The sequence below is a fragment of the Pagrus pagrus genome (assembly GCF_965226575.1).
Source record: "Pagrus pagrus genome assembly, chromosome: 16".
In the NCBI taxonomy this organism is placed as follows: domain Eukaryota; kingdom Metazoa; phylum Chordata; class Actinopteri; order Spariformes; family Sparidae; genus Pagrus; species Pagrus pagrus.
In genome coordinates this window covers 26,513,256-26,657,434 of record NC_140200.1, presented here as the reverse complement: position 1 = coordinate 26,657,434, position 144,179 = coordinate 26,513,256, and the positions used below count along the sequence as shown (strand labels likewise).

General features: G+C 40.1%; 3 protein-coding genes across 6 annotated transcripts in view; all 3 read right to left on the bottom strand.

Annotated features, from left to right (window-relative positions):
• ankrd6b (ankyrin repeat domain 6b) overlaps positions 1–46,575 on the bottom strand; it is a gene marked incomplete at its 5' end in the record, with an annotated part of 50,975 nt that extends 4,400 nt beyond the window's left edge. For 2 of the 4 annotated variants that reach the window (XM_084377549.1, XM_084377551.1), the window contains 14 exons: positions 368–481; positions 3,139–3,291; positions 5,502–5,672; positions 5,819–5,926; positions 7,105–7,209; positions 7,676–7,753; positions 8,667–8,765; positions 9,235–9,333; positions 11,047–11,145; positions 13,421–13,519; positions 16,259–16,357; positions 19,568–19,666; positions 26,736–27,079; positions 46,473–46,575. In XM_084377549.1, the coding sequence (XP_084233675.1) occupies positions 368–481; positions 3,139–3,291; positions 5,502–5,672; positions 5,819–5,926; positions 7,105–7,209; positions 7,676–7,753; positions 8,667–8,765; positions 9,235–9,333; positions 11,047–11,145; positions 13,421–13,519; positions 16,259–16,357; positions 19,568–19,666; positions 26,736–26,861 (1,449 nt within the window). Of the gene's footprint in view, positions 1–367; positions 482–3,138; positions 3,292–5,501; positions 5,673–5,818; positions 5,927–7,104; positions 7,210–7,675; positions 7,754–8,666; positions 8,766–9,234; positions 9,334–11,046; positions 11,146–13,420; positions 13,520–16,258; positions 16,358–19,105; positions 19,373–19,567; positions 19,667–26,735; positions 27,083–46,472 lie in introns of those variants that run through there. The other 2 variants (XM_084377550.1, XM_084377548.1) reach the window with 2 other exon arrangements.
• Positions 46,576–70,507: 23,932 nt separating this feature from the next.
• LOC311271759 (gamma-aminobutyric acid receptor subunit rho-2-like) lies at positions 70,508–99,059 on the bottom strand. Its single transcript, XM_084377581.1, has 9 exons — positions 98,833–99,059; positions 95,907–96,013; positions 85,211–85,278; positions 81,384–81,607; positions 81,182–81,264; positions 79,364–79,504; positions 76,984–77,136; positions 74,906–75,114; positions 70,508–74,813 (listed from the first exon to the last, which is right to left on the bottom strand). The coding sequence occupies exons 1-9, from the start codon at positions 98,952–98,954 to the stop codon at positions 74,499–74,501; spliced, it is 1,422 nt and encodes a 473-aa protein (XP_084233707.1). The 5' UTR covers positions 98,955–99,059; the 3' UTR covers positions 70,508–74,498.
• A 3,993-nt stretch (positions 99,060–103,052) lies between these two features.
• ube2j1 (ubiquitin-conjugating enzyme E2, J1) lies at positions 103,053–143,202 on the bottom strand. Its single transcript, XM_084377804.1, has 8 exons — positions 142,838–143,202; positions 126,217–126,290; positions 124,090–124,221; positions 123,444–123,528; positions 119,004–119,109; positions 113,724–113,853; positions 111,173–111,301; positions 103,053–105,394 (listed from the first exon to the last, which is right to left on the bottom strand). Exons 1-8 carry the CDS (start codon positions 142,866–142,868, stop codon positions 105,101–105,103), a joined length of 981 nt encoding a protein of 326 aa, XP_084233930.1. The 5' UTR covers positions 142,869–143,202; the 3' UTR covers positions 103,053–105,100.
• Positions 143,203–144,179: the final 977 nt, after the last annotated feature.

Below are 144,179 nucleotides of genomic sequence, written 5' to 3'. Positions count from 1 at the left end.
GTTGTATTATGAGACAGGACGAGCCGGTAGCATGCTAACTTCAGTAGACATCTTTGCCGTAATGTCAGCACTGTTGATTGTTCACATTTAATAATGTTAGTTAATTTTTGATTGTTTTAAACTACAAAATTTTTTTGCCCTTTTTAGTCTCAGCAATAAGCATCAGAACTTTTTCATCTAAATATTTCTTCAGCTCTATAACACCTTTTTTTCTCTTTACTCTAATTATTACTTAGGGTTAGGGTTATCACACTAGGTGTGATAGAAAACACAAAATTAGGGAAGTGGGTCAGCACCAACACCTCAGTGGTGACATCTCTCATCAGCTAAAGAGCCTGTGTGTCTCTGTACCAGTTGTCAGTGTTACCTGTCTCTTCTCCGCCTCCAGTCGCTCCTGCAGGGCCCGCTGGTCGATCCTCTGCAGACACTCAGTCCTCTCTGCTGATACTCTCTCCAATGTCATCTTATCAAGAGCTCGGATCTGATGGGAAAAGCACACACCCAGAAAAATGACAGCAGTTGTTGAGTTGTTCACTTCTACATTTCCTCTAGTTGTGTTGCATTTTTTTATTCAACAGTGCTCTTCCAACTCTCTTGCGATGTCTGTTTGTCCCTTTCCTGTCTGACCATGACATTGTGCCCATGCACAGAGTCAGCCCCATAAAGAAACAGAGACTGTTCACTTTTGGTATCAACATCTGTCCTCAGTGACCGACTACAAGTGTACAGCCTTACGCCCATAAGTTCATTTGAGATTGGATCTCACTTCCCTGCTCTACTGTATAGGCAAATACATCACACATCACAAGTACATCACTGGGAAAAATGGACACATTGTTTTTTTACACAAAGAAAGAAGTATCTTCATGTTTAACATTTGCTAAATTAACAAGAAGGTCCAAACAGTTACAAATTTGTTATAGACAGCATTTCACAAAGTTTACAGTTTCTCCACAACTCACAAAATTTTGTCACACTTTAAGGGAGTCTGGGGATTTTCTCCTGAGGCAACAAGGAAGCAACCTTTATAGGTAACTTTTTATGGGTTTTGTAAAATTTGACACGTTTACCTTCAATGTAGTGTAAATGGTGAAATCAGTGTAAACAGTGTGTTCAAACAGCTGCTTAATGTTGGCAGGTAAGTCGTACTTTAGTCACAGAAGCAGACAGGCTGGTACAGCTGTGCCCCAACAAACACAGACATCTTTTTAAAGGAAAGAAACTTAATGAATTGCATTTAAAGTCGATTTTACAAGAAGGCTTGAATTAATGTGAAATTGTTTTGCAAAGTTTGTTCATTTTGTCCTCACTTAACAACTCTTAAAATCGCGCTTACTAGTTCAATGGTTAGTTGAAACAGAACACCTCTGAATGTGGTCTAAGTGATCTGATCTCAAATGCCTCTTCTAGGCATGTCTGAGAGTCAGGCCAACATAAGTAGTGGACCAGTTGGAGGTAGTTAAGGCAGCACTGTTTTAGAATGGCACGCTCAACTATAACGTGGAATGTTTGATGAAATCTGTTCCATACACTGAACTATTTCACTGCATGATAACGGCCGGGTCATTCCAGCTCACAGTGCTCTGTCAGTCAGCTGTAGAGTAAACGTCTTTCTGTCTGGAAGTCCCTCAGTCTAACTGCGGTTTTACTTCCCATGTTCTCTCTTGTGTCTGACTCTACAGCTGCTTCTGTAGTGGTTCTCTTCCTGTTTATTATGCATTCCTGCACTACTGCATGTAGGCAGCAGTGATGCTCAGAGTATATGCATCAGTGACTATCAGTGTGCTATCTGATAGAAGCTATTATCTAAAGCGTCTGACAGTACTGTAATTACATGTGTCATACACAGGGTGGCTCTAGAAGGAAATGAAAGCGAAGCTTCTTCACTGTTACAGCACTGTTAAGTTCCATACAGAGAATAGAGGCCCTGACCTCTGCTGTGCTGTATGTTTTCAGCTTCACAGGGCCATAACACACAAAGGCTTCTCAAACTGCGATGAGATGAGAGATTTCAACTCAACACTTTAGAATAGAACCCTACCAATATAAGGGTGTTTTGCAACATGCACCGATATGGAAACAAGTTTTTTTTTTTGATTATCATGCAGAAAAAGATGCTTATTATTATAATTTATTCATATAAACTAAATATATAAATGCAAAAAATATGTGTATCTTGACCAATATATTGATATCAGAATTTTATACTTGGTATCAGCATCAGTCCGAAAAATCTGTCGGGCTCACTTTCAAAGCCATTGAGATTCATTTTACAGCTACAACTTCATCTTTAACCCGAAAATATGTTGATGCATTTAATAAACAAAATATATTTATTTCATTTGTCAATAAATATAGAGTATTTACATACATCATTTACATTTACATTTTTGGGCATTTAGCATCAGTACTATACAAATAATAAATATAGCTATTCTAAATGCTGCAAGTGAGGGAGACAGGGATGAAATGAAAGGAATTGGGACGTACCAGCTGAATACCAAGAAAACAGTTTGGAGTGGACAGACAAATACTGGTTCTGTTTTATTGTTTACTCACTGAGATTATTTTAACTTGCTGCTTCATTGCCTGGTGTTTCTGTCTGTAGTTAACAACAACAAACTCAGTAAGATTGTTAATGTGTCTATCAAGATTGCAGGTCAACATTGCAGGTCAATGTTGCAGGTAATGTTGTACAGTAATGTATCACTCTGTCTATGGTGGAATGTGAGTTGTTACCATGAGGATGGCAGCGCAGGGATCCACCTTTGTGGACTTCCCGTGCCCAGAGATCCTTTATACCTTCCAGTATAGCTCTGTTAAATGACTTCTTGTGATATGAGGTGTGTGCCACTTGGTACACTTAATTCCTTATTTTGGTGATGTTGTGGTCATGATGTTGCCTGTCTTTGATCGTAATTGTTGTAATGTTGTATTTGTATTTGATTGACGGAAGTTCCAAAAGGATAATAAACAAAAGAAAACAAAACTAACTACATACGCATAGGAATTCGGATCTAGTTTGATCTGGGTTACACGTCACCAAATCTCTGCTTGAATGTGAGCAGGTTAAACCTAAACAATAAAAAAATAAACAAAGAGAGCTTTACTGCTATGTTAGAAGTGTGTGTATGGTACCTGGTGTTTGTTCTTGCGGTCCAGCTGGCCCATCTTGCAGTTCATCAGGTCTTGGACAGTGTGAATTTCAGTCTTCATCTCTTCCTTGGTGGCCTCCAGCTGGTTCTCCAGTTTGTTGATGAGAGGTTCACAACGGCAGCCGTTCAGAGGAGCCTGCAACACCCCGCAACATCAACATGGCAGCACACACAGCAAACACATCCAACAAACTCAAAAATTACAGCTACCTCTATCCAAGTATTAAGTCTTTACACAACCTTTCTGTTTTTTTGCCACAGAAAGGCTTTGTGCTGCTAAAATGAAATGAATGAAAAGGGACCACACTAATGGTACGTTAGGTTCATGCAATATTTATTTTAAATGTTTCTTTGTAGGACTGAAACATATGAGATTAGAGAATGGATATGTTTACAAATCTCTAACATCAGCTTCTAAGCTCATTTAACATTGCAGTCTGAACACTGTAGCACAAGGAGCATTCATGATTTAACATGCAAGGAACAGTTGTAAAATATGCAGCGACAGTTTTATTGGGCACATAGAGAGGGTCTTTTTAAAGGATCGGCTTAAATGAAAAATCAGTCGTTATCTACTCACACCCATGTCGACGGAACTGCTGGTAAACATTCGTAGTCAAAAAAAATTTTCTGGTCTTTTGAAATCAATTTTGGATCTCAGAGAGACCCAGACGAACTGTATGGAGCTATTTTATGTTTTTTGTTGTTGTCATTGTTTCATACATTTAAATCAAGTCTCCAGCTACTTCAGTTGTTAAGCAGAATGCTGCCACTCTGTTTGGCTGTGAAGCTCTAGAAATGTTTTGTGGACTATGAAACTTCAGCTGACTTTCCATCAGCATGATATTTACCATGCTGATGACCATCAGCATCAATTACCTTATTTTTGGTTGAACAAGTTTCCCCTTGCGATAATAAAATATAAGTTTCTTTAATAATTTAAATTTCAGTAATAGATCGGCCAATGAAAACCCTTGTGACAGCAATAAACAATAATATATTAAATTTAAAGATTCAATTAGGGCCAGTTTGTTAAGAGCCACCACAACCAAGACTAAAGAGCAACAACGTCTGCATGAATTATAATTCTTCCTGTCTAGTCCAGTGTGTTATGATTGAAGCAGCCATTTTTAAATATCTGTTCACAGCAAAAAATGGTCAAAGGAGTTTGAAAATTTTAAGAAATGACAATGGAGGCCTTTCTTAATTGAGTCTTTGCACTTTCAGTTGGGCTGGCAATATTTGGATTTTTTACTAGTGTTTCCTCACATACTGCCTTATTTACAGGAGACATGTCCAACAACTGCAAAACAGTGTTGTCTCTTCCACCAGTATTCAAGTTCAGTAGTTTAAAACACCCTTTTATTACTTTCCACACATGATCAAGCTCTCATAAACCAGCCCATCATATAAAGGCTGTCGCACAAAGCTCACCTGGCTTCACTGAGCCTAACAGGAGTGACCACTGCCTGGCAACAAAGAAAAGGGCAGACACAAGCAGACCTGGTTGCCCAGAAAAGACAGGCTGTGTTGATACTGTGATGAAGGAGTTGTAGACACAGGATTACAGTTTTTTAACACAATGTCAAAATTGCGCAAATATTAGGGAAGAATTCTTCCTATAATTAAAAAAAATTATAATAATCGTCGTATTTCCAAAATTTGACAGACAGGGAGAATTTATCCCTCATTTTGGGGGGAAAGGCAGAATGTGAGTATGTAAGTATGTGACCTCTTGACACAACAAAAGAGAAAGCCATTCAGGAAAAAAGTACCATATCCTTCTTACCACCATGACCTGCTTTTGTCATTTGTTCTTGTATTGTTGTTGTTATTTATAGCATTCATGCTTGTACCCATCTGTATATCTGCATACATACAGTACATCAATGCACATAATGAAATAAGATATATACTGAATATGTGATATATGCAATATGTGTGCAACCGTGCTTTGGCGACACATACATTATAAAATGTCATGCCAATAAAGCCTATTGAATTGACGGCGAATGTCACTGAGTGTTAATGTTACTGTTTCCAGCATGAGACCTTACAGTTCAGGTTAAATGAGCCAGCCTCTTGACAAATGAAGACCTGAGTTAAAAGCAAAGATAGCTGTGTTGAAATTCAGGTCCTCAGTGAAAACACACCACAAACTGAAAACATGTGATGACACAAAACTTTGGGGCCTGGGTGGTAATTTGCAGTGGGCCTTGTAGCAGTTGTTCAGTGATGGAGGAAAGTCGTCTATGTTGGAGGACTTGACATGAAGTTTACAGAGCACATACCTGAGCAACTACAGGCATAATAATCTTTACTCTGGCTGAACATTTGTGCACTAACCTGCATGATTTTGCCATCTTTGCTGCGGTACAGTGTGTAGAGCTGATAGGCTTTATAGTTGTGTGGAGGGACGGATGCATGAAGGGCCCCTCCTCGCAGTCTGTCTTTCCTCTTGTGACAGGCTTCGCTCTGCCTGGTCTCTTTGCGGCGAAGGGGGTCAGACAGAGATGGCTGAAACATTAAAGCACCAGAGGTTAGTCATTATTCCATTTCATACGTCTCAAACAGTAACTAACGAAGGGGGGAGTGCTACTAATTATCTTCCTCTGTCCAGAACCACTTCTGGCATTAGAGTGTGTTTTTTCAGATGGACCTACTTTTTCTTTCTGCTTCCTGTTCTTTCCCCGCTTGGTGTTTGACTCGGTCACCTGCTTGCAGGCAACTCGTTCACTGCTCTGGGTGTCATCTGCAGCAGATGCACTGTCCTGTAGGGAACAGGGGAGGGAAATGTTTGGTAGAGCAGCTAAAGTCATTATACTCATGCTATGCAGCCAAACTTGTGTCAAACCCTTAAAGGAAAAGTTCACCCCCTGAACAAAATGCAGTCATTATTCCTCACACCCATCACATTTCTGGTGCTTCACAGTAAAACAGTGTTGCAGCATTCTCGTAAAATAACTGAAGCAGAAGGGGACTTGTTTTAAAATGGAAAGTAGAGGATGAGAGTAGATGGAGTAGATAATGACTGGATTTTCATTTTTGGGTGAACTTCTAATTCTAGTGCAGATCCAGAAGTTTTCAAATATACCCAATATGCCAAGCTGAATAAAAACATGGCGGCTTGGCTATGGAAATTTCTCTCAGTGTGTATAAAGTCAGACAGTGTGGAATAAGGGGATTTTTTAAACCTGTGTGTCAATTGAAGTGTTTTCTTTTTTCCCCACACATTTTCACTAAACAGTCGACAACTGACGGTTGAATGAAATCATGACTTGTCCCCAACAGAACAATAATCAAAGTAATTTCAAAGCTGTCCAATAATGGTTTGGGTTATTTGTCAAAAACAAACACCTCTGGCAAACATTAGTACTTCTTTCAGCCCATCTTCAGTGCCTGGAGGTGAGTAAAAGAACAGTGAAGAAGCCTCAAGAGTTGAATGAAGTACAAGAGAGACTGTAGGAGAGCAGTTCAACTGCTTGCAGGGATCAGCACTCAAATGGCCACTCTGTTTCTTACTTATACTTCTCATTACTTAAAATTGGATCAAATCTTTGAAATATCTTCTTTCTCAAAATGTCCCATATTGTAGAAAGTGAGATTTCCTTTTTGATATACAGTTGTGGTCAAAAGTTTGCATACACTTAAGAACATGTTCATCATGACAGTCTTCAGTTCCAGTGATTTCTACAGGTCTCATGTTTCTGTGATGAATGAGTGGAACACAAACTACTTTGTCACAAGAACATTCATGAAGTTTGGTTTGGTAGTGAATTTATTATAGGTCTTCTGACAATGTGACAAAATCTGCTGCATCTCACATATGTCCTCACCTTCATCTCATGCCAACGTTTAAAGCTCTTATATCCTTCTGTTTTCCCTATCTTTCCCTATGAACTGCCAACATAATAATAAAGTGGCTTTGACACAATGATCCAGTTTTTACCTTACAGGGTAGCATCTCATCTCTGGGCACTGACTGAGCTCTGCCCTCCGCCTTCAGCTTGTCTCTCCGCTTCCTCACACTCCTGCCACGCACAAAACTCTGAACCTGAACACACACGCGAGGAGACAAAATGACTGTAATAACAAGTGACACCATCATGCATGCTCATTAAATAACATTTAATCTATTTTTATTTACAGCTACATACATTTACAGACCTCAATTTACAGTATTTAGTTATTTTCTACATTTCACCCCAAGGACCAAGTATCAATCTAAGAGAAATCTTATAACCTCTATTCAGTTTGCAAAAACAAGTAATCAAAATGCTAGTCAGTTAAAACGGTGAAAATATAAGCGGTTGCGTAACACGATGAATAAAACAAAGAATAGATAGTAGGAATTAAATGAATACTATACATGCCAGAAATGTCTTAACATGTTATATAAAGCTGTCTTGCAATAAGTAAGAGCAGTACACTGCCACCTCAGAGTATGAGCACAAAAAACAAAACAAAAAACTTTTTTCACAGCTGCCTATACTGGTGAGACTGGTAGTTACTGGTTTTACCTGGGGAGCTTTGGTCAGTAGAAGAGCCACATCTGGGTTGTTGTGCTCTCTGGCCTGGTCGAGAGCTGTTTGACCTGCCTGCAGAAACACAAACACACACAGACAGTAAGGACAGTGACGACATGACTCAAACAGACAAAGGAATTACTGTACAGTTTATAGTGGTCAAGGCTTTTCTTTACCACAATAGCAGAGAGATTTGGAACAGCCTTTATTCCAAATGTGTTCAGTTTATTTCTAATGCAATAATTTCATCAATACAACAACACAGCCATGAAGCGTTCCTCTTTTTAAACACTAATTATTTCAAGTTGCTTCCACTTCCACTGCTGTTTTTTAAGCTGCTGTCAATTAACTTAACACTTCCTAAAGCGGTGTTTCACAACAAACATATCTGAGCAACTCAATGGACTTACTTCCTCTCTTTCTGAATAGTCTTTTAAAACTCTGCAGGAAATATTGAGTTTCACTGAGAGTAGCTTTATACTGAGCCTGTAAGAAGTGGAAGCCACTGGACTCTCTTAAGGTTTTTTTTTTACATAGCCCTTACTGGCAACAGGCCTGTATTTATGTATTTTTATTTTATTTCACTACGATTTTTGTCAATTTATAGAAAAACTGACATGGGAATGATTGATGATGTAAGTAATATTGTGTGATGTCATTATCACGATGGGGAAGTTTAGACTGACAGATAGGTGGCCAAGAAAGATCTTCTGATTCACAGCGATCAGAACAGTCAGGTTAACAATAATGATCGTGCTATGTATCAACATAGAAGATTTCAGCTACCAATTGCTTCTCACAATGCGTAACGTTGCCTGATGCAGCTTTAAACAGACAGCAGGAGGCAGTGACAGTGTGCTGCTCCTCAAGAGGAGGCTGGTAACAACAGAAATGTGTGCTCACTTGAAGAGAAAGAAAAGCAGAGTGAGTGCACAAACATTTCCGCTGAGCATTAATGATGTAGAATAAGACTGCAGGCACCCACATTGTTGCAGATGCGGCTGTCTGCACCCGCCTCCAGCAGCAGACGTACTGTCTTCTTATGATTCAGAGCAGCTGCCACGTGTAGCGGTGTGTCCCCAACCTGCAGATATATACACACACACAGGACAAGAGATATGGGTGTGAGGGGGGAGCCTTGATTTATTTAAAACCTCAAGACGCTTGGATGAACATTTACAAAACCAGATGCTCTGATGCAGAGTTACAAACATGTTCTGACATCATGCTTGTCACTCTTACATTACATGTTTTAGCTGTACAATATAAAATTCACAATGACAGATTAGATCTAACATGGATGTGTCACATTTACAAGTAAAATTCTGGACAGAAAATTGTGTGTCAAATAAAGGAGACAACAGAGCTTCCTCCTCCCTCAGGTCATTCTGGCAAATTAACGAAAAAATACACCAGCCACTTTCATGAGCAAGTTACAAATTCTGTAATCAGTGGCAAAAAAGTTCCAATCAATACGACAGTAGTCCCGAACAGGATTCTTCCGTATTTAGCTGGTGATAAACAATCATTTTTTTGTTCAGTCAATAACTCACCAGGTTTTTCTCTGACACGGAGCAAAAGGCTCCCAGCAGGATGCGAATCATAGCCACATGGTTATAGCGGGCTGCCACATGCAGACAAGTATCCCCGGCCTGTAAAACAATTAAGGGATTAACAATTTTACAAGAATGTTATATTAAAAGAAGGAGGTTTTCAGTTACATTCAAAAGATGTGTCACAGCAGAAAGGAGCACACATTAATTATAGTACTTTAATCAAAGTATACATTTAATTGTCATTATGTAACACAAGATTGTACATCAACTTTTCTGTTGTGTTTCCAAAGTCACATACACACACAAACAAACTATACAGACTAATTATTAACTATATTACATGCTTGATTCTGTATATTTCTTAATTTTGGACATTTAATGAATAAATAATCAATTTACAAAACTAAAAAAAACAAAAACAGAAGGATTAACCAGCACCAGAAATGCTTGTTAGTGTCAGCCCTGAATAATTTAAGATTATTTCATCAATACTTTAACACTAAAAGTCATCCAAATATATTTCTATTACATCTATTTTAACTTAACTATAGAAGTCCATATAGAGTCCATTTTCTTCCAGTTATTGACGTGGTTGTAACACTGCACCTCCTGCCACACCTGAATGAAATATTGAAGGCTCCGCATATAAGTGAAGCATTCAACAATCTGCTAAGTCAGTCTGCTGCTCAGACCCAACACCAACAGCTTCCTGCTGTATTTGTGTTGTGCTGAGTAACAACAGTTTTCCCGTGAGGTTGCCAATTACGTTTGAAGTGCAAATGTGCCATGCAGTGTTTCATAATTAAGTGACTACAGTGCAACATCCTGGATTTCAAAGCTGCTGGATAAGAGAAAGCAAGTAATGGGAAGAAGTGAGGAAGACGTGAAGATTCAAGTTGTTTTCAAAGAGAATTTTACATGAAGAAACAGCAAATGTGAGACGAAACAGAAAGAAAAGGTAATGAAAAATACAGTGGGTTAAGTATGAAAATCAATATGTTCATTGGATGGATGTGACATCAAACTTCAAGGGTAAATCGTACCTTTGCTCGAAAACATTCAACTGATTCTTTTCACAAGAACTGGATCCCATTAAAGTAGTGATACCATTAAAGGAGTGAGACTGCTAAAAGTTTTTGAGAACTGGATATCTAAAGCTGCAGTGATTGATATTTTGTCCATTAAGAGGCAGTGCAACAAGCCATAAACACAACATCTGGCATTTACAGTTGTTATGGTGAATACAGTACGTGTCTCTGTCTACTCAATGAACAGAAGTCCAATGCTACTTTTAGATCTATTCTGGTAGCCACCAACTCCTGAGAAAAATACCTGGCTCTGCTAAATGTTGATTAAAGTCACCCAGTCTTTTGAATTCATTGCAACCAACATGAATTTGAGACACTGTACCCATGATCACACAGTTTCTTTTAACACAGCAAAAAGAGCAGACCAGCACACTCATGCTCTTGCAACAAGAAACTCACAGGAAATGCTCTGTTCTGATTTGTCAGATTTAGCAGGGCTGAGCAGGCACCGTCCATATGTTTTTGCAACCATGGCAGTGGTTACAGGGCTGACTGCAAAGTTGTGAAATCACAGCCAAACAGAAGTCCTGACAGCTCGTTTAAAGGCGTGGTGCGTGCATTTCCCTGTGGATTGAACATTTTGATACTTCACAGTATTTATATAGTACCTAGGACCTGTTTGAGAATCAAAAAGACATGAAAATCTTAGTTTCTACAATATGGGCTCTTTAAATGTGTTGTTTGTTAGACCAAGAGGTGAAAGATGCCTTGTGTGACTTACATGGTTCTTGCTGTCGGGCCTGGAGCCTCCCAGGAGCAGAACCTTGGAGCTCTGAGCATGACCATTCTGACATGCAAGGTGGAGTGCTGTGTTTCCTGCCTGGAAACAAGAGGACCAATGTTTAATATTTTTTCCGTCAAACATACCATCAACCAGATTAGGGTTGGGCCGATGGCTCACAGCCATCGACTACTAATCCTTGACCATCATAACCCTGATTTAAAAGGCTCCCCACCAGAGCACAATTAAGAGGCATGTCCCCTCAGAGTTGCCGTGTTGTTTGTGATATGTGGGGAGAGGAAATGAAAAGAAGTATGTTGCTGCTCAGTGCAATAACATTACATCTCCATTACTCATTTATTACTTTCTTATTAAACCGGTTCAGTTAAGCGAACACAAGACTCGGTTAAATTTGTGGCAGCAGTGTTTCTTTCCCGCGGGCCACTATTTCTCTCAGTCATGCTATTTTTACACACAGTTTTCTTAGCTTAGCTTCCTTGGCTAGTTGGCCAACATTGTTTTACACATATGAGACTGAACACAGCTTAGTTGTGAACATGTTGTGCGGAGATGAGAATGCTTTTAAGCCTGGCACAGGGATGTATGTCGGTGTTAACGGGAGATAGTTTCCTCTGCAGGATGAGACAGTTGGAGATTCATGTCAGAGCAACGGTGGGAAACAGCAGCTGCTACAGTGGTGAGCTAACACACATCTGCTGCTTCACGACAACACTGGACATGCTGCCTCAAATTCATGAACAACGATGTCATCGTCCATCACGATGTTTCACTGTAGACATCATCATATGTCAATTCAGCAGACATCGCCCAGCCCTAAGACAGACTTAAGGATGCTTACAAACATTGTTTATCAGTGGATGGGATTCGCTCAGTAATTAATGACAACGAAATGATGAAGATAATGGAATCTGCATAGAAGTTGCTGCATAAAAGCTAAAAGTGAAAAAAATAACCGTGCTGCACGTGTACACGCATTCACATGCACACACACAAAATGACACTCCTGTTTTCCAGCAGCAATCACAACCACACTGACCAGACAGTAGGTAGTTAAGATGGCACTCACAAGCGCTCATGATTTTGAAACAAGACAACCCTAATGATTATCTGGTCTCTCAGTCAAGGTTTAGTTATGAGTCAGGACTAATAAGCTACAAGATTAAAAGCATTAGACTGATATTGAATACTGGCTATAGTTTAAAGGCTTGTGTTAACACTGCATAACCAGAGCTGTGTAGTAAATTGAGAGGATTGGACAAATCAGCAGGCAGCAGAGCCCAAGCTTTGTGTTATATCTGATTATTTTCTACATTATATATTTTCCATAATTACTCATTTATGCTCATGTTATTTATGAGATAGCCTCTTAATATTTCCCTCCAAGTGCACCAGATTGATGCATTTAACTTTAAAATGTGCAAAATGTTCTTTCAGAGGAGCAGGCCCAAGGATCCCCCTGGAGGGTCTGAGGTCCACCCACCATAGGATACATTCAGATCGAATCTGGCTGTGCGGGGAAACGCTGCAGGCTTGTGTGTGGTGTGGATGTGTGACTTGATGGGAACCCCGCTGATCAGTTTACTGAAAGGAGAAGCTGCTATGTTGTTACGCTTCTAGCATGCAGGTCCTTCTAGTGATTGTTTGTCCTCGTCGACAAATTCAAAATAACAGTAAAAAAACAGAATGTGAGGCAGATCATCACTGTGTGTTTTAAACTGGCACAAGACCAAACCGAGTGATCACAAGTGAAACAGAGCTACACAAAGAAATGTTCGTTGTGTTCCTTCTGTAGCATTGATCCATGCTAAATAACACTGCCTCTGATCTGCCGTCATACCTCTGCTAGAGTGGGTTAAGTATGCCAGTCCTACAGTGATCATCGGCATCCACAGATGTGTTTAAACTGTTGCACAATGTCAAAATGAGTGAAAACACATGACACATTACATTACAATCCACTGTGGCTTCAGTCATTCATGCTGCCAGTCTGATGCTAGCTTATGTGATTGGCCACCGCAACTTGACGTCGGGCTGCATTTCTCCAAAAGTTGAGTCTGCTTTAACTTTTTCACTGTAACCAGGTGCGTACTTTTGCAGAACCACCTGCGGCCCGCATCACCGCAGCCAACATGGACTACCCTCACTAAAATGCGTTGTCGTGAAACCTCGTGAAATCCTGTGGGAAGCACTGCTGGTGACACATTTATTTCCCTTTATTTGACAAGATGTTTGTTTTTTTTATCAACATAATAGGCAGCCTTACTGAGCGCAAGTGAAATTAGACCATAAAGAAAGGTTGTTTTTTAATTGCTTTTGAATTCAACTTTTGGAATAGGAAGAAGGTGCCAATCACCTTGTTTTTGGCATGAACGTTGGCTCCAGCCTTCACCAGCAGTTTGACGGACTGGCAGAAGCCATGCCAGGACACCTCATGGAGAGCTGTGTTGCCATCCTGACAGGACAAAAGACAAAAAGCCACATTTAGGACAGCCCGACTGATGCGCTTGACTTTATGTCAACACAAAACAAGTGTCAGAGATACCTCCATTTATGAAGAGTTCCTTTGTCATACTAGATTTAGGAAACACATGAAGAATTACAGTGATACTTTGATGAGATTCCATCATTACAACTGAGTCAAGTCAGACTAAACACCCACTCTGCTGTTCTAAGTTTATCTCAGCTAGCTGTTTAGACACTGTCAAAGGTTTCACATAAAAGCATACCAGAAAAGAGAGGAAACATGCCCTTTGAGCATCAACAGCATATCAAAACAGAAGCAAATCAGAAAACTGGAAGGCATTTCCATAAAGACTAAATATGCTCTTCACTCCCGGAAAATCAGAAAAGGGAGACATGTCTGATGAACAGTTTTCAGTGTGCCAACATTAACCTCTAATGTTACAGCAGAAAGTAATGCCTTCCTCTTCCTCATCAGTGGGGTTATCAGTGCCTACGTTTATTTATTATTTTAATTTAATACTTAATTATTACGATTACTATTTTTTACTATATTGTGGCAATACATAATTCTGTTTAAACAGTGTATAGGTACATAGTGAATTTTGATAAAAGGCTAAATCTGAGCATTATTATTTATTATTATTTTAATATAATTTGAATATTAAATAATATTAAGGAAGGACAATCGATTAGGATTATAGAGGTACATTGACAGCACTAAGTCCTACTTACAACAGGTTCTTGGGATGCAGTATGAACTGAAAAAGTGATTCATTCAAAATGAGCCAACTGTAAAGGGGTTCTGGGGAAAAGGGCTCTATTAAACCATGCAGGGCACTGGCTGGATTATTTTTGTATAGCCACTGGTACAGCGTTAAGCATTAACTACTAAAACTTCTGTACAGACCAGCTGTGCAGGATTGTGGAGTAACTCTTCAACATGAGCCTGAAGCTGGGAAACGTGCCAATGCTGTGGAAAATCTCCTGCGTGGTACCAGCACCAAAGACCCCTCACCCAAAGGACTTCAACAGCTACAGACCAGTCCATCTCCGCCCTCTGGTGGGTCCTTTTTTGGACCCACTCCAGTTTGCCTACCAGCCTGGCATCGGAGTGGACAATGCCATCATCTTCCTCCTGGACAGATCACTGTCTCACCTGGAAATGCCTGGAAGCACTGTGAGGATCATGTTCTTTGATTTCTCCAGTGCTTTCAACACCATACAGCCTGTACATCTGGGGTACAAGCTGGAGGTCACGGGTGTGGACCAACACCTCACGTCCTGGATCCTCAACGACCTCACCAACCGGCCACAGTATGTGAGGACTCGGGACTGTGTGTCGGACTGCAGTAAAGGGGCCCCACAGGGAACAGTCCTGGCCCCTTTCCCATTAATCACCCCACCGCCATCTACAAAAGTCCTGACGACTCTGCTTTTGTCGGCCTCATCAGGGACGGGGACGACAGAGCCTACAGAGAACTTATTCAGGACTTCATAGACCGGTGCTGGCGGAACCACCTCCAGCTCAACGCCGGGAAGGCCAAAGAGCTGGTGGCGGATTTCCGCAGGCACAGACAACCCTGCACACAGGTGAACATCCAGGGAACGGACATTGAGATGGTGACGTCTTACAAGTACCTGGGAGTTCACCTGAACAATAAACTGGACTGGACTGATCACACTGCAGCAACCTATAAGAAAGGTCAGAGCAGACTCCATCTGCTGAGGAAGCTCAGGTCCTTTGGGGTACAGGGGGCACTCCTGAGGACTTTCTATGACTCTGTGGTGGCATCAGCCATTTTCTATGGAGTAGTCTGCTGGAGCAGCAGCATCTCGACAGCAGATAGGAAGAGACTTGATACACTTATCAAGAAGGCCAGCTCCATCCTGGGATGCCCTCTTGACCCAGTGCAGGTGGTGGGAGACAGCAGGATGATGGACAAGCTGTCATCGCTGCTGGTGAAGGAGTCCCACCCACTGCAGGACACTATCACAGCAGTGGTCAGCTCCTTCAGCGACAGGCTGATACACCCCAAGTGTGTGAACGGAGAGTTATCGCAGGTCCTTCCTTCCTGCTGCTGTTAGACTGTACAACCAGCACTGCTCCCAGTAGACCTCACTGTGTACTGTGCAATAAAAACTCTATACATAACTCATTTCTCATTTTGGTTTGCACTAACTGGACAATTTTCACATACATTCATATTTATTATTTATTAATAACAAAACACTGCCACACTGTTTATAATTACACTGTTTATATGTGTACATAGTATGTATATACAAGTCTATTTCTATTTCTTACCTTTTTATTATATTGTTTATTTTTTAGGGGTTTTTTTGTTAATTGTAACATTACTGTCCTTTTGCTGCTGTGACGCACACATTTCTCTGTTTGTGGGGCTAATAAAGGAATTCTGATTCTGATTCTGGAAATACAATATTATGAATACACTATATTTCAGCACAGCATGTAAAGAGTTTTGACATAAAATACGAGTGTGCATGGCTATAATCCCTGCAGGTCATCTCACTGTGACTCTAAACACACTCCTCTAAAGCTAAGCAGATTAAAGGCACACTGCTTTCTCTCTGATTATCAGATGCTTTAATGCAGTCATTATGATGGCTTTAAAATTCCCCATTCCTCAGAATGACTGTGATAGAGGTGCCATTAGCCTCTGTGTGTGTTCTATGTTTGTGTGTGTTTCTCATGTTTGATCTGCACCTTGTCTTGTCTGTCCAGTGCACATCCTTCCTGGATGAGAGCACTGATGACATCACTGTTTCCCACCACGGCAGCCCTGTGTAACGCCGTCTGCTCCCCCTGCCAATGACACAAACACACATCACTGACTACCAATATGCAACACTCAAGTAACAGGATAAGAAAACCAGCATCCATCCATAAAAATCTATTTCATCATGTGAAAATCTTGGAGCTCCAATTTGTTATCTCATTGTATTATTAATTTACAGTGTATTTGCTGGGTCATTCTCATGCCATGAAGATTCATAAATCTTTGTGAAAACTATTATTTTCCAAAGCAATCAACTTTCCTGAAAATAAGTTGTTGAAAGGTTAAAGTAGAGATACAAGATTTTCATACATCACAGGTGACACAGTCTCTTGAAGGAATAGATTGGTTTTGGGGGACTTATGTTTTATTCCTACTTACTTTGAGTGGAATAAACACACGGATGGATTACTTTTGTATGTCGCTGCATATATTACTGCATTTTAATGGGATCAATAGTAGACCCGCTCAAAAGAAATACACCCTTAAACATTTTTGACAGTTTTGACAATTTAAAGTTAAAGGTAAAGTTGGACATTTTGGCAAATATAATTATTTGCTTGCTCACTCTTTCTGAGAGTTAGATGAGAAGATGGAGACCAGTTGTCAGTTTCCATCCAAATTTAGTGCAACTTTTGATAGAATTTCAAGCACATCATTTATATTAATGTGTGTTTCCATCCACTACTGTTTTGTCAATACAACAAGTCGGTTCATGGAGATACAGATTCTCCAGTAGGTGCTGTTAAACCACTGCAGATAAGACACAATGAGATGACAGGATGAAAAGAACACCAGCCATTTTTTGTCTGTTTTTTGAACTGAAGCTCCAGTGGATGTTCAGAGGTCCCATATTATGCTCATTTTCAGGTTCATCAGGTTATCACTTTTATATTTGGTGTCTACTAGAAGATTTTTACATCCAAAAACACGTTACTTTTCTCATACTGTCCATTGCTGCAGCACATCTATTCAGCCTGTCTGAATGCTCCATTTTAGCTTCTGTCTCTTTAAAACCCTCCAACTTAAAAGTCCAGTCTGCTCTTATTGGTCAGCTCTCACATGTCTCAGCAAGCTGATCGTGTTTCGACACCAGCTTTGCCGACTACATGACTGTATAGTTGTGACATCTCAACCTTATGGAAGTCCTCACGGCTAGTTTGAAAGCAAAGTTTCTGAATACGGGCCATGTGCACTGAGCATTTCGATACTTTCACAGTTTGTCTATAGTACATAGACCTGCTTTATAATCAGAAAAAAATGGAAATCTCGCTTTCTACAATATGGATCCTTAGGGCACATGCATGTATTTCCTTGCTAAGTCTGTTTGCTTTTGCACCACATAAAAACTTTCTTTTGCCATATTTTGACTTTTTTTTATTTCCACAAATTTAAAAATGTGCATAAACAGGTGGATGGAAACACACTTCATCTCATGTTTGAATGTTACTACCCGATCTGGAGTCAGGATGGGGTTAGACTGGAACACTTAGCCTGGCTCTGTCCAAAGATTTAAAAAATATGCCAACGATCACCTCTAAAGCTCATTGATCGTATCACATATCATCACTAGGTGATTTGTTCATCTGTAACGGGGGGATGAACCTGCTTCATTTTATTCACATGCGACAAGCGCACTGACTGTTTTGGTTCTTCTGATTACAGAGCCATTATTTAGGCCACATAGATTTTAACGCACACAAACCTCAGTCAGATAAAGGACCAATGAGTCAGGCAGAAGAGACTAACATATTCAACTAAACAAGCCCTCTGCCCCTGCATTCTCTCTTATACTAGGGAACGGGGAGGGGGGATGGCAGGTAAAAAAAAAAGAAAGGGGGATGCATTTTGGTCATTTTCCTATGGAGAAGGATGGCATCCCACATCATCTACTTCAAATCTTCAAATCATCTTCTCCATATCAGTTTATAAATTCATACACAAACTGAAAAGTGAAATTAGACTTTGTGGTTTATCAACAAGGAAGTTATGTGCTGATTTCTCAGCAAATGAAAGCCAGGTGCAGTGAATGTGCACAGCATCATAGAGTCTGGTCTCCAGAGTGAGGTTGCCAGGTTTGTACCATTGTGCCCATACACAGACCACAACCAAAGCTTGTGCTCACCAACCAAAACTGGTAATCCGAGCAATAGCTTGAGACACTGTACAGATGTGCAGGGCAGATAGATACACAGTTGTTCATCAAGAAATCGTTTCAGCACGTAACTCCAAAAATCCCCAAAAAACAAACTACCCCCTTCAGTTTTGACCGTTTTGTAAGCTCCTTTTTAATAAGCACACTATGTTTCTCCAAGCTCAGCAGAGTTATTACTGAACCAAGCATTAATGATGTTAACATTCTCCCAATGTAGCAGTTATACAAACCACAGCAAGGTAAACCCAAATAGCTCCATTAGCTGTTTAGAGTCCACAGTGGTTTGTATAGCCATATGAAAGCAGTAAGCGTAGAGTCCCAGGAAAAAGGTTCAGCTCATATTCATGCTCAGCCATAAATGGAGTTGCTGAACACAGATTAGTGGCAAGTGACACTTGGCAGGTTAGGTTTGACATGAGAGCACAAGAAGAAAGAGCAATGATTACCATGAGGGATGGAGGAGAGAGAAGTGGGAGGAGAGGAGGAGAGGGTCATTGAAAGCCAGATAAGAACTGAACCGAGCACAGCAGCAGCGGTGGAGGCGTGGAGTTTGTTGAGGGAAAGAAGGACGGGGAGGGGGGGGCAGATTTCTGCTGGCTCAGTAGGAGCAGGTTTGGCTAACCTCCTTCACTCTCCCTGATCCTCCAGGCTCTTTCCGAGCCCTCCTCCACTGTCTTCTCCCCTCCTCATCCTCCTCCTGCTTCAGTCTGCACCTCCTGCTCCCTTCACTTCTGGAGGATGTATTGCAGCCTGTAGTAGAGCTCACTGACCACAGAGAGTGAATTTGGCAACGCCAGAGATCTGTATTATCGCTATCTGTGTTGCATCCTGAGGGCGAACCCACAAGGGGACAGTCCAAAGAGTCCCATTCAAGGCCACTGGAGGACATTAGACTACAGGAATCTTTGTGTTATAGGATAATGATGGTCTAAAAAAAAAACCTAAAAAAAAAAAACAACAGAATTGAGAGCAAAAAAATAAGCAATCCACTGGTTACCAGCAATCAAGACTGCAGGGCAAGAGCTGGACGTGGATGCAGTTGAAATATGGCTGACACAGCTGACAGACAGATGAATTTACTCACATCGTCTTGGATGTCCAGGTCACAGCCAGCTTTGAGCAGGATACGGACAACCTCAATGTGGCCTTTGTAGGCAGCCAAGTGCAGGGGGCTCCTGCCATACTGTGGACACAAAGCACACATGACATAAGCACACACACCTCTCGCAGAAGCAGAGAAAGTTGAATAAAGAAACCCACCACTGCTGGCCCATAAACAGAATCACAGCCCGCTGAGTCAGATACCACTGCAGTATGAGTTACAGCCGTCATGGCTGGTGGCATGACTGAAGACATCTGCTCCAGAATACAATCCATCTCAGTAATAAGTCAACTGAAAACAAACAAATCCTTAATCCATGGTTTAAGAGAGTAGTGCACAATGTGCACAGCTGTTCATGTTAGCTGAGCAGAGGATCTACTCTGCATCCTGCCAATATAAGGCTGTGGGCGGGCCCTGAAGCAGAAGAGGTTACTTAACTTGTTAAATAATGTAATTTAAAATATGTGAAAACCTAATTTTTTTTTTTTTTACAAATAAATAGTTTCTATAAAAGCTGTTGTCAGCAATGTCTGTTGAATACGTTTGTCAAAACTATTGATACTTTAATTCTTTTTCAATACCATGTTTATATATTTAAATTTATATATTAAAATGATACGTCATATACTTTCTACAGTATCGATAGTAATGAAGTAATAAAAATACAAACATCCTCAATCAGATATTCAACCCAAGGCTGCACAGATATTAACATTACACATATGTTGGACAACCGACACTGGACAACCAGCAGGTGTTGAACTCTGTCTGTCCCTTTTGTCTCCGATTGCCACCTATTTGCAGCTTGTAAATTTAAAAGTTTTACAAGGAATATTTCCTATATTGTGTGCCTTTGATGTTTTTTTTCTTTAGACTTTTGTATTGAAAGAGGAACTGAGGTTTTTTATAGTAGTATTCTATATTATTCTAAGTTTTTTGATTCTGGTATTGTCCTTACTGTGGACTATATCCAAAGTAGATATAGAAAGGTATGTTGCTGTTAAATTCAGGACATTTTTTCAATGCTGAGCGCCACAAATAAAATTCAACTCATACTTAGGTGGATGCAGAAACCCTAAAGACAGACACCTCCAACCCAGAACCTGTATGTATAAGTCTTTAAAGAAATTAGACCTTTGAAGACGTCAGCTTGGGTTCTGTGAAATTATAATGGACATTTTTACTATTTTCTTGCAGTTTACAGTCACAGCAATTCATTGATTAGCCAAAAAAATAATCTGCCTATCATTCGATAATGAGAATTATCTTTAGTGTCAGCTCTAATCCATTCTACTCAATACTCAAACTCATTCTACGCGATGCTCTGTACTTAACCAGGGAGGGTACGATGACATAAGGAAAGTCAATAGCGGGGAATTCCTTCATACAGAAGCCAGGACACATTAGAATTCCCTGGGAGGATTAGGTTAAAAGCTGTCAGCACACCCAGACTTCCTGAACATTACATTCAACATAATGAGCTGCATGAAGAAGAATGACAGAGCAGGATGTCAGCATTCAAACTTCAAACACAAGATTCAGGTAATCTCTGATAATCTTTAATTATACTGAGTAAATACAGTTTAATTACAGACCCAGTGTGTATTCCCACACAACAGCACAAGCCACATTACATCCCAGGTATTGTCTCTGCGTTTGCAGGTTTGTGCTTTGTTTGGGTGCAGCTCAGTTCAGCTCTGCATTTAATGTGGTCCTCCGATTGAGTTACACTGGGCCTGGCTTGGAAGGAAGCCACCAGCCAAGCTCAGGTAAACAGCAGGCCTCAGGCCTGCAGGAAGCCTCTGCTGTCTCTACACCGACAGGAGGTCTGTTTGTGGCTGTATGCATTTTCATTGGCAGACAAGTTACAAGAAATTCCAGCACAGAGAGTCATTCAGTTTTCATTCCATAGTTGATCCACCAGAGAGCAGTGAAAATTTATTTTTCAACTGTTTAGAAGGCTTCTACCAGATATAACTTATACTGGTATGCTCCCCTTCAGATGCCGATAAAAGTCCATGCACCTCACCCCACAACTTTTATCAGCTGTTGTAGGTGCAGAGGGTGCTTGTTGAGATTGATAGTTGATTGTTAAGTGTCATTTCCAGGTTGTCAAATACTGACACTGGGAATGACACTCACAATCAACTCCCCAGAATAACTTACTGCAGCTTTAACAATGAGGGCAAGCAACTAATATAAAAGAGGAGTATTTAACACTGTTGGCTTAACAGGAACTTCCTCTGCAAAGACGACGGCTGACCTCATCGTCTAGATATTAAACATAGTACGAATACGTTTGCACAAATTTGTCCAAAATCAGCCGTCATGCTCTGTTGTATTTCTTACATATTATAAACATATTATACTTATTATAAAATGTACATGAAGCTTTGATGACAGGTCTTAGGTTTGGTTTAGTGCATCTCACCTGCTTTTTCCACTTTCTCGTCTAGATCAATCTCATCTATCTCCCTACTTAATCCTTCCTGCCTTCTTTTCTATCCATCTGTTGTCTCACTTTCAATCCATCATATTATAGCCTTTCAAAAACTATTCCTACATTCCTTTTCTTGAGCAGAGGAATGCTTCATATGAAGCTCTGCCCCATTTTTTCCTGGATTTAGCTTGCATAATGGCACCCTGTCAAAATAGCCAAATACTGCTGGTCAAAACAAAATCATCAGAGGGAGTAGCAGCACATGTAATATTGTTTTAACCTGTTACAATATGATGACATGTGTTCATTGTTGCCATGGAAAATTGGTTTGCAGTGCCAGGACAGAAAACACAAAGCGCATGATACAGAAGAAACACACTACAGTATAAAGCATGCACACAGGAATAGTGCTCAGCATTGGCTTTGTATGCCGTCTCTTTTCATTTCAGGTATCTCCCACAGAATAACAAAATAATATCATTAAAGCAAAGATTTAATACTGTGCCTGCAACAATTGCGTCTTTACATAAAAAGTTAAACTCATTTCCTGAAACCAGGAAACATGCAGCATAATAGACCTGCTGTTACAGTGTCTGCGGACACAAACAATGAAGAGAAACACCAAAGATAAACAGTGTGGAGATCTACAAGCTTGACCTGTGTGTTGTTTGATAACCTTACTCTCCTCAGAATGAAAACATTTTTCTTTCACACAGACAGTCGACTTCAAGTCAAGTTTCAATACTGTGACATTATTTAGGTTTGGCTGCCATATGAGTAAAGTGGTGACTAGCCTATCATTACCTCCCACATCCAACATCCAGGCCACTGTTCTAGATAAGCATTGGCCCAAACTGGCACAATGGGGTGTTACATCACATCCTGTGTATTGGTAAATGACCTTTGAACCTTGCTGTGTTTCCAGGAGATGTGAGAGCTGGGATGAAAGAATAAAGCAAGGCCTCAGGGGACTTTGGTGCCGGGTCTGACTGTCACTGTGTGTGTGTGTGTGTGTGTGTGTGTGTGTGTGCGTGTGTGCGTGTGTGTGTGTGTGTGTGTGTGTGTGTGTGTGTGTGTGTGTCCTGTGCTCCATCTGGCCAAGCAGCAGCTCAGCTGTGATACTGTTAAACATTTGGGTGCATACAGCAAACTGCCAACTTCTGCTGGAGGTTACTCAGCATGGAACATCTAAACTGAGTCAATCAAAATTACATTCACTCTCAGCTAAAAAACTGTTATTTGGTATTTTGATATTTAGGAACTGAGAATGAACCAATACAGTCCAAGGACCTTAGGTACAGTCATTTTGATAGCAAATCCAAGCTGTCATAATTCTAAGACATTAAAGGAGCTGTGTGGAACATCTGTGTTGTGCTGGAAGTCGGTCGTACGTTTATGTTAGCGGGCTCCATTTCTAAAGTAACAATAGCTACTACAGAGAGAGGCACTGAGACGAGGCACTCTAGAACATGGATAAAGTAAAATCATTTGGACTGTCCTAAAAAATCCAACCTGAGTCCTTCACAAAGAAATCCAGCAGCATTAAACAACTTAAAGAAATCATCAACCAAGAAAGACAGGGAAGGTCTCATGCTTCATGTGATGTTACAATCCACTCACATATGGCCAAAAAAAAAGTGATTAATACATGTAAATTGCTACAAAATGTTACATAGAGCCCCTGTAAGGAGGAGAGCGTGGACGGTCCTTTAAAGTATTTGAGGTTTTTTAAATTTTCTCCTGGTGTCTCACTGAAACCAAGGAGAAATTGATATGATGCGCTTAAATCAGGGAGGCTAATATATGAGCTGATATTATTTTATTACAGATATATCAGTATCAATATATATTTCGCTAAATAACACTGATAAGTGACAAGAAACGGCAATATAGAAATGCCAAGTCTGCTTGAGGTAATTTAGAAAAAGTGACAAGTTGATATTTACAGTACATTGTAAAACCTGGAGATCTCAAAATGATTTGAAAAGATGTTCTTTACATGGTTGACGCACGGTCGAGCTCATGTACCCACTTCAGATGGGGGGTGCACTAATGCTTTTAGCTTTGCAGCTACAGTGAAGATTTGGGCTTAAAAAAAGTTTTCAATAATGTCTTTTCGAATCAATTAGGAATCTCTTCAGCTTCTGGACACTTAGATTATGCCTGACGAGCTGTATGGAACCATTTAAAGATTTTTTTTCCGGTTGTTTATTTTACATCTTTGTACTCTGCCTTAATTTCAATCTCAAATACACACAGTAGAGAGACTATCGCATTGACAATATCTATCCTGACCACATTTTGCCATGATGTCACTCACACACACACACACACACACACACACACACACACACACACACACACACACACACACACACACAGACTTTCAAGGTAAAAACAGTATCAGCTGATGCTGTCACAGCTAGTAAAAATGTCAAACCATACCCAGCCCAATATCACTGCAAAAGATTTTTTGTACTGACACGGATTTGCTTTCTTATATAAAATTAAGCTGCATGGCGAGCCTACTTTTAGAAAATGAAGCACGAAAATTAATGAATTTTAACTGAGAGAAATAAAAGCCTGCTAATTAAAGTAAGAATCTCTTCAACTCTCAGATCACACAGTGTTATTAAGAGGAGGTGTCTTAGCATATCCATGTATGACACCCACACAAGCACGCTTCACCAAAATGATGAGAGCACTGTGACAGCCTGGAGCAACTACAGTAAAGGGCGAGTGAATACATTGGCAGTAAATTATTCGCCTGACTAAATCTCGAGCTGCTGGAATTATTTGCATTAGCATAGTTTTGAAACATGATGGGGTTGTGTGTGTTTGTGTGTAAGCGGATCCAGTGCTGCTAACCCTTACATGGGCTTTGTTTTGTGTCTAATTGATTTAAGAGATGCAGATGAGCCCACAGAATAAGTGTTATGTTACCCAAATTAATTTACCTTACAATGACTGAAGAGATCTGATATCTGGTCGGAAAGTTGGGCCACCTTTAAAAACATAGACTAAGGCTACAAACACTAGACCACATCCAGGAGTCACACAACTTAGTGACACAATGGGAGTAAAATGACACCCAAGGATGCAGACACTACAATACAGGCCACCAACAGGAGAAATAAAGCTTAGGAGCTGATTTGAGCCAACCAGTTGGTTCTGAGCCTGCATTCACCATGAGCAACAAGATCCGATCAACAAGTCACCAGAGCCCACCAAGAAATAATAAATCATAAATAATAAAAAAGAGCTTAATCAGTTCTGAATTTATGTTAAAACCACACACAGGCCTGTTGTTGGTCTGCTTTACTTTGAATACACCCAGTCCCATTGGAATAGAAAAGAGACAAAATAACCAGATTGAGACTGCTGAAAAATGTGGGTCCCTGTTTGTTTGGTTCAAGTTTAATTGACTGATTTCACAAATCTAAATTAATTAGTGCAAACAGGTAAACAGAGTTTGTTTGAGCCAAACCACACAGGTTAGGTCTTAAAAACACATTTAGTTTTATCAAAAATTGTTGATTAGTGTAATCTGTAAGAAATAACCAGAATTCGAAGGTACCTCCAAAACTAAAGGGGGCAGCATTGCTGCTTACTGCAGCTCTTTGCTGTGGAGCTAAGTGGTCCTATTACCTGACAGGAGTCTGCCCACACTGCAACCTTCAATGACAGAGGGAGTCATTGCTCTCACACAGGCTCAGCTGCCTCACAGTGAACACGGCTGGACACTAGACTGGGACTCAACAGCCTCTGAGACTGACAGATGCCAGTTTAAAAACAGGGGATACAGTATGGAGGTGATTTACAGTAGCTGACATGGCAGGGGACAGGAGAGGCATGACATGGCAGAGGAAAGAGAGTGGAGCAGAGGTTCAATGACTTGTAGAGTCGAAATATGTTCACATCTGGTGATTGTGGAAAGACAAACCAAAACGGTGTTGGTGAGCATTATTTCATTTATGTTGAGTTTGAATGGTGATTCAATGACGGTATCAAAACCTGATACCTTGTCAGGGACCAAATTAGAGCTGAAACAATTAGTCTATTAATCAATATGTCAATTAACAGAAATTAATCTGCACTCATTGATAAATGACTGAATTTCTAAGTCATTTTTCAAGCAAAAGTGTCTGCAACCATGCAAGCAGCTCTGTGAGGCTCTGCTTAGAAGTAGCAGTACTAAATGCTAATGGTAACAGGTACAATATTTACTATGTTCAACTTACTTTTGCATGTTAGCATGCTAACAATTAGCATCACAAGTACTGCTGAGGCTGATGAGAATGTCATTAGGTTCAATAGTATGTATTGCAATTTATTTGCAATTTATTATGGGACGAATAGAAACTTGACCTGAATATGGAAAGAGAGGAAAGGGTAGGTCCAGGATCATCCGACCAATTGACACTGCCAGCTCAAGAGTCACATGTCTGGCATGCAAAATGCCAAACATTTACTGTCTGTAGCTTCTCTCAAGGGAGTACTTGATGCTTTTCCTGGATATAACTATAAATTGAGTATCTTTGGTCTTTTGACTGTTGGTCAGACAAAACAAGAAAATGGCAGATGGGTTCAACTGACGGGCACTGCCATTCTTGGGCCCCATTGCTAAGGGGGTTAAATTACAAACAAAACAAATTTACAGAACTATCCACCAGCATCATCTGATTATCACACTCAGGACCATTCACTCACCTTGGTGACAGCTACTTTTGCGCCCTTGTTGATAAGCTGGACCACATTGTCAGCTTGTCCCTTGTGTGAAGCTATGAGGAGGCGCTCGGAGAGTGCGAGGACCTCAGCCGCATCCTGCTGGCTCATGAAGCAGGGCTAATGATGCTGCTGTCACGGTCAGACACGGCGCTCCAGATAGTGGGGAAGGCAGCTGTGGCAATGATCTCAGATGCCTTCTAACTCATGGTGAGCTCGGCAGCAGAGAGGGGTGTGAAACAGGAGCTGGAAAGGCTGCCAGTGTGGCCGTTTCTTCTGTTGCTACAAACTCCACAAACTAGCAGGATTCCTCCCCTTCATTCTCTCAGCTGCTGGGAAGAGAACAGGAAACACATTGAGTGAAAACAAGCCTGCATGTGCTCCCCTCATTGTAGGCTGGCAAACAGGAAAACAGGGAGGAATGAGTAGAGTGGACTGACATCTCTACTGTCCAGGTTGTTAAATTCATGTACAGTCCTCGTGGGATCATGTGAGCTGTACTGAAATAATCCGCACGGAGAGCCAAAAAGAGGGGTCAACTTTGGTGCCTTTGAGTGCCTGCTGTACTGTAAAGCAAGCCCTTCGCTCACAATAAGACAAAAAAAATAAATCACAAAAACAGTCATTACCACCTCAAACAGCACAGACACACCTCTTTGGTTTGAGGAGTTCCTCTGGGACACACTTCTGTGGTTTTGGTCTAACCACAGGGAAGGTAGAGTGACTAAAAGTAAATAGGCTGCTGTGTTCAAGAGTCTTGTCTGATTTCTCATCATAATTAAAAAAACACTGACAGACAGACATCAAGACATCTCAGACTCTACAAGCTCACTGAAACACATTCTTGCCTAATCAGTCATTTCATGAGTCTCCCAAACAGATCCTGTTATCTCCCAGTGTGCTTCAATGTACTGTAGATAACTGCTGACATTATCTCTACCCTTCAGAGAATGGCACTGAGCCAGGGTTGTGAAAATGTGTTAAAACATCTTGGCTGTCAAGGGGAAAAAAATCAGCTTTTTCTTTTCCTCAATGTAGATTTTAAGTTTCTGTGAGACTATTCTATCTCAAAGTCTTTCTACAATATTCTGATCTAGAGATGAAATAAGCTGGCACTTTTTCCATTTCCACTGTCTCTGATTAAGTCTCAATAAATTAATGATGACAGTTACAACAAGCAGATGAAAACGTCTGTTAAGTGAGTATCATAAATATTTTCGGTCTGGCTTCTTTTATGTGGAATTATTTTTATTGCCAGTTATCAATCCAGAGGCATAAAATGAAATGAGGTTATAATTTGAGTGAATACAGACGCTCCAAGCATGTCCTGACTTGAGACTAAATAGCGACTGAACAGCCTCTATTACATGTTATCTGTGCTGTAAGAACTCCCAATTACATGGGCATGAGCAATGTTTTTTATCCTTTTATAAACTTGGTATTTTGGTAGGAAATTATATTTTATAATCTATGAGGTGTTTATTGGCTGTTAAACTGGAAGTGTAGACAGGATAATCCATGCACACTAAGTTTTACGCAAGCAAACACCACACACTACTGCAGACTAGAGTACACACAAAGGGAGTAACTTAAAGATTATTGAGTTTGAGGCTGAGCTTTCCACACAGTGTCTCTGTTCTTTGAGGAGCTGAATACACAACAAAACAACCAATCTGTCCCGCAGCCACACATCAAAAGGTCTGTGGATAAGACTTCAACACGTTTCATCAAGTATTTTTAATACAGCTCCTAGAAGAAAAGCAGAAACTCCCTTAGACTTTTTCATGTTAAATTTTGTAAACACACTGTATCACAGCCAATGGAATTAGGAATTTAGTATATGCTATCTTTTATAATGGGCCTTATTTTCTTACTGATTTTAAAATCACTTTTTAGACATTTCCTTTGATATTGTTTTATTTTTGTAGTGTAATAGAAATGTAAATAACATTCACTGAAATTCAATGTGGTAAAACAACATTTTGTATAAATGAATTTTAAGGTTTAGCAGGAGGGAGAAGAAACAAGTGGCTGCAGAGTTTCACTGCCATAAGGCCTTTCATCACAGCCACAGCAGGCATCTTCTCTCTTCCACAGTCAGTCAAAGTTCTGAAAATTTTGTGTTCATCCAATTGTTGCAATTAATTAACTGCATTAATGTTGGTGTATGATGCCAGGGTCAGATTATTGAAGAGATCCCTGCAGGTGCCTCTGATTTCCTCTGTGAACCTCAGTTGGGCTGCATGACTGTCTCTTAACCAGTTGTTCACAAATGTTTTTTCTTTGGAAGCTGACAAAAACTAATGGCCAACTCCCAATGCCAAAATTGCTTACATTTTCATTCATAACAAAACTGGTAACAAAAGGAGGAGCGTAGTTGAACTTAACGATCAAGAACATGAGCTGCGTGTTTATTTTCATCCATGTTTCTCATTAGTCAAGTCAAGTTTTTTTTTTTCTGATGAGAAATATCAGTTTCTTTCTGATCTGTCATCTCTTGTTTTTTATTGTGTCCAAATGAATCTGGTTCAGAGATGTTTGTCACAGCAGACATTTTGAGTTCTCATAGCGGCACAGCTGCAACTATTAATAATAGCAATTTCTCAGCTCCCGAAATTATTGTGGTGCAAATAAGCACTTAATAATGATGCAATTATTGTGATGCAAGTTCTGTGTTTGACAAGTAAAAGTTTCCAAAATTTGCAAAAAGTCGATGTTAGTGTAGATTCTGTCACATTTTCCACCCTGGTCATTTGTGCCTTCTCTGCAGGGTCTCTGCAGCCACTCAGAAATCCCAATACCAATCACATAGACATTGTTATTAATTCTAGGTATCATTAATCCAACCCTGAAAACATTAACCTGTGTGGTTCACCCCATTTGTCTAGACAGGGGTGATTTTTTTAAAATAAGATATACTAGATATAATTATTAAACTGGCAATAGACAACTCTTTTGCTTTAACCTATCATTCTGAAGTAGATACTGATTGCGCAGTGTAATGGCTGCTGAAAAATAACGCTATCTATGTATGGACTGCTTCCATATAAGTCTATTTTTCATTATGCTATTTGGTCTACTTGATTTTTCCGGGGGAAAAAAGAAGAACAAAAAAAAAAAAAAAAGGTTGAATTACAGCACAAGGGAGCACATCTGCCATTAAGCCACCAAAACAAGAAAAGGCATTGTTTTCCCAGTTGCTGATCCCAGGTAACGGTGAAACAACTGGAATAACTGTGGAAACTCTCCACTGCAAAAGAAAAAGGACGAGAAAAAAAAAAAAAAAAAAAAAAAAGGGGAAAAAGGGACGAGGCAAAAAGGTAAAGAGGGAGAGTGACAGAAACGGAGGTAAAACCAGAGTGAATTGACGGGCATTGTCACGATGGAGAGCGCTCTGGTGTTGTGTCAAAGTCTGTTTGCTCGCAGATATGTTTCCCCTTACCACTGGAACTTGAGACGGTTCAAAACTGGCATTCTTTCTACTAGATCAGTAAGTAACAAAACCTGCCTACGTTTTAATGAAACCGGTTGTTTCACTCTGCCTTTTCATAGCACTGAGATTGGGGTTTCTAGGTCAAATTGGGATTCTTGTGGATGTTTTTTGCTTTGGACAGTAGCCATGCTGCTAGCGTTAGGCAAGTTGCTGTCTTTAAGACAGCGGGACCAACATTAATACCATAGGGAAACGCTAGGAAGGGGAGTTGGGGATTTAAAAAGTTGTCTGTTTCCCCTTTAATATAATAGTTTAAAAAAAAATGTAATATTATTTATCTAATATTTGGATTTTTTAAACTGCCCACCCAACAAGAATATAACTGTGATGACAATGGTTCCCTAACCTTAAGTATTCATTTTAACCCACACCACAATCTTCCCCAAACCCTAAACAACTTGTTTTTGTAGCTAAACCTAACTCAACCTCAACAATAGTGTTACCATATCATACAACGGATTTATTTTTCAACAGTGGTTTGGACGACACAGGCAATCAATGTTACTGAGAGGGGTGTCTGATCAGGGGACACTTCTATACAGTATGTCCTAAAATTATATTCTGTTTTTTAATTTGAAGAAGCTGTTGCTATTTTTTGATGCCTTTAACAAACACCATTTCCCCACGAGACTGTTGTGGGAAAAAGTCACCAGCTTGACAGACGGAGGCTGTGAGAATGGATAGTGAGAGCTGAGGGGCGTGGATGTCTTTAGACGGATGATATTATGGGATATCACAATGAAACAGTTGACGTATGATATTGCTGTACAGGAAACGTTTCATGGAAGCCGGCAATAGCATCAGGGATTGCCTCCCTACAACTAAAGGCTGTACCTTAATATTATGAACAAACTAGAAAAAAATTAACAGAATTTACTGGAATGATGCTAACACTATAAAGCAGTAGGTACGCACTTTGTAATCATTTGTTTCCACAGGGGCATCACAAAGACATAGGTACAAACTGGTAACCTGAGATGAACACAGGATGTGAGAGACAGTGAAAACAGCATTTCCAACTCAATACAGATTGTACTGCTCCACTGTGCAGAGGAAGAGGCATGTCCCATCTGATCCCTCGAGTCTAATCTGTGACGACAGTCCTTCTAATGACTGTGTGTTTCATCACTGGAAACACAGCAGAGAATGAGATAACATGGTACAGATGACATCAACAAGACTGATTCACAGTGCCACAGGCAAACATGGCTAAATCCAGAAAAAGAAATGGATCATTTCCAAGTCATTAGACCTTAATCTCAACTCAACCATAAAACATGGTTTTGTGCAAATTCATTTCTACACTGGACAACGTTTAACATCTGATGATTTAATACATGCAACCTTTTCTTGTGCACAAGTCTGAATTACAAAGTTACCAAAAAATGAAATCAGAAGACATGACAACATTTAAATGAAACTAACTTCATCGACCCTGTAGCTGTAAAATAAAAAATCTTTGCGTGGCAGGGATGATAATTAGATTTTATGGAATTTTATATTTCAATGCTTACACAAAAGACTAAGGCTCAATCCAATTTCCAATTTTTACCCCTACTCCCTATTTTCAAGTTCCCCCTTGCCCCTCAGAACAGTTATAAGGGGTAGTAGTTGAAATCTCCCAGTCTGAAAATGGACAACTCTTAAGGACACTCATACATCAGTTGTCAATGATGCCATTTACTTAGACACAAGACACAACCAGACCGTCTTCAAATGTGGCAATTTATCTTGTGATACTGTGGCAGTACTGGTATTACTACAATGTCTTTTGCCATTTATCTGATGAAGATAGAAAAGCATGCACGCTCGCATTTCGTTCACAATGTTACGCTATCAATTAAGTCATGAAATAAGAAAGAACACTGCTTGATAAATTGGCCACTAGTGGTGCTTTATAGGCTATCATTAGCAACCCGTGCTCCTACCCTGCCAGTCTGCACTGTTATTACAGGAGCGGTACCAAGTGTAGGTGGGAAATACAACATTAGAACATGTCAAAAATGCAGGATTGTCATACACAAATCAGCAATAACAATGCAACGTTAGCTAGATAGCCAGTTAACTACCTAGACATCAGCACAGTTGTTTTGCTTGTTATTAAGAAAAGGAAAACATTGAAACAACAGAGAGTTCTCATAATGCTCAGCTTGAAGTGTGCCTCTGAAAAACCTCTGTTTGGAGGGCCATGTAGTCCTAAAACTTCACCCTACCCCTCTATCCCAACAAGAATCAGTGTAGTTCCCCATACTGGTAGCATTGTTTGGCTTACTGACTGGCCAATGGTATCAGGATGGAGGTTTTTTTTACAGTAATCTTACTCAATACAAGGCCAGATGAACTTAAGGTAAAAATGGTGTGGAGCCTAAAGCGATTCCACAGGTATCAGCCCTTACAGACAATGGAATACATCAGAACCCACTCCAAAATTACTATTATGTGATGGAAGCCAGTGCACTGATAGAATCATGCAATCTGCAGGATGAAATGCAAGAATGACCCGAGGTGAGTATTCAACAAATGTCCTTGAAACATTTCCAAAAATTTTAAATCAGACCACACATATACGAATGCAAAAGAATGCATGAAAAACCTCAACCTCAGAGGTCAATTCACTTGAGCTGAAAGGGGTGCTAATTCACTATGGTAACATCTGAATGACTCCCTCCTGCCAGCTGAAAACTGAATAAGATTAAGCGAAGGGGGGAATTCTCTCCCCGACTACATTCCAGTTGATTCTCCAGAAGATCCTGTTCACTCAGAGACCCATGCACACAAAGCAGGCCCGGCAGTCACAGCGAGGCTCTTCACACGCAGCTAGGCAACAGGGCTTTTGTGCAAACTTTTGGAACTCAGGACTCAGTTCAAAAACAAGAAATGCCAAGCCCTTGCTTTTCACATGGCTCAGGGAGGCGGCCCAGGAGAATACTTATTAACTTGGTCCCTCCTGAAAAACAGCCGGCTTCTCATGCAGACACACCGCTCCATATCTGTGTTGTTTCTACGAGGAAAAAAGGGGGCATCAACAGGGGACATGGAAAGTATTTTCCTGATATAGTTTTGAAATAATTTTACAGGAAACTACCAAGAAAAGACGAAAATAAAGTAGCATGTTACTACCCCAGAGGTTGCATGAACATTTTCATATGTTCTTAATTTCCTCTGATTTAATCCCTCTGTCTTGTTATCTGTGTGTGTGTGTGTGTGTGTGTGTGTGTGTGTGTGTGTGTGTGTGTGTGTGTGTGTGATTGGCTGCAGGTGTGTTTGACTGAGTGAACGGTGACGTGTGTGTGTAGGTTGTCTAAGGGAGCTGAACGGTTCCAGCAAGTCCAGCTCCCTTCCAGATCCTATGGACCTCCTTTTTTCTGTGTCCAGCCAGACTGCTTTGTGTCTAAATGTGTTTTTAAATAAAACCTTTAAAACACTTCGCTGCTGTTGGTGCTTGGGAGATGGGAAGAGGGGAGTCCCTTCATGTTGCACCCTATGGTTCCCCCTAGGCCCTGCTCGTAACATAGCAGTTGAGCTATATGTATGTAACTGTATACTGGGAGGTCAAATTGGCCCATTAGTACTTTTCTCCCTCTGATAATACACTTGTTGCATGCCACAAGATAATATTAGAATGATATTAGGATTTGTATTGTACATATTAGACATATGACTTAAGCTTCTTTATTGGGATATAAAGATATCTACAGTAGGCAGATGGCCGCCCAACCTTGAGTCAGGTTCTGCTCAAGGTTTCTGCCTGTTAAAAGGCAGTTTCTTCTTGCCACTGTCGCCAAGTGCTTGCTCATTGGGGTAAATGTAGGTCCCTGTAAATAAATTAATTTAATTAAAGAGTATCGGCTAGACCTGCTCAATTGGGCATGAGATGACATTTGTTGTGAATTGGCCCCATACAAATAAAGATTAATTGATATCTACCACTAATGGTAACAATGGCAAACTGCTGTTAAATCATTTCTGCCAGTTGAAGCTAAGATACATGATATGTATCATCTAAATTGATCCTATTGACAGCTCTCAGGCTGTGCTTTGCCTTTTGAGTTACTGTTACATTTGCTGCTCACATCAAAACAGAGAGACAGAACCAGCTGCTGCTCGGCTCTGAATGATGTGATGTTCCAGCTATCTAGCTCGAACATACTGAGCTGGACCTTTATGTGTGCACTGTGCAGTCAGATAACGCTCGATTGTTTATGGACAGACTACCCACTCTGTTGGTGCTTTGTAGGGCTGCCACAAACGACTATTTTGATAGTCGACTAATCACCAACTATTTTTTCGATTAGTCGACTAATCGGATCATACGTAAATTGAATGTATAACATACAGTTTATCGCACCAGCATGCAGCTGCTCTTATATAACAATCATTAGCTTTCAGCTTGAAGTGTTTAAGGTATATGCTAACTAAAGATTAAGACAACTAAGATGATAGTTCATTAAACCTTTAATGAAATATGCTTGTAGCAACAAACAATTGTAGCATAAAGTGCAAACAGCTGAGTAAACGGATAAGGCACTAGCTGACCTAAGGAATTATTGAGGTTTTGGTCTCACTGACTCAAATATACAGGGATGCAAACGGGTCAGGATGAAAAAATATAGATGGACATAGTTCTCAGAAGGCCAACATTTCTATATTAACAATGCTTTTAAAAAAAAAGAAAGAAAAAAAGTTCCTTTGCAATATTTAAATTTTTGGGGATACTGAATTTTAGGTCTTCATTGAATGTTAGCCCTAATTATTACTATTAAAATAAACTGAATAAATAAAGACATGGGGTGTTTCATTCAGTGTGTAATCGACATATATATATATAATGTATTAGTTTCACTTGTTGAATTGAATTAGTGACATAGGCCTTAATAAACTCTCCCATGACATTCTCATGCACCTGTACATCAGAAACAACAGGAGTGATGGGTACAGTAGGATATGCAATAACTAACTACTGCATACATCTTGACAGCTCCACTTTACACTGTTGATTTGTATAATCCCAACAGACATGTCCAGTGATTTTCAGCTCTCTGTGTTTACATGTGTCTGTTCTGATGATACAAGTCAGCTCCTGAAATGTGTGTTTCTCTTCTATAAAACACATTCTACATCGCGGAGGCGACGTCTTTCCACTTAGGGCTTCCTTCACCTTTGAAACGGGGCAGAGCTCCGTGGGAAACACCTGCCTGACACAGCAACGTAGGGAACCGTGCACGTCCGCGGCGCACAGCTCCACGGACATGCACGGGGGGAAAAAACGGCGTCGCCGTCGCACCGAATGCACGCGGCTACGCGCCGCTTTGGGTTGTGAGCGCGCATGTCGCGCGTCTACATTGGAAGCTAATAGGTAGGCTATTATCAGTATAATCAGAGGCAACCATGAATGAGTTCGCCTCAGTTTCACGTGATTGTCACTGTCAGCCTGTTAATTCTACTGACCCGAGCTGAGACGCACCCCCCAAAACAAAAGTCTTCGGATCTGAACGATTCACACAAGTCTCCCAATTGGCCACGAAAAAAGCGAGTTGCGCTTGTCGGCGCGCTGTTTGCATCCCTGAATATAACAACAGTGCATTTTGTGCTCAGTGCTCACAACGAACTGTATTCAACTTTACTACACTCTGACTCTATATAATCCCAAACTGCACAACGCTCTTGTTCTTAAGGCTAATGAATCACATCGTCATCGCTAATGTTAACGTTTACAGCTATCAATATGAGTAAGTTAGCTCTCTGTTTACGCTAATGTTAGCAGCTAACTAGCCAGTTAGCTTAACGAGAGGACGGTCCCTCTTCATCGTCGTTGTCAGCCACAACGTGCTTCCTTTTCAGGAGCTCGTGCATCACACTTGTGCTGCCGTGAAAGGCGAATTCTGTCTTGCAGATATTGCATCGCACACTTTTCTCTTTTGTTTTCTAAAAATGCTCCCACACTTTTCAGCTCCGTTGCCGCCGGGTAGCCCTGATACCAGAGAGCCCGTCTGGTGTAACTTCAGGTGACACCACGGCTGACTCAGATTACCAGACTGCGCATGTGTGTCAAGGACAGAAAGGCAGACGCGGCAGTGGAAGGTGCCGCAGCAGAGAGAGAAAACAAATTTAAAAAAAAAAAAATGACGCGTCGACTATTAAATTAGTTGTCGACGATTTTAATAGTCGACGTAATCTTGACTAGTCGACTAATCGTGGCAGCCCTAGTGCTTTGAACAGTAAAATGACACAATAATCACTAACTTTTAAACAACAAAGAGGATTATAGAAGACAACAGTTTGTGATTCATGTTTATCAGTAACAGCCACCATTTTAATTTTGTATTATGCCGACTCATTGACTATAAGTCAAGGCTATTCATTTTCACAATTACTTGCCTTGGCTCCATATTCAACCTTTAACTTGTAACATACATGTAATGTAGCTAAATTCAAGATGAATTGACATTGGAATCCAGATCAAAGCCTGAAGGGAACGCAGGTGTTTTACAGAATTTCTATATTAAGGGGACCAGGTGACCTGTCCACACCCAGGGCCTTCATGTCTTTTTATCACCCTTCCCTGGAGGTAGAACTCTGGGTCAGTCTGAGGTCAACAGCCTGGTGGCTCAAGTCTGACCTCACTGGAATTCTTCCAGAGTCATGCTGTTGTGTATTTCTGTGTCTCTTTTCAAATCTGGCGTTGCTTTATTCATTACTGATGAAAATCTAGTAGACCTTTTTTAAAAAAATGTAAATGGGTAGTGACAGAGAGATGCCTTGACTAAACTTTTTTTGATTCTTTTTTTGCTTTGGCATCAAAAGAGGTATTTATTTTGTTTATGTCGGCTCATATCAACGTCACATAGTGTATACAGTATAGTGTGCATGTAAGCCTCTTCTTTATCTTAGACAATGACTTGTTGCATGGGGTTAAGTTGCCAGGAAAACAGGCACAAAACCTCCTCATGTTTAGGTCAAAGCATCTTCTCTGACAGCTAACATGTTGAATCTTGCTGTTCAGCCTGCTGGAGGTGTGATGAGCTTGATACAGACAGCTGGGATGGGAGGTACCCATTTGACCTCAGCGACATACCTGCTCTGATGTTCCTGATTCATTCCTGATCACATGCAAACAGCAAATGCTTCACGAAAATAAACCAAAGATTCTCAGAAGCCAAGTTGTGACCTCAAACACCAGAATGACCAATATAGGTCACAAAGGGCTAAAAAAAAAATTAAAAATGCTTATGCTATGAAATTGACAATACAAAATAAATAGAATAATAGAAAAAATATTTGTGCATTATGAGTGTTTCAATTAGATGTCATGCTGTCCTTGTCTTATCCACAACTCAGTCTCAGTTGCTGTTATAGCTGACCACTAACTCAAATTGTTCCAAGAGGACTAATTTAAAGGACCCAGACAGCTCTTCAAGCTACAGCATTTGCACTTGCCGTAGTGTGACTGACTGACCATTCAGCTTGTATGCTCAGCACATATTCCTTACTGCTTATGACTAGAAGTTTCCAGGCAGAACTCATGTTTGGTTCTGTATTACGGGCATCAATCTAGATATCATACATACAATCACTCATGCAGTGATTGGATGACATAAAACAAACCATTACAGCTCTAATACTACTACTACTGTTAACCTACTGTTAACAATATGACAAATTATGTAACATGAACTGAAACAGCAACACAGACAGACTCTGTGGTGAGATGAAGTTTCACTAATTTTCAACAGTAAGTGTGCCAACTAAATCAGATTACCACAACACTATGACAGCCCTGAATTACACCTTCCAAAACAGTGTTTCCCCGATGACTCCTGCTGAGTCAGTGACACACATGATAGATTTTCTTCTATATGCTCACAATGCAGTGCTAAAAGTCAGTCTCACTTGGTGGCTGTCAGCACCGCCACCATGACTGATACGTGAGAAGTCAACTGTGCATCATTTAAGAACCTGAACAGCAGTTGTCATCCAAAGTATGCCAGGAATGTAACTGCTAGTGCCCGCCTGTCAACATATCCAACCGAAGCTATTTCAAACAGACCAGCAAAGGTTTTATTCAAGTTTTATTGGGTGTGAGGATTTTAGATCTGATGAACAGGAAAGTGACATGACCTATTCACTGACCCCAGAAATAACTTGCAAAGTGCACCTACATTCTTTAACCTCCATGTCAGGAGAGGAATGCAGTCTTGCTATTTATCCATTAAATTTTCTTCCAAAAAAAAAAAAACAACGGCTTGTGATAACAGGTTTTGGATTACAGTCTACAAATGATTAGCTCAGTGGGGGGGTGAGGAAATTAGTGTACTTTACCTCCCACTTTGACAGGTTGTGACGGAGGAGCCTCTCAATTACATTATGCAGAAATAGTTTTTAAGGAGCAGAAAAACAACCCAAATTAGGCTTTTAGACTAAATACTCCCAGAAACAGAAATGTAAACATTTCCCTCATGACCATTAAATGCTCTCAGACAACCAGCAATTAAAAATCCATAAGAGGTCAAAGCCTACAGATCCAGTTTGATAAAAATGTAACATCCACGCAGTGTGTGAATCCATTCTGAGCATGGAAACATTAAAAACCAAGCCTTTATTACCTTTGTGAAATGAAGCAGAGCATGAATGCACTAAAATTAACCTCAGCGCTCTGAGCTACAACACTGCTGCTGTACATTCCCTCTTATGTGGGTCATCTTTTCCTTCTGTTTGCATGAGCACTCACATCCTCATAAAGAATTGTTACTAAACAGTCCCATGGTGCTTTGCATGAGCTTTGAACACAAAATGTTGGGGTTTTTTTCTACAAAAATGTCCTAAATAGAAGTTACTTGAAAGTAATTCTAGTTCTATGAGTAGTGTTCAGCCTGCTCAGGTGTTTCAATTTACCCTGGCAGTGTGAGGTTTTGCTGCTTTTGGGTCATTTACATCTTCTTGCATGTAATATTTTTGAGTTGGTCTAACAAGACAAGTGACTTCTGGGGAATTCTTACCATTCACCATTTTATACAATAAAAAACAAAAACTTCAAATGCCTTTTTTGGAAGCCCAAGTCGCAAATATATACAGTTTGTTAAAGTGACAGTCTTATCGTGTGTTCACACCAAATGCAAGTTTTTACTGCTCGTTTTAATTCACATTACTGGCAGTACTGTTAATTCGCCCCAAACAGCCAGATTACTTTTCTGTACATTAGCTGTAAGCTAGTGAGCAACGGCATGCACCAAGGGTGGGTGTCGGTGCGTGTGTGTTTGAATTCAGTTGAGCCTCCTAATGACTAACTTAACTTAACTTTAATGACACCTTTAATAATGATTGTAAAGATAACAGACTCATCGCTCTTTGAACACAAACATGTATCCCTAGCTCCCTGGTTGTCACCAGCATGATGAAAATCACAACTTAATTAGGACATTTTTTTAATTCAAATAATAGAGGACTTATATATAAATATTTTGGAGATATGTTCCTATTGTTATGGTCGTTTCTCAAAAACTGGATACTGGAAATGTTCCTTGCATGTAGGAAACATACAAGGGGTGAATTTGAAAGAGAAGATTAGACTACAGTCAGCCAGACAATTTTTAACAAAACTGCTCTGTTTTAATCTACAGACTACATTTTTTTAAGCCATGTGGATGCCAATCTCTTCATGCTATTTGTCTATATAAATAGAACTGACAAATCATATTTTCTACATAGTGTTTCAGTATGTTCTTTTTAAGCTCAGCGTAGCTTCACTTAAAGCAAGACTGATTTTAAGGTGCTTGATAAATAGAGGACCTGGGCAAAATAACTAAAAATAATAAAACAAATCAGACTTGTTTTTTGTGCATATCCATCATTGACGTGGAGTAACATTCTGGTTTGGAGTATTCATGGTGTTTTCTCTCATTACGTCATTAAAAACAAAACTACTGGATCAGACTGCAGAGAGACCAACAATACAGTAACAGATATAAACAACAGTTTCCCCTCGACTGCTCTTAACAGTGCAGATATTTCCCATCGAACTGCAGATGTGAGGGATCAGTGACATCACTATATGATGTGTGCATGGGACTCATCCCCTCCCTCAACCTCCAGATATCACTCAAAACTCAGCCATCTGTCTTTCCTGCTACAGTTAGTGACAGGGAGCCAAAACCAGATTAAAACAATACTTTGACCCGCTCAATAATCCCAAGATCTGTTTCAGTGCTAGCTCGCTCACTGCAGCAGGGGGGGCAGAGAGATTCAGTATTAAATGAAGCATTTATGGTGGAATAAATGGGCAATAAATACAAGAGAATGCAGGACAAATATTTACATATGTGCTATCAGTTTAATCACTGTATTGCAATTAGTGCATTTTGTGCAAAGACATTAGAGGCTGACATAATGTACGGCTAGCTAATCCTGAGCTCACTGCTGAAAATAGACCTTCAGTCAACCATGTGACAGCTGAGCCAGATGTGATAAATAAATAGTAGAGAGTTCAACCTCAACATAAGACGAAAAATAACGACATGTAATGCCTCTTAATCCAACTATAAGTCAAGGGCATTTTAATGACATGAAAAAAATAAAGGTTAATAGAATCAAATTTTTGCAGTTTTATACAAAAAGAAAAAGATGTTAGCTAACCAGTTAAACCTAAACAAGAATTTTAATGCACCATGGTATCCAAGAAATAGTCATGAAACTTACATCCAGATTTTGTAAGGGTAGCTTACTAGTTCTTTTCTCTTATCACTTTTTGTTTTTTACAATCAAATGACATTTAACTGCTGTAAAATTGGCCTTCTCAAAGCAGAAGCTTCCAGGAGAACTAAGACCACAGTTCAAATCTCATGGTCAGGGTAATGGTGTGCGGTGTCTCAAGGACAATTGTATTTAGGTACTTACTGTGCACAATGAGAACATCTTATCAAAAGTACAGTACAATACCACCTTGAAGACAGACAGAGCTAAGTCCCCATGGTTTCTGTGTTTTGTAGTGAGCAATACAAGGGTAGTTCTTCATGTCATTTATTTGCTGTGCTTCTCTCCTTCTGCAGAAAACTGTTTTAAGATTTTATTTATGCCAAATGCTATGCCTAACAGAAGAGACAGCCCTATCTTCGTAGCCACACTGCAAAATTCTATAATAACTAAACTTCAAACTACAAATCTCTTGTTATTACTCAAAACTATAAAGTAACTTAACACCAGGCTGAAAAGCAGTGTTATAAAGCCCTCTCTGATTGGAAGTCTGCTGATCACACAACAGCATCACTGACGAGTGTGGTCAGAAGGGTGCTCCATTGCAAGAGTGGTCGAGCTCCAAAACACGTCCAACCCCTAGCTCAATTTGGCACTGCGTACTTGAACTGATTGCTCTGTGTGGCACCACAAACAAAATACCATAGTACATAGTGTACATACAGCATTGTTGACAATACATACCGATGAAGAGGTTTGGACATCGCCCATTGTCGATGGCTGACAATCACTGACCACTGAGCTCTCAACCATCATAACATTGTGATTTAACATGCTTGAGGAAATCAGCTTTTCTGCTATGGTACAGCCTTCCTGAAACTGTCAAAAATTGAACTTTGCCAATAACTCCAGCCACCCCCACCCGCTACACAACTTGTAGCAGCTGAATCCATTTGAAAATCTCTACAAATGGTCAATTGATTAAGTTGCTTTAAAGTGGAAACAGACAACTTCTGATCCACTAGCATTTCCAAGTAGTATTATATATTGTCACTCCGCTGTGGAAAAAACAACTGGGTCACTTCCAAAGTTCAACTACCAACAACATATGGCAAAATGAGAGTTTATTCATTCATTTAGTCTCTAATGGAGACGTGACCACAGTAGAAATGGAGCCAGGTTGCAGCCTGAGTGGATCACCCATCATTCTTTATTTTCACGTGAGATTTTGTGCCTGGTGGCACACAAAACTTACAGTTCGGCCATGTTCCACAATCCAAGCTTTCAGTTGATGTGCCAAATATAATATGTATATACATAATAATATAATATACTTTAGTTACTCCCTGCTTTTGGTCTTGGCTTTTATGCTCAGATGTCAGTATAAGTATCTGAGCATCACTTCAAACAATCCACACATGGTTTTTGAAATAGTACAATCTACAAGACGCGCTTGGATGAGTAGGGATGTTTTGCAATATGACAGGATTAGAGGACGCAGCTGTACAACAAAGAAGAAGACCCTTGCCAGTCTGGTAGCTATAATCACCTCCTGGGCCCTGCTCCATTGTCCAGGAGCACTGAGCAGTAAAGGCCCCTTGTGCTCCTCCAAAAGATGTCTCTACCCTTTTACTGGTGTCTCACAATGAGTTCACCACCCGTGGGCAAGCAAATGCATTACCACTACACCACACCCCCCATTTTTCTGGTGTACTACAATTTTGCTTTACTTTTATAGTTCTGGCAATCATTCCTATCAGTATATGATTACAGATAGGAATGATTGTCAAAATAATAACAATGTTGTATTTGAATGGTCTTTTGAGGCCTCCAGAAGTAAAAGTGTCCTGTATTACATTATAAAAAGTTAAAATGTCCATAAAAAAGCCTAAAAAGTAACAATTTTGTGCTGCATGTGTTTTTTTTTTTGTCCAAAAATGCATTTGCCCCTTTAAGGAGGGTCTTGATCCTAGGTTGGGTGTCACCAGTTTAGATCATCTGAATTAAATGATTGTCTGACTTTTCTAGATCCCCCTCTTTAGTGTTCAACACTGGAGCCCCCCAAGGCTGTAAGATTAGCCCCCTCCTGTTCACCCTGTTACCTATGATTGCAATCCCAGACATCAAGAGAACTCTATTGTATGGTATGCTGATGACACCACCATCATCGGTCGCATTACAAACAATGATGACAGTTCATATCGGGAGGAAATCAACAATCTTTCAGAGTGGTGCACAGGGAACAATCTACTGCTCAACATCAAGGAAAACCAAGGAGCTGATTGTTGATTTCAGAAAAAAGGAGGCAAAGACACATAGCCATTTCTGCAATGTCAGAGTGAACCAATCATGGTCATCACACACCACCCTTTTTATGTGAAACACAGAAAAGGCTCTACTTCTTAGGGAAACTTAAGAGGCTAAATTCCCTAGCCAAGTTATTGTCAACTTTTACAGAGGAGCAACAGAAAGCATCCTAAGTGGAAACATCACAAACTGGCATGGTTCGTGCACAGCCCAGGACAGGAAGGCTCTGCACCGGTTGGTTAAAACCACCTAGAACATCACTGGTACCATCTACAGAGCATCAGTGATCTCACACACCACCTGCACCAACCACCCTGCTGCCATCTGAGAAAAGATGCAGGAGTATCCATTGCCATACCACCAGACTGCAGAACAGCTTCATTTTCTCAGGCTGTGAGGCTCCTCAACTAATCCTCAACACTCCACAATGAATAGTTTATTTGTCTGACTTGATTATTACTTATTAATTAGTCTGTATGTATGTGCGTGTCCCAGTGTGTGTGTGTAGCTTGGCTAATTGCAACAGAAATGTCATTATACAATCTTATGTTACATCACGACAAATTAATCTTGAATCTTCAATTAACAATTAAAAAATAAAGGACACCCAAACATAATTGACATCTTTGTTTGTCTCCCACATACGGAAAAATGCATTTACCTACTACACATTTGCAAATGTAAACACACATACTCTATATGGACATCCAAAAATTAGAACAGGGAGGAGGAGGTGTAGCTGCTCATGCTGCCGCATCTCCAGCTGGAGAGTGTCAGCTGTGGGGCAGAGCATCCAGCAAACCCCCCTCCACACTCCCTATCCCACTACTCCCCTCTGAACACACACATATAAAGAGCAGGCACTATCCCACTGCACTAGCCTTTTGTCTCTTTTCACATTGCTCCTGAAAAAAAGCGACCATACACCAATATTTCCCCCATGTCTTTAATCCTCTGCACTGGGAGATCTTAATGACAGCAGATGCAGTGTCTGAGAAAGAGTGAGGGGCTATGCATGATCGTAGAGTTCATTGTTTCAAGCTACCAATAAAAGGGTTAAGTGGGATTTAGAGCCCCTGCAAGGCAAAAGACTACAGAAAGCTCCTTTTCTAATGCCACAGAGCTATTCACTTGAACCTTCAGTGCCTCAATAGGAAGAAATGCAATGACAAACAGTGAGCCAATCCCAGGGTCTGTCCTATAAAACTGCCACCTGACACTGAGTTTAAAGCTGTAGTGTGTAAATGTGAATCCTAAGTGATATTATCTCTTCATAACACAACATTAATAGCATAGATCTAATAATAGTGGTGAAAAAACTCTGTAAAAACTAACATTTGACTAACATGGAAATAAGCAGATCTCAGCATCTGTACTTGTGCTTTAGAACAAACACTCACAATAGGCACCATCTCACCAAATCTAATAACAGACAAATCTAATAATCAGCTCTCATACAGTGTCATGTTTCAATAGCCTGTAAAATGCCCCCCTTGCCCAGTGGCCCATTAAGGCTCATTACATGCCCATTATACACCTGGTGAACTCTGACCTCGTCAGCACTGTGCTGCGCTAATCAGCACCCTGGGGACATGAGCAGACGGACAGACGAGTGAGACTCTTCATGCTCTAACTGTGTGGGTGCATTCATAGATTTCATATGGAGCACACCCTGGCTAGAAAAAAGGCAACATGTTGCCGCTGTACTCAGATGGACAGCCTCTATCTCCAAAGACTTTCAATAATATAAACCAAAGTAAACTAGTCCCAGGAATCAGGAAAATGGATGAATCATCAGTGTAACTTAATCTCACATGAATTCAATAGCTTTTTGACACCGGGACCACAATGCTGTGATGTCACACTGCTGTGTCTTTTGCTGTGGTAGGGAGTACTGTTGTTATTTTAACCTGTTTTGTCCAGTTTGTTACAAAAACAGGCTTAATAAGCACTGTTTATAAAATGAATGGCTCGCAGTGTGGCCAAACAAAACCTTTCTTGAGCAGCCAAACTACGTTGAACATATCCTTTAATAATTAAGGATCCTACATATTAAAAGAACACTTTTAAATCACAAAAAAATTAACACCATAAACTGTTATTTATATTACATTTATGTTTTAATTCTTTGATAATTGGTTTTCACTAGCAACATCTGGCAGGCCAACTTTGGCCCACGTCAGCCCTTTGTGAACAGCCCTGATGCTACCAGCTCACAACAACCACCTCCTTGGTGTAAGTTGCTGTATTGTGCCGAGGTATTATCATTATAACACATTACTGACTGGCCTTTAATAATAAGCTCATATCTTGAACTGTTAAGTAGCCTCAATTTGAACCCTTGTAGATTTAAATATTTAGGTTAAGCCTTAGGATAAATTCCGTGCAGCAAAGAAGATTAAGCCTTCTTTTTTTTTTCACATACTCTTGGGTTTTTTTCTGAGGCTGGAGCCTAATTTGCATCAGATACAGCCCAGGCTACTTTGTATCCAGTGTTCTAATTAATTTTAATTGCTTAATTTAGTCTTCTTCTCAGACATATTTTACATTGGCCGGACCAAAAGCCTCTAACGGTTTTGTAGAATATTATCCTGTAATCACTGTGTGACTATAATGAGAACATTAAGGGAACATCTTGGCCGGGTCATTCAGTGGTGAGCCGCAGGACAGTAGTGTTTGCTAAGAGGCATTTCAACTTACATCTGAACTACATAACAGCTAAATGAAGGAAATATAATGTGTACACCAAACACACTGGGGATTAGGGCTTTCTAATCATCAAGAAATTCACCGTTTGAAAGCAGTAGGCTACCTATCGTTAAAAGTTAAATAAAGTCACTATAAAGGTACAATTTAGCCTCACAAGTTATCATCATGTTGTAGGAAACGTTACACTACCGTGAAATGGAGCTGGGGAGTTCAGCGGCTCTTCAGAAACACTGGTTTCGTGACAATAATAACAAATACATTTAGCCTATGATAGTGTTTTAATGTAAGAAAACAGGCTAACATGGAGCTACAAGTTACATAAAAGTCGCTGTGGGCGCTAACTAGCTGACGTTATCTGAATATTGCAGTGATTTGTTCCGAAGTCGGAGGCTCGTAATTCAAGTCAGCAGAGTCCCAGCGCGGAGCTCGTCATGTCCAGTGTGCGCAGTGTGAAAACAGCCATGAAACCGTGATATTTCTGACAAAAACACGAAAATGAATGATGAATAATGAATAAAGAGACTAACCTCGAAGAGAAACTGTCTCACGAAGTGTCCACTCGGACAGAGAGGTCGTTCGCTAGTCCGACAATCCCGTGAAGCGCACGCTGTCAGAGGAAACTACAGTGAGATCACTCGGTAGCTTCTGTCGTCGCTCCGCGCCGCCGCCGCCTCCTCCCTCTGTCTGATTTGCATGTGAAACAGAGCCGCTGACAAACTCTGTCAGGACGGAGACATATGAGGGGAGAGGCTCGCTCCAGCTACAGTCCAACTTTCTCCTCAAATGAAATGAATTCCGGGCCTGACCCTGGGCTGCAGAGCCACACCGAGGTCCTCCTTTTGCTTCAAATGCACTTCTAGTTATTTTCAGTGGTCTACAAGCATTGTGACCTAGTTAACCAGCCATTAGACAGGTGCTATGGAGTGAACTACCGTAAAAATGGTACAAGTGAACAAGTAAACAAATGAAGTGTAGGTCAAATGTGATTACAACAACTCAGATTGGGGCTTTAAAGAGATATACCATTGATTTCATATTGCACTTCCATGATAATAGGCAAGCTGCCAGAGGCAGATTTTAAAGGAGCACTATGTAGTTTTGGAGAAGAAATTCAAACTCAGAATTTTAATATCTACACTATTAATTCGGTAATACTACAAACTCAGATTATTATTATTTTTTTGCTCATTACTGAATAAACAAGCTGTTGTCAGAGGAAAATAAGGTCCCAGAACCCTGTTTGAAGCTGGAAAGGTGGCAGGGTCCGCCACATAAAACAAAGCAAAACAGTATGACACTGTGTTTTCCTTTTAGATCAGTTTGTTTAAGCATGAAAAAAATCAGTCTCTAAAAATCTTTCTCTTTAAATCTCTTTCCCCAAACTACATAGTGCACCTTTGCCCATTTCCAATTTATTAGAACAAGAATTGCTACTTATGAGTTACTTTTTCAGTTCACACTACATAAAGAAGTTTGTTGTATAAAATGTGGACACCACTCATATTTCTAAAACTCTATGCTTTCGGTACATAACACATACTTTCCATTAGAAATGTTTAGTCTCCCTGCCAAAGCTCAGATAACCCATGATGACCCATGACATCATCAGGGTTATTTTCTCAGACTTGTTAAAAGCTACTCCAGTATAACCAGCTGAGGAGTACTCATCATGACCAGCAAACAGATCTTCATGTGTTAAACCTTAAATGGTTGCTTCTTTTTTTTGTAATTGTATTTTCTGAGCTTCTCATCAACCTGTTTTTTAAAGACAGATTTTTTTTTTGTTTGGATGTTTTTAAATGGCCACATAATTCTATGTCCAAGAAAGGCAATATGTAACATGTACTATGTAAGAATTGTCCACCTGTTGCCTTCACATACTACAAGCATATAGGGTCAGCATATCACCACTACCGTAACCTAGTTAGCTCAGTTAGCCATGTAGCTAGCGGTCCTGTTAACTGACTCGAGTATGCCTGCACTGTGAGCTCACTGCACTAGCACAGGATCCTTGGATTGCTCACACTCTGTTGAGAATTTTCATTAATTTTCAAATGTTTAAAATTAAAATTCTTACATGTTGCACCTTTAAATGAACTTGCTTGGTGACCTCTTGAACCTGCAGCAAATCTGAGGCCATGGGCATCCAGGAAGTAAAGGGAGTTCAAAGCATAGGTTTGTACAATTGCATTGCAAAGAGTTCAGCACAATGAGAATAAATAACATCATGACCTTCTCCAGGTACTTCTGGATTAAACACACAAAGGGAAACTGTGGTTGAACAAAACCTTGATTGGATTTCAAGCCCAATAACAAAATGGTTGTGTGTTGAATGTTGTACTGAAGCTATGCATTGATACTATTTGGTTCATTTTCATGCAAAAAAAGTGCAAGTAAAGTTTTTCCAGTCAATTCTCATGAGTGCTGAAAAGCCTCAGGCATTTAGACTGTGATGGGATCCAAGATAATGAAAACCCTTGAGGTTTAGCCTCTCCTTAGAGCAGGGAATAGGGCTCTGAAATGTACATAGAATAGTTGACTCAGCCAATAACACTCCCCATTCCAGTGTATCCGAGCTGGAGGATGTGAAAAAAATGACAGATATCAACAAATTGCTTTAGGGTGACCTCTATATGCCTGAGGTAGGCAACATTGGTGTCACTTTCACATCATGCCACAACGTACAGCTTCCTCTTACAGATGCGTTAATTTGTCTGTCAATCATGAATTCCATGGGTAGATTCTCTGAGATATTGTTAGACATGGTATTTCTTAATTTGAGGATGGTGACATTCAAGCATGTCTGTGTTCTGTGACTCTGTCTCACCCTCTCTGCATCTACAGCACCAGCCCCTGAGCCATGGAGACCAGCATTGGGCCCCTTCTTGGGGAGGAAGGGTGTGTCTGCAGCAGCCTGGATATTTCACTCCTCTGCTCTTTGTGCACTTCTTCATCTGCTGTCAGCCTAAGAAAATATTTCCAAAGAATGGAACTAGATATTGGAGAAGCATGGACTGTATGCAGTGAATCTGTCAGTTCATGATTCTGACACAACAGACAAACTTTCTTCGTATATAGAAACGGCATTGTCTCATCGAGTGAGTCAGAGGAATGGATCTCATCCAAATTGTGTTTTACTAACCTAAGGGCTTTATCTGATCTATCCACAATGCAAAGAGCTACGGCTTCATACACATAAGGTGCTTACCAGTGTTGATTTCATAGCAGACCGGAGGATAAGTACATGGGTGTGGGGTTGTGAGGATAGGTGAAGATTCATACTTTGTTATTAGGAAAGCTGCTGTACAAATTTGTCAGGTTTACAGTAAATTCATCTTTAATTTTTATTAACATAGTGTAATTTTGAACGGCCTGTGGAGTGTGGAATGTGCCATTAGCATGTACTTTTACACAGTTTAATTGTAATTAAATGATAATTTGATTCATTTTTAAAAGCCATTATGAATTGAATTAAAGCTAGGGTTTGTAAGTTATTCTGGAAGCATTTTTGTTACATTTGTATAAAATCTCTTAACATCTTGACAGCAATCAATAAATACACTGTTCAAATATCTAAAACTAAAAAAAGGATTAAGAAAATCGAGTATCTGTGGCTGGTGAAGGCCTCTAACAAGCCTGTTCAATTTTCATGCATGGCTGAAATGTATTGTTAAAGCTATTAGCTGGCTAGCCACACAAGAATGTCAGAGAAAGTGCAGACAAAATTTCCCAAAACTAAAATGCTACTGTAGCTTGACAGTATTAAGTACCATAAAATATCCATACTTGTTATTTACATTCACAATGATAATATTAGGTGTTCTCTTATAAGTGAGTGAGACCTAAGGTAGTTGCATATGGTTAGCGATGACAGCAATGCATCCCTGCTATCCCGAGGTCAAAAATAAGTTCTAACAGCTTTAACTGATTAATACATTGCTCAATATACACAGACCTTTGTACAAATTTCATTTAAATTACTTATATGACTACAAATAAAAGCAATAATGAATTAGAAAATGTGAATGTTAAAGCAGGAGACAAGTACTCAGATAAATGTAATAATGAAAGGTAACACTTAAACACCATTTTATATTCAATTTTTATTATTATTTTTTTAGCTTTCCAGATGTTACATCTCAGCATCCCTGTTAAGTTTAGGGGAATCCGTCATGGAAATCTTTATTAGTGTTGACTGATGCTAAGAGTTGGGTGAAACATGGGTAAACATAATGGATGTGCTAATGCTGAGACAGTGGCAGACATTAAACACACTGTAAAGTCCTTTTCCAGACAATCGTACGGTTGTAAAAGTAATTTTGGTTTGTAGCAAAAAACAAAGCACCGCAAATGCAACTTGAGGAGGAGGAGGAGTTCGTGTTCAGGGCTGGAGTGTCTGTGTGATTCACTCCCACAGATTTTAGCGCAAAGACCGCTGAAACTTGATCAGTGTAATCTTCTGACCTGGAGCTCCGACATAAAGCCAGGAGTGATTTGTTAGGTGATGTCAGCGACTTTAGCTCAGTGACACTTAAGGTAAATGTGCTTTTCTTGCCCACTTCACTGGCTCTGACCTTTGATGTTCAGCAGAGACCTCAACAAAAGCACTAAAGACATTTTCATTTCCCCCCTCTCAGATTCCAGAGCAGGAATCTGACCCTACATGACAGCATAACCTTCTGCTTTGACTCTTGAGTTCTGCCAGAGGAAACTGTTGCCATTGAGAGTGTATAACGTCAACCTCATTGGAATGCTATACATGGTGCTATCTATAGTGTTGGTCAATAACTAAAGCTTGAAACGTGAGGAGCCACGTCACCATTGTATGTGAGCAGGTTTCTCCCAAAATAATACCAAAAACAAGGTTGATGTTAGCCTCTATGCAAATGGTCTTGGCTTCTGCATTCTCTGAAGGACAAGAGCTGTGTGTTAAAGCAGCAGCACACCCAAAAATACAAAATCAGTCATTATCAACTCACCTTAATGCTGATGGTAAGTCTGGTGAGGTTTCGTAGTCAACAAAACATTTCTGGAGCTTGACAGCAAAACACTGTTGTAGCATTCACATAAACATTAACTGAAGTAGATGGGACAAAAACAGCATAAAAAAAATAAGAAAATATAAAATGGCTCCATATTGAAGGTCCGGCATAATATAAGTCTCCAGGAGCCCTGAAATCCCAAGTTGATTTGAAAATGAGTTTGTTAGCCGGACAATGAAATGCTCTGTAGAGTTGACAGGAACTAAAGAGTTTTTAATAATTCTCTGTGGGTTCATCAGTGCAAGTGACACCTTTCACAATAGGCATAACCATTAGTTATATGAAAACATAGCTTTTTACAGCTTTATGAAATAATTGAGGGACCCCAAAACCATTTGTAGTTAGTACATCATGAAAGTGAATGAGTAAGCTATGAAAGTTTTGAAAGATTGAGATACACAGCTAATTCTAATTTTAAGAGGAAATGGCTGAAATGGTTATAAATCTAATTCCAGGGTGACTTTTGTTGGTTGGTGTCTGCAGGGCCCTATTTGCCCCCTTAGTCTGTCCCTGCCTGGGGCCAGCTATGCCTGCATAAGAGGCCCCATAAATCTGACAAAGCTGTTATCTCTTTGAGCAGCAGCATTTTAAGACGTTGAGGTCAGGGGGAATCAAGACAGCAGATTTTCTAAACAAAGCCTGTTTTGTCATTGTTGTGGTGATGGTGTGCAAATCATGAAATACTGAAACTAAATGTTGTTGTTGTTTTTTTTAATGGATTAATATTTCTGTTGGAATCATGAGAAATGCATGGCTTAGAAAATTCACATAGTTGGCAATTACCTGACTATCTCAGACTGCACCACAATGGTGTCAACTGGACTATGTTGGTAACAGACAGAGCCCATAAAAAAGTATTCACCCCCTTAATTGTCTCAATCAGTCCTGCACATCTAGATGCTTCAATTTAACTCCATTCTTCTTTGCAAAACTGCTCAGGCTCTGTCAGGCTGCACGGAGATCAGGCATAAACAGCTCTTTTCAAGTCCAGCCACAAATTCTCTATTGGATTGAAGTCTGGGCTTTGATTCGGCCACTCCAGAACATTTATCTTGTTGTCTTTAAACCATTTCTGTGGAGCTTTTGCTGTTTGCTTTGGCTCATTGTCTTGCTGGAAAATATATCTTCTCCCAAGTTGTAGTGCTCTTGCAGACTGAATCAGGTCCTCCCTCAAGTTGTCTTTCCTATATTTTGCTGAATTCATTTTACCCCTCTACCTTCATTCATTTGCCCCTCCAGGGCCTGCTGCTGAGAAGCATCCCCACAGCATGATGCTGCCACAACCATACTTCACGGTGGGGATGATGTGTTTGTGGTGATGTTTGATGTTCACCAAACATAGTGTCTAGTCTGATGGCCAAAAAGCTCCATTTTGGTCTCATCAGACCAAAGAACCTTCTTCCAGTTGATCTCGGAGTCTCCCACATGCCTTTAGTTGAGATTTAGTGAGCTTTCTTCAGCAGTGGCTTTCTGTTGTCCACTCTCCCATAAAGCTTTGACTAGTGATGAACCCGGGCAACAGTTGTTGTATACAGAGTCCCAGCTCAGCTGTTGTTGATGTTTTTTCTCCTAAATTTTTTGTCAAAAAAGCCAAATTATATTGACCATGTTTCCATTTATAAAAGCAATAAAAGGGGAAAACAATTAAGGGGTGAATACTGTTTATAGGCACTGTAGTGCCATTGTGTGGTGAATTGAGTGAATAACACCATGAAATATTTTTGATGATATTTTCGTGTTGCCTTACCTGTTGTAGCATTTTATGAAGGACTGTCAGACAGGGATTCACCTTATACTCCACCACTTTAAAGTTAATTAACTTTAACAAGTTACTAAGTGTGTAGGAATGTATGTGAATGTGTAGTCATATTGGTTCAATCTACATAAGTTAAAAAAGTATTTATTTCAGAACAAATGGACAGATTTTGTAAATATTTACCCATTTCTAATTATCTTGAATACTATGCAACAGGATTATTACATGATACAACTGTCTTTCCATTCTGACTAGACATCTGTCTCAGCATTATGACAAAGATGACTTTAAAAAATATGATTTATTGATAAAGATGATCTATTTAACCGAATATAAAGCAGTTCAAATTAGCCCCACCATGACAGTCTACAATATTAAAATACTGTTTGCGTATGCACCAGCAAGGATCCAGTTATGTAACACTAAAACAGGCCATTCATCAATGAGAAGTACTTTTTTGGTACTAAGGGTACAGTTTGTTGATAATACTTCTGTACTTTTAACCAAGTAACATTTTGAATGCAGGAACTTTATTTGTAATGTCCTTGGACTTATTTCACTCAACAGGTATGATGCCATAACTTATTTATAATTATTTTTTTAAACTGTGTAATACTGACCAACTGTACACTGTCTAATCTAACTGTGCAATACATCATAACAGTGCAACCTTTTACAATATTTCAATTCACCTTTAGGTGAAAATGTTTGGGTGAAACCCAATGAAATCACAGTGATTTAATGTAACTAAGTACTTCTGTACAATTTTGAGGTACTCGTACTTAACTCGAGGGTATGCATTTTCTGCTACTTTTTTTTCTGCTATCTTTAGTTACAAGTTACTTTGCAGGTTGCTATATCAGAGCCTAAAGTAGCACATTTTTAAAATTAATTTATCAGGAATCAGATAAAAACAAACACTGATTCTGATAGATTAGAATAAAGCGCCAATCCGACCCGATCCGATAATAGGCCAGGGAATAATTGGTAGACCCATAGTATTCACACACAGTATATAGTAAGTAAGTAAGTATATTTATTGCTAGAAAATTACTTTTTAAGTACATTTAATGAGATGCTTTAACACTTTTACTCAAGTACTATTCATTTGAGCGACTTCCACATTTAGAAAAGTAATATTTTAACATTCCCACATTATTTTTTCACTCAAAAAGTTCAAACCTGATAAAATGCTCAGCAGGCACAACTAATGCTACAATGATAGTTAAAATATTATATAACATGTCATGGAGGCACTTTAGCCCATACGAATATTGTGACACCTGTAGTGGATTCAGTATTTAAGTAGCTTAAATCACAGAACAGTGTTTCACGTTCCATACAGTCCATTTTATTGAGTTCAATCTCGAAGTTTAAAATAAAAGGCAAATTCTGTCTCACTTCATTTAGTTTCTCATTCAGTCATCAGGGTCTTTGTCTTGAGCGTCTTGATTCTGCACATTGATTCTGAAGGCTAGATGCTGAGAGTTTCTTTAGTGTGTGTGTGTGTGTGTGTGTGTGTGTGTGTGTGTGTGTGTGTGTGTGTGTGTGTGTGTGTGTGTGTGTGTGTGTGTGAGTGTGTGTGTGTGTGTGTGTGTGAGGAGCATCACAACCCTGCTGCCACAGAGGAAGCACTTAGTGAAATCTTCACCTGCACGGTTTGGGACACTCATCATCTGGACTGGTGCTGTCGTCTTCTTCTGGTGTTGGCCCTGGAAACATGTTTGGTGCAGAGGTCTGTTCAGTGAACTGCTGTGGCACTGAAGCTTCCTGGGATGATTGGTTGGTTGATGCCCATCCTCAGGTGAGTGAATATTTTATATATTATTAGATATCATCAACATGCAGTATGTAATGTTATCTTTAGCTCATCACAACGTTATGCCACTGTAGCTACTTATGTTAATACATAATTACTTTGTTGGCTCAAACACCACATGCTCTCCATCTTGTCCTGTCCTCGGTTGTCCTTCTGTCTGGTTGGAAGGGAGGATTTCTTCTCCATTATCATGGAAACCCTTGATGGACTGCTTGAACACTGAGTCTCAGTCTCCCAGGCAACTAAACCTCAGGCCAGGGTGGCCAGTGGAAGAGCCAGTTCAGATATTTCAGTCAGATACCTCAACTTGCTCCGATAAACACTAATCATGGTTTGGGTTTATGTTAAAGGTTTATCCTCATGTGTCATGTTCTACTGCCCACTCTTTGTTGGTTCGTCTGTTCTGTCAGTCCTACATCTTGCCTGTTTTCATCCTTCATCTCCTGTGTCTGTTCCCCAGTCCGTGTGTGTTCCACCTGCTCCTAATTTGTTCCACATGAAGTAATAGTGTTCTCTGTTTTTGTATAAAACTTCAGTTTTCTTGGATTCGTCCTGTAGCCTTTGTGTTGCCTACCTTTTTGTCTCTTGCTTTTTGGATCTTGGACTTACCAGCATTAAAGCTCGCTTTTTATTTCTTTACTGCCTGCCTCTGTGTGTGTGTTTCGTGTTTTGGTCCAGTTTTACATTTTTGCAGTGTCACTCCTGTCTCACTCCTCTTATGTCACCAACTGACAGCTCACAGCTCGATGTTACTTTCAAATTGTTTGGGTGACCATCAAGACAGATAAATTGAATTCCCTCTGTCATGGTTTGGATTAATAATCCAAACCATGACAAGTTAAAAGAGCACCGCCAGACTCAGAAGTCAGCCTTCAAGTTTAAAAGAGCCCCGCCAGACGCAAAGGATATTAAACAAAGCCACTGAATACAGATGGGCCCGGGTGCATGACACTACAAAGGTCGCTGCCAGTCCTGCCAGATGCAAAGGCCATTGGATTAATAATCCAAAGTGTTTGGTCATTTCCTGTTTTATTTTGTAGTTTATATCCTCATGTGTCATATTTCACTTTCCACTTCCTCTCTTTGTCTGTTGTCCCATCCTTTTTGCTGCTCAGCTGTGTTCCATTAGTTAATCACTCCTGTGTATTTAGGCTTGTGATTTCCCCTCAATCTTTGTTGGTTTGTCTGCCTCCGTCCTGTTTTCCTCCTGTGCCTCCTGTGCCTGTTCCCCAGTCCTTGTGTGTTCCATGTTCCTGATTTGTTCCCTGTGGTTTTCTGGTTTGTTCCCAGTTTTTGTATTTCTTTTTAGTTTTGTCCTTTACTTTCCTTTGCCTGTCTTTTGTTGCTTGTTTTTGGATTTTAGACTTTGGTTAACAGCATTAAAGGGGAACTCCGGTTTTGTGACACCTGGACCTTATTTATAGGTGTAATTATGCTCATATACTCACACAGACAATTGTAGTGCAGCTTGGAGTCCTTCGGACGTTAGTTAGATCCAACCGATCATGACCGCAGTGCACGGGGGCCACGGCAATGGAGCTTCTACATACGAATTATCTGCCGTGAAACTCGCTCATTTCACCTACATTTTGTCATGAATGGCCAGTGTTATCATCATGTCAGCTCAGCTACCTTGTTGTCGTCAACCCTGTTTCTCCTTTATTTCTCCTGCGTAATAGCTTCAGTCTGTGATCTGTATTCTACACAAGCCATTACTATAAAGTACAGATATCCAAATTCGCCAAGTTATTTACTTATAAAGCAAACAAATTCATGGAAAATAGACCCTTTATGCATGTATAGACTACTTACAGTACTCAATCGGACGTTGGCCGTTCGGTCCTGCTGGCTTTGGCTGGATCTTCCAATTTACTTTCGGGACATGGAAAAAAGTCTCTACCACAGCCCGGTTTATCATTGCCGAGAAATCCTCCAGAGTAGTCAGACAAATATTTATGGAGACATCAATACGTGTATCCCCTGGTCTCAAGTCCTACTCTGAGCAGCAAATACATTCCTCATCTGTTGCCATCGGTGAGCAGTGTCCACAAGAGCACCACCAGTTCGCAGGTATTCGTGGACGTGCAGCGGTTTCTTGTTCTTGGGCCAGCTGTTTGGCTCTCTGCCTCCGCGTCCTCCTCCTCGTCAGTGTATTCTGGCTCAAAACGGTAAGGACACCCATCATACTCAAAGTCGTCGTCCGACACCTCTACATCAGATAAATATTCTGCCATGTTGCACAGAAATAGCCGACCAAAACAAAGTGAAACAGCTGAGTTTTTGGGGTCTATGATGACATCAAAAGTTTGTCTGAAAAAATCCCCGACGACAACAAGGTAGCTGAGCTGACATGATGATAACACTGGCCATTCGTGACAAAATGTAGGTGAAATGAGCGAGTTTCGTGGCAGATAATTCTTATGTAGAAGCTCCATTGCCGTGGCCCCCGTGCGCTGCGGTCATGATCGGTTGGATCTAACTAACGTCCGAAGGACTCCAATCTGCACCACAATTGTCTGTGTGAGTATATGAGCATAATTACACCTATAAATAAGGTCCAGGTGTCAAAAAACCGGAGTTCCCCTTTAAAGCTTTTTTTTTGTTCTTTTACCTTTACTACTATGTTATAGAATAGGATTTATTTAAATGATATTGGATATGATATTAGTATGCCAATAATAGAATTGAATTGTATTATATTTAGGCCATTGGATGACTATCTGCAGCCTCTCTAGATCTGCTAGACACACCAGAAACACAAGCCCTCACAGCTACAAAGTGTGAATCTAGCCACCAGATACAGATAGACCCTGGTGCAAGTCACTACCTAGGACATCATCAGATGCAGAGGTCAGTCTTCAAGGTTACAGAGGCCCCGCCAGATGCAAAGGATATGAAACAAAGCCACAGAATACAGATGGGCCCTGGTGCATGATACCACAGCGGTCGCTGCCAGTCCTACCAGACACAAAAGCGAGCCCTCAAGGCTACAAAGAAATGACGATCCTAATCTGAGTCGCTGCTTTCATACCAGGATGGATTCTTCACCTCCCAGTATCACGCTCAACTCCTGTTTGTCCTCTTTGGTTCCTTAACAGGAAGCTCCTCCTCGTCGCTCTCCCACCTGCTCGGCTTTGTGGATGAGTTAAGGCTGGACGTTGATGGGGCTCTATGGAGCTGTCCTCATCTAGGAGGCAACTCCAGGACTCAAGTGATGACAAACAAAATGGTGTCCTGATCAGAATCCTCGCTGGTCCAGTCAGGAGATGAAGTAATTAATTTCCTTATTGTCCTCTTCATCACTCTTAATCCCAAGCTCTTCCTTATCTTGACAGGTTCATCACTGTTAGAGGAGTGAAGTTCCATAACTTCAGCGTCCTCATCATCAGAGGAGATATAGATCAGGAGAGCGTCATCTTCCTCATCATTGTCAATGATCCTGATCAGCCCAGGATGCTTAATATGACCAAACAACATAAATAGGCATTACAACGAAAAAATAAAAGACTGAACACTGAGCAGATGTTTTTTCACTGTTTTCTTATCTCTACTTTTACTCAAGTTTTTTGAGTTTTCTTATTTCAACACTTTGAGAACAGTGGATGAACTTTTGGTTGAAATCCGATATAAACATGTATAATATATTCACCACCCAATGTTTCAGTTTACTCAATTTTATTTATTCTGTGCAACATGTGCAATTATATGACTCTTGTTGCAGTAATTCCTCACCTGTGCAATTATACTGTATACTTATACGATATACTGTAACTTTTACACTGTAAATTATTGTCAATTATTACTTATTTCAATATTACTCAGTATCAGCTTCTCTGTAGTTACAGTGTAGTATGAGCCACATATCTTATATTTCTATTTCAAGTAGTATTTCTATGTTTATGAGTAGTTGTCATATGTCATAGTTTAATGCACATATTTTACATTTTATGTTGTACTTTATTCAATATACTTTTGTTTTAACCCTGAATTGGAATTCTTATTTATTCATTTATTTATTTACTTAATTTGATTAAAAAAAAAATAAATGTGTTTATTTGTTTTTATTTTATTTTTTACATGTGATGCTACTCTGAATCAAGTAAAGGCTTTGGATACTTTGTCCACTTCATGTGGGAGTTTTCAGCTCCAAATGTAAGAAAGCTGAATCCTGGAATGATTCAGATTTTATCGCCTAATAGCATCCAACTGTGAAAACATGGACTCATCATTGACAGATGTTTAACTCTGACACATCTGCCATACATGTTGGTGAGCTGTAGATAAATGCATCCCACTTCACAAACTGTCCGTGCAGTGGTGATGGAACATGGAAAACTGTGAAAAATGCAATGAGCATCCTTGCTGCAAGATTTTCTATAAAGGCTCCTTTTGCAGCTTTAAATCTATTCAGTCTTAAAAAAATGTTTGTCTTGGAGCTTTATGTATCCAGGAAATTTTGGATGAACACATTTGCCAAAGGGCACTCTTGGAAGCAAATGTGAGATGAGCAGTGTCTGACTCATGGACTTCTGCGCAGAATCATTAGGATCCAAAACTGGCATAATCTCAGTGGTCGCAAAACTATTTTCTCTAGTTGCTGCTTCCATTATTTTTTGGAGAAAACAATTGGAAAATAAAACTCATTTGAGACGGATTTGACATAATGAATAATTTGGTAGTGCCTACAGAAGAATTTCCACTGATTGATTCACTGATGTTTGTTTTTATTGCATCACTCTGCTGCATCTTCTCCTCACCAGTGAATTCAGCACATGCAGCAGTAAATGATTGGATGGGTGATGCAGAATGACAGCTTTTTTCCCATTATGCTTTGTGCGTCACACATGAACACACGCTCAAGCGCAGGCTGTCTGCATAATGTTACAGAAATGTTTTTCTGCCGTCAACCGTGGCATTTCACTTTGAAATACACTCTCTTTTCTCACTGACACTACAGTTCTCTTTGTACATTTTTAAATCATTCAGTGGAAAGTCGAGGAAATGCTGTTTAGGGAAAAATAAAGGAATGACAAAAGTGTAGGACAGGAAAGTTTTATCTGGTTGTATAGATTATGTATATGATTCATCACGTTTGACGAAGATATTGATAATACGTTGTAATAACAGGTTATTTTATATAGACCGTTTACATCTACAGCTCAATCTGCTGATGAAGGTCATGATATATAGTCAGACAGTCCAGAAAAAGAAAGCAACTATTGAAATTGTTTTGCCAAATGCCTAAAATGCTAACTGCAACTTGTAAATGAGAAGATTAAGATGTAAACATCAGAGATCAGGTGACATCTGATCTGAGATGTTCTACTGACAGTGAATTAGTGATTGACTCTACAAATTCAGAATTTAAATGGCAGTTCTTGAATATTTAGATTATCATTGCTCATTTGTATTCTTATTATTTAATCTTCGGTTGGTTTATTTTATTATTTGCATATGATCTGAAATGCTTTGGTAACACAAATCTGTATTGTCCTGCTAATAAAACTACTTTGACTTTTAATTGGAATCTGAATATGGGATTCCAGCTGTGAATCTAAAAATGTGTCCGGACTTCAGTTATATCACCATGTCCTTAAGGGTGGACAGTTATTGTACATGGTGATTAAGATACAACCCAGCTTTCACTGGAGGATGTAAGTACCTCAGCAAAACCAGCAGATGCCAGCAGAATGCCACACAGCACATCACACGCTTCAAGGCATCAGCGAGAGTAAGGTTGGGTCTTTTGCAATGTCGCTCATCTGACCTATCAACGAACTTCCTGTTCACTGTAGCCATCAGAGTCATCATCATCAGTGGATAGTGTTCTCAACTGTCATCACGTGACCTACTGTGCAGTAAGAATGGAATGATAACAGGTAGTGGTTTTTTTGGTGGTAACTACCGTCTCTGTTCAGAGATAGTTTTCTCATGTCAGATGTGAACGTTCCCCTTGTGGTTCCTCCGGTCGTCCACTGACACCTGGTTGATGACCTCAGCACTTTCACTTGATGTGTAACTGTCAAGATCTTTTCGCCAGCTACAATGATTTCACCTGTGCTGTGCTGCTCAGTGGCATAATGGTTAGCACATACAGTATGTGGCCACACACCTTGTGAGAACTGCAGGTTTGGCTGTTTTACTCCTGACTGGTCTGCAATGCAATGCAAGGCAAGTTATTTCTCCATTTCCAGCAATGGACATTTCAGCTGTCAGCATTCACACTGCATTTTCTGCAGGAAATGCATTTTCTAGTTACATATTACTATTTGTAAATATGATCCTGTGAATATGGAGCACCTAGGAGCAGTCGGTAGAAGTGAGATGCCCTTTATGATTATTGCCTTAACCTTTTCTATTGTTTATGGGTTGGGAGTGTAGGTTAGAGCTTTGTTATTTATTCGTGTTAAACCCGGTAAGTGTAGGGCTAATTAGTAAACTTGTGTTTATTGCTCTGGGCATTGCTTATCTCTGATGTTTAATAGAACTTGTACTTTGACTTATTGTGCAGAAGAGTGGGAAGTCATTCAGCAGAATATGTCTAATTTTCATCGGACTGAGACATAACATGAGGTTGTAGGAAAACACCAAAAAGGTGATATCAGAGGGCAGAACTAGGCTGAGGTGCTACCAGCAAGGCACACTGCTAGAAACTGCCACCAAGCTTTGTGCTCAACGTTCAAAGCACCTTTCAAAGCTCAACCAATAAGATAACAGCTGTATGTGATTTAGTCAAAGGTGATACATGCAAGCAGGGAAGGTAGTTCCCTGACCTCTATAACACAACATTAAAACGTAAAAAGATTGCAGACATGTTGTTCCATAGAAATTCTGATTTAATTACTATGGGTTTTGATTGATTATAAATCAACATGGAAACAACACATTGACTATATCAGGGAACATACATGTAGGCATTGTTACACCTAATTAAAATTCAACCCAGGCTGTGTATGAGTTTTTCTCAATACAGCAGAGCAAATATTATCTGTATTATATGAGTGTTGTTTGTAAGTTCACCATACAAAAAGCTAACAAAGGGATTAAAAGGAAATGTATTTCTTCTGTTGGTGTTCAATTATGGAACAAAGCATATATTTATTTAAAAACAGGTACTTCACTTTTGTTTTTCTAAAGAATGGTTTACAAAGTATGGAGGCAAAGCATGAATGATTTTTTTGTTTCGTTTTCATATTTCTGGACAGTAGCTTAAATTGATGTAGATGTAGGATAGACACAGATTAGAATTTAGATTCTGCCTAAACCTGTTCAGTCATGACTTAAAGTGCCAATATACAACATTCTGCCTCATGTCAGTACACTACTATTTGCTGTGTAAAGATATAGTGGAGTAAAGACGTCCTGAGCAGAGTGACATCACACTCGCTCTCTCTGTGTTGTTATCGAGCATCTCTAGTATAGACACAGCGAGCAGCATTGCCGAATTGAAGTCCAAGTTTTACCACAGAATTGGGCTATAGTGATACTTTTGAAGTGTTCAGAGTTACAGTAGGTAGACCTTTTTTCATGCGGTTCTGACTCTGGTGTTTGTCCCCAAAAGCAGCATTAGTCAGAACACACACAAACGCACACATGCCTTCACTGCCTGCCTCTTGTTCCGACTCTTTATTCCGTTATCTCCTGTGCTGAGGGGATGCTTCCTCTGCGCTATGCATTACCTGCTGCTGCTGAGAAGAACGGAGGCAGAGAGGGCTGGGCACATGGGGGTGGAGGCAGAGGGTGGTGTGGTTGTTTTGGTGTAACATGCTGGTGCTGAACTGTGACCACTAATGGTGCTCCATTTGTCATTTGGGACCTTTAATACAAAGACTGTTAAACTGTTTAAAAAACTGCTACTACTATTTGCTTTTACAGAAGAAGAATGTAAGAAACGATGGAATGATGTTGGTTTCACCTCGTGCTTGTGGTGAGTAAAGACAAGAACAATGTTTTATCATCTGAAGGCAGATTAAGATACAACTGAAAGCACTGGGAAAAGCTAGTAATTAGACCATAAAGCAAAACTGTAACTTTTAAAGTGATTCTGGAGAAAGATTGTTGAGCCTTTCACCAAGTCATCAAAATACTGGACGCTTTGGGTCTGCATCGGACCCCAGCAACAAATATGTCAGTATTTGATAAGCATGCCATGAAACTTAACAATCAACTATCTTTCTTTTTTTGTAATTCAATTTTTTATTGAAATGTTCAAATTTCAAGACAAAACACAAAACAAAACAAAAACAAAATGAACAAGAGATCGATGGCACATGACATCCACAAACCCCCCAATCCCCTCCAATCATGGCACAGACATCACAAGACATGGCATATGAAAGACAAATGACAAAACACCCAAATAAAAATAAAAATACAGACAGGCTGTCCACATGCAAGTCAAAATCCAGTTTACAGTGCATGGCATGAAAAATAAAATAATACAAAAAAAGAAAAATGCTTCAGTCACTGAGGGATCTCAGTCCTTCCTCAGTTCAAACCAGGGTCTTCCTCAGTTTGTATGTGTGTCCAAAAGCAGTCCCAGGAGGTGGTCCCATCCTCCAGTTTACCTACAGTATTAATCTGTTGAGCATGGACTCATAAGATGCAGTCTCGACCATTGCGTCCTCCCACTCTTTCATATTTGGACGTTTAACTGTTTTCCAATGTCTCAAAATGATTCTCGATGCAGTGATCAGACTGACCATAATAACAGAAAAGGTCCCTTTTGAAATGTTAGGTATTTGGGATTTGTCCCCTAATAAACATAATTCAGGGGTCAGAGGTATCGCTGAACCGAGCCAGCCACTCAAAACCTCTACAACTTTAACCCAAATCGGTATCACCAGGGCACACTCCCATATACAGTGTTGAAAAGTTCCCAGCTGTTTTACATTCCCAACAGATTGTCATTCATCAGTTTCATCCTGTGAAGTCTCGTTGGAGTGAGGTAATATCGATGTATAATCTTATACTGTGTAAACTTTCCTCTTGCCTCTATCACATATTTTCCACACTCTGACATAATCTCCAACCATTTCTCTTGTGTAAACCTATTCTCAAATCCCTCTGCCACAACAGTTTCACATTAGATGATTCACCACTTACACAATAGTTACTTAATTTATAAAATAGTGAAGCTATATGGCATTGCCATGGCCTTTTAAGATAATCCAGAATTTGATTCTCTATGATTACTTTAAATTTAGAGGCTACACAATTTCTCATTTGTAGGTGTTTCCAAAAATGTTGTTTGCCTTCAAGAGTGAATTTGTGAGTAGGGTCAGCATAGGACATGAACATATCATCTTTATACAAGTCTCCTATAATGCATATGCCACTGATTCCAACAGACAGGTGTTTTTCCACTACAGATGGCAGGATTGTTCAACAAGGATGCATACGCTTGTACATATTGTGATAACTTATTTACTTGATGTATTTTGGTCCATACTTCCCCAGAGTGAACAAGAATTGGATTTGTTGTTTTGACTCGTTGAGACAGTCTCTCAATCGGATTAAAAGGTGAACACAAATGTTTCTCAAAATCCATCCAGTCTACTGTGTCTCCTGTCTCTTCACAATATTTGGCTTATTTGGACATTTCAAATGCTAAATAGTACAATCTTGGATCTAGTAACCCCATTCCCTCTTTCTCCTTTTTTTTCCTTCCCAAAGAAAATCTTTAACTATATTGTCATACCTCTTAAAAATGTCAGGCGGTGTAGTGATTGGCAGCATTATAACCACGTAATTAAATTGAGGGGACATTAACATTAACCTTTCCCCACAGTGTAAGTCTGATCTTTTCCCACTTCTCTACATTAGTTTTGATTTAATTTTAAAAAAAATTAACACTGGATTAAAATTCAGTCGGGGCAGTTCATCCAGAGTCTAATTCCTAAATACTTCATACCTTTTGGGACCCATTTAAATTAAAATTTTTCCACCATGTGTGAATAACATGATGTGGATGGAGGCATAGCCTCAGGCTTATTCCAATTAATTGTGTAGCCTGAAAACTTAGAATATAATTGAATGGTGTCCATCAGATGTGGTAATGAGGTAAGTGGGTCAGTCACCACGGCCAAAATATCATCTGCATAAAGCAATAGTCTGTGTTCCTGTCCTCCGACCTCAACTCCCTTAATGTTGTTATTCATCCTAATACTGACCGCTAACGATTCCAAGAAAATGATAAACAGTAAGGGACTAAGAGAACAGCCTCGACGGGTCCCTCTGGAGAGGCTAAAAAATGGTGATATTATCCCATTAGTTATCACTGCAGCTTTTGGCTCCTATATAATATCTTAACCCACCTGGAGCATGGACCAAACCCAAGATGCGTCAGGGTGGAGAAGAGGAATCCCCACTCCACCCTATCAAAGGCCTTTTCAGCATCTAAGGAAATTGCAGCTATCGGCGCATCTTTGGACTGGCTCAACCACATTAAATGTAACAATTTTCTCATACTATCTGTAGAGGATCTATTTTTCATAAAACCCGCCTGGTTAGGATGTATAATGTTGGGCAGGACTTGTTGTAAGCGTAGGGCCAGCACTTTTGTTAATATTTTACAATCCAGATTGAGCAGGCTGATGGGTCTAAAATTAGATGGATCTGTTATATCCCTATCCTTCTTAGGAATTAAAGATATTAAGGCTTCTTTAAAAGTAGGTGGCACCTGTCCCTTCTCAAAAGCCTCCTGATACACCTTCTGCAGAACTGGAGCAAGAATATCTATAAACTCATTATAACATTCCGCAAGGAAACCGTCATAACCCGGTGATTTCCCGGTTTCCATCAATGAGACTGCCTTCCTTATTTCACCCTCAGTTATCGGAGACTCTAGTTTAGCTGCATTGTCAGAGTAATTTAGACATGTCAATGTTAGAGAAGAACATTTCTTGCTCCTTTTGATCAATACTGCTAAGCGCGGTCGATGTATACAGTTTCTCATAGAATTGTTGAAATACCTTATTTATATCTGTAACTGAGGTAACTAGAGTATCCCCCTGTTTAATGGCTGGGATGGTATTCGAAAAGTCCTACTGTTTAACTTGTCTGGCTAATATTTTCCCAGTTTTCTCTCCACCCTCAAAAAAGTTAGTTTTTAATCTAAACAGAGCATATGCTACTTTTTTATTATAAATTTCGTGCAGCTGGAATTTCAGCTTACAAAGTTCCTGATATTGTGCCTCTGAATAATGCTCAGATAGTTGATTTTCCTTTCATTTAATTTCCTTCTCCAATTCTTTGATTTTGTTAAAGCTGTCTCTTTTCTTTTGAGAAGCATATGCTATCAAATTCCCCCTTTAGATGCTTCCGAAACAGTTTTCATTTCCTCTGTGCTTCCAATATTTATTTAAAAAAAAGATTTGAAATCCTCACCCAACAATGTTTTGGAAGGTTTGTCCTGTAGTAATGAGGTGTTCATTCTTTTACTAGTCTGATGAAGGCAAGGTTTATTAATGACAAAACTACTGAGCAAGAAAATGAACCAAACCAAATTTTTATCAGTCTGAAAGTCTATGAACATTTGAGAGCATGAAGAACAAGTTTTCAGTGCAAGTGAGGACAGAATCCTGATCATAGCCAACGTTCTGAGGCCACAGGAGGAATTGTCTCACTAGATTTGAGCAGCAGTTGGGCTTGATTTGCTTACTGTTTTCAAAGCTGCTCGTTCTCAGTTCTAGCAGTTTGTATCCCTCACATACAAGGTCCAGCTGAAAGCTGAGTAAACTCTTGGACTCTATAACTGAAGTGCCATTCTGCTAAGTCACATCAGGCTACTTCTCAGTGTGCTCCATCAGCTTGTTTAAAGGACTGTGTATAAGATGTGACCCAAACAGCTGGATATGTGTGTCTTTTTGAAGTATGCTAACCAGAAGCAGTTTCTAAGCCTCCTCCCATGTCCCCTTTGGACTTAACACATTTGTATTTTCAGATTGACCACACCTTAAAGGAGTAGTTCAGGCTTTAGGGAAATGTGCTTCTTTGCTTCCTCTCTGAGGGTCAGTGAATCACAGATATTAAACATTATTTTCAGGTTGTTTCACAGCAGTTACATTATAAAGTACATATTATCACACTACTGTTGTCATGATACTAATATTTCTAACTATAAAAATATTGACATATGAAAAAAATAAAATAAAAATGGACACATCATTGAGGGCATACAAGTTTTGATTTTATATTATAATGGGGAAAATGGGAGGGTTGGTTGGTAAAGCGCCCAGTAACTCAAAATACGTAGAACAGCTGGTCCACCGTAAAGGTCGGTCCACCTAAAGTGACACTGGATTGAACTTGTCTCTAACTCTGTGCCTCTGTCTCAGCGTGAGTGTGAGAGTGAGAAAGTGCAGCTGGTACCTGTGTACAGAACCACGCCCACACCTCTGCACACCCCTCCAGAATTTGTGTGAGTGCAGCCTGAGTACAGGTTTAATCCTGTCTACTTTATGTCTCTCTGCTCTGACTGTGTGTGCAGCTTGGTCCATGGCATCCAAGGTTGATGCCCAGAAATTTCCAGAACACCGCAGAATAATATGAAAATACAGGCAAAGGGAAGGGTCTCTGCAGATCTAGACACCACCACACAATTCTTGTGAATCATAACTTAAGTGATGATTGAGAGGGATTATTTATGGACCAGTATTGTTTTAAGGGAAAATCCTGCATACCTTTAAGTAAGCAGAGTCAGGACATGTTGCAGACTAGAAGCAGGGAGAAACAACCAGCATGGCTCTGTCCAAGGTTAAAAAATCAACGCCTCTTGAGCGCACTAACGAAACATGTTATAGATCACTTATTTCATCCTAAGTATGAAAACCAATGGACAACTTGTGATTTGGGGGAACTCCTAGCTTGAACAGTTTATTCGTCTACTCACTATATCTGTGCAGCATGTCTGGCTACAGCGCAGGTTGCCAGACACGGTCAGTGAGCACAGGTTTTAGTTCCAGAACAGGTACAAAAACACCAAACTGTCCCCTCAGCTCTACAGAGCTTTTTATCCTCTGTCAGCTCATTGTTTTGGCTTCACTACCCACAATTTTTTTCAACATGATGTTTTTCAAGAAAATCCACTATGTGAACTGGCAAAAGTTCTGGATTTGGAGTGAGTTGGCATTGGATGACCCTTAGCAATACAAGGAAACAGGTTTGGGTGTCCCTGGTTCTCGTTTTTCTCCAGGTTCTAAAATCTAAAGTAAATGCTGTAAATCTTCAGTTGTTACTGTAGTTCTCCATAATCATGCAAATTCATTTAGTTTTCCATGTGGTATGAAATCCATTTTAAAGACTTGAACTTTGCTTCGGCTCGTTTTATTTCTGTCAGGTCACCCTCTCAACTTGAAGTTCATTTGGCCGTCCTCACCCTGATCATTTTATCTAACTCTCCACATCACGGCAGCCAATTAGGCCTTTCAATTCACAAGCAGCTACACAGGCAGATTCCGGAGAACCAGTTCATATGAGTGGGGGACTGCTGGCCTTGAGACTGGCTGTTACACTGTGTGTGAGTGTGAATAAACAGATAGATAGAGTTCAGTATTCATTAAAGACCCTTAGGAACAGGAGTTATCCTGCTGCTGCTGAGCATGAAACCATCAAAGAAAGCAAAGAAATCAAAGAAGATGTTTATTATTGTTAAATATAAATATAAATACATATGAATATAAAACAAAACATTTTATGAGATGCAATAGGATAGGGTACGTTAGGTTAGGATTTATTATTATTGAATATAATATAAATATAAATACATATACAGTAAATCATTTTTTATGGGATGGGATGGGTGAGGGGTCGAGGGTAGGAGGGTTGAAGGTACAGGGTAGGGAAGGGGAAGACGGTAGCGGGTGAGGGTAGGCTGGGGTGGAGGGTTTAGGGAAGGGTAGGACGGGAGAGGGTGAGGTAGGTAGGCGGTAGGAAGCAGGTTGGAGTTTTGGGGGGAGTCCAACCAGCGGCAGGTTCCTCCTCGCTACTGAACATTTCAGTAATTCCTTCCTCTCGCTCCCCCTCTTTGTATGTTTTGTTTCTCTCTCTCCACTCCTCCTCTTTCATTTCCCTCCTCCTGGACCGTTATATTTTATTTACTTTACATAAAAAAAGCTGATTCTGAAGCAGACCAACACAAGTTGTTAGAACCCAACTGGAGATTATTGTTAAGTAAGGTGATGATCTGAGGCAGCGTACCTGCAGCTGGGTGGAGGTGGATTGGTGGACTCTTCCATTGCTCTTCAATCCTGCTGAGCTGGATGTCATACAGAGACAGTTGGTGCAGGGTCTGGACGTGAGCTTTGGTTTTGGCCTGTCGTTTCTTTATTTCACGTTCGAGAAGACCAGTTTTCTCCTTCAGCTCCTGTTGGAGGCGGCTCACCTCCACCTGCCAGCTAGTCATCACCTCCTGACATGGGCGGTGGTTTTGGCCCTTTCTAGAGCTTTATCCTTGTCATTCAGCTCTTTCTGGAGTTGGCTGACGTTGACCTGGCTGTTTTTCAGGTGAACATCCTCAATCATCAAAGATTTGTTCTGATCTTTGAGAGACTTAATCCCGTTGATGACTGAGTACAGGGCCTCTCTGAGTTCCTTCACTACTGGCCATTTCAAGTTGTGAGTTGCAAATTTTCAGAACCCAATGAAAAACAGACTCAATAGGTGTCAGACTGATAAAAACCTTGAAGTCAACACTGTTCAAATATACACTGATGAAATAAAACCACTGAATGTGACATTACAGCCAGTGAAATGGATTTTTTTTAAATCAGCACTTTCTTGACTGTATCATTAACAACAAAAACAACATGAAAACAAGACTCATTCCTCAGTGAGTCCCCCAGTTTAGGGCTACCAGGCTACCAGGCTTTTTCCAAAGTGAGGCCCTCTGCTTCCTCTAAGATAGATGACAGGGAAGCTGCCGTCTGATTGGTTTAAATGTTGCCTCACGCTCTGCTGCTGCGTCTCTGTCTAGTTACAGCCATGATGGATGGTTCCCAGTTACAGTTGTGGCATGTGTTAGGGCATATTTATCCTACGCATCACATTCTTGCTAAAAACAGCAATCTGTGCTCATTAATGGTCCTAATTATTTACTGTATATATACTACTATATACTATATAATATAGTATATATATATATATACTATATTATAAGGTTTTTTTTAATAAGGGTTTAGATCAGAGTATTCAGTAATAGTTGTTACCTCTTTAATCCAGATTTTTTAAAATGTCTTTTGAGCAAAATTTATAGGGAAAAAAACCCCAAAACAGACCAAAAACCCTTGATCTAGGTCATGTTCAGTTCAAATCAGATCCTTTTCCTTCCCCTTCAAATCCGACCAAACTACCCAGAGCCATGGGCTTTGCACCCACAGGGATTTGTAAAACTATTTTTATCATGTTTCCTTTTTTGCTTTTCAAAAGAAATTTGTGTAAATATTTATTAATTCATCCCAGACACAACATATCCCAAGCCACTGCACAGACGTCCTTTGAGGACAATAAGTCCTCATGGATCTGCCAGTGGGTATAAACCACAGCCAGACATATTAGAGCATGAGTCAGTGTATTACCTTAAAGCAGCAGATGCATTAATAAACAACACGGATGAGTGTGTGGATCAGTTGCCTTACTGCAGTACTGTGTTTTTAAGTAGTGGTAGCATAGGCAAATCTGACGTGATTTGTTTATTTGGGGATTAGATGTGCCCGGAGTACTCTCTGAAATCTGGATTAAAGACGGATGTGCGTCACCCAGGAAGATTCTGTCTGATACATTATTCTTGGAAGTTATGGCTGTTTTCAGTAAAGCTGCATCTCAGCCTTTGCTGTTGAAAACAGAGTAGAGGAGCTTGACAGCATTGTGGGCTAAAATCCTCAAATTCTGTAGACTTGTGGTCAGATATGTTAAATCTTCAGAGCTGTAAATAAGGACTAGTTGAAATGTCTGGAAGAAAGACTTTATTTATGAAATTTGCTCTGAAAGCATTACATTCTGAACATTTTCTGAAGATGAAGGTAGAAGTGATGTTGGTTTGGAAGCTGACGGATCTGCAAGCATATGTCTTTCCTGTTTTGTTTTTTGCACTGAGAAACCATCTGACAGTTGTGAGTTTCATTCCAAAATGTTATGCACCATTTAAAAAACAATCAACACAAATCACATGTAGTTTTGGCAAATATATGCTGCCATGAAGCTAAGCCCATTATCAGTGACTGAAAAGATTGAAGCAGACTGAGACCTTGGGTTTAAAAGAGTTTGACATTTTCCAAAATCCATTTTTTTACCTTCTTGTGGTGATTGAGATGATAAGATCAATACCACTGACATATTATATCTTTGCATTGAGTGTGGAGCTAGAGCCAAGAGGTGGTTAGCCTAGCTTGACATAAAGACTGGAAACTGGGGGATACAGCTAGCTTAGCCTGGTTCCAGACCCCTGAACCACCGGGTCATATACAACAGGTCTGGTGATGAGCACATGTGGCTGCACACTTTGAGCTCAGCAGAAACAGTGAAGACTTTGGTGTAGAAAAGGGTGTAATAATTAATCAATTTGTGATCTTAGTGCTTCCAGAGACTTAAATTACGCCAGACAAGCTGTATGGAGACTTTTTTTTTTTTTTTTCAGGGTTTTTTTTTTACCTTTTAAAATAAGTCTCCATCTACTTCAGGAGAATGCTGCAACGCTGTTTCACTGTGAAGCTCCAGAAATGTTTTGTTGACTATGAAACTACACTCGACTTCCCATCGGCATCGAGGTGAATAGATAATGACTGTATTTTCATTTTTGGGTGAACGGCAAGTAATGAGTAAACAAACAAGATAAAACATAGTAACTAATGAGCTTCACATGTGTTGTTGCCATATTTTTGCACTTTGTACCGAGCTAAACTAGCTGTTTTCTCCTGCTTCCAGTTGTAACACTCAGTTACTCACTAATCACCTTCTAATGTGCACAGACATGAAATTGATATTTCTCACCTAACTCTAAACAAGAAGGTGAATAAGCTCATTTCCCAAAATGACAAACTATTATTTTAAAAAGTGGATAGTTTTGAAGGTAGAGTCTGCTTTTGAAGTAGGCTACTGACTTGTAAACTAGAATTGTGTAATGAAACTGCAGCACTTGTGATGGGTAATCACAGCCTGGTCAGTCTAGATATAGTTTCTACTTTACTATTTGTTCACATGATTAAATGCTAAAGTGGATGTTATACTGCTAAAACCCCAATATAAATATGCAGTCACTCATGGTACTCATACAAACAAATGAAAAAGACAAAAACACAGCCATTAAATCATGTTGGTGTATAAAAAATGTTCACTTAAGGCGGTTCAAGTTGGTTACATCACTGGTAAAGCTTTCCATGTTTTAAAGTCCTTTCTAGGAAATATACAACTAAAGTTACAGTATCACACATCTGCAGCATGCATCAAGCAGTTCTGTACAAGCCCTGTTCGTGCATCTTTGCCAACTTAAGGTATAATGGCACATGGATCTATTGCTGCACTAAAAATAAATCATTAATACTTTAAATAATAAATAAAAGAAATCCAGTGAATGAACAAGCCTGTAAATACATAAATAGACAAAGACTTTGCTCAACATCTGTGGTGTGCGGTGTTAAACCCCTTAATGTAAGAAGATCCTGTTTAGTCCTGGCTTGATGGGTTGCTTCAGTCTGGTTAATGCCAATAGTAGTCCATGAGTAATACAGGGCACCAGTATTTACTGTCACTTTAATTGAAATGTTGTCACTGGAGTCAGAGTGCTGTTAAAGGAAGAAAGCCTGGTATTTAGCTCACTTACTGCCTCATTAGCCATCTGCTCCGTATCATTCAGTTGTGACTCAGTTAGCTCCAAAGGTTACAGAGGCAGCAGCAGCCAAATTATACACTCTTATTATTTTTGACAGTCTGATCATGAAGATAGAGAGCTTCAGAGAGGAGAGGGTTATTTAGGGCAGTCGAGGCGAGGGCTGGTTGCACAATAGCTGACTGTGGCTCAGATCTAACAGTCCAACTTCAGACAGACATATAAGTTCTCAGACACACGAGAACACTGTGGTTGGAAACAGATGCAGAGAGTGTTGAGGTAAAAAGAGATGATATTTTTTTAAGTCTGTGAAATATACTACAGATATAGACATCGTGAAAGGTGTAATGTTGCTGGTATGATGTCAACATGTCAACAGATCATTTTCACTGTCACACAGCGTGCGTTACACAGAAAACACAGGCGACATGCCGCTGATAAGACGCGCGGCTGCGGCTGTATACTGTATAAGAACTGCTTTCAAGAATCTTCTCAGATATTGGGTATGATTATATGGTGATATAACACCAGTGTAGTCTTTTCCTGGTTTTAAAGGCTGTGATACAGTAAAGAGAAGTCATTTTCTGAACAGACTCGTTCTAACACTTTGCTTTGTGACACATAGTCACCTAGTCATTATAGCCACATTACTGATGATTATCCAAGAACTCATTGTGTTAATATGTTGTGAATGTACCAATAGTCATCCCTACAATATTGTCCCAATATCAATAAGTGTTTGGTAAAAAGTATTTTGATATTTGATTTTGTAACTCACTCCGAGCATGTATGAATTACTATTGATGAGATTTCAAAATGTCAAGATATACATTGTGTGTATCCTGATATGGCCTAAAAATATTGCAATATATTTTAAGGCTGCATCGCCCAGCTTTAAACTGCTAACACCTGTTTATATGGGCCCCTAAATGAAAAGCAAGAGATTTGGCGAATCACACGGTGCTTAAGTAGCCCTAAGCAATGTGGAAGCTCTAACAGTCATTATTTTCCATAATAACCATGCTCAGATACAAATGCCAGAGCCTCAAAATAAGAAATAATCTGGTGAACAAAGTGGTTTGTTTAGAAGCTAAAGATCTGGATTTTTGTTTTTTTCAGGAGCTAGCGCAGAGAAGAAGAGGGTTGAGAGGAGAGTAAAACATTCGACCAGATACTGAATGCTAATGTTGCTTTGTGTCTCCTGGATGTGAAACAACTAAATGCTAACTTGTTAGCCAAAACTGACTTTAAAAGGTAACCAGATGTCCAACGTTTGTGTTTTCAAACTTGTAGTGAAGGTTGTTTGAGTACTGCTGATTAACACCCGCAGCTCATTGACAGTTTTTTCCCACAGCTGAAGAAAGAGCTACTTAGTTACTTGCAGGTGGGATTAAGAATGGGATCATCATTTGCCTACACAGTTACCTACTGGATACATACATGAATCCATGTTGTCAGTCAGCTTGATAGCATATTTCTATTTGTGGTGACAAAGTTACAGGAACACTAGGCTCTACTTTCTGATAAAGCCCTCCCCCCCCCCGGAAAAAAAAAAAACAGTGTTAGTGTAGCAGAGAAAATGTTTAAACGGAAAGACGAGGGGACATACAAAATGGCGCTTTTGCTAAAGTTAACACAAAAATGATACCAAAATAAGAGGCAAACAAACAAGAGGTTGGCACAACAAAAGGGCTGGGGTGGTTATAGTTGTAGGCAGAGTTGCAGTCATCAATGATACCATTTCCATAGCCTTAGGGCATTGTGGCTATTTTTTTAGGCTTAAAATAAGCTAGTTTTTAATTAGTTTTATTTTTGCACAAATGGCATTAGAATAGTCTAAGAGCAAAACTTGTGCAACCAGCCCGGTGTTGCAGTTTGATTGGGGTCAATATGAGCTTGTGGTATGATTATGTCAAGGAGGAGAATCTGTATAGGTGGTCCAGTCCAGCGTTGGCGGGTGAGTCAAAGTTGGAGATATTCACACCCAGAAGCCTCTGATTGTCATCCTGCCAAACTCATCGCTCCACCTGAACATGCTACATGGAAACAACTTCATTGGTCAGAGGTTTTGCAGTTTATCTTTCACTGCTTCAGTTCAAGCTAAAACGCACACGCTCAGCAGTACACACACCAGTAGATCAGGTTAAACAGGATGTAGGCGCCAGGGAAGATCATGCGAGAGTAGGTGTCAATAGCGTGAGTGTTCTGGATTATCCGGAAGCCACGAATGCCCTTTTTCTTGGTCCCTGTGGGCTCGTTGTCCAGGGAGAGATGCACCACCATTCGCTCCTGTTTTTCCGATGCATCCTCAGCCGCCATGGAGGCCCTGGTGTACCCTGCCAGGCTGTTGGCGTCTGCCTCGCTGTAAGTACCGTCCAGCATCATGGTCCTGGTGTGGGACATGCCACAGGTGCAGGGGAGTGTCTGGGACTGAAAGAAAAGGAGGGAAAGGAATCAAGATTGAATAGAAAGTTGAAAGCACCATTTGGAGACTTGTGCCATTCCTGAAAAAGTTTCTGTACCTGTTCCCTGGCTTTTTCTCTCAGCTTGCGGTCTTTCCCATCCCTCACTGTCGTCAGGTAGTTGACTGCTGCATATTCAAGCACAGACAGGAAGACAAAGACGAAACTGACCCAGAGGTATATGTCCACAGCTTTGATATAGGAGACCCTGGGCATGGAGGCGTTGACTCCGGTGATGATGGTGGACATGGTGAGCACTGTGGTTATACCTGAAGCACAGAGAACATACAATCTTGTTTTAACATAGCAAGCACAGCTTTAGCCAGAAAGATTGTTGGAACATATTTAGAGGATTGATATCTATTTCATCTCCATCTGTCCAGTGTAGAGATTGCTCTGGAACTTGTAGGACAAAGACCAGAACGTGGAGTCACTTTGCTTGTTGTAAAGTAAAAAGTTTAGTTGTTTAGTGAGTGTTTCCCAGAAGGGAAATGTCTCTTAAGAATATCTGTGAACATTTCCATTCAGGAGAGCACAGTGATAGTAGACAGAGACTATTGTCTCTATCTCTGTTAAACCAATAGTTGTGCCCCATAGGCTTCTCACTGTATCTTTAGCTGCATTTTTCTACTCTTCTCAGGCTACTGTTGGTCTATAAATTTCTACCAGAATAAATAAAGTTGATGATATTAGTAGTGCAGCAAAGCTCCATATTAGCAGTAAGTCCTCATGAAGCAGCCAGTGGGTATAAACCATAGCCAGACATTACAGCATGAGTCAGTGTATTACCTTCAGCTAATTCCTTATTTTAAGTTGTTCCTGTGAGTTCTGTGAGGCAAAGGTTTCATTTGAGTGGCCATGCCTGCCTCTCTCACTAAATATATGGGGCAGCATGTCACTAGAGTAACAGACAACTGCAGCTCATTCCTAGCTCTTCATGGCTGTAGCTAGCTATCATTAACTAGCTAATTAGCTTATGGCTCAGTTAATCGTGGAACCAGTGGTCCACAGGATAAATTGTTAACAAGTGTTGTGCATCAACTGCAACTGTGACTTATTCCTTACAAAACCAGAAATGATTGTGGAAACACAAACCAAGACTGTTCTGGCGAGCTTTATTTTGTTTATGTCGAGTTTGAGCCAAGTATGTTTCACGATGACATAACAAGGAAATTAAGCTTGTCTTAGTTGGATTGAACAGAGAAACATGAATTCAGAAGGTTCTCAATTGTATTTTTCTGTTAAGTAAGAAAAAAAATGTAGGTGATTGTTCTTTCTTGACCTTTTGTGAGCTTATTTAGTTCCTTTATTACACCAAATCTAATAGAGATTGGCTGCTGGCATACACTTCCAGCTGAAACTATCAGTCTGTAGAGGTCTTTGACATAACATGAACACTGTTGTTTCTTCACACTCTGCTGATGGTGTGTGTTAATTTCTTTCAAGTTTTACACTAAAATTACATATTGACCCTTTAAAGAAATAGTTTGAAAGTTAAGGAAATACTGGCTTTTTTTCTTTTATTGGCTTTCTTTCGTTACAAAGATCAAATCAAATCTCATGTTTGTGTTTGACTACAGATATGGAGTTAGGATCTGGTCTCATCTCATCTCTATGAATCTCAGACTGTTGTACAGACTGTGATCCAGACACAATCAACTTGTAAACTCTGTATATGTTAAAGAAAAAATAAAACCTCAATTGTCAAGTAACATCATTGAGAAAACAATCAAAGGAGTTTCCCAGACAAACAACAGGGAATTCTGTCTGGCTGATTATTGGTTGACTGAACATGCTGCTGCACTCACCCACTCACTGAACACAGTCCAGGGAGACACATAACAGCACTCTGTTCAAGAGAGAGGAGCTACGGCCTGCCCAAAAAGTCATGAGATTTGTCACTGGGCTGTTAAAGAAGGTTGCAAAATCTGCCTTGAATGTCAACAAAAATAGCAAGAAAGGTGTCTGTGGATGCTTTTTATGTACTATTAGTCAGAGCCAGGCAAGCTGTTGCCTCCTGCTTTATGCTAAGCTAGGCTAACCATTTCCTGACTGCACCTTGAGAACCTTTCAGGTTTCTGTGGATACAGTTCAAATTTGAACAGGTAGGGTGGTCATCGTGTTTCATATCTTCTTACCTAATGAGACTCTGGCAGGAACGGCCCTGCGATCAATCCAAAAGGACACCCATGACAGCATGACCATGAGAGTGGCAGGGAAGTAGGTCTGCAGCAGGAAGAAGAAGATGTGACGCCGCAGAGTGAAGTTGATGTACAGACGGTTGTACCAGCCTGGAGACAGGGGAGACATAAAATACAGTATTGTGTTTGCGATTATCTTGTGTGTCACAGGTAAAACAAAGGTGTGCTGTGCCAAAATGCCATGATAAACACAGAGCCATGGTGACATTAACAACTAATCTTCACAGGGATGATAGAAATCTTGAGGGGCATATAAACCAAACCACACAAACTAATGAACAAACAAAACACCAGCTGATTAGAAAAGAGATAATTGCTTTGGAGGCAAATTCTATGACAGCAGAGCACAGTGAGGTAGGGAAGGGCACAATGACAATATGAGGGAAATATATGAAATATATTAGCCCAGTGATGGGTTTTTCACATCAGTGTTGTAGCGCCTGCATTACAAAAGGGAAGAGCTTTTCTCAGGATTCAGTGCTAATCTGCACTGGTAGAGTAAATTCAGATTGGGAAAAGGCAAACAATTATTTTATTGTCACTCAGGCAGCAGAGGCACCATGCACACTGGTGGAAGGAGAAACAGACTAAATGTGCAGAGGTGTCACTTGGCATGGATTTCAAACCCTTGATGTTTTTAAAACTACTTGAGCTCATTCAACCTGGTGGTCCTCACACAGACAAAGAAAAGTGACAACATTTCACCCATACTCAGGTGGAGTCCCAGGTAATAGAGTACAATGTCTGTTCTGCTTTATGTTAAGGTCCTTGTAATAGGTGTTAGTTCATGGTTAGATAATAATATAATGATGAATAATATAATACATAATATAGGCTTTATTAATCACAATAGGGCATTCTTCTCACTTTAGATCATAGTTAACTGCTAATAAATGCATAATAAAGAATGTATTCATCTTGATGAAGCAACAAAACAGCTCAGTAAAGAAACAATGACATAAAAAGTAAGTTAGGTTATGTAGTTAAACTTAATAAATGTTTTTGTAATGCTATCTTAAAGGAATAGTTCACTCTAAAACAAAATTCAGTCATTATTGACTCACCCACATGCTGGTGATAAGTCCGGTATAGTTTCTTATTCCTCAAAGTGCAGCTGGAGACCACTTTGAGGAATAAGAAACTACACCGGACTTATCACCAGCATGTGGGTGAGTCAATAATGACTGAATTTTGTTTTAGAGTGAACTATTCCTTTAAACAAATATAAGAAAGGTTTTAATTAACGTTCTTAAGCATTTATAAACTGTTAACAGGTCTCTTATAAGTGCTCATACATTTTTCCTAATCAAATAATGAACATGTTTATTATGCCATTATAAAACATGTATAATGTTATTAATATAATAAGCATCTCATAGGGACCAAATTACATATTAATTAACACTCAAGGGAACAAAAACAAGGACCTTAATATACACATCCAGTCTCAGAAGTACATCCCTGCTTCCAGTGGTTCATTCATCTGAGTTTAAAGAACTCCTGTTTGTCTAGAAATTCAGAATCTAAGGACATCTGTGACCATTGTTTAACCACATGAAGCCTCTGCTAACTGTCCAAACTAAACAACAAAATGCCGCACAGAAGACTTGTTCCAGCTAAACATTTATACAGTCATTGGTATCCACACTGTTATCTCAAAATGCCGTCTTTGTAATGTATGTCTCTCTTTTTCATTCGTTTTCCTTTCTTCTCATGCATTATGTGAAGCACTTGGGATTGCTTTTGTATATAAAATATGTAATATGAATGAACTTTTCTTCCTTGCCTTGCTTTGTTTGTTTTTTTGTTTTTGGCTTAATTTACTGATGTTCAACTTTGGCAATGCGACCACTTCTGACTCTGCAATATAAGGCCTGAAGAATGACACAGCAGGCCTCGGGGCAAGAAGTGAATGAAGGGTCCCTTCAGATTCCCCAAGTGTTCTCCAACTTGCAGACATATTGATTAAACATTAGTCATGGCATTAGTTATGTGATAGATAATGCTCCAACGAAGTGTCCATTATGATCAATTGATAGACAAAGTAGAGGCCAGAACGGTAACCTCTGCAGAGCCCATCAACTTCTCATTATTAACACTGAAATATTCATGGTACTGAAGTAGATTTTGACACAGGGCCCCTCGACATTATGGAGCCTCATGATTAGGCTGAAATGCGAGAGTCACATTAAGGTTCATTAAGTTTCAGTTTGATCAATTAATCTACACAGTGGACCTGATGCCTTTGGAGCTGTGGGGTTATCCAGCCTTGTGGAAAATATCTATGTAAAAGTCAGTGTTTGTTCTGCCAGGCTACCTGTGCTGCTGTAGAAAGCCAGTCTGGAGGTAGTGTGAAACTTCTGGATGAGGAACTGAGACAGAGAAATCCTGTCATCGGTGCTCAGGGACTCATCACCGCTTTTCCAATACAGCATCAGGTCTTCATCTGTGTAAGCATCTGCAGGAAAGAAAGCATGCATGTAAGTTGTACTAGCTTCAGAATCAGCTGCAGCAGTTTGAGCTCTGCTGGACACAAAATCGCAAATAAAAGCCAGAAATCAACTGCTGGCTGAGTCTGGACTGAAAGCCGTACAAATAAAGTCGCTTATAAAGGCTGGCAAAAAACCCCAAACTGTATATAGGGATCTTCTATACACAGTGTTGTAAAAAGTCCCCAAAAGTCATACTTAAGTAAAAGTAAAGATATTAAATATTAAGTACTAAACTATCAAAAGCTATTTTCTGGCAGTAAGTGTACTGAAGTATCAGTAAAAGTAAAATTATACATATCTTTACATGTGCATATATATGTGTACACATGCATATTTTATATTATGGTTCAACAAATAATCAATATTCAGCATTTTTTTTCTACGTAATTGCTTATTAATTCATTGATGTGCTATTTTAGCTCTGATCTAGCATGCAATCTGCAAAGTAACTAGTAACTAAAGTAATCAGTAAAATGTAGTGGAGTAAAAGTACAATACATGCTTAAATGTAGTGAACCTCCAAATTGTACTTAAGGACAGTACTGGAGTAAATATACTAAGTTACATTCCAGCACTGACTGTATGTCTATGTTTACATGCCTATTCACACCACCACTCTCTGGCTCTTACTTTTTTCTTTAAACACAAGTTTGATTCATTCAGTCATTCCAACCATTTAGAGTCATGACAGGTTTTTGAGTGGTGTTATGTTACTGATGAAACTTGACACTTCCTGCAGACCTTTAAAATCTAAAGCCTAATGTGAATTACTGTACAGCAGGTGTCAGACATTGATGGTCGAAAAACTGAAAGATTGATTAATATGTAAAAAAAAAAAAAAAAAAAAACTGTGAGTGACAAGAGTTTCTGAAGTAGTAGTAAAAGAAAATATAATGATGTGAAAATACTGATCTAAAACATGATGCAATTAAGGTCTATCTGACATCGCCTTGTTGGTGTTTTTTGGCCAATCATATTGGAACACATTGTTATACTGTTCAGTTAATATTTGTGGACTGAGTTCACATATTATTTTCCGTTTTACTTTCATTTTTCAGTTTTCAGATGTCACAGTTCGACAACCTAAAATACTGTTAGGTTTAGACAACATAAATCATTTGTTATGCTAAGCAGCAAAAATACTTTGGTGAGATTTGGGCAACAAAAATACTGTTAGGTTTAGGCATCAGAAATTCTTGGTTAGGCTTAGGGAACAAAAATACAGTAATATACTTAGGTTTCGGAAAAATTGGTTTGGGTTAAAATACACCCTTTTGAAACATTAACCATGTGTGGGCAACTTGTGTGCGTATTTGTCCGGCTTTATTCCCCGAGCTGCAAAGCTATGAGATTACAAAAATGCCATTGGTCAGTTGCACTTATGGTCCTGGAGCAACAAACTAACAAAGGGATATCATTATATGCATGTAATTAAAAAACACTGTTATTCTACTACTTCTTGATAAGTAACAGTATATGATAATTAAACAGCAATAAATAATTCACTGTTTTTGGTCAGTGTGGTGCTGATTGAAGCAAAATGCTGCCAAATGCTTTGGGCCTTTAGTAATTAGTAGCACATTACAATATTTCTAGTGTCTTCTAAGCAATAGAGTGGAGGGTGAGGGCATATGAATACTTACAGCTCTCCAGTTCCAGCGTGCATGTCTGCGAATCCAAAGGGAAACGACTGAAATCCATGTTGCATGCAGCTGTAACTGTAACCCTGGTGAATTAAAGCAGAGAGTTAGCAGCTCTATACTGCTGCATCAAGGCACCAAGTGTAATTTGGTAGGTGGGCAAAATCTGCAAAGTGCAGATGTGGGGGGAGCTTCCTGTCCTCACCTCAGGCTATACAGGACATGACCATCAGGGAAGACCCGCAGCATGATGTTGTCAGTGGTGGTGTCATGGATGAAAGACCTCTTAGAGTGGACAAAGAACACATCGGGCACCCAGATTTTCTTCACCAGGCGCCCGTCAAAGGTCATGCTCTTGTTGGTGGCGCTCGGGAAGGCCAGCCTCTCGTCCTTCCAGTAGTGCCTCAGATACAGGGTCATGGTGAAGTCCTGAGGGAGCGGGGGGAGGGGTGACAGAAACAGCCTCTGGATTAAGTCTCACTACGAGGACTCTACTTGCTTGCTGCCTCCACTTTATTGAATTCCTCTGGGATTACACTGCTGAGGCTGATGTCTGATGGATTATATGGAATGTTTATGACTAAACATACATGGTCAAGGGAAGTGTTGGACATATGTTAACTTAGTGCAGTCCAAAGCTTCCATTGGTCCTAGATTACTCTTGTCCTCGCGCCTCCTTGCTCCTGTTGCTATGCAGGCAGGATGGAGCTGCGTCTGCACTACTCCCTCCTGCCACAGGAGATCATCCTCTATCCCATTCTCCTTATGGCATTACATAAGACCAGATCAGTTTGGAATAATGGCTCCAGCAACACACGGTACTCTTGGCACCCACCATAAAAGTACCTTTGATGTTGTGTAAGATGAGTTCAGGGACATTACTGAATCTCTCCAATGAGTATTAACTGTAATGTATTGAACATGTACTGATGAGAGATGCTTTCAAGTACTCTGATCTGAAGTCTTTATCTTTGAATGCATAGAACTGCCAGTATATACAGTAAGTTGATTATAATGGCCCTGAAAGCTGGATCTCTTTAAGCGAGATTATGTAATTTTTGAAAGAATAAATGAAATGTTGGATTTATCAGCAACAAAACGCCTCTTTGCTCAGGTCCCTTCTCATTGCACTCAGGGGCTTTTGCTGCTGCAGCCTCACTTGGTTCTGATGTTAGCTAATCTTAGCACACTTAGCACACACACTCACTTCTGAGTTGTCTATCTTGATGACTCTCCTCTACTTGTGCTACATTTTAGCATTACCAGTACCTTGTAATTGCTACAAAAATTAAGTTGAATTCAAAAGCAATTAAATATTAATCTCAAATTAACTACATATCAGATAAATATTGTCTAACTTAATATAAATCATCAGGTCCCTGACTTCATGACTGTTGATGAACGTTCTCAGTCATCCAGGTCATGGTCATTCTAAGTGCTGAATCGTAGGCAACTGGACGTGTTTCACTTCGTTGAAGACGTTTCACCTCTCATCCAAGAGTTCTGAAGAACAAGTCCAGCTGCCTACGATATAGCATAGGACTTTGGGACTCTTCTTGTACTGTAAGGCTACACCTAAGTATCCATTTTTATGCCATAATTGCCACAAAATAGTTGAATTTATTCACAAAAAATGCAAAACACTTTAGTCTGCTATCAGTATGACTTCATAACTCTTCTCTAGTCCGACTTGTCTTACTGTTATATTACATTTTAGCAGTCGTTATTATCCCATAATTTCCACGATATAAAAAGTTTAATTTATTAGCAAAATGGCATAACACTTTAGTCTGCTGTCAGTATGATGGCTAATGTTGACAAACGTTACACATTGCTGTGTAAATGACAAACACTGAGTCAATGCTGTGACTTCATTATTATCCCATTTGCTACAAAATAGACTTGAAGTCATTGGCAGAAATTAATTAATAATGACATTACTGAGTCAGTGCTGTGACTTTGTGACTCTTCTCTCCTTGTGCTACTGTTATACTTTATTTCAGCATTCATTATTATTCTATAACTGCTGCAAAATAAAGAGCTGAATTTATTATGTAAAATGACCATCAGTATGAGGGTTATTGTTAGCAAAACTTAGACAGCTATTGCTGTGTAAATTACATTTCTGAGTCAGTGCTATGAATTTATGATATATTATATTTTAGTTACACAGGCTTACTTTAAATTACTGTAAGGTGTTTTTCGTCTTTTCATCAACTCCTTGTTGAAACCAAGTGCGAATGTATCCTGCTAACAAGCACTGTGTGTGTTTTCAAAGCCTGATATATTTTATTTCCACTCAGCCAAAGAGATTGTTCTCCACCTTTAACCTTTTACTTTGAGTCAATCCCACACTATCAGTGTAGCTGAAAATAGTCTCCATAAATGGTTGTACCAGAAAATTCTGGACCCAGTGTTCCCCTTTTATTACTAGTGTACTGTAAACCAAAACAAGCTGAGCCATCGTGAGTTGTTTTCAGTGATTTAAGTATTCAGCAGGAATCAGTGGGCTTAGGGAGTTCACAGGCAGGGTAGGTAAGTGAGAAAGTACTAAGATATGGACAAGCACATTGTGGTTGTTGTTGTTGTTTAGATATTGTGACAGTGAGAAAATGACAAAACAATGTTTCCTTTAAAACCTCATGTTTACTGGATATGGGACGTTATGCAGAACGTTAAGCTGGAAAAGATCAGATGTACCCTCAACGGTTCCATCAACAGATTCTACAAAACCTGGGACCCTCTAATAACTTAAACAATTTACCTGGTCTGGAACTGGAACTCTGAACGTTTACACCTGCCCTTGGACAATCCTGTGATAAGGAATGTTAGGTGCACTTGTCCTTTTTTTTTTTCTTTTTTTTTCCTAGTCTGTCCGTGTCTGTCACAAGTTTGTCAGGTTGATTTTGGGTTTGGTTTGTTTTTGCTTTTTTACTGGGACTGTTTTTCTATGGTTATTTGTAAAACAGATAATATATTGTTCTATATGATAATTGAAAAACTACAAATAAAGTGTTAAAAAAACAAAAAACCTTGTGTTTACTAAACCTGCCAACTTCTGTATGAAACAGTAATAGATCATTTGCTGTGAAGCTGTTCTGAAACCTGCAGCTCTGTGATATGACATAATGTCATTAAGAGCAGCCGTCGTCTGGAATCATTAATTTTTTCCTCTTTCTGTTCCAAAACAATTAAATACACAACTCTGGGATCCAAATTAAATGTAATCCTTGGTCGTCCTTGCAAAAAGGCGCTTACACAACATCAGGACGCCAGTTTTTGAACCAATTTATGGTTCCAGAACAGAAGGTTGATTTAATTACATTACTCAACATGCATTCAGTCTGACTTTGAGCAAAATAAACAATTCCTACCACTGAGCTTTCATAATCTGATTCAGATTATCCAACAGAAAACAACAGCTAAATGACTCAAATTTATAGTCATGTCAAAGTACAGAATCCTTCTCATGCCAGTCGCACAACACAGAAATCTGACAAAGGACAGCTGATCACTTTAGACTGTATTCAGGCTCTGATCTGCTGTGTCCAATCAAAAACGTTGAATTGAGAAGACAGTGTCCCCACAGTCTTGGTCACAGTGGTGCTCATGTGTCCATTTTCATTCTGTTAATGTTCCTGCCTAATTAGTTTCTTTGTCTGACGAGAGCTTCCTCCCCATGTGTTGAGGTAGTGTGAGTTCATTTGTTAAAGTCAGCAACTTCCACAGATGAAAACTGAATCTGTCACACATTCACTGCCGTCATTTGCCACCAGTAACATTATCCACTGGGACAGTAGCATTAATAATGACATTATATTTCTACTTCTTCAATAATCTCATTACTTTCAGTTTGCTTTCAAACCTGACTGAGTATTAAGCAAGAGAGACAGAATGATCCCAGTAATCCTCCATTTTCACAACCACACAGAATCTATTCTAATGAGTTTTTTCAGTATCTGCAGCAGTTTTGGTTTTTTTTTAAGTCAGGCTACAGCGTCTACATTATTTGTAATAATTCAAGCCACTTACCATGTCTACTTCTGATATGCTGTCCAAGCTTTCCACCTGAACATCCACGCCAACTGGGACAGCTGGGCCTGCACATAAATATCAAACAGATTAGAGTTGTGTATTTGTATATTTCCCAGAGAAACAACTGTACTGTACATATTATTTCAGGTCTATATGTCACATCTGGAACCAAGACTTAAAGAAGAAGAAGGTCCAGAGTACAGTACTGTAGGTCCTATTATATGCAAAGATGCATGACATGCTAATGTGGAAACTGGACATATATTTTATATAAACAATTTCACTGTTTAGAACCACATAGATCCAAAATCCAAAGAGAACGCATATCACCGGAGCAACTGACAACTGCTGCTCTTTGCTTGCTATCCTTGGCTTACGACTGTTGGGTAATAAGCTAGTATGGAGGTGATTTACAGCAGCAATGACCAGGACTGTGACTCCGGGGATGAGAAGACACGGCAGGCAGGGACAGGACAGGAGAGGTATGAAGCAGCAGAGGAGCGAGAGGTGAAAACTGCTGTAGAGCCAGAATATTTTTTACATCTTACTCAGTGATTTGAGTATTTATTTCAACCAAACCAGAGGAGATTTTTGAATGGCAAACCAATTTTATTAATCATTTTATCAATGAGTTATAAAGGCAGTTAAACTCATCTTAGTTTTGAAAGGGAGAAACCTGAATTCAGATGGTGCATAGTTGTATTTTTCTGTTTGGTAGGAAATTAGATGTAAGAATTAAAGCTAAGAGAGCTTGTGAACTGCAGTGAGCTGACAAATCTCCCAGCTGAAATGACAGCGGCTATCAGAATATCACCTCTTCAGTACAACCTGGTAATAGGAGACCAGATGGGCTGGAGCTAGCTGGTTAGCGTGCTAACTTCAGTACACAGATGCCTTTGACATAATGTCAACGCTGTTTCTTCACATTCAATATTTAAAAGGCTTTTATCATATTTTATACTGTTATCTTTCTCTGATGAAGAATTATACCAGGAAAAAAAATACACAAAGGTATCCTTCAATAAAAGCGTGACAGCTCTATGTCACTTCTGACGCAGTCTCAGTCACGATCTGTATCACACAGTCTTTAGGATTATATCTAAGGCCAGTTTTCCAGTTATAAGGAGGAGTATCCTCATAGCAAAACAAATTCACATACCCTTCTGTCATTTGTGTATTAAAGTCACATTGACTGCTGTAGTATTGTTAATCTGAGCAGCAGTAAGGGTGCCAGCCTTACATAACCAGTGGCATGGCAAATCTGCTACCTGGAAGGGAGGATATTAACTCATGCCCAGTTCCAGCTGTCAGCAGTGTCCTCCCTACTCTTACTCACACCATATGCCACATATCACGTGCCAGACTCTGCAATGCCTGAGCCCTTGCAGACATGTTGCCTCCGTGGATGCAACACCAGACACCTGCTGAGAAAAAGCTTGGACCGGCAGTGCTCTTGGTGCTGGATTGGTCTGTAATTTTACTCTGTCTCAACTCTCTCTGCAGCTGGGTCACAGGAGGCCACAGCCAGAATATAGCAACCATCCAGAGGAGGTAAATAGCTGCGTATCTTCCCTAAATTACAGGGTACGACAGCCTGTGTTCTGTGCTTCAACGTTCAGAATGTTGCCTCCAGATTGAGGCTGAAAAAGTGAGGTTTGTGTGTGATCAGGCTGGACAATCAGGCACAGATGAAATGTCCTGTGTGGGGTTTTGCCAAAAGATTTCCTTTTGCTATTTTGAGCTGACAGCATCAGCGAATTATTCTACGTCACTGATTATCAGATGAGACCCATGAATGCAACATGGCGATGCTCCACTTCATAATTGCTATTGGCCCTTGTAGCCATCAGAAGCACTTCCGTGTGGGCTGTTTTTAAGTGGGGCATGAAGCAAGAGAGCGCCAGCCAGTGTTCTCTCCCTGACCTTACAGTCCCACAGACATGAACACCACAACGATGTTTATCAAAATCACAGAGGAGCAGACATTATAAGTCAAAGTTAAAATGCAAAGCCTGTTGGGCACACACAGCCTGCAGAACAGGCACATTGAGAGCTCCAATAAAGCCCAAAGGTTTAATTTTGTACCTCATCCTACTCTTAAAATGGAATTATCCTCAGAGTGAAAACAAAAGCACATAATCCATATGCATTCACAACCTGACAGAAAAGCAAATATTTCATTAGCTATACGTGGGGATTTATCCAGCTACTGAATTTTTTATCAGGTAGATTATTTGAGTCACTGTTTATATGGACTTTCAGTTCTCCCTGTGGATGAAATTTCATAATATCTCTAATTAAGAAAGTTAAACTTGTGGACTACATAAAGATCATTAATCTAATAACCACAGGATGTCAGTGTGGGGGGGAGACTTTTATTTTGATGTGTACCAGCAGATGTTCAGCCATAATAAAGTCTAAACCCTGAAATGAGGCAGTAGGGGAATATTCCACTTGTGGAGGCAGTTTGAGTTGAGTTTTTGCAGGTACTTTTTAAGATGTGTGAGCTCTCCCTTCTGTGTTTACTGCTCTAAGCTAATCAAAAGGAACTTTGTGTTTCTGAGCAGGCATAAAAGAGAAGTTAAAAATACACCCCCCTCTGAGCAGGACTGCAATTAAATGATTAGGGATGAGGCAAACGTGAGTTGCAGGCTCCCCCCTTCACCCATTTCTTTACATTGCATGTGCACCCAGTCTTTTCAGTATGTACAGTGGCACACGGCAGACTACACATGGCAGCATCATTATAACCACAAACAGTGCTCTAATACATGAACATAGCTTTTGTTAATTAATAAGTGGTCATTGGTATATAATATAATATAATATAAATGAATACAAGAATGTGTTCACTGTACCTGCAACTGAATCAGTAAAGCTCTTAAAATGATTTTCTCTTATGTAGTTGAAAAATATTATTATCTGCCTTGTGAGGATTTAAGAGTTACAGTATATCTGAATCCTTTTTTTATTCCATTGGCACTTGGTTTTCCACTGCATTGGACATGTACATAAGTCCTTCAAAATAAGATAGAATAGATAGAAAAAGTTATTGGCACGATTTTTTACTTGTTTGGAGTAAAACGGGGCTAGGTTTGAGATTTTGGTTTGAAGTTTATCATTTTTGCTGACACTGTGATTCACAGGCACATTTATTGTCAGACGAATTTACACTTATTCAAATCCATTTGCACACAGTGAACCTGGGGCCTTTCAGGACCCCTTCAAATCTGAGACACCGGAGCGTTTGCTTGCTTTGCCCAATTATTCTGCCTTGCATCCAAAATAAGAAAAAAATGCATATAACCCCTAGTATTTAGCCATACAGATACTGTAGTTCTGATTTTACAGTATGTGTCCGCACAAATACAATGCAGGAGAATGAATTCTGCATCTGGAGGATCCAAAGGCCTATGTACGCCTTTTGTTCATTGATTTTAGTTCTGCTTTTAATACATTACAGCCTCATCTGCTCTTGCATAAAATGACCCAGATGAATGTTAATCCTTTTATTGTTAAGTAGTTTTATTCTTTTTTAACAGATAGAACCCAAAATGTCAGGATTAACGACTCACTCTCCGAATCCAAATGCATCAGTACAGGTGCACCTCAGGGCTGTGTAAGCTCACCGGTCCTCTTCACCCTTTACACAAACGACTGCACCAATAGTCTCCCGGGCAAACCTGTTTTTTAATTTTCTGATGATACTGCCATTATCAGCCTGCTTCATCAGAACTCAGACCCATCATTTTACTTCATGGAGGTTAATAAATTTGTTCGGTGGTGTGACAACAACTATCTCATCATTAACGCTAAAAAAAACTGAGGAGATGGTGTTTGACCCTCGGTCGGTGGGGGACCATACTCCACTGTCCATACACAGGGAGGAGATCAAACAGGTCACATCTTACAGATACCTGGGTATGCACCTGGATAACCTCTTCAGCTGGAGTGATCATGTAGATAATGTGTGTTCCTGTTTACAGCAAAGGCTGTACTTTTTACGCAGACTGAGGGTCTCTGGTGTCAGCCAGAACATCATGTTTTTATTTTATCAGGCAGTGATGGAGAGTGTCATCAGGTGTGGGATGACGGCGTGGTTCGGCAATCTCTCTACACAGTCCAAATCTTAGCTGCAGCGCCTAAATTCTAATAGATCTGTGCGCTGAGGCCTGGGAAGTGTGCAATAACTTGGTGTTCTGTTTGTTTTGTTTTTATTTGCTTTAATCTTTCATTGGATGTCATGAGTGTGTATGTAGCCTACGTGTACGTCTTTAGCCGTCATGTGTATTTATTTATTTTTTCTTTATTTTTATGTGTATTTATTGTCTGTAAGGGCAGCTACTACTATGCACTATGCACTTTGAGTCCATGACAAATTTCCCCTAGGGGACAATAAAGTATATTCTATTCTATTCTATTCTAACCTGGTTAGCCAGGGGAACTGGGGATTCAAGCCAGCGCCCTTTTGATTGCTGGACGACCCACTCTACCTCCTGAGCTACAGCCACCCTGCGCTGACGCAAGACTTAAACAAGACAATGTATACATATAAATAACTGTTTGTATTGTTTGATTTTTATTTCATTCTATTCTAAGTTAAAAATATCTGTATGTATGTTGAGCAGCATGGAGGGGCAACAACTTACATTTCATATCATGCATATCATGTGACCCTGTGTCGCAAAATAACAAATACATTTTGATCAGGAAGACTGTCTTTATGCTATTCATCAGTCACATTTCTCCCTCGCCCTCTCTGACATCATCTGCTGTCCGTGGGTGTTTACTCCTTAGTTTAACCAACCAGATTATGCCACAATCTCCTTAAACCAATGATATCATTGCTGCCAAACATTAAATCTGTTCTCCTCTCTGCTGCTGTCAGCTGTCATTTCAGAGTGAATCACCTCACCCTCCTTTACTCCGGTCACCTCCAGCGCCCCAGGTGTGAGCTCAACAGAAGCCTGCGCCTCTTCACGTTCATCCAGATCTCAGTCATTCTCTTTAAACAATTACTACTACCAGTGTCTAGACCCCATCAGGGGGTATCCTATACCACACACAGCTCCATGACAGCTCATAATATGCTCATTTTCAGTTTCATACTTTTATTAAGGTTTCTTGTTGAAAATGTTTACATGCTTTAATGTTCAAAAACGTATCTCTTATCTATTTATCTCATACTTTCCATTGCTGCAGCACCTCTATTCAGCCTATGTCTGAATGCTTCATTTTAGCTCCTGTCTTTCCCCCATTCTCATCTGGTCACCCTAGCTGGGAGTATGAATTCAACAAGTGGCTAAGTCTTATATATTGCACCTTTAAAGAAAAAAACATGAACATGCACATTATTGTGCATGAGAGCTGTTGGTAGGTCTATTTCTGCTGGCGGTTCCTATTTTGTTCCATGTAGACTAGCTTTAAGAGAGCATTCCTTCAGACAGCGAGGGATCGACGCCACTGTTTTTAATATCAACTGAATGGCAGCTTAGATGAACGTGTCTGCCACTCATGAATGTGCACAGTTGTTGCTGCCATTGCTTTTTGTTTTTGCTTTTTCATGTATAGCTCATTTGACTAAACAAGACACATCATTCTAGTCTTTCAACTTGCTGTTGCAGCTTGCAACAAAAACACAGGTATAATTAACTGATATCTGGGTTCCCTGAATTATAAGGTTCAGCTTACAAGGTACATTTATTTATCAATTCTACAACACAGGGATGTACAACCAAATGCAAGCTGTGGTCCCTTTCTGCTACAAACAAAACAAAAAGACAGTTATTTATATATCTAAATAATATCTAAATAAATAATGAATGAATAAATAAACAGCAGCTGTTCACCAGAAGTGCTCAAACAGATCAATGAGGAGAAACTGAAGTGGAGCAACATCAGCTTCAAAGACAATACACAACCTTTATGATACTAGTATGCACAACTTGCTAATTCCATATGTGTTCCTGTTGTGTCATATTGATATTTTTTTCTTTTATTTTAAGCTACAACCTGCTCTATTTAGCAGCATAATGACATGATAGTAGGTGGAAAGTAGCGGCCTATATAAATTATGGCACAGGCTGTTAGTAGGATCAGAGTGAGCTGCGAGCCTCCGCATACACAACATGAATGTCGCCTGCTGGCACTTGCTGTCTGAGATAAATGAGAGTTAGTGGAATTGGACCTCACGTCTCCTGCCGAGGTGACGTGAGCTGTCTGATTTTTGTGTTACTTTTGAGATTAAACCATTGAAAATGTTTATTCATGACAAGATAAAACTAAGTACAGAAGACTCATAAAATTGTGTGAACTGACTTATCAATGTCCGTTACTCAGCAACAGCTATACAGCTAACATTAACCCTCATAAGCTACTGATCATATCAGACCAAGTAAGGTTTTAGAAACCAAATCTGTCTTTAATTGTATCTTTAATTGCTTATTAATTCAGCTTCACTTGTGAGAGAAAAATATTTCTTCACAGAGAGGTGGTGGTGTTCATGTCATTGATGCTCGGTGCTCAAATGCAGTCATGGTTGATGGACAGGGCTTACCTGATGTTGAACCTTTAATAATGATGCTGACCATATTATCATAACCATTTGTTTCTGTTGTTTAAATTTTTTTAAAAAAGCACTTCAGAATTATTTCCTGGTCATATACACATTTATGTTTATAGCCTAAATAACTGCAAATATGCAAATATGTTTGTGTAGTATGAAGGAGTTACAAACTTTGTGTTGTATATTGACAAACAAATGTTGAACCTTGAGCTTGCACAATCTGGCTTCAGTGGCTGCTGGATACAGAAACCTGTCAATCATCCTCTTCACTCACAGCACAACTTGCCAACCATGAGAACTTGGAGATTTTGGAGTCCAAAGCAGCGGCCTGAGGGGCCTGGATAAAGCGCCAAAGGCGGAGCCCCATTCATTTCTATGAAATTGCTCAGTGGCGCTCGGAGCAAAAATTTTGACTTTGACTTAAAAAATTACCCAGATCTTCCTTATTGTGCAGCCCATAGAGCCCACACACGAGAGACTCAATTGGCCAGGCTTGTTAACTTCTGGTTTAGCTCTTCTGGACTTTCAAAATGTAATCGAACTGAATGGCTCAAATTGGGGCTAAAAAAAAAACCATATCCACCGTTTTATAGCCGCTTCTTTCACAATGTAAGCTTATGGGAAAAAGTCCATTTAGGCCAGTGTGCATCATGTGATATTGTAATTACACGGTTTGGAGACTTTGTCAAATTGGCTTCAAAGCCTGGCACTGTTCCTTTGGTCTTCGTCCTGCCCGTGAAAAAGAGTTTCAGAGGTTTCATTTCCTGAATACTTGAGAATCTTAAAAAAAATGATAATAGAAAAAAATAGTTTGCACATCTAGTTCATGAGCCAGGTGTGTAGGAGAGGAATGTGTAGACCAGACGCTGCAAGCAAACTCTGGCACACTGTCCAATTTGCAAAAATACATTAATTTGTGATGTTTCGGTAGTAGACCTTCATCGGTCAATTACTTAGTTAAAAAGAGAAGTCATCTTGCAGTGGCTGCAAGCCTGAAACAAATCATATTCCCCACACACAATATTTAAAGATAAATACCGATCATAAATGTCCTTTATGTTTGAAGTAAACGTCTCATATAACAAAAATAAAACAAAATACAACTTGCAAGTTAGAAAGTATGTAGGAGTTCGTCTGCAAAAAATAAAAATAAGTACACTGCAACATCATTTTTATCTTCAATAAAAAATGTACAGTACGTCTCCCCACTGACACGAACTTGCGCAGTTCTCTGGCAAAAAGTGATATTAATCAGTTTAACAATACTTGGCATCACTGACTCTGCTCTAACCTGGTTCACATCATACCTGACAAATCTCACCTTTCAGGTCATGTGGAATTGCTCCTTGTCTAAACCCTGATTTCTGGAAAGTGGCGTCCCTCAAGGCTCAGTACTAGGACCACTTCTGTTTTCACTATACACTAGATCACTAGACTCTGCAATCACATCACATGGATTCTCTTACCATTGTTATGCTGACGACACCCAGATGTTCCTCTCTTTTCCCCCATCCTCCAATAATGTCTGACAGACATCTCTGTTTGGACAACTGCGCATCACCTCAAGCTCAACCTTAGTAAAACTGAACTCCTCTTCAACCTGGGAAAGACTGCCCTCATGTGGACCTGTCAGTCTCTGCCGAGGACGTCACAGTATCGCATTCATCGACTGTGAGGAACCTGGGTGTAATCCTCGATGACAGACTATCCTGCACCCGAACATCACCGTGGTGGCCCAATCCTGCAGATTTTCCCTCTACAACATCTGCAGGATCTGGTCTTTCCTCACAAAGGACGCAACGCAACTCCTGGTCCAAGCGCTGGTCATCTCCCACCTGGACTACTGCAACTTGCTCTTGGCTGGACTCTGTGAGCAAACCGTTGCTTTGGATAAAAGCATCTGCCAAATGCCCTAAATGTAAATGTAAATGTAAATGTCATGCTTTCATTCATTTTTTGCCCCCGCCCCTTGGCTAGTCTGTGCACGCCCCTGCCCTACATACAGTTTGTGAGCCTCTTGTGCAACCCCCTCGATCAAAAGAAAAATTTACGCAACAGATTTTTGAAAAGTGCACGTCCCTCTCCAGTGAGAAATGGGAATTATGTCTCAATTTGCTTGAGTATTTCTTTCTTTTCTTCATTTCTCCTCCTGTCTCTCACCCACTGAGGAGGACGCGGCGCAACAATACAGCAGACGCAATGTCCAGCCAGAAAAGGGTTGTAAGAATTAAAAGAGGGACCCCTGGAAAAAAGAAAATGGGAGTCTCCTGGTTGGCAAGTGCCTGAAACATAAAGTCACCTTGTAGATTTCTCACAAAAAGCTTTTCCAGAAAGTATCTCAGATTACAGCTGCACTTTCTTTTGTTCATTTACTCAGTCATGCTTTCACACATTGAATTATTCTTGTATAATTTCTACAGATGTGTATAGAACAGAGGGACAAAAATCACCCTATCCATTCTACCTAATGATGCTGGACTGCTCCTCTCTTCATGGATTAGCAGTTGTAAATCCACTGTTGGTTCACCCTGGCTAGATTAGACAGGCTAGAAAGAAAATCCAAGTGAAATGATGCATTAGGTGGAGGGTTCTTCAGAATCCCATGGGTGAAATGAGGAGAAAACACGCTGTGGCTTTAATGCAAATGTGACTAATGCGTGACAGGTCTATCCAGCCCATCAGATATTAAACCCGAGGCAGACAGGGAGGAGGATCTCTATAAATACATGTGCCCAGGAAATCACAACTTGATGTGACGACAAATATTCCATCCACATCCAAACAAACAAACAAACAAGCAAACATCTTGTTCCCTTCAGCTTCCTGTGTATGTCTGATTTGTCAGGCTACAGTAGGGGAGCGCCCAATGGGAACGGTGCAGGTGCTCTAATTAGGCTAACAGAAGCCTTATCAACATCCACAGCTCCACCCGCAGGCTATTGATAATACAAACCTCACCCACTGTTGCTCTCTGAGGCACAACCAGAAGAATCTTAACCAAATAATTAACATTTTTCTATTGGACATCTTTGTTCTTTGGGATCACAACAAAGCAGTTTAATGTGTACATGAGGACAATAACCTGCTCCACAGTCAGGATTTGTCTGTTTGTGACTGAAGAATTTTCTCCATCCACACACTGACATCCCCATTGGCACGTAGCAGTGTTGTTCTCCATATCGTTCCCCCGGCCAACGGGAAGCTGCCGTGTAAGAGGCTTTCATTAGTAACACTGCCGTCGCTCCTTTTGAAGCCAGGAGGAACCACAGCAGCTGCTGCTGCACACACACTTCTTCCTCAGCCAAATGAACGCACGGCAGACTCACAGGCAGCAGCGGGGCGCTTACACAACGTCAGCTTTTGATGATGTTTGAATAAGAAGATGGAATTCTTCTTCTGCTGCTGCTGCTGCTGCAGAAGCCGCCTGCAAACAAAAGCTGACAAATGCAAGACAAAAAGTGATCCTCAGTGGGATCCACACTCCCATCTGTGGCTGCAACTGTAGTCCCAAAGGAGCATGAAATTCACTGTGGGACGTTTCATTTGGCTCACCACCTCCTCCTGTGCTTTAACTGGGCCCGTTTATGCTAAATGCCAGAGAACGGAACTGTTTAGTTCAACAAATAAGCTTCTTATTTTTAATTGCCTCCCCAAATCCCAGCAGTGTTGCCATTGTCCTGACATTCAAGGTGCAAAGCAAGGACACACACAACACCGTTAAGTTGACTTTTGCTTTGGCCCAGCACGTGACTGATCAGTGTCAGCGCTGGAGGATACAAACAATCAGAGGTGACAAAGAATGGCCTCGGAGGTTTTTCTACACCTCTGCTCACCTCTGTGTCACAATGTATTTACAGTGTAATAGAGCCCGCTGAGGATTTCTCTGCTTCTTTATTCTTCGGCTTGGGGCGGCAAGCGCCACATGTCGACCTTTTCTGTCCTCTTTAGGTTTGGCAGGCCCGTGGAAGAGAAGACAGGTGGGAAGAATAAACCTGCTTCTGCATTCCCAGTCAGTCTGGTACCACATTCACTACACACTCGGGTTCAACACAGGGTGAACCTCATTTAATCCTATTAGCGTGACATCACTCAAAAAACAGACTTCTTCAGAGACACAACAGAGCTTACCTGCAAAGGCGGGCCTCATGGTGAAGTCATGCTCGTCTATGCGCAGGAGGTGGGTGGTTTTCACCTTCCGAGTTTTGGTTCCATCCGAAACCTTCTTCGACAGAGGACTGGAGACAGGCAAGCAGACAGAGAGGAGAGGTTTAGTGCCAATAGAGTTTGGTCTTAAATTAGAGGATGAGGCTGGTGTTATTCTGTTTTTAGTGCCGCCAACGATGTGCTAATCTGTTTCTTAATACTTTATGACTTCTTCACTCGATTGCCACAAAGGAACATTGACAGTGGATGATTTAAAACCATGAATGTATTATAGACCTGGGGAAAACTTTCCTTGAGCCGAGAAAAGTGATTTAAAAAATCTGTGGGAGAAACACTGCTGCATGAATATATTACTGCACAAATGCGGCATAACCAGGAAGTAAACCTGGAAGCTAGAAACTTTTTTTGGTGTAAGCGCCAGGCGAGCAATTATCATTGGACTGAAAAGGTGCCATCCTTGCAACTATCTAGTTCTATATAAATCAATGTTTAAAACCCTGGTTTACATCTGGCAACACTTTAAAATAACCATCGTCAATAAATGGTAAATTTATAGGTAATTAAACTTTAGTCAATAGTTATTTCACTGTTAACTTCCACCGTTAAGGAGAGCACCAGTCATTTCAGCCAGTGCTCTACCAACCATTTAATTGTAGCCGATGAGGCAGTCAGGTGATGATGTTACAGAGTGACAATCCATAACCTTAACTACATGCTTATTGTCCAGAAACAAAGCAATTTCTTTACATTCCAGCACATCCTGCTAATCTACGCTGACTGTATGCTGCGTTTGCTGTGGCCATCAAATAATGCAGCACAGCCTGCACAGTAAAGCAACTGACACTGTGTTTTTTGACACTGGATGTACAACCTTGTGTTGTAGAGTGATACTGTGGTAGTGGTAGTTTTACTTTATTAATATTTACTTTATTAATAAGGTAATAATGCAAACTCAATTTTTTTCCCCCCCCATAAATTAATGAACAAGCTGTTCTCAGAGGAAAATAAGGTCCCAGAACACTGTTTGAAGCTAGAAAGGTGGCAGGGTCCGCCACATATAAACAAAGCAAAACAGTATAAATTGTGTTGTCCTTTAAGGTCAGTTTGTTTATTCAGTTTGTTCAGGCAGAAGTAAATCAGTTAATGAAGATCTTTCTCTGCTGATTAAAATTTGAGTGCATCTTTAAATTAACCTTAAACCTTGAAATCATGAGGTGTGGATTTAATCTATATGAACGTACTTCTAAGGGTAATCGGCTGGACTTGTCTTCGCCTGTCTGCGGCTGACAGGTTCCTCCTGAGGATGGAAGTCTTTAAAAGCACCTCACAAATTTACAGTGTTGTTTAAAAAAAGGGCTCAGTCATTTTGGAAAACAGCTGGTCATTGTAGTTTTTATCAAATGTTGCTCAAACAGACGAACATAGTGCATTTGTTGACGACTATTTTCAGCAGCAGATTAATCTACATTTGGTGCAGGAGTGAGTATTTCTGGCAGCAGGATGGTGTGTGTGGGATTGATTCAAAGTAAACTACAGCGTGTGTTCATGGTAGTGAAGGAACATGTCACCCAGTGCAACAGTGTGGCTTGGTGATGTGTTTTTATAGTTTTTGGACAACAGTGGAGCTCTATAGCACAGAGAGGGATGATCTATCAGGCTTTGATACATACACAGTGCATGTCAGGTGTCATTTACACCGGGGACATGTTGCCACCGCTTTGTAAAAATGCTTTAACTGCAACAAAATCAAACACCAGGAAATGTCCGACCAAATACCTCGATATCTACGTATATTGTGACAATACTGTAGGGATGACTGTTGGCACTTTGACAAAATGTGAACACAATGGGTTTTTCATCAAAAATTGTCAGTAATGTGGATATAATGACTAAGTGGGTAAAGGCAAGTATTAGAACAAGTAGAACAGTCTGGTGAGTTCAGAAAATAACATCACCTTCAGCCTTTTAAAACCAGGAAAAGACACACTCATCATGATATAACCTATCCAAAACCTAAGACCAAACATAGTCTCATATCATGATAACAGTATAATATCAATATAAAGCCCAGCCCTGGTTGATTTAGAGACAAAAAGATTACTTGAGAAAATACAGACATACTTTGCTGAGCCCTTGTTTTTTTAAAAAAAAAACCTAAATCACTGCTGGCAAATAGCTGAAATCCAAGTTCTGCTGGTAGTATAAAGCATGCATGTTATATGTGAAGATAAGTGAAGCTGCTGCTGCTGCTGAGGAATGTTTGATCCTGTTTGAAAATGACAGGAGTGTGACAGTCAGAGGGAAATACAAGCTCAACAACTGGCTTAAGGAGAATATCCTTCCTCAACTTCCTCCACTCTTCAGTCTCTCTGTTCTGTGCTCTACTGTTAGCCTCAAAGAAGCTGTATTCGCTTGACACCACATCCAACACAGGCCACTGACTCTGGGGACGGATTTTCTCTTTGCTGGTGTAAACACACGCACGAGTTTTTACGCGCAGCTTAAGGACAGAGAATCTCTGTCGGTTCGGTTCCGACGAATAGACCCTCCACATGAACAGCCTGAATGTTTAAGACTGGAAATTGTTTGGAACAGCGTTTAGCCATGCGCGCACCGCATGCACATGTTGACATTCTGGGTGTTCTTGGGAATGATGTCAGGGAAAAATCTGCAAAACCTCTCTTCCAACATCTGAAGCGTCCCTGTACTCTTTTGGTGTCAAACTGATGGAAGTGTGTGTGAACTGGTCTGCTGCACAGGGTCGTGCGTAAATGTGTGATGCTAGAAAACCAAGGGATTGTCCTTTATCTCCTGCTGGATAAGAAGGTTTCTGGAGTCCCCATCAAATTCGAACCCAAATCAACAGAAAGAATGCTTGTTCAGTACTTACGTGCCCGGCTTGTGCGTCTCCGCCGGCGCGGACCACCGCTTTTTCCTACTTTTGTGTTTCCTGCACTCCCCGATCGGGATCAGGCAGAGCAGTAAAAGCAGAAACCTAACGTATCCCGGCATGGTGAGTTTAAAAGTCCCGCAGCGAGTCGATCAGTGACGCCTTCGCTCCGCGTGCAGGACGCTCTGTGCACGGTACCATCTTCCTGTCAGAGGCAAAGGAAGAGAAACCAGGGACTGTGGCGGTGTGCGCCGGAGAGAGACGGGATGGTGAAATCTGATAAGCGCTCTGATTGGTCTTCGGACTCCGGAGAGGCTTTTTGTGGCTCAGGCGCGCGCAGCATCAGCACCACATGCAGCGCGCTGTAAAAAAAAACAAACAAAAACCGAGACAGAAACAGAAACACGTCCCTCCTGACGAGCCGTTTAAAGCAGAGACACCGCTGAGAGAAGGCACTGTGTCCTCTGAGACAAAACACACAGACAGAATAAAAGTGGGTACATGGCGTCACATATTCCTGCTGCCGCTCGGCTTTGTTTCCACAGACAGGCGACAAAATGTTGAGATGGAAGACTTCTTTGATAAAGGTCTCTGATCTGTTATTACAGCCCAGGATCCAGGATAACATGCTGGCAGTTAATGTGTCTAAAACCCACTCATATGCTGAAATGTGTAGGTGTCATATACTAACAGTATTGAGGTCTCCACGCCACATCATGTTCATATTTCATGTTTATTACCTGACTTTCATGTCAGACGGTGGAGGGGATGGTGGCGGAGCTGCAGGCGAACAGGCAGCCAAGCCAGTGACCACAGTTCGATTCTGTGTTTCAACATATAAAGATGTGAAACCACAAACCACAATTTGTAAAGGTGACACCACTGGATATTTTTAAGGAGACCTTGTCTGGACATTTTTGATGGGAAGTCGCTCCATCTCCAGCCTTGTCTGTGGCGACCTAAGCAGGTATTTTAAGTCTGAACATGGTCTTTTCCTAACGTTCACCAAGTGGTTTTGTACCTTAACCTAACCCACCCATAAGCACAGTATTGTGACAATAGAGAAAATGATTGGCTCTCGGGTTTGATACTATAATTAGGGAAAATTTAAATGATTTCATCTGAGTTCCAAATTTCCCTTGTTTGTGTAAGGTTTAAACATTCATGGCTTGTTGCTGTATTTTTTACAGTGTAGGATGGTGTAAGGGCATCCTCTTAAACTGACGTAAGAGTTGGGTGTCCACATCTGTTTCCCACTCTGGGCTTCTTGTCACTCTAGCCGCCTGCAGTCTGGATGGAAAAGTTTTTAGAGATGTGACATTGTATTAAAAACCAGTGGAATTACAATATCTCACCAGATTGGGCAGCATTACTAATATCCTCCTAAGACTCAGTGTAGATTAATATTTTTATGCGGATTCCTACAAAAAAAAAAGTCAAATCCACTTTCCTCTGTGTAGTGTCAGAGAAGAAAGTCTGCCGGCAGCTGCTGACTGCACCACTCCACTCGAGTGCACACAGTGCAGAAGGGAAGGTTTGTCCTTGACGTTTTTTAAAAGATGTGGCCTTCCAGTTGATTTCTGACTGGTTCCTTCCTGACCTCTGCCCTCCATCATACAGTCAGAAATTGCAGTGCCCGTGGTGTTAGCTCTGTCTCCTCACATGAGCTCTCAATTTTAGGCTTTGTGGATGCTGAGGAACATTTTGTTCTCACTCGACAAACAGATTAAAAAGTCTTATGCAGTCAAAACCATGTTTGCTACACAACTATACTATACTAAGTATTCAGTGACTGAAGACTTTCAGTAAGAAGTAAATATTCCCCTCTCTTTAGAAAGGTGTGAATAAGGTTCAGATGTTTTCAGGCTGGCTCACCAAATCGTGAAATGATAGATAAGTTTTTTTAATTTTATGCCTCTCAAGGCTGATCATTTTATCTTAATTTACTGTTACAGACCTAAAATATGATGTAAAAAATGCAGAACCTGCATTCTCCCTGGTTTCAGAGAATCTTAAGCGAATGCTTCAGTTTCTCTTTTCTGTTTAACCTTGAGACGTGGTTAATATAGATTAATGTATGCAGATATGTAGTATAAAGGATGCTAAAAAGAGGCTGAAAGAGCCAGGAGCTGTCTGTCAGGGCAACAAGTCTCGAATATAGTCAAAACAAGTTTGAATCAAGTCTCAAGTAACTTGAAGTCCAGGTCCAAGAGACAGGTCTTTGTTTTTTTACATTGCTGAGACCAATACATTTAATGCACAGGCCTAACACTTCATTACAAGCACTGCGTATGTCAATACAAGGCCTCCCTGTTGCTGTCTTATTGTCTAAGACTGTACCAGGTGAAAACCTGAGACTTGAGTGTGTCTTCACTGCTCAAAGACTCAATACTCGGCCCGATTTGAGACTCAAAGCAAAAGCAAAAATGAAAATTCAGTCATTATCAACTCACCCCCATGTTGATGGAAAGTCAGGTAGAGTAATGCAGCCTTTTAAAAATAATAATTATTATTAATAATAATAACAATAATAATAATAACAATAACATAATAAATAACATAAAATTGAACATTGAGCCTATAGAAAGGTAGTTTCAACATATCCCTGGTTTGCAGAAACATACATTGTAAGCATTTATCCTGGCAGTTCAGGATTATTTAAAGGTGACAGCAATGCTACATATTCCCTGTGGATGAAGGTTCAATAAGACATTATAACACCTGACACATGGAAAACACAATCTTTTGTTTAAGCGATTTATTTTCTGTTTATATCCCAGTATACCAGCCTTGGGCACAATAACTGCAGAGACAGACATGGAAAGACTCTGAGAGCATGAATATTCATAAAGAATCTCTGCTGCCTTCAAGTAATACCTGGACATAATATGCAGGTAGTAGATGTTGCTCAAATCAAAGTAAAACTACAAAGACAGATTTGTTCCCCAGGTAGAACAGGTACACTGCTACGGCTACCTTGGAGCTATTTGTATTCTGCCAAGTTGCTGTACATGTCAAAAAGCTGTCAGCTACGATGTGCAAAGAGTGAATTTAAATTGCTTCCCAGTTCCTCTAAGTCTCATCAGAGTGATAAACCCCTACTCAAAGTATATCAAAGAGGGCAAACGTTAGACAGTGTTTGGGTCTATTTATACAAGCAGGGGAAAAAAATCACTGTTTGCATACAGCTTCAATGAATGCAAGCCAAACAAGAGATTAATGCACAGGGACGTGGTGTGAATGCATGAAACAGCAGGGGAGACAGCCAGAGAGGCAGTGAGGGGAGAATGATACACATGAATGGGATTACAGTGTCTATGGAAAAATGACTTCCCGATTCAAATACACACAAATAAAATGTGTTGTAGGTGTGAAGGCAGAATCAGAATCCAATGAGTCCTACTTGTGTTGAAAGGAGCCAGATGGTTGGCTGAACCTGCAGGTAGACTGTGTTTACTGAAGTCGTGTTTAGTGGTGGAAATAATCCCCAAAACGATCTGACCAGCAAACGTTGCTGCGTCAATAACAGTTTACAGCACTGTGCCCTCATGCTGTACCTCAGTGAACATTTTCTATTCACTTGATGCTGGATCAGTCAACTCGTTCCCCTTACAGGACTGCTAGGAATTATTACACTATAGACTCGATTTTAGTGGAAGCACATAGACCAGTGCGAGCTGCCTCACCTTCAGATTCTCTTGCTGGTTTTGGTATTGTTGTGCCAGCGAGTTTAATTCAAATGAGGCAACACAAAGCAGGTAGCTGGTATTTTGGTGGAAATCTAGCCCAGCCTCCAGAATAAAATGTCTGGAGTTGAAGTTTCTGCAAACCACTGACACGTTCACATTTGAACATGTCGAAAGTGTCATATATCATTCACACTACATGTTTATAACTTGACTTTCATACTGGGGTGGAGGGGATTGAGGTGGAGTTCCAGGCAAGAAGGCTGCCAAGCCAGGGAATGCAGTTCAAGCCTGCGTTTCAAAATTTGTAAGCACGACTACACTGGATATTGGAGACCTTGGGACAAGTTTCAGCTGTGTTTGTGGCAACAAAAAACAGACAATATCTGAGGAGAAGTCGGGACCTCTCCAGGCAGGTTTTTGTGCCTAACCTCAACCAGACCATAAGCACAGTGTTAAACATAAAACATAAAGTTAAACATCAAGAAACTTAAAGTTGCGACATAAAGAGATGTTCTAACATGTCGGTTTCTAATGTCACACCACAGATTTTTCTGATTTTCAAACTTGGCGTCCATTCCAACTGTTCCTGACTCAAGTGACATCACTTGAGGACATTTATCAGACCTCACATGTGTTTCATATAAGCAGTAGGGCTCCTCTGGCGCCGTAACCAGACTTTGATGTGTAAAAGCATTTCCCCTTTAATGCGTGACTGAGGGGGGTGCTGTTGTGAGGATGCTGTCACGCTTATTCAAGTGCGCTGTCATTTTTAAATGATATTTATTTTATTCAGTCTCTAAAAGAGGTGAGAGGAAGGCCAAGTACCGAGCAATATTTGGAAGCAGCATATTTTTGTTTGATTTCCAGGTACAGTGGGGTCAGTGTCAGTGACCCATCTTCTTTGCTTCTGATGACTATTGGCAGGTATTTGGGTGTTGTCAGTTTGGATAAGAAGTAACTGTGTCAGAAACTGTGACCACGAGGCACATTTTTGACTGCCCACTAGTACAAATTGTGATAACTTCCATGCAACTGCACACCTGCAATCACACATTATGATGGTCACACAGTGGTGTAACACACAAATGTTGGTAAATTAGTATGAATGATTCATACAAGCTGCTCTGTATTGTAAAGCTTCTCCTTCAGTTTATTAAATCCCTGCAGCCACTCAAGGGAGCAGGACACGTACTGTATATTGATAAATCTGCAGCCTGTGATTTGAAAGGCATAGCCAAACACACCTCTACACACATACGATTGGTCAAATATCAGCCAGGATGCTGCCTGTTTAGGGACAGCACTTTGCCAGTGCTCATCAGTCCTGCGCATCACTGCCATCATCCAACTTTTTCAACATTTCATGTTCTATTATGGTAATGCACAACATTGCTATATCACATCAATTACAATATGATGTGACCATTTACAATTCAGTTTGACTTCATTTTCAGTAGAATTAACTACTGAAACTGCCAAAATCAGAAATGAAGGAATAAATAAATGGCTTGATGGGGAAATAAATACAGATGCAAATTAAAGAAGAAATATCAGTTTCATGTTTCTGTGATGAAACAAGTCTGTGGCAGGAAGCCAACACATTTAGTTGAACTTCACTGATTCTGTTAAGAGGAGTGGTTAAAGATTCATCCAGAGGACGACCAGATGTTTTGGCCACATTTCCAGAAGACCTATAATAAATTCATTACTAAACCAAACATGAGTGTTTTTGTGGCAAAGTAGTTTGTGTTCGACTCATTCATCAAAGACAACTGAGACTTGTTCATTGGAACTCAAGACACAAGCCATGATGTACATGTTCTTTACAATGTGTATGTAAACGTTTGACCGAGACTGTATTTTCAATATTGTTTTGGTGGCTTTTTGGCATACTTATTTAACTATTGAGCCATTTATTTCATTTATCTCTGATTTGGGCAGTTTCAGTCCTCCATCCATACCAATGACATCTATATGAACCAAAATAGCTTCAGCAACTGAAGACACCCACACAGCGGCTGCTGCACATGCACCATTAAAATAGAACCCTGTATTGTGTGACTGGCCTGAACTAACAGGAAGTTTAAAGCACATAAAGTTGAGGTCATTAAAGCAGGGACACACTGTGCAGATACTTCCAAAATTAAATAATTACTTTGAGACAAAAATCCCCCATAAACGTTGACATATTATATTACAGTTTTAATTAAATAATGAGAACAAGCGGCGGCCCTAGGATAGACAACAATTATGTGAAAAGGGGACAAGTGGTGCGTGTGGTGCTGAACTGATTACAAACACAATAAAGCTTCCCGTTTTTAAAAATGCATGACACTCTGGAGAGTAAAATTCACATTGATTAAAAGACACCCTGGAGGTGTGGTGGTGTGTGGAGCGCCTCCTCCGGAATGAAAGTTCCCCCTCAGTGAAGACTGAACCCTCTGCTGCCGAGCAGGGCGGGCAGAAAGTCAGCGCCATGCTCTGTCTCGGCTCTGGTTCCACTTTAGCGGGTCATAGTTCTGTTAGGGTGGTAGCAGGAGGGGCTGAGTCGAGGGTAAGAGGGGGGACAGCCTCATTGGTCACAGCTCGTAATCAAACTTGTATTCTTGAGCCAGGTAGATCCTGCGGAAGATGAGTGCAGCCAGAGCCAGAGTGAGCACCACAATGAGGACTGCAGAGCCTGCGCGGCTTTCATCCTGAGGTTGGCGAGCAGCCGGGGCGAAGGCTGGCCTGCTGGCTGGATCTCTACCCTCTCTCTGGCCCTGCTGGCTGTGCTGCTGGGCACGACGCTGCCGGGGGCTGAGAGGGCGACCGGTGCTGGGGGCTGCAGGGGCCCGGGGTTCCTCTACCCCTGTGGCTGGAGAAGCTTCTGCCTGTGGAGGAGAATATAAGAGGATCAGTGAGACAAGACGAGGCATTAAGAGGTGAAACAATTAATGCTTATGCTTCATGTCCACTGGACCTGGCTGCATTGCATTTGGGTTGTGCTTCAGCTCCATCAGCATCAGCTTTCCAAGCACACGCATTCATAATATAGTTTAGAGTTTTTTTCCCGGCATCTTTTGTGGTTAGAAGTACAAACACACATTGCAGCTCATTTACATGTGCAATGATGTGTGGATTTATTTTCAGAATAGTGTAAAAACAATTAAGCCAAAATAATCTATAAATGCGTCTTTTTTGGTGTCTGGACCCCCTTTCTCACTTGGCCTGTGTTACTCACCTGAAACTGTTTCTTATAGCAATGACAGACAGTGAGGTTTGGGGGGGGTGTGGCAGTAAATTTGAAATGACAATCTTTTGTTTCTCCCTACAATTACTCATGTCAACAGTTGTGTATCCATTAGGGGTGGGTCAAAAAATCGATTAACATAAGAATTGAGATTCTTATTACACCGTGATGTTGACGAAACGAAAAAGGCGGAAAGTTAAGTGCAGTTAGCGTAGCTAGTGTAGTGCCCAGACAATTTACACGCTAGAGTTAATTGTCCATCTTCAAAAGAGGCAGCGGTTGGCAGCATTTCTCTTGGTAAATGACTGATTAATTACCCTTGCGAGATGAAGATGAAGTAGACCATAATATATTTGTGAATAATCCAAAAAAATAAAAGTGGAGCAGCAATCCTCAGTAACAAACATCACCAGCTGACCAACACACACTGCAGCATTAAACAACTTAGTTCTATTTTGTGGTGAAGAAAATAACTCAGTGCTCAGTCTGTTTTTACCTCAGAAACTGTGCGTCTGCTCAGCGTCTTGTACAACGATGGACCCCCCAGTGCAGCAGAGAGGCTGCTCTCACTGCTGGACTTATAACGTAATAACACACTACAGCACACCCCCGTAATTTGTTATCCACATATATACATATATATATACATGCTTCCAATGTAATTAATTAATGAATGCTCTTAAAATGAAAAAGAAAAATGAAAAGGCTGCAGATTATGGGGAGTTTTTCCTTATTCCAATCGAGGAATAGTCTAAGTCTGTCTACGGACAGAGGATGTCATTCACTGTACAGATTGTACACTGAAGCACACTGAGGGGAGTGATTGGGATTTTGAGCTGTATAAATAAAATTAATTTGATTTTGATTTAGATCTTTTATCACAATTTCCAGTTGTGTTTCATATTGTATTTCAGCAGATTAAGGACACCAGTGAGTGTTTGGCACTCAGTATACTGGAGCAAAAGACTGAAAATAGTGCCCCCTTTTCTATTAACTACATCGAGAATCAATTTAATTGAGCAGCCAAGAATCGGAAATGAATCGGATCGAATCAAAACATGAAATTGCCAAAGATTCACACCCCTAGTGTCCATCAAAAAAATGTGTATGTAACGGCAAGACTTTCCATCATCTGCGTTTTCCCCAATATTCCCATAACACTTGGCTGGTAGTACCAACAGGTACGTGTAGATCAATGAGGAGACTCAATTATTCTTGGTCTCAGCCATGTTTGTTGCTTCTCCTTCTTTGTGATTTATTGGCAGTTGGCAAGCAATTAGGGGTGGGCGATATGGCAAAAATATCATATCACGATTATTTAAAAATAAAATCACGATTTCGATTTTATCACGATCTTAAATCAAAAAAAGAAAAACAGACAATTTAGGCCTAAGAACCTTTCTGAACAGATTTTAATTTAAAAAGTTGCAGTTTTGCCAACATGTGCAAACAACGTAAACATACTAAAAGGTAAACAACAACACTCTGAGTGCACTCTTGCAACATAAAAGGTAGCTTTCAATAAACATGAAAGTAAAATATCAATGAAGACATTACTGTTTGTTTTATTCAACACTGTCATTTTAACAGGATTTAAGTATATCAAAACACTAAATAGCAGAGGTGGGAATTGTGGAGTCATCACATCACCTCCATGCCATGTATTTGTTCTGTTCATGCACTAAACCAGCTGAGTCCGATCAGCACAGCTCTTCAGCCAGGAAGGTGAGCTAATTAGTGAATGCACCTGGTTCAGTGACTGAGCAGAACAAATACATGGCATGGAGATGACTTGATGACTCCGCAGTCGCGGTAATTTGAACACTGTACAATTAGTGCAATATAGCGCATTTACCGCAACTTTTCCATGCGCCCGTGTGTGTGTGTGCGTGCCCGCCCGCCCGCACCCGAGAGAGGCGGTAGGTGGAGGGGCTAACTGGCAGAGATGAGAGATGGTGAAACGCTGTTTTGTTTTGTTTTTTAAAAAAGTGGCCAACTCCTCCATTTGGCTTTCTGCCATGGCTCTCCATGCGGCTACCGCTACACACATAAACAAGGAGGCGGGTAAGAAAGCGCGTCACTGCCCGTAATTCGCTATGATTGGTCGGTCAGGTTGACGAAGTAATACGTTTGGTGCGTCGGTGCATCAGCATAGAACTCCAATTTATAGAATGTGCGCTAGACGATCCCTACGATCTCTGCACTTTGGCAAATCGTCTACACATTCTAATCCTTCACGATCTAATATCGTCATATCGCACAACCCTACAAGCAATTGATATTTTTTAAGTGAACAGAAAATTAACTGGCAATAGTTTTGATGAAGCATAATGACAAAAATGATCTGGTTCAAGTTTCTTAAAGTGGAATTACAGTGAAGTGAACTAAACTTGAACTGTTGGTCAGACAACACATGACATCTGGGAACTTGTGATAAGAGTTTTCCACTATTTTCTGATATTAATTAATGTCAGAACATAGCTGTTGTTAAAATAATTAGTAGAATATGTAAATCATAAGTTGCAGCAAAGGGTGTCTGATTTGAATTCTAAATCTAAACATGATCTAAATGAGCTTTCATTTTTTAATTATCAAGATAAAAAGCAGGATCGTTGATTCTCGCAGCATTTTTTCTTCCTCTCCACCCTTGCCCACTTGAGCATGTGTGACGTGTGTGTGTGCTGCTACACAGGTGGGTTTTTCAGGTAAGGGAACTCAAGCTATTGTTGTAAAATACCTTCCACCAGCTCTGTTTATGTGTATAACAGCTTGTTCCCAAATCACTAGTGAAATATTATCCCACTTTGAATAAATTGTATAAAATTACGATATGGCCTCATTGTATTAAACTTAAAATAATATCCTTTTACATCATTTTATAGTAGAATTTAAAAATGTAAAGGACACATCAAGATTCAAAAGTCTTAACAACAAAAAAAATCAAATCATGCATTTGGAGAACCTTGTCACCATTAGTTGCAGACCTATTTCCACTAAATGGACACTCGCATACACTACACACTAACAAACATACAGTGTCTGCAAAAGTAGTGTAGACATACTGAAAAATGAACCCTGCAGGCAAATTTTCCATTTCCTTTTATGCAACTGCATCAATGTGTGATTCATGATCTTCCTGGGTCAGCAAAACCTACTCCCAGTATAAATCCTTAGTGTTAGAATTAGTTGAAGATCAAATTTATGATACTCCTGTTCATTTAAAGTGACCAGTGCTGATAGAATGAGTCATCTCTGGAGGACAGAAGGCTGTGAGGGGGATGACTAGAAAACATACATTCACTGAATTAGAAAATTGGCTGGAGGGAGTCTGCATAGACTGGGGAGAGGCAGTAAACAGTACACAGTGATCTAACATCCCTCTGTGCATGGTGAACAGCAGCAAGCCAGTGTGGGATACCGTGGGCCAGCCTGCCTCATTCTGGAAGAGTTTTAAGTCCCTCCAACTTCAGTGGCAGATGGTGAGTACTATTTTTGACGTGGCCCTCCTCAGTTTATCCAAACTCAGAAACACTAATCTAAGTTGACCCTCCTCTCTGCTCCTTCAGACTCTGTCGCTGTGGTTCTGTGGGTAGCAGCTGGCGCCAAAATCAATCCTCTTAGGCAACAAAGCTCATCCATATCATCTGAACTGGTGAAAAGAAGCTGTGGAACCATAGGCTTCAAGCTACCATTACACATCCACTATGATGTTAAGAGAGAGCACTGATGTGTAGCTGCTTGATTTCACACACTGACTCAGTGCAACCAATACAGCTGGCATGGCGCTGCTATACAATCATGCCTGATCATTTCCTTCCATACACATTCAAAATGATTGTGGAGCTCAGTGGGATGTCAGTAGGTGATGAAGCGTGCCACCCAATTAAAAGGAACAATGTGAAAGATGGTTAATTGACTGCATAGAGACAGCATAATCTCCACTGTGGAGCTTTAGAACACCCACTGCTCTGTCCAATAGGTTGGAGCTTAAATGGATTGAAAAACAATATGACAAACATAAGGAGGAGGAATCAGCAAAGCCTAAATAATCCTAAGTGTTAGCTGTTTTGCATGTCAGTGAATGAGATTTATAGTTTAGTGGTATACAAGTATTCAGTGACGTAAAACATCACAATTAGATTGTAGGGTCTGTCCTTTAGAGTCGCTGATATTCACCTCTCAGTCTTGTTTGTGGTGTTTGTGCCTTTAGGAGACATTTTCATGCAAATTTCGGACAAATAATATGGTTTGCTGAGCGGCTAATTGTATTAACAGATCGAAGCGGAGGAACAGACGCACGTGTTTTGGATTAATGAGCGACCCTGTGAGTGTTAACTGGTAGACAAGATGGCGACGGTCACAACCATCCTCTATGAGCTTCATTTTGGCTCGACAGAAACCTATGGGTGACATCACGGTGGCTCCGTCCACTAATTTTAGAGTCAATGGCAGAGATCATTCCTCAACGACTACAAAGAAATGGATTTATGCAATGTCATGTCATATTCTCACCAAAGCTTTCAGTCAGTTTTCCAAAACATTTCAGGCATCTCTCACACTTAAATTGACGTAGTATACCTTTAAGGTGTACAAGGACAAACAATAAAGGTTGCAGACACTTTGATGGGAAAAGTAAGGCTGTTGTTGACGTGGGAAGAGAAAGCAAAAGCAGCAGCTCTGACTGCACTGACAGCTGCCTTCTTGTTTTTTTGTATATCAGGGATGAGAGTCAGATCACACATATATGATGTTGGGTACCACAGTAAATGGATATCCATCTTCCACAAGCAGCCAAAACCTGTCCATTAAGGCGTGAGCTCAGAAGTGTTGAGTGGGATTTGAGTTTTGTTTGTGAGCTCATATTCAGTCAGTGTGTCAGACTGTGGTCAGTGCTGAGATGTATCCTTTTTGTGATCTGTGTTTACCACCTCAAATCTTTCCTCGTTGCTCTAAACGTCACAATTTTTCTGACTGCTGAGCTCCTGAAAAACTCCCCAGATGGAAATCGGGTTGTGTTGCCATGACAACTGGCAATCATGAGATGCCATGGCATTAGCTGCAGCATAACTACACATTTAATAGTTATTTTGATATATTTATTAACTTTTATATCTGTTTTGATATGCTTGAAAATGTCACATACCGTAAATGTTATCAATGTAAATATAACACTTATTTAATGGTAAAGTAAAGCCGACCGACTAAAGGTGACCGACTACCTGTTCACCGTGATAAATTTTCATTTCACACTGAAATGAACTGAGAGCAATGACTGGTTGGCAGATAGAAAAGCCATCTGCACACAGAATGTTGATGTTACATTTGTAGTTAACAGGCTAAAACATGCAAAGCTGTGAATGGTCTGTTCTCTAGGTGGTGGTTATGTGCTGTCCTGTGTAAGTGGCAGTTAAACACCTACCTGTTCATCCTGGGGACTGTCAGCGGCTTCCTGGCCTGCAGACGTGGAGGTGTCTACCTGGTTGAGTGTGGAAGGCTCGCTCTCTGCACCTCCGCTCTCACTTGCCTGTCTGGATATACTGGACTCTGCCTGCATTCACACACAGGGAACTGCAGTTATCTACGCTGTGCCTTGGCTCTTATTTTAGTGCTGCACAATATGACTTCAAATATATATCATTATAAACTGTCACATTTAAGAACCACTGCAGAGGGTGGAGTTACCTGTACTATAATAGCTCAGATGGTATCAGTATAAACAGCACTAAATCCATCAGTACAACACAGTCATGTCATACTCTCACTTGCTTCTATTTAGATGCAGTTTTTCGATCAAACTTAAGGAACTCTCACTGAAACTCCACATTTCCTGTGGAAGACCTTTAATGTGAAACATTGGTGCAGGAAGTGGCAATGTATCATGGACAGTAGCTCAACAACAATCAAAAAACAGAGTTATCAATGCGGCGGAATTAAATAGAGAATGAAACTAATATATGTCCATCATTCAGAATATCTTTTTAGCATTCAATATGTATTATATTCTGTATAAGTATTTTCAGAACAACTTTGAAGCTGAAAGTTTTAGCCAACATGCATGAGAAGTCCTTTGAGGAAATAAAAAATAGAAATGTGAAAATCTACACTTCAATTAGACAAACTCCTACTGATAAAGATTGTGTGATATAATCAAAATCCCCACATTAGCAGGGTGGGGGCAGAATATTTTCACATTTCACTCTGTGAATTGAGGATCTATTTTGACCAAACTGGAGGTTGTGGAAAGACAAACCAAGACTGTTTTGGTGAGTTTTATTTTGTTTATGTCCAGTTTGAATGACATGTGTTTTATTATGAGTTAAAGAGGCAATTAAGCTCAATCAATAAGTTCAGAGTACAGTTTTTCTCTTCTGTAAGGAAAATAGGTGTAAAAAAATGTATTTTCTTGACATTTTGTGAGTTCATTTTGTTAACCTTTCAGACTAAGTAGTGAACTTGTCCCAGCTAAAACTAATTAGAGTATTGAACTATTACTTCCTCCGGTACAAACTGGCAATATGAGACCGGATGGGCCGGGGCTAGCAGGTTAGCACGCTAACTTCAGTAAACATCTCTGCAACACAGTAAAAAGCTGTCTTTGGCATAATGTCAAAGCTGTTGTTTCCGCACTCTTTGTTGAAAATGTTAGCTAAATGCTTTAAACTAAACATTTCTGGCAGTATCTTACAAGTTACCCTTTGAAATACACTGCTCAAAAAAATAAAGGAACACTTAATCGTCACAGTGTAACACCAAGTCAGTTAATGTTCAGGGATATCAATCTGTCCATTGAGGAAGCACAATTGATTGTAAATCAGTTTCACCTGCTTTGGTGCAAATGAAAGTGACAACAGGTGCAATGGAGAGGCAAAAGCAAGACAACCCCCAAAAAGGGAATCGTTTTGCATGTGGTGGCCAAGAAACGCTCTCTCCTGATCCTTCCTGACTGATTCTTCTCTAGTTTGGTGTTCTGCTAGTGTCCTTGTCACTACTGGTAGCATAAGGCAGTACCTGCAGCCCAATCAGGTTGCACAGGTAGACCAGCTCATCCCGGGTAGCACATCCATATGTGCGGTCCCATGACGGTTTGTTGTGGCTGCCAGCACAACCTCAAGAGCATGGAGGAGATACCAGGAGACTGGCCATTACACATGGAGAGCTGGACAGGGCTGTAGACAACCCAGCAGCAGGACGAGTATCAGCTCCTTTGTGCGAGGAGGAACAGGAGGAGAACTGCCAGAGCCCTACATAAGGACCTCCAACAGGCTACTGGTGTGCATGTTTCTGACCAAACTGTCAGAAACAGGCCCTGGGTTCCTCCTGGTGCAGGACAATGCCCAGCCTTATGTGCATCCGATGCCACAAAGTACCGCCACAGACTGACAAGTTCACTGATGCCCTTATTCAGGTCTGGAAGGAGATCCCCCAGGACAGCATCCGCCGATTAATCAGGAGCATTTGGATCAGCCGATTTTTTACTTTGATTTTATTTTTATTTTTTTTTATTATCCATTGAACGTTGACGTCATTTGTTCTCAACAAATGATACTTACATCAGTAAATATTTTCAACTAGAATAATTTGTTCATCAAGATCTGATGTGTGATTGAAGTGTTCCTTTATTTTTTTGAGCAGTGTATATTAAAATATACTGATAATATGGGAAATCTTTTTCAGAAAATGGCCTTAGATACTATTTGGAAGTTTCGTTTTCTGACTTAAAACAGTATTTATTAAATCTATTGAAAAATGTGATTTGAGTACATTTCAACGATTAAGAGATTCATAATGGTTTATTGCCCAGCACTGACATATCACAGCAAAGAGCAAATCAGCATTTTCTTTGCACAGAGAGAAGGAAATAACCGTTGTCATTTTTTATTAGCTTGTGCTGACCACAGCTTTTCTGTTCTTGGGGTTAAATGACTGAACTGTGAATCAAAAGTGACTCATATAACAGCTAGTGGTTGTACCTTGAAGTTGATTTGCTGGGCCAGTTCTTTAGCCTTGTGGTCCTCTGCGCTGGGGTTGCTGTTGGCGGTCAGAGCCAGGAGGGCAGAGCGCATAGAGCAGCCACATGTCTCACAGCAGAAGTCCTGGGACCTGCCAGAGAACAGCCAGTACATGGTGAGGTCATCCTGCCGCAAGAGGAATTCTCATTCCAAAACTTTAAAAGACCTTAATTTCTTAAAAAGTCACTTTTGACAGTATCAGGCCATTTGATGAATAACCAGGTCCCTCTGCTCCATGAATAAAACCTGCTTCACAATGAGTACAATGACAGCTCAGTAACTAAATAAATGACTGTTAATTATGAACAGAACCCAACATTAATGTTCCAGCACACTTCTGTACGTCAGGTTTACTTGCCAAGTTAACTGAAAAATTAACCTGCCAGAATTTTTAGTTGTAAATGTCAGCTTGTACAATAATTACTTTTTTCACGGACAGGTCACGCTACCTGTATGCAATTATATGGTGGCTCATGCTTTTGATTCTTAATGAAGTGCAATTACGTTTTTCAATACAAGATATTTTCCACTACATCCATAGTACGGATTGAGACTGATGCAATGCAGCAGCTGCAACACTTTATCTAAAACAACCTGTCACAAATACATGCTTAAAGGAAAATTCTGGTATTTTTCAACCTGGATCTCACTCTCATAATGTGCTCATTCTGTCTCTGGGTCATGCCACCTTTTCTCTCGTCACTTCCGTTGTAAAAAATTGGGAAAACAGCATATACAGTGGGGTCCAAAACTCTGAGACCACATTGAAAAACTTCAATACTTTCACAAAACCTGGAATTAATCAGAAATTTGAGAATGCAAAAAGTAAGTGAAAGTGTCAGAAGTCAAATTAATATTCTAAGCATCAGATCTTGGCTCAACTCGAGATTTCTCAGGGGGCAGTGCAAAGAACTCGTTAAGAGGCTTTACAGAAACTGTGTTAGTTGTGTCCAAAGCATGATCAGGCAAACCCAAAGTGACCACACCATCAGAAGATCAATACATCACACTTAGTTCCCTGAGAGACAGAAAAACTACATGAATCATTCAAACACTAAAGTCCATATTACCCAAGTAATAATCTAAGTGAGTTAGCATGAAGTAGAAACCTCATCAACAATGACCAGTTTGGGTGATAATTTTTCTTTTCTTTGCATCATCCTCCAAATAAGTTGGAAAACCTGGATTCCTAGAAACAGTCAGATCATCTGACTGCTCATGTGTCTTGCTCCATCTCTGTTTAGAGATGTTGCTGTGATTGTTAATACTTTTCCATCCGTCTCTGTTCAAGCAGTGCATCATTCAGTCGGCACTGACTTTGAAAAAGAGACTGGAGTAAAAGTTATTTAAAAAGTAACAATTGTTACATTGTCAGTGGCTTCCGTGTCAGTAACTGATCCATGCCCCCTGCCTGATTGGTACTATGCATGTACCTCACAACACAGTTGAGAAAGAAGGCGAAGAAAGCGATCCATCATCAGTTTGGAAAAAAGTTTTTATTCAGAATGTTATTAACACTTTTTTGGAATAAGTTTCATTTCTTTTGGATGTAGTCTGATGAGGTGTACGATCTGCTACTTTCTACTGTACCCTGTTTTTCCAACACGTTAATGATGACAAGTGTGACACAAAAAAAATAAAAACGAAAAGGCAAATTCATCTTCTGGCAATGAAAAAGAAGAGAATTGCCTTTTTTCAGCATGTTTACCAGTGTTAACAAAACCTACAAATACACACAAATGTTTGTGTAAAAATTTGTATTAGTCAAACATTCCCATTCTTAATTCCCTTTACAGCATAAAGCTTTGATTTCCTGATGGTTTCTCCAACTGGCAGAAATTATGTGAACAACTTCAGATCTAAATCTGAAATCTATCCATTAATCTGAGTCCAAATCACCAAACAAACATTAGCCATTAAAATCAAGTCATAGTCGTCAAACAGACCCTTCGAGAAGTTACAACTGCCAGCACATCACTGTGGCAGCATAAAAATGAACAATCACAGAGAAATGTTGTAGAGTAGTCCACCAGGCAGCCAACCAATAGTGTGTTTGATGCAGAGCCACAGTTTAGATTTGTTGGCTGATGGTCAGAGAGTGTGCCGTGGTCAACACTGACAAAGAAAGAGAAACAGGACAAAGAACTCCGCTTCTCAGGCATTTAAATGGTACAATTCAAAAACTTAGCAGCCTGTGCTGAGGATGGCTCATTGATTTATCTGCCAAAAAAATGTATTGTCACCTGGTGCTTTGCCAGTGGTAGTTTGGCATCGTGATTAAGAAGCCATAAAGATGTTTTGATTGAGCTGCCCATACTTTTCAGGGCTGTGAATGAATTCTACAAACAAAGTGGCAGAAAACCCAACTTCAAAAGCTGCATGCGTCTGTGCAGTGTTTTTGGCATTGGCTGTCTGTTTGTGCTGCTGGCTGCCTTACACTGTATCCTCAGCTGACAAGTTTGTTTTTTGCTTCCACCACCTGTGGCACATTCACATCCCTGCTAAGGGCTCAGACTGTTGTGTGCACCTTTACGCCTTCATGTCAGTCATGACAGTAGGGTTCAGTGAATATTGCCCAGAGAAGGATCAACACAGCTGCTTAGTGCAGTGATGCGGAAAAAACACAAAAATGCAACACATAAAAGAGATTTCTGTGAATTTGTCTTAGAGAAGCTAATCATCCCTTGCAAGCGGCTAATGGGCTGATGTTACAGCTGTGAAGACGAGGGTAAATCATGCACTGAGGAACAACACAGTATCACTAAGGAGCTCCTCAGGCTAAAGGTGACATGGATGGATTTGGATACATTATGGTACCAAATGATCCAAATCAGTGTATTCCTCTGCAGCCAAATTTAAATGGGTTTCTATTCAAGTGAAGTTAGGATGTAGCTGGGGAAGATGCTGGGCATCAAACATTTTGTATGGCACAGCAATCGCCTCCAGTCATCATGTCACTGGACTATGACAGCTTAAACAGAGTCTATGTGTCCAAAAGCGGATGCCATGCAAATAGGCTCTGTGGTTGGTTGATGATTGCTTACATGAATGACTGTTTGAACCCTTTCAGGCATAAGTGCTGATCATCAAAAACACATCTGAGCTTGAAATCTCAGATGCACACTGAGAGGACAGCAACATGTTTGAGACGTTGTGTTGAACAACACTCAGAAGTGTTGTTCCTGGGCATGTCTGATGACTTTTGGAGCTTTTTGAACAGATAATCCCACAATCATGTTCTCCCTCTCTTTGTGCAGTCTTCACTACTTCTGTCTTGTGTTGTGTGTACTTCCTAGTGTAACAGTGTGAATACTGTCAAGAAGAGAGTGTCCAAATGTACGCGCTGGTGTAGGAGTCAAAATTACAATGATGTGCAAAAAACAGAGTTCATTGAATGACACTGGGGAGTAGGACACAACCAGAGGAGGGTTATAATGTGCTTCTTGCCCAGCTGTCGAGAGAGGCAAATTGGGGCATTTTTGCCTTTGGGCATGGAAGTACACCCCTCCTTCATTTCATTGAAACAACTCCGTTGGCTTAGTGGGGATGCTAACACTACATCTTGCAGCTCCCATACTCAATTGATCACAGCCAATAAGGGAAAGAAACTGACTTCCCGTTCTTAGTGACTGAAAGATGCTAATGATGCATATTATTAAAAAAATGTATGGCATTTCTGATGACATGTCAACTTTCCTCTTACCTTCTTCATTTCTATCACAATAATATATTGATCTTCCTAAGTCAAAACAGGGAGATCTGTAGAAGTGAAGATTGAAAAGTTAGCTCTTCTTCTTCAGCTTCAAGATAAATCCAGTGTGGACTGACTAACGGTGGCTAACATTAACTTTTGTGGAGCTCCAGTTTTGGACGAACAGTCTTGGCTCATTGATAAATCCGTGAAGCCCTTGTTGTCTTAGTTACTATAGTGCCACCATTGAGTTTGAATTAACATGAACAGAACTTATTTTACATACAGTATGTGCACTCCTTGTGGTATGCCTCTAAGGATTTTGAGCATACCGTACGGCATATGGAGCATATCGTTATTTGGATAACGAATACATATTCTGCAAGGCTTGTCACTAATTACTAGCAATGAAAACAGTATATAATATTGTTTAATTGAAATCAATTCAAACTATCCTTACTGGGTCAAATGAATAGTTTATTTGACAATAAATACCTGAATTTGACAAATGTGATCCAGAAAAAGAGTTTACTTAGTGTTTACGCAAATAACACGATCCATTGTTAAGCCGCGCAACGTGACCATCAGTTAGGTCACTATATCCTTACATTGTTAATTTACCTTTAACAACTAATATCTCACAATATATGCCATAAAAGCTGGTGTCCTGTATATGAAATGTGCACTCAGGTGTCAGGGAAGAATGACATTTTTCATATTCTTTTCTGAGGGACCTCCACAGGGCCTCAGTGTGTTTGTCCTGTCACATCACAAGCTGGTCAACTTCTTTGGCTCTTTACTTGTCAGTCAAACTCTACAGATTCTGAAAATATTGATCAGGAGCATTTTCCTGCTGTGCAGAGACTGACAGCTCTCACAATCATCAGGGGCACAGAAACAGAAGATGAAAAACCAAAGTGCTGCCTCAGCCTTAGACCGAGTTGGAAATAAGAAGAAAAAAGGTTTTCCATCAAGGAGATAAGCAGCAGTATATTTATAGCAAAGTGTGTCTTCCTGTCTATCTCATCTCCATGTGCTAATGAAACAGCCCACTGATCAAGACCCTCGTTTCATCTGCTAATAGAGGAGCGACTTCAGCTACATCCTCTCCTGCTCTGGCTTTGTACCGTTTTCTCAGAAGGAAATGCGGTGTGAAATGAAGAGCAGCATGCCCATTCGTGCTCCCTCTGGAGACCAGGTACTTTGGTGATAATGAATTTGTCATCTTGCAATACCAGGATTGGCTTAGGCATGCTCCTTTCCCTTTGTGACTTGGTAGTTATTAGTGCGAGGCAACCGAGGTTCAGCGCTGATTACATCACATTCTCGTATAAAGTTTGCCATGTTAACGCCATCTAACCAGCATTAAGGCATGTAATGTTGGCAGTGATCATATCCCTTACCTGTGTGTTTGCTGTTCATCTATACGATACACACTGTTCAATACCAGTCCCCACACTCACCTCATTATCATTCTCTATCCATAGTGCATACACAACACATGCTCTGCAGAGTAAACTCTGGACAGATTTTAATCTACCACATCTTACTTTTTGGCGAGGGCCCTCCTCTCTTCTGGGGTATAATCAAGAGATCCTATTGCTCCCTCTCCTTTAGTTGGCATGAATCCAATAATAGCTATTAGGGCGGTTCGGACTGGAAGAGAAACAGACAAGAGGAGAACAAACAAAGAGGAGAGGGGGAAAATTAAAAACATTGCATGTTTAACATTGCTGGGTAAATCAGAGAAGGTTAAATTACATGACAGGCTGCACATGTCGTCATGCTCAGTACCCATGTTACATAAGTGGGAATGATGCTTTGTTTTCTGAGCGTAAGCCTGGATTTACCCTGGCCTCCGTGAGGACATCCACCATGCGTCTGTACTCACACATACTCCAGCTGGCACAAGCCACGTTTTACAATATGGTTAGGGTCGGGGGTGTGTTTGTGTCTATGTTATGACGGGCTGTGGTTTGTCTGTGCTCCAGTCTATCCAATATACAGAATAAAGCATTTGGAAGCCCATTATATCTGACTGTCTTTAAAAGATAAGCCTATTTTAAAGGTTGTCCACATTGAATTCAATTACAATAACAATCAAACATTGACACTGACAACACACATGCACACTGTTTTGGGTTTGAGTGTTCAGACCCATTTATGCATATCATCATTTTTTGCCCAATCATTTTGCATGTTGTTTGATAGCATAACACTGAAAACACATATACCTGTACATAAACAGGGTTAGGGTTGTTCTGTTGCACTCTGCCACAGGTTGGGCGGTTAACAAGTGATGTCCCACATGGCAACAGCAACAAACAATGTTTAGTAAAAGCAACCGTTGACCACACTACTGTTTACACCTGCCGGCAGTCAAGGCTCTCTAGTAATCTATTGAGTCCATCAGAACTACACTCAGGGAGTTGTTTTTCCTTTTGTTGGGCATTAGATTTCTTGGATTTTAGGTTATTTCAAATGTGCTTTTTCGTAAAACCATGATCCTGGTTTTCATCATTTCTTCATTTTTTTTTGCATTGCAACTTTACATTTCATGAGGCTCAATTTTCAATTTTGTGCAGTGACAACACTGTGCTTAGGTTAGGATTAAGAAAACATCCAGTTAAATTAAAACATCTGTTTACACACACACACACACACACACACACATACATACATACACACACACACACACAGACACAGACACACACACTATATTGCCAAAAGTATTCACTCACCCATCCAAATAATTGAAATGAGGTGTTCCAGTCACTTTCATGGCCACAGGTGTATAAAATCAAGCACCAAGGCATGCAGACTGTTTCTATAAACATTTGTGACAGAATGGGTCGCTCTCAGGAGCTCAGTGAATTCCAGCGTGGTACTGTGATAGGATGCCACCTGTGCAAGTCCAGTCGTGAAATTTTCTCGCTCCTAAATATTCCACAGTCAACTATCAGTGGTATTATAACAAAGTGGAAGTGATTGGGAACGACAGCAACTCAGCCACGAAGTGGTAGGCCACACAAAACGATGGAGCGGGGTCAGCGGATGCTGAGGCGCATAGTGCGCAGAGGTCGCCAACTTTCTGCAGAGTCAATCGCTACAGACCTTCAAACTTCATGTGGCCTTCAGATTAGCTCAAGAACAGTGCGTAGAGAGCTTCATGGAATGGCCGAGCAGTTGCATCCAAGCCATACATCACCAAGTGCATATTTTTCTATTGTGGACCGGACATTCAAATACTGCAACAAAAATGCAACCCTTGTTTTTAAATACAAACTACAAACAGACCAGGCCGGTCAAAAAAGCTTTTACTGATCCACACTTGACTGTATTAAATATGTAGTCGTAGCATATAGGCTGAAGCAGCAGCACAGTAGGAAGCATAACCCTGGAATTACTACAGCTGGCCTGCCTGTGACGGAACTCAGTGCAATTATCCAACCAGACCTCCTGCACTCATTCAAAACAGGATGAGACACAACTTGTACACAACACTTTAAGAACCCAGCAGGGGAAGTCAAATCCCTAAGGCATGGCCAGCCATGTGACATGCAGAATGTTGATAAAAAGAGCTTTAGAGCAAACCTGTCTCTGATATAATTCTGTTATTGATTTTTGACACACCGTCTCCCACTGAGTTCCCCTTGATTAAAGTCCCATGCTGAGATGTAACATGTAATTAATTTGCAGTGACCAACTCAAAAGATACATGATAAATTTAAGAAAAAAAAAAGGACCCCAAACACACAAGTGAAATAATCATCAGAAATACCACATGATTTGCATTAGTTTGGTCGTGGCTTTTTTTCAATTACACATTTTTTTACATATCACCTGAATTTTAAGATTTGAGTGGGTTCATGTTGTATAAAAGATATATACTGTATTGTGAGAGGGAAGGCATTAAAGTTTCCATGATGTTTTTATCACATGTATCTTGCACGAACAGCAGATAAACTTAATTTACTCATCAACAGGATTGGTTAGTATTTCATGTTAATTAATGTACTATGTTCTCACACACAGAGTCCAGATTGTGTTGTGATTGAGATCCTGACCCACCATGCATCCTTGAAAATGACAAAGTTACCTTTTTTGCTCAAAATTACATAATTACATAATCGCCATCAGTAAACAGAGGACCCTGTCTGGCTCTCTCATTCACTGGGAGGGATGCTGTTTTGGTTCAAGTTCACTGAAGGTCAGGAGGGCTGACAGTCGCGGTGATTTTTTTCCATACAAGTTGCCAGAGACAGTAACTGCAACAACACAATAGTGGAAGGAGATAAAGACATGGTGAGTTAAAGTTTTTTGCTCTGAAGGCATCACATAATCACCGCCAGTCAACTGCGGGAGCTGCCTGGCTCTGCTGCCGGGGACAGATGCTGTTTTTCGGGCAGAAATGTGTCAAAGAGTCGGTAGGACAGACAGGATGACAGACACTTTCCAGTGTATAACTGCTGTATTTTTTTTCCTCATATAAGTTGCCAAAGACACTAGCAGTTACCACATTGCTGTTGTTTGGTCCTGTAGCGTTGCTTTGTGGGTTGAAGTGTAGGTCAGACTGTGAACACCATCAGACCGACACATCCGTGTTCCGCACTGCCGGCTCTTCCATTCACACAGCCTCTGCTGCGGCTCTGATACTACCTCCGGAGGCGGATCAGAGCCGGAGCGAAACTGTCCCCCCTCTCTACATCTGTAACTTTCACACAGACAGTGAGGCGGAGTATCAGTACATGATTACCATGTTAAAAGGGCAGTGTGAATGGGGCTATTGTTTAATAGCAATGCAGCAGGTCCTGGAGCATGCCGGCTCTTACAGGGAATGGGCGATGACAACACACACATTTTGGTTTAATTTACCTAACGCCCAAACCACAGAGTCTAAATACAACCTCTTTGCGCTGTGTGCCTTACTTTGTGCCCAGATTATCCGAAGTTTAACCAGATCATGGGAATTTGACACGCCCTGTTTGTTCCCCTTCATGTCAGTGTTTGTGACATGAAGACCAAGCACCTCCCACCGTTCCTCCCACTTTATAAATAGAGGCCTGGATGAGGCCTTCCTCCTCTTTGTCTCCAAACTTTCACCAGACTGAGAGTGTGTTGGTGCTCACCTGAGTTGCTATGTGTCTTTGAGGATCCCTCACTGTAAGTAGTGTGTAATCTTTTCATTTGGACTATGAAGTTTACATATGATGAGGAACATTTGATATAATTTGCTAAATAGTACCGCGATTGAAATATCTTAAGCTTATTATTATTTGAAATATTAATTGTATTCTAATTTGCAAGTATTCAACATAATTTAAAGCTGTATTTCTAATTTGTTTGGGCAAAGTTTGTAATTTGGTTCTTTTCTTTTAGAACCATGGCAATCAACCAGGAATCATTCTTAACCCAACATGCACATCATTCTGGGAAAATAAACAAATATTAATTAATTGCAACCTGTGTTTCCTGGTGGTTTGTGGCTCCAGTTCGAACCATTATATCCACAACACGCCCTAATCGCACAATGCACTTTAGGCCAAGTGCCATAGACTTTTTAAATAAGACCCTACATTTTCATTTTTGGGTGAACTTATCCTGTAAGTTAATATCACTGTAATTCAACATTTCCTGCACAGATGATTCAAAAGGAAAGCCTGTTTGCAACTCAAAGGGCATCATTTCAACAGTGTCACTGTCATTTCATTTCGTCATTGAAGATTTCTCTTTAGAATGCAATAAGTAAAATAACTGTGCATGTACCGACACATAAGCACGGAACATCAAATGTTTTCCATACTTGTGCTGTAAACGTCTGCAATGGATCAAATTCTCGAGCTCTACAAATAAGATTAATTATTGATACTTTTCCAGACTCTCCACACTGAAATAAAGCAATAGGTAGCAATCTCTACCTATAGGTGGAGAAACAACTACCTTGAGAATGAGCTACATGTAGAGAACTTGGGACTACTTGGGATACTCACTGCTCCAAGAGGGTTGCCAGGTTTCTGGATGGTGGCCAGAGATGCTCAGGCAGATCTTCTTCCCTACTTCGAATCTTCCATTTGGCTAGGAGGAGAGGCAGTAATATAAGGTAAAAGGAGGATAAGTGGGTTGTGATTCATTAATAAAACATACACTGCCAAAAGATTACCAAGCAAACTGACATGGAAGTTTTAAACAGTTGAGAGTGTTGAAAAGGAAAATGCAGGCCGATATTTTACAGAAGTACGATTTTTCAAACAATAAATGCAAACTGAAAAAGAAACATTATAAAGAAAAAAGAGAAAAAGTAGCTGGACACAATCAAAAAGTGTATGTCACTACAAATCAGAGAACTCTGGCTTTCATCAGCCTGTCATTAGTGCAGGTGTCATACAGCTGTCTGAATATAATAAGACAGTCTCATATTCCCACAAAACCAGTACAATTCCCTCCGACAATGTGATGACAGCCCAGGCTTTGATCTGACAACTGTCACTTCGTGTGCTGCAACCAGAAATGGTTGAGGGTTAAATGACATGCCGTCCATTTTCTACTCTTTGATCATCTGATTTGACATCTTCCTGTTCCGCTTCAGCGGCAGAATAATCGGATGCGATTGAGACATGGCCTTTGTCAGTGTCTTACTGTGAGAAGAATAATGCTTGGGGGCTTCATGGGGTATTCTGGGGGGAGCACGATTCTGCCGTGGTAAACCCCGCCATCGAAATCGGAATCTGGGGGCCCGCGTACGGAGAAGTGCCATTCAAAGAGGTTATCCTGCAGAAAGAAAGACATGTCACATTGAGCACATGTTACATACAGATATATTCATCAGGATGGACACAACTGTGTGACAACACTGACAATGACGTGTCCTGTGAAGCGTTACCACGCAGCTGTTGTGCTGATGTTGAGCATTTTTTTTAATTGAGAAGTTTCTGATTAATAAAGAAATTCAATTTCTATGAAAACATTGCTATGTGTTGTAAATTATTAATCTGCATCTTTAACATTCAGGCTCTTTTTGCTTGGTTTTGCTTTCATTTTTTTACTGCCTTTTGAAGGTATATGATCAATCTGTGTGGAGGATTCACTTTACCACCCCCTAAAAGTCACTCTCTTCTCCTTGTTTTCTGTCAAGCTTTTACTACCTCAAACATATTTTTTAGTACCAATGAATACCAGGGCCTCACTGTAGAGGAGCTTGACGGTTTCTTTAATAGCTCTTGCAGGAATATTTTAGATTCTGTGGCTCCTGTCAGATATAAAAAGTCAAAATCTTCTTCTCTGCCTCAGTGCCTCCCTTACTTCTCTCGATGAGCTGATGTTGTTATACCAGTGTGTAATCAATTCTAATTTTATATTCACAGCTGATCTCTAAACAGGGGTTCAATCCCAGAATTCTCTGTAAACTATGTGATTGGTCTCCCACTAAGCCAGTTGTTTGAATCATCCCAAGGTAACGAAGAACTTACTCAGGTGCATTACTGAAACATTACTCAATTACAAGTAAAACTACCGGTATTAAAATAATACTTAAGTAAAAGTATAAAGTTTTCTTCTCAAATGCTACTCAGAATATTAGTTACTTTTTAACCATTGATGTTTAATGCATTATCAATAGCAGGCATTCAACCAAAGGGGTTTCTGTTTCTCCAAATCTTCAGTCTAATTTACTCCAAACTAACCCTGCTCTGTTCTGCTCAGTGGTTGTGGTCCCCTCTCCAAACATCGGCCTGCTGTGGAGCTTTTTTGTCTGTATGTCAGCGTTTTCATTGGCCCATTTGTGATCTGATTGTCTTATGGGCAACAAAAGTGAAAATGAAAGCTTTGGATATTAATTAAAATTGTACTCGGTACTCTATTATGATTTTAAAAGTAACTAAGTAGTAGTAACTAAGTAGAAGAACATTTCAGAACCAAATTGTCTCCACTTGTGATGTCACTGTGTCCTGGTGTAGACCTTAACATAACTGCATGTCACTGCAAGCAAACAAAAGCTCATCACATCAGTTCCCAATATGCTTTGTTGTAATGTCAGTGACCTGAATTGTGTTTTTATAGCCAATACTTCTATATTTGGGTAAATCTAACTATGTATGTACAGACACAATCAATGCATCCTGCGATCACTGCAAAGAGTAAATTACACTGTTTCCAGCTGTATGATCGGGGTTTCACAGAATTATTGATAAGTACACTAGTCAACTCTCAAAACTACAAGCCAACACTGTATTGTTGTGACATAATGCATCATAGAAAGCTATTCAGAGCTTAAATTGGTGTTAGATTAGTTTGAACAATCATTTTGTATGTTATGCCATGTTAAATAAACAATATTTAAATTATTTGATGAAGGAAAACTCCTGTTATTTCTGCAAGAATGCTGTCACGCTGTAACGCTGTCAAACAGTATCTCCACCTTGACAATTACAGTGCAATAAAGTACAAAATGTTGGTCTGTAAACCGTGATGGATGTTTACCATGACTGTTGAGGAAATCACTGTACCCTTCTCATTCTTTCCCCCTTCCAAATGAGTCTGACTTGAGGGCTTTTATTTTGAGATGTCACCGTGTTCCCACATCTTTTGACTTTGGTGAATACAAAGTTATTATCAGTAACAGAAATTGGACAAAACTACAAACCTTCAGTAGAAAATAAGAAAAAAGTTGTATGAAATCAGAATTTGCCTACTTCTTGTATTGACTGTACATCTTTACCTTAAGGTGGTTTGATGTGGTACATATACTGGCACTATGAAGGAACTTACTTCCAGTGGCTGGGCGTGGTAGTGCTCTGTGGGATCTCTCAGTTCAGCAGCCTCTTTCATCAGTCTTTTTACCGCTGGTTATTCAAAGGAAACAAAGAGAAACAACTGAGGTCAGCACATGCAGGTTAAAAATCATTCTCAGTATTTGAAGCAGTCCACCACCATGCCTTGTGTGTGTGAAACCCTACAATTCCAATGCAGGACTTTCACATGCCGCTATTTCTGATTTCCAGATGCAGAGGGCTGTGAATGTACTGCTCCCTCGGGTTACAGGACGTTAACACAGACGGACAGATGAGAAGAGCATGCAGACGGACTGGGCTTCATGTACTGGCAGTGCACAAGTCTCTGCTAAAAATCACACTGGCTGTCACACTCTTCAGACAGCTCGGGTAAAAGCGCTGAAACAGAAACGCTGCAAATGTGCAATCTCAAAATCTTGTTTTGAAACCACCTTTGGCACTTCTGTTTCTTCACAAGACACTATGGAGTCATACAATCTCCTGCTAAGCCTTTGGTGTGTGGACTGACATACTGCATGATTACAAAATGAGGCTGATGCAACAGATTTTAACACTTGAGAGGCAGAACTGAGGGTATGCTACATATAGATAGCCAAGTTATCAAGAGATTTTTGCATGGAGATATCAATAATTGTTCCCAATTTTCCTTGTTTTATATAGATATTTCATCATATTTTATTCATGTTACTTTCCCAGCTTTCTTTTTTGCTCCTGTTTTAATTTGCTGTTGATGCAAACTCAACACATCCTCCATGTTTACCTGTTCGCATCTAACTGGGTGAATTAACAGTCAACAGACAATTTTGGAGAGTTTTATTTGTTTCTGTTGAAGTGTGTAAGTTCATATTAGTTTGCTAAAAGAGAAAAACTTGAATTCAGAAAGTGTACTGTTGCATTCTTCTGTTTTGTAAGTAAAATAAGTGTAAGAGTATTTCATTTCTTGGCATTTTGTGAATTTATTTTGTTTTTTATTCAACTAAAAACGTAGCAAACTCCCAGCAACACAGGGGTGGGGGACACACACCACGTTGCAGTGAGGGGTGGCAGTGGCTGGTTGGAAAATTTTTGCATATTGCCCATCAGATTAGTCCAAGTTTATTAGTCCTCCCAGATGTGTTTTATCAGGCCTTTGTTAGAATCCAGCTTTTATCTATATGCAATTTACTACTATTTACTACAAATTACTCTTCTAGGGCCACACGAAAAGAAAAACAATGACGATAAACAATATAACCATTGGGAGATGATTCACGATCAGTGCAAATGTCTATTTTTGCCTCACAATTTTCATTTTCACTGGAAAATATGATTAAAATCATTAAGGTGGCATTTGTTGGGGTCTGTACCAAACACGTTTTCTTATAAGTAATTTGTAGGCCAGGGCATCTCTGCAGCACTGCAGTACTTCATTATAATGATGTTTTGTCACACATTTTGCCTTAACGAAAAAGTGCAGCTTATTGTGATTTAGATGGCACTGGGCCATATTGTGATTTGGCAAATCATAAATTTGATTAATTGTGCAGCCTTATCGTCTACTACTATGACTTTTACTACTATCAATTACAATAATGATAACAACTCACAAACTGTGATTGCAAAGCACTCTGCAGAGAGAGAGACAGGATGAATATACTCTATTGATGGTATCAGTACATATTGCAAAGGCATTGACACATCAGAGCTGAAGCCACAGTGGTCAAATTGAAGAATTGCTAATTAGTTGCTTAAAAAAGATGAGCAGATGATTAGCTGATGACTTGATCCTGCTGCATGCTACAAATACAGCTGAACTTGTGACTCAGGCACAAGGCAGAGAGAAAGTAAACACTTTTTTTTTTTTTTTCTTGTTTGTCTTTCAGGGGTCAATTTCTACCCATGGCGGCATTTTGTTAGTCTGTGTGCAGACGCAACCGATCTCAGAATGAGGCGACAGAGAAACATCTGCTGGAATTAACCCTTGTGTGATGACCCAGCCCACAACACACTCAGGCCTGCTGGGTTAATCTGAATACAAACAACCTCATCCAGCTGCTGATGCTGCTGATGCTGGTGATGATGATGATGATGATGATGGGGGGGGGGGTTACTCACCATCCTGGCAGCCAAGGTCACAAAGATGCTCCTTGATGTAATGCTGACTACCAGGCTGCAGCCAGCAGTCAGAGTACAAGAGGTGAGTCCTCACAGCAGCCACATTAGAGTTCATCTAAGGCAACACCTGGGGTTAAATATCCCATCATGCTTTAACACAAGGTCATTAGTCACAACAACAGGTGCTGATGTCACGGTCTCAGCCTCATGTTGACAAAGTGCTCTTCACAAGTTCAAAGGAGCTGTTGCGTTGTCAGACAGCAAGGTCAATTTGCTTACTTTTGCTCTCTTATGGGCTGCTACTAGAGCTCCAGCTATCAGCTACCAGCCTGCTGCAAGAGGAAACAGGATGGGGCTGAAAATTGGAAAGTAATTGTGAAAAGGAAAGCGGAACTAAGAGGTATTCATGGAGGCAAAATTGGTTTGGAATCCAATCGAGTGCGGACTGCTTGGGTGTTGAGCTGGAAATGGAGACTGTGAAATGAACACAAGAAGAGGACGAAGGGCAGCAGTGGGGATGGGTGGGAGAGCAAATAACAGGGATGAAGGCGAGGCGAGCTGAGAGGATGTGCAGGCTGCAGGGGGGAGTGAAGCAGTGGAGCAGAGAGATGGCCTGACACCACGCGGCTTTCGGGGCACGTGTTCGGTCTGATTCCGCCCGAGGACAGACACTCTTCGGTGAAGATGTGAATCAACCCCAGTAATCCCACATCGGATACACAAGGAGAATGGGGGACGAGTCTGTACGTGTGTGTGTGTGTGCGTGTGTGTGTGTGTGTGTGTGTGTGTGTGTGTGTTTGGCTTCCCCAACCTCCGCCTGTTTACACAAGAGTGCAGGGGGTCACAGAGTACTTGCAGTCTTACTCAAGCTTAAAATTATTAAGAGAAGGGGGCAGATGAGAAACCAATCCTATGTAAGGGGAAATTTCGACTTCCATGCATCAGCCTGCAAAAGCATCTTGGCCCACAACTGATCAACATACACCTCATGTTCTGGCAGTTTTGCATTGCAAAAACCTTCAGACGACTGTCTCCCAGGGTGATGAAACTCCGAAAAGTTTTCCAAATTTTATAACAGGAAATGAGACATGTCTGCATTCTGTCTTTAATGCAAATCACTACCTACATTTGCCAGCTGTCAATAGTAGATGTCTATTTCACTGAAAGACAACTCCAAAACAGAGAAGACGAACTTGATTTCCATCAGAATGATGAAATAATGTGCTTCGGGAATGTTACTGCTTGGGCAGGATGGCATGTGCCTTTACTGCTGTGGGTTTGATTCCAGCTTCTAATGTCATCTCTGCTCTCACTCCACATAAGTATGCATACATAATTCCACCTTCATCAATGACAATCTGTTGGTTTTCCTGAAAATGTTGAGCTTCAACGGAAACCCAAATTACAACAAAGCTGTTTGCCCATGTGGCACGGCACATAAGAGCCAACAAATTAAATAACAGACAGGAAGCTTAACTGTGCAGTGATCTGTGAACAGCTGAACATGCGGCTGCAGCGCTTCACAGTGAGAGCTCCATCCGTCATGACCGGCAACATGACATTTCAAATTCACAAATGCTGAGCCAGCTGTAGGCGGGGCAGCCGACTGGTAAAAAGACTAAGCCACAACCGGAAGGTCGCAAATGTGACGTATGTAAGTGTAATCATCCTATGTGTCGATCCAGCTGCTGTTTGTACAGAACTTTCAAATTCTGTCATACTCCTTTACAGGGAAACACTAGAGGTGAATAGGTAAACTAAAAGATATCACCATAAAACTGAAAGATAAAAACGATGGAAATTTTGAAAAGGTATACAAACAACAGGACAACTTCGCTCAATCCCATGTCCAATTTTTATTCCTACCCCTCATTTTCGAGTGCCCCCTTGCCCCTCAGAACAGAGTTACAAGGAGTAGTGGTCGAAATGTCCTGCTATAAAATGGGACAACCGTTCAAGACTCTCAGATTTCACATAACCAGACACTTCTGATCTACTGTGTTCAGCTGTGACAACATCTCTTGCATTACCATGGTAACCCTGGTATCATCACAATGCCATTTGCCATTTCTCTGATCGATATAGAAAAGCATGGATGCTCCCAATTCCATCAAAACTCCCCGTTATCAATCAAGTCATCAAATAAAACAAAAAGAATTACCGCTTCATTAACTGGCGCTTTATACATCAGCAACCTGTGCTACTACCCTGCCAGTCTGCACTGATACTAGAGAGGTGGTTTCGAGTGCAGAAACTCTGCTGCAGGACTTCAGTTAAATTTCGAGCATCATATGCCACATCCAAATGCTAGACTGTCATACACAAATCAGAAATAATGATGTTAGCTCAGTTAGCTGCTGAGGCATCAGCAAACTAGCAGCAAATGGTGTATGCTTGTTATAAAGGAAAGGACCATAATACATTGAAATGACAGAGAGTTCTCATAACCCTCAGTCTGAAGTGTGCCTCTGAAAATTTCTGTTTGGAGACCATGTAGCCCTAACACTTCACCCTACCCCTCTAACCAAACAAGAATCAGGACATCATACCCCTTGGTGTAAATGTGTAAAATGGAGAGGAGGGCTAAGTGGTAAGGGAAAGGGGTGTATTGGGACTGGCACTATAATGTTTGGCAAACACACCAATATCTTCCTTAAAGTACCTATAAAAGCAGAAATACAAGCTGCTGGTAGCTGGGAGAACCAAAGTGTCCTCAAGATGTTTATAAGAGCACACAATTGTTATGCAAAAGAGAAGACAGCAGTGCTCTGAAAAGAAATAAAGAGAGAAAGAGAACATTTTTGACAGCAATTAGAATGAAAAGAGGGGGGAGAATCAGGAGGTGACGTGAGGTACTTCTTAATATGAGTTATTAACCATCAACAGAAGCTGCAGTCATTTTGACTGGAGAGTAAAATGTCAGGGAAAACTAAAAATGCAGATTGATATGCTGGTTTTAAGTCTGTTGTGCCTGTGCTGTCAATGCAAATCAAGATGGAGAAGACTAGAGCACATGTGTTGCATTGCTGAGAGGAGGAAAGTGAAAGCTGTGGAGGTCTAATCACTGTGTGCATGTACTGTATGTCTTTGTCGTTGTATTGCATTTATTGTTGGGTTCCTATATATGTGATTTATATTTCCAGAGTTTATTTAGGAGGTGAATCCTTGCCTGGCTTAAAAGATTTTAGTCTTTACTCAATGTTCTCTATGCTGATGGAACAGTAGGTAGTATTACGGATGCTATCTAGGCCAGATCACTCTATGGGTTTTTCTTCAGAACAACAAATGCATCTATTAAGTGCAGTGTTGGGTTTTGGCTATAGAAGCACATTTAATGTGTGTGCTACTAGTCTGTGACATAACAGTACATTTGCACATTTTTGTAGATATATTTTCATCCCAATACCCCAAAATTTTTAAAATTGGAAAATTAAATCTGCCTACTCAATGTGGAAAGAACTGAGAAAAAACATTTTTAACGTTAAAACATACCTTGCTTCTGAATCAATAGATATCAATAAAATGTCATAATTACTGGTTGTCGAGGTGCTCCCACAGAACAAACCACTTATTCAGGCATGGCTAAAAATTAACTAGGTCACCCATTACTGGTATAATTAATATTACTTCATAATATAACAAAAGTGTGTGCATACTCAAAGTAAGAAATACTTAAAGCAACATTATGTGAAATTGGCATTTTATATGTTATGTGTTATGTTTTTTATGTGACTGCAACACCACAGGTCTGTAACAATTCGTCAGACGTAACGTAGGTGCTAACCACAGACAAAACTCATTACGTCATAACAATGTTATGTCTTGAAAATGTGTTTGTTGTAATGCTGTGATCCTACCCTATCACTGAAGTTACATAGTGCAGAAACAAGTGATGGGGCTGGAGTGGCTGTGACAGAGACACCATTCACCCTATTATAAGACACTGTACCATCAATGATTTTGAAGCTGTTATTTTAAGGTAAAAAAGTTAGATAATATTGATGTAATATTATGCAAATATATCATGACAATCAAATGTGGTGTTATCTTGAGAACAGCGACAGCCAGTTATAAATGTTAATATGCTGGTTTTGGACATGTGTATTTTATGTATATTATTTTATGATCAAATTATACAAAACCAAGTCAAGTCCGACAAATCAATGTCAGAATTTTACACCAGGCTAAAGTTTGATAATCACCATCATCAGGTTTAAGCTAATTTAAAGTTGGACCCTGACCAGCTGGACTTGTACTAATTAGCTCTATGTCGTTTGCATCGACTGAGTTCAATCAGAGAGGGGATTACCAGTAACCAATTTCCTGTTACACAGCATTGGTGTTCTCTTGGACCAACTCCAAAGTAATACACAGCTCACTGTCTATTCTTTATGAGCATTACAATTACACAGAACAGTGTGTCTTTTTCAACAAAACTATTTTGTCAAGCATGAATAGCACTTAACTATTATGCAGAGAGCATAATAACCAGACAACTCATACAATTAACGTTAATTGGCTGAATCTGAGAAACTTTACCACCAACAGTTATCATTATATCTGACGAAATCACAGTTTCCAACTAAAACCTTCATCTCAACCTCCAGGTTCTTCAGACATTGTTAATCATGTGTAATAAAATTGCTTGCTATTTGACAATCTCACACTTTCAAATTGCAATGTCAATATAAACACGATGAACCATTCAGTCCTATGCCTACTTTTCTGTTGGTTTCCAGCCTAAGAAGGGAGTCTGGAACATAGAGTACAGCACAGTGAATGGCTCAGGGTGGATGTGCATCATTTGTACATATTGTATACTGTATACAGTAAGTACAACTTTAGAGTATGGTACATGCCTGTGGCCCAAGGCAATAATGAGCCCAATGTGTGGCCTAAGTTGTCCTGACAGCACAGGGAGCAGTGGTCTCCTGAACAACTACCCAGCAGACCTTGGCACATGACAGCAGCACTGGGCCTCATTCCCATCAGCAGCAGCAGCAGCAAATGAGGCATTTAGCAACACATTATGGCTGTGTAGAGGAGAACTGTGAGGAAAACACAGACTCCAGAGTGCGAATGCGAGCTGTTAAAAACTATTAGTACAATCTCCACATACGGTATGCTCATATAATGTTCATCTTATTCCTTGTCTGAATACTGTGAATGCTTTTTTTTTTTTTTTTTTTTACCTCATTCAAGAAAGTGTTGTTTTTCCTTTGTCTACGATAGTTTTACAAATCCCAACGTTCTAGAAAATACTGGTGGCATGGGTCAGGTAGAAGGAGAGAGACACTTTGGTTGGGGGGAAGGTGCAGGATCAAGAGGAATGGGATGACAGAGAGCTATAGCTAAAAGCTTTTCAGGTTAAAAGATCCTCTCTATCTTCCTGGCCACCAGTTAGTCATGATTTCTCCACTTGGGGAATCCATCAGTGCCCCGCAGAGTGGAATCAGAGCGCTCAGAGGTGTGATAGGCTATCAGGGCTGGACAGGCACTTCAGAATGAGAGATGAACCACTTGGGAGAGTCAGCTCAGTACCTCATCCACCAGTATCTTTTGGGATGGCAGCTGGCAGCTTCAGCTTTAATGGCAATGCCAGTGGCGACTCACTCTCAGCTTGGGACTCCAAGGGGACATGGGCAAGATATCATAATGTCTAGACCAAATTTCATGGGGCGTTATCTGATCTCTCATGTCAAGTCAGCAGTTCATTGCCATAACTTCTATTTATTAACTTATCCTTAGCTGGGGTTCTTAGAGTTTTGACTGAGTGCCAATTTAGGAAGCCACACAGGAAAACCTTTAAACCTAAAAAGGATTTGTGATTGGTCTCATAAAAGTGTTAACCTATTAAACTTCTTGAGCACTGAATTCATCGGTTATTAGTTAAGGCAGATCACTTTATCTGTCCCCCCGTAGTACAACAAAGTAAGAGTTCCACATTAAACTGCCAAGTTGTCCGCTGGAATCACTAACTTAAGCTAAAAGCCCTGGTATTGATGACAGAAAGTAATTTTGCAACACTTCCTTGGTGCCTCATGTTGTCATCCAACCAGCAGTTTTCTATAAATTGACAATCCCAACCTTACATATTCGCGTTAGGGTTTGATACCGTAGCAGAGAAGTAGCTCAGTACTGCATATTGATGTTATCTTTATTGAAATATGAGACTATATATGTTCTTAGATTTTGCATATCATTATGTTGTGATATGACATAAGGGTTGTCTTTTCCTGGTTTTAAAGGCTGCATTACAGTAAAGTGATTCCATTTTCTGAACTTACCAGACTATCCTACTTGTTCTAATACTTGTCGTTATCCACTTAGTAATTATATCCACATCATAATCACAATATAACTTTTTGAATAAATCCTGCAGCCCTATTAGCCAGTAAAATCTGTCACTGGTCAACCGATAAGAAAAATCAATACCAGTGTCAATATCATCTGTTAGAGTGGCTTTTGAAAATAATTATGATTTAAAGTCGCCACAATGTGTTGTTCTCAAAACAATTTTGTCTCAGCTGACTATTGTGCATTTTCACTAACAATGTCCCATTTAAATCAAATCAAAGCATGGCTGTCAGTGAGGCCTTTGGCTGACTGCCTGATTCAATAGTCTTCAGTGCTGTCTACGTGTTTGCTCTTCTTTGTGAGTGTGTGTGTCACTTTGTGATAACTGAATATTAATTAAACAAGTGTGTGCACCACGTAAATGTTTTGCCACGATTACAAGACAGGGCTCAGGCCTCTTAGGAAGGTTACGTATACTGCAATCTACTTGGCATCTGATGAAGTAGCTGTAGTTGGTATCATCTTTGCAGCCCTTAGTGAATAATCAATCATTTGGACACATGCTTTGTTGTCAGTGCTAGCTACTTACAGCATTGTCCAGCTCTGAAGACGGTGTTCTTAGACAAACTGTCCCTGTTGTTTGCTCAAGCATATTTAATGAAGCTGGCCTTAAATGGCTCTTGGAGGCTATAAGAGGACCGGAGAACTTAGTTGACAGATTCTATGTAGCCGGTCACACTGTGATTTATATTGATGGAGAAGTTTGAAATACTAAGGGGCACTCTGTCACAGACAGAATGTGCTACGTGATTGGAATTTCAAAAGTTACTCAACACCTGATATTCAAAATAGGGTTGGACCAATGGACTACCATCATCCATTCCTGATGGCTGACAGTCATCATAACATTGTGAAAAAATGCCACCACCAGAGGGCACAAAAAAGTAGTTCTTATTTAACCAGCTCAGTCAGGTGAACCCAAGACGCTCGGTTACATTGGTGGCAGCCATGTTTCTTTTCTGCAGGCTGCTGTTAGTGTCCTTCTCTCAATCCTCAGCTTAGCTTCCCCAGTATTGCTATCCAACTAATTTTGTTTGAAGCTTCTGAGGCTGAACACAGTTTAGTTACGGACATGTGGTGTGGAGCCGAAGACAAAATGGCAACTGCATATGCAGGAGACCATCGACAGAACTTGAACCCCCTCCTCTTTCACCGAAGTCGCCGGTGTAGAAGTATTTTGGATTTCCGGGGAGTTATGTAGACAACATTCGCGTTGTCGACAAAAAAGCCACAGTTTGCAAGCTCTGCTATGTGCGTGTACCATATTCTTCCACTGGCAGCTTAATTGAACTTAATTGTTCAGAGAAGACTATGAACATGGCTGTTTTATTTTTTTGTTTGTTTTGTTGTGAACTTGAATGTCATCTTCTGTGAAGAAGACTGCAGTTACAAAAGAGAAACTAGATGGCGGGATATTTTGTTTAAGTTTCCAATTGACTGAAGATATAAGTTATTCTTACATTATGTTGTTAATAAATGTTTTAAATTTGACATTGAGTGTGGTACATTGCGAACAAAGGTCAGATATTATATTGCATAAAAGTCTAGTCTAAAAATGGCATAGCAACCTGTGCTTAAAAAAAATAAATGTAAAAATCGAGAATCGAAACGAACCGTGACCTTAGAAACGAAAATTGAATCGAATCGAGGATTTGGAGAATCATGACACCCCTAATTTCTACTATATGTATCTTACCAACTTCATATAACATGTATATGAGCCAAATTTCATGTTGGGAGTTGGAGGGATAATGGTGTAGTTGCATGGGAGAGAAGGCTTCCAAATTCATGATCAGAGCTCAAGATGGCGTTTCAACATTTAATTGTTTTGACAAGACATGGTGACATCTTCAGCAGTGTTTGTAGTGACATAATAGGTTTTTCAAGCCAAAACATGATCTTGCCCTAACCCTCACGAAGTGTTTTTTGTGCCGAAACCTAACCAGACCATAAAGACAGCATTGTACATAAAATTGAAAAACTGAACCTAAAAGCAGCGTAAAGAACATATCCATGGTTTGCAAAAACATACATTGCCCACATTTATTCTGGCGATTGGATTGTTCAGTTTTGTTGTCCTTGTTCTTAGCTGTAATGTATATTCCTGCATAAGCACATTGACAGCAATAAAAGCACCAGAGCCAAATTCCTTGCATGTAGATCTGCACACCCTCCACACCCTCTGCCTCACAACATAAAGGCCATACTACTTCCTGCACTGTGCATAGATCACACGTTGCACATTTGTCCAGTATGAACATACCTAGGTATGCTGAGCTGGAAGAGTAGAGGGGATGGGGAGGCATTCCAGATCTCAGCACAGCATCCACTTAACACCACTGTCCCTGCCAGTGCCTGGTTGCACTCTGACGGGCACTCCAGTACTCCACATCCGCTGCTGAATTTAATGTCCCATGCCCATTTTTGGCTTTTCCTTCCAGTATCAGTAAGCATAGATGACATGGAAAAGCCCTTTCCCACACAAGTGCCTCTGGCTTCTGTTGGGTCAGCAGAGGTCTGGTCACAGGCCCAGGGCGATAGGGTGATAATCCTTGTACGCCAAATCATATTATGTAACACATATTTTGAGTGTTTGCCACCGGGAATGGTTTATAGTTTGTCCAGAGGAGAGGAGACACTATTGCGTAATAGCAACAACTCCAAAGATGTGAAAGGCACAGAGCACAGAGGAAGGAGGGAAAAGACTCCTCCAAAGTATCAGCATTTTCCTCATTGCTCTTCTGATGCGGCTGCTTCCACCATGTTCAGCTAAAAGGTAAATCCAGAGGTACAAAGAGAGCTAATTCCTCTCTTTGAGGAGGCTCCTGAATTTATTAAAAATGGAACGAGTATGATAAGGTACAGTAAGGAAGGATGGGATAGAGTACATTTCACACACGAGACAGTGCACTGCAGTCAGTAAACTAAAAAAATACTAGGGATGTCACATATCTACAAATCCTTGATTCTAGTTGACTTTTGATTATAAGCTCATGATTCAATTAGATTTTCAGATGAAACATTTTGTTCAGCACTGACGGCTATGCCATTGTTAGACCATAGCATATAGATTTTATAGAGCAACACAGTGGTGTAGTCTACATTATATGCAAGTATATGCTGTATACCCACTAAAAAAGCTCCAGAATTTCCATATAACCACTTAAAAATGCACAAAGATATATAACAACATAGTTTTTCTGACAGAAACTGCACTTCAGCAGCGTTCCACCTCAGTGTTTGGAAATATATGTAATATTTGTATCGGGTGCTGCTGCATTTGCTGTATTTTGCTCCAATCCAGAATAGAAATCTCTTTTTCTCTCGTGCCTGTAATCTGTACGCTATGTAAGGGCCATGGCCATGGCATAAAGTCACTGCAAACTTAACAAGAGTAATGCCTATGAGTTCAACATATTTTTTGCATGCAAGAGTGGAAACATGAGCAATCTTTTCAAACAACTAATGAGAGAAATACACTGACTGCCTTGCTGGTAGTTTATCTCTCGTTTTCTCATCCACATCAGTTAACAATTGGTTGATGTTAAAACCAACCACTAGTCCAGTACTTGTTTATCTATAAATATGGGTGTTTTCATTAATTCAGTTAGAAATGGTTGTTCAGGAATTCACAATTCCAGTTTCTAAACGCTCAGAGCATCTGCTGTATGGAAGATATTTTGGGCCATAATTCAAATTCAAAGTCCAAATAGAAATAAAAATTAAAATAGATACAATCAGGGTTTCTGCTAGAAAAAATTGGCAACGGACAACGTGACCGGCAGGTTTTCAATTTACCGGACAAATGTTTGAAATTCCAGTCAAATACCTATCTGAATGTATTGAGCTTAAAATGATAAATTATATGCAGGATATATAAGAATGGCATCAAAGCATGTCAATTTATAATCCTTTTTACTGAAAAGTATAGGCTGTATCAAATAAAATGAGTGCCGTCAACTGACCCACGTGAGTAACTTCTAAAATAAACATTGCACAATGCGCTCTTTTAACATGAACATAAAGAAACTGAAGGCCTGTTTTCAGATAAAACAATTTGCAAACAAAAAACACATCTGGATTGGCTCATACCATTTTAATAACGCGGTGTGCTGCCAACTTGAAATAAAAAAAGTCTGTTCGCTATGCTTTTGAAATACATATGCAATAAAAACTCTATATAAACAATTCAGTGTTAGAGTTAAACGTTAATATAGTTATTTCAACTCTTGTTAGGTTTAATTCAACTTCAAAATGAGTTATTCCTTAAAATGAGTAGGTGTTGTTAAAAGGAGTCAAACTATGAAAGAAAGTGGGGAATTGGTCCAATTGGAATTGGTATTTTAACTTTTTTTTTTTACATTATTGTATCAAACAGGAAAGTACGATTAGCACTATGGTATGGTAATTGTGAAACTCTTAATATTAAACTTGAAAACTGGACACAACAGTTCCAACCCAATAGCTCTAAACAAATAAATCATGCATGCATGCCTGAGGGTACTGAGCACCTGCATGTGTGTGTGTGCATACGTGTGTGTGTGTGTGTGTGTGTGTGTGTGTGTGTGTGTGTGTGTGTGTGTGTGTGTGTGCGTGCGTGCGTGCGTGCGTGTGTGTGTGTGTCTGTCCTTGGAACAAGAGTTGTACATCAGTGGAGCAAACATTTAGCTTACACGATACTCTAACAAGTACTCAGTGATACGTGGCAGGCTTTGACTATGTTACCAGTAGCTTTTTTTCTATTTCTTGAGTCTGTAGACGGTTTCAGTTTAACTCATAAAACACAGTCTGTGGTAACACCTGCATGTAACGGAGTGCTGGCAGAAAATGCAGCTACAAATGTGTAATATTCCAATAGACCTTGACCTAGACTTCATGTTTGTCTTCTAGTTGTTGGCCAGGTGCAAACACACATTTAACTCAAGATGACCAGACGGGCCTGTTACACACTGGGACTCACAGTGAAAACTTGAAATAAGAGTCTGATACAGACCATCCATATGCCAACAAAAATAGTTATACACACCTAACTACCACCAAATTAATTTCTGTAAAATGAAACTGTGCCATGTAAATTTGTTACAAGGATTGGCTGCTTTAATAGAAATTCACTGGTCTAACACCGAGTATGTTTACATGTACACTAGTATCTAGGGCTGAAACTAACAATTATTCTTAAAGGTGAAAATAAAATGAACTAAATTCAGAAAGATAACATTTACAATACAAAGAAGTTAATAAAATAAAGTCAGAACTTGATACACAGTATTTCCATAACTGAATAAACAAGCTGTCCTCAGTGGGGGGTTGCTGTCTGAGGCTAGAAAGCTGACTACTTAAAATGGTTCGGCAAATATATTCAAAGTAAAACAGAATGAGATTGTGTTGTCCTTTTGTTTGTTTATTCAGTTTATTTATTCATGAAAATCAGCAAGTAAAGATTTTTCTCTTCTGATTAAAATTTCTTCCACAAACTACATACTGCACCTTTAATTTTGATTAATCCCATGATTATTTTTTCAATATATTGATGAATCATTTGTTGAAATCACATGTTGAAATAAAACAAACAAAAAAAAAAATTTGAGAATCGCAACTTCATAGTAGAACCTGGCCAAACACTATCAGCTGATATTGGCCTATCACAGAAATAAAAGTATCAGTGTATATGTTGTCTGATAAGGAACAGAAGCACATTAGGGAGCACCTAAAACCTGTGGCTACCCAAACTGGACATTTGTCAAAACCTCTAAAAGATCCAGAGCAGAGAGAGAGGAGGAGACGAGAAAAGAGAGAGTAATGTAGTTCATGCTGTCCAATGCAGCCAGGACTGCGCTAGGGCTCTAATCTCCTAGTCGACTGGTCGATTTATTGGTCGATACGTTCTGGCTCGACCAAAATTCTGATTGGTCGATTTTTGGCATGTTAATTACATGCTGCTATGGCAGTGCGTGAACACTCAGCGGGTCCTCTCCATCCCAATGCTGTGTGTCCTGCATATGGCATATTTGACTTCATCAGGAGGAAAGTACCAAGTGCTAATGGGGGTGTTTTCAGAGCACCCCTGTTTCACAGGTAACAGTGTGTCTTCAGAACAACCCCCTTGTTTTCAATATTTTGGATTAGCCCAACCCACTACAGACAACAGACTGAAGAACGTACTACAAGGCCTAGGTCCGGTGGTTTGTTAAGTATTTATTTATTTTTAAGCATTTCATTTACAGTCATTCCTATTCTACCAGGTCAAAGACATCCGCAGTGTGGCAGCATTTTATAAAAATAGAAAATGGAAAAGAAGTCGAATGCAAAGTTCACAGCTCGACTACAAACATGGCATATCACCTAAAAACAGTAAGCTGACTTGTCTGCGTTAGGTTGCTCCGTCCGTTTTAAGTATGAACGTATCAAAATTGGCATATTTCAATGTTTTAGTCTAATAATCATTTTATAACTGCAGGCGCACCCGCCCGCAACGGCAGCATCCCCTAGTTCGTGTCTCAGCCATGAAGCTGAGCTCCTGTGTTCAGTCTCGCTCTGTGCGAGGACACGCGCAGAGCGAAATCATAGCGTCTGTCAATTATTATAACATGACAAAAACAATTGTCTAAATATTCCTCAACAGTTCTTGTGCTGATATCACTAGTTGACATAGTATATTTTCGGAAAGCATGGGCTATGATATTGCGCAGATGCACATGATGCAAAATGCTGTCTACCAAGAGCCCCCCCCCCCATTAGTTGATTTTTAGTTGAAAGTTCACGGCTTTGGTCGACCAAGGATTTCTTTGGTTGATTGCAGCCCTAGACTGCACAGATTTGTACATTGGGGAGACAAAACAACCTCTCCATAAATTAATTGCACAACACAGGAGGGCCAACTCCTCAGGTCAAGTCTGCTGTCCACTTACATCTGAAGGAGGCAAATCATTCCTTTGAGGACAACAATGTAAACATCTTGTCCAGAGAAGACAGATGGTTTGAAAGAGGAGTAAAAGAATCCATCTATGTCAAACTGGAACGACCGTCTTTGAACAGAGAAGGTGGTTAAGACATGACTTATCACCCACCTACAATGCAGTACTGAGTTCTCTCCCCAGACAGCTTAACAACCACTCACATCTGGGCTCACCTAGCCTTAACAACCCACTGAAGGCTGGTTAAATCAACGACCCACACGTGTCCTTAACAACTATGTAAGGACACTCCCACACAGAGTTTAAAAGCCTGCAGCTCCTCCAGTCAGTTAGAAGTGAAGAAGCCTCTTGGATGAGAGGTGAAACGTCTTCAACAAACTGAAACACATCCAGTTGCCTACGATATAGCACTTAGCATGACCTGGATGACTGAGAACATCAACATGTTGTCCGATATGCACTGATATGAAAATATTGTTCGGCCTGTATAGTTCTTACATAGTAATAGAGAAACAAATATAAACCTTTTACTGTGCAGCTTATTTTATCTCCTGTAAATTGGAACACTGTAACCAACACCCTTACTTCCAATAATATTTTGGACACTCATTTGCACTTTGCATTTGACTTTTAATGTTTCATCAAACTGATCAAAACCCACAGTGATATACTGGTACTTAGCAGGTTTGTTACTGCCTATGATTCACTTGTTAAATAACCCATCTACTGTATATGGCCTGGTAAAAACCCTTACTAATCACAAATATCATCCTTCTGACAAACCCCTGATGTTCTGTGTACAGAACCCTTGCTTCTGCTGTTTAACTGTTCATAAAGGCCCATGACTTTAGCTACGTACTGTACGCAGACGGGTCCTAAACAAAGTATAATGTTCCACGTACTCTTTCAGCCCGGAAGAAAGTTATGCCAATGCACTTCCTATGGACACTGGCCAAATATAGGTGCTTTTAGTTAGTAAATACACATGTAACGTTCATAAATATATAGATATTCACATGGAGTTATCTCCGGGAAAAGCCAACGAATGTGGTCTCACTAAGAGATGGAGCCAGAGCCGCACCGTGTCAGTGTAGTAGTTAAATTTCGGGTTATTACTAACTGTTACGAGTGTCAATAGTGAACCTGTGGGTTTCAGCTGTGTCAGTCATGTTAGCAAACTCTCCGACAGCTGCAGAACAACAGAAAACTCGTTACATGTGAGAGAGAGCTTACCTGGACTCTTGAGGTTATATTTATTCTCCATACTGGCAGTCGTTGAGGTCTCTGTTTAATGATGAAGTGCTGCTGAGTTCCTCTTGCTAACTCGCTAGCTAACTACCAGCTAGCTTGCTACCTTGATACTTAACGTTAGCTACCACTTAGTAGCCCGGCTAGCTTGCTTCGTTCCTCAAATAAGAGCAGGGAAGCTGAAAGCGTTGGTCGTTCACGCTCCCCGGTGCTCTGATATGAAGCTGAAACAGAAGATATTCGATTCCACCCGTCACAAGACACTTGAAGAGTTGTTTCTCAAGTTATTTTCTGTTTCGGCTTTGAAACTGTTTGTGAAATGTTATCCGCGTGACGTCATTTGGAGAAACGTAAACAGGAAGTGTGTGACTACTGGCTGCTTTCTTCTTCTGTGGCGATCTGTGGCAGCGCAGCCGCACGAGCCACAAGGAAAAGTTGGCAGGACCTCGGCAGCTCGGTATTCAGTTTCTCCATGGGAGGCAAAAATGACCATACAGATTGTAATTCTGTATGGAGCTGCATATCTAGCTGTGAGCTTCAATCACTGCTGAATAAATCATGGTAAAAAAGAAGCAGAAACAGCTGAATTTATACTATTTGTTCCCATCTCTGAAATGGACAGAAGGCTAAAATTAGTCAATTTCAGTAGGCCTACAATAATTTGTTTCACACATTCTGACCTGTTCAAGGTTAAATACGGTATGAAATAAAACATGTTTTAAAAGTATACTCATATGCAGCATGTACCTAGGGTAGCCTACCAGTTTCAACCTAAACACAAAGTCCTTACAGTGACTTGGGATACATAGATCCAAGCAAGTCAGCCCTGATAACTGAGAATCTTCAGCTGTGATTTATTACAAGGTAAGAATGTTCTGTTGATTGTGTTCATTAGTTTTGTAGTGCGATAGAAGCCAGCTTTCAAAGTTCGTTTGGTTAGTTTATAACTTACTAGACTCCTTTAGGCTGTAAAATCCCATAAGCAATTTAATGGAACAAGTTATATGTCAAGGTTAACGCATTGTAAGATCCGTTTGAAGAAGATGGGTCAACTTGAATCATCTACTGTACTGTAGGTCACATTTAGAACATTTCAGAACCTCTTATCTGAGCACATCTCCATCCCCAAGTACAGGGCTGTCCAAAGCCGGGTCCGTGGGCCGAGGTTGGCCCGCCATAGGGTTTATTCTGGCCCATTAGATGTATCAAGCGAAAAAATGAATTTTCAAAAATCACAATAATGTTTATGCCGTTTTATTTTTGTGAGGAAAACATGTTCTAGGATTCCTAATTATTAATTATTGTCCATAATCTGAGTATACTATAA

Coding starts and splice junctions, on each gene's coding strand:
- ube2j1 (XM_084377804.1), bottom strand. CDS start 142,868: ATGGAGAATAAATATAACCTCAAGAGTCCAG. Junction 124,222..126,216: donor ACCACGCCCAGCCACTGGAA/GTAAGTTCCTTC, acceptor TTCTTTCTGCAG/GATAACCTCTTTGAATGGCA. Junction 105,395..111,172: donor ACAGTCCCCAGGATGAACAG/GTAGGTGTTTAA, acceptor TCTCCTCCACAG/GCAGAAGCTTCTCCAGCCAC.
- LOC311271759 (XM_084377581.1), bottom strand. CDS start 98,954: ATGCCGGGATACGTTAGGTTTCTGCTTTTACTGCTCTGCCTGATCCCG. Junction 96,014..98,832: donor GAGACGCACAAGCCGGGCAC/GTAAGTACTGAA, acceptor GCCTGTCTCCAG/TCCTCTGTCGAAGAAGGTTT. Junction 81,265..81,383: donor CATGTCCTGTATAGCCTGAG/GTGAGGACAGGA, acceptor TTAATTCACCAG/GGTTACAGTTACAGCTGCAT.